General features: G+C 34.9%; 2 protein-coding genes across 2 annotated transcripts in view; both read right to left on the bottom strand.

Moving 5' to 3' along the window:
- Nucleotides 1-1,751, bottom strand: part of LOC150093846 (ionotropic receptor 93a-like) — a 36,308-nt gene extending 34,557 nt beyond the window's left edge. The window contains exons 1-2 of the mRNA XM_090412536.1: nt 1,710-1,751; nt 362-451 (exon numbers count right to left, since the gene is read on the bottom strand). Coding sequence (XP_090268662.1) covers nt 362-451; nt 1,710-1,751 — 132 coding nt within the window. The remainder of the gene's footprint in view (nt 1-361; nt 452-1,709) is intronic.
- A 34,533-nt stretch (nt 1,752-36,284) lies between these two features.
- LOC150093845 (ceramide synthase 1-like) lies at nt 36,285-130,359 on the bottom strand. The gene is made up of 7 exons (XM_090412873.1): nt 130,108-130,359; nt 105,844-106,000; nt 93,426-93,606; nt 68,784-68,945; nt 67,186-67,333; nt 50,706-50,848; nt 36,285-42,025 (listed from the first exon to the last, which is right to left on the bottom strand). Exons 1-7 carry the CDS (start codon nt 130,339-130,341, stop codon nt 41,914-41,916), a joined length of 1,137 nt encoding a protein of 378 aa, XP_090268999.1. The 5' UTR covers nt 130,342-130,359; the 3' UTR covers nt 36,285-41,913.
- Between the last annotated feature and the right edge of the window lie 13,820 nt (nt 130,360-144,179).

The following is a 144,179-nucleotide window of genomic DNA, read 5'->3' as shown; positions in this document are numbered from 1 at the left end:
ATAATGATATTACCCAAAATATACACTACACCACACCATGACTTTTTACTGGATCCCATTCTGTTTTTACAAGTTTGCAGGCCAAGATATGCAATTCGGTTTGTTGAGAATAACACCCTTACACACAATTTTAAGATATTAGTTTTAAGAACCAAGTACGCAACACAACTCCTATTTTTGATATTCATTTTAATATAAAAAAGCCATTCTTTTCTTAGTCTACATTTGTTTTATGTATACTAATAAAAATGCCCAGTACAGTATATACGGTTCACTCTGTATGATAACTACAGTGGCGCTGTTTAAAACAGATGTCTCTGATTACACGTTTGAATTCATTTCTTTGAGCCAATGCACTTACCTGTTTCACTGGATAACACAAAGATGACATCTGAAAATTGGCCAAAGCACTTTGCAAAGTCCAAACTGTTATCGGGAACAGTGTGTGCAGCTGTAATAGTAACATGTACATGCACACATTACTCAAACTTATACGAAATGTAATTTTGTAAATTTTTAATTCACATTTACATTTATTAGAGTAAACATTTAATACAAGTTATCATGTAATTTCAGGCACAGTTAGCTACAATATTATTCATTCATATCCATTGCATGAATAATATTATAGAATTGAGAAGCCAAATGAAAGATTGGATCTGAAGCCTGAGGTTTTCCCAGATTTAGCTACATTACTGAGTTAAATCTGGGAAAACCTCAGGCTTCATATAGTTACTGTCATATGGTTACTGTATAAATATAGTTAACAACCAGTATATCGCTTAAAAAATAATAATAATGTATAATTTTCATGATACCCATCACTATTCATATCATGAGGACCTCCTTACAGGGATTTTAGAAGTAGTAGCCTAATCCTTTCTCATTTTTTCTCTTCTTGGTAGTCATTGATTTCCTCTCGGTTTTTTTTTTTTTTTTTTTTTTGCAATTATTAAGGAAAATAGTGATCTTTGGAGTTATTTCTTGCTATGATAATTGAGGTCATATGGAAATAAGATAATATTGCCGCTTTCCAGTTTAAATGTTAATTTTTATGTTTTCTTCCATTTCTTTATTATATCATGTATATAAAGATATTAAAATAAAAAGATAAATAAAAAATCAATCCTCCAACGCCTTCTATTTCCAAAGGAACAAGGCGGAGCTCCTATAAGCCTATTCTTCAAAAAGTTGGATTAAGCTTATTGGAGCTCCACCATCTTTTGGCCATGACTGATAGTGAACTCGAGGCTATCAATGAATCAAGACTTTCAGGGGAGAGATTAAGGAAGACAAATGCTACCATCTTGTGGTCCCAAATCCTAACATGCATATGTTATGTCTGAAATGGTAAGTTCCAATGTCGACTTTTTAAACAATGGAATTAAAAACCCGGGCTTCTGGAAAGAGAAAACCTTGTTGCCTTTGCAAACATCACCCAACTAAGGAATCGGCTGAATAAAAGCTTAGAAAAATTTCTTTAGGTTACAAAATAGAACTTTTTTTTTTTTTCTTCGTGCGGTCTAGAGTTATGAAAGCGACCACTATCTCTGTACGGCTACACAAGCACCTGAGCTATTGGACTATTTTGGCATGTACCAGCAAAATAGCTCAGGTACTTGTGCAGCTCATTTGCAATGTTTGACTTCTTGCGTATGATCCACAGCTTGTTCTTTATAACTTCGTCAAAGACTTTGCAGTAATCTTACCAATAAGCCTTTATTTTCTTCATCTTCGTACCGAACAACCATCTTATAGATGCTCTTCATTTTGTGATTGAATTGCCAGTTTCCTCGCTGATCATTCACTGAATGTCATGATGGATGGCTTCCTCTCATCCGATTTCTTTATGAATGCTATAGTACCTCAGGATTTTGTATTCATAGCCATGCTCGTTCTCCTAAACATCAAGAACCTTTTCTCTAACTTCAAATTCTGTTCAGAGTTTTGCTGATGAAGTTGCTCACCATTCCTATTCTTCATTTGAGAAACCTCGTGGTAATCAAATGATTCAAATTCAAGAATTTCCGTAACCAATTTCTTAAATATTGTTCTTCTTGCCTTTCTCCAGTGGGGTGAGGATAACCTATCGAATTTCACTGCTATCAAAACACAATCGTGTGTTATTACCTACCTAACTACCAGTGGCGTCGCATGCTCATTTTGGTTGGATGTGTTGTCCTATGGGTTATGCAACCCATGACACAAATTTCATGTCAATTTGATCGTATGCATGGGCGTGTGTCTGCAGAAAATTTTCCAGGGGAAGGGAAGCTTGGAGACAAATAATTACATCAATAAATTTTTATAATTATTAATTTAATTAAATAATTACATCGATAAACATCTGTTAGCTTTTTTTATGTAATTATTTGTCGATGTAAACTATAAATACAGTACATTATTTTCATTTTACATTGATTTTAATGATCTTTAATTCTTGGGAAAAAAAGTATTCAGAATTAATACAGTTTTAGCACAATTTCATGTATAAAAAATTGACCAGCATATTTTATTAAAATTAAACTAATTAATTAATCCTAAATTAAATTATTTCAATTTAAAAGCAAAAAAAATCATAAAACTAACAAGTAAAATAATGTTAAATTACATACACTTACCTTTTAGAAATGTATTTTTCTGTTTAAATTTGTTTCACTATAAATTTACAATTCACACTTCACTCAGTGACTCACTAGACACAGAGGGTGAACTAACCTGTCACTGTTCACAAATCAGAAAAAGATGAACCAAAAACAGGAACACATGTTTTATTGCTGCAACAAAACATGTATTCTATGGCTACCCTGCCATGGGTAGAAAGAGGCCAACCCATAATAAAATTTTAAGGCAGACAAAGCATCCCATGCTCGAGGGTGTAAGATTACATATCTCAATCAATTTTAATTATAATTTGTGGAATTTGGGAACTTACCCCGGGATCGGGGTAAGTTCCCATCCCCCACCTCTGCAGATGCCAATGACCGTGTGATTGCATTTTTATCGAAGAGTGAAAGTTTTGAGAGTGCATAGTGCATCAGCGCTCATCTTAATTGGTCCAATGCAATATTGCAGAATAACTTTCAATACTTCTGCATAGAGTGGGGGAACAATCTGTTTTAGGATTTATTAGAAAACAACAATAAAGGAGAATACTATATTTGTTTGGTATATTTGAAATACTCAAAGATGCAAATATGTAAACCATCATTTATAAAACATGCAGGAATAGGAAAGAATAAGTGTGAGTAAAAACATCTTCATTAATGGTAAACTAATTATTAATTATTATCATTTGTGATAATGTGGGTCCTATAAGTTGCTGCATAGAGCGAATAGCATGATCATATAAAGTCTAAACATGAATAAGTGAATTTATGATGGCATAATTTAAAAAAAAACTTATGAAGAGAGAGAGAGAGAGTATTTCAAGAATAAATATGGTTTGATGAAGCAGCAAATCATATCGTAAAATTTGTTGCACATGTTATGTGCATTTTTCTGGTTTGTGTATATATTTCGCTCCGTTTTGCAAGAATTTTATTTCGTTTACTGAGACTCAGTATACATAACATCCGATCATTATCGGAATTATCCACACTTTCAGGAATCTTACATTCATTATTTTATTTTATTTTATTTTTTAGTATCAGCGGGTCTTATCAATCTCACATATGCTGGTATTTTGTTGTAGAACAACAACGTCTTATAATACACAGAATATTCATTTTTATTCAGAAATAGATATTTTTACTGCCTGTTGTTTCCAAAGACTAGAATAAAAATGTCTCTGTTTTGCTTGTGCAGTATACTGCACGAGCAAAGAAAAAACAATTAACTTTTTTCTCCTAACATCCACTTTCAAATTTTCAGTTCCAGAAAACATGTGTAACAGCTGTTTGTAATACAGCCATCGGATACAGAAAGTGCTCAACTCATTACAAGTGACAACGTTCAATTGGATTGGTTGACAAAATAACCAGTCACAGATGTTAGGTGCTTGGTGAGCCCAAAATGTTAACTCACCCTGCCTTGCCTTCTCAGCAGTTTAAAAATACTAGAAAGCTAAGAATTTGACCAGCTGCTCCCTCTTTACATCTTTTCGAAGGGCTCAAAAGTGTATGCATTTCTAAACCACACCCGGGCTATTAACGCGAATGTGACGCAATGTTTACGCGGCGAAAAGTGCCCTCTTCATGAAGCGCTAATGCTTTATTACCCTCCTGAAGAGGACAATGAAGCATTAGGATATTGTGTTCAATTTTAAGTCTGCAAACAATTGGAGGAATCTTTAACGGGAATAAATGCAAAAATATATCGGTGATATTGATATTTCGTGGATGAGCACCGCACACCTAGCACACCCGGAATATTCGCCCCTGCTAACTACCATCCAGCGTTACCGCCAGTTGTGAGCCTTAGCTTCCACAATTTTCTATCCTTGACTAATCTTTCCCAGCCTTTTACTTTCATTGTAGTCAAATCCTGGATTACGTTATGAATCCATCTTAATCTCGGTCTTCCTTTTTTTCCTTGTTGCATATATCTTCTCTCTCAGCGTTCTTCTCCGCATATGGAAGTCATCCATTCTCTCTACATGACCTAACCATTGAAATCTTTGTGCTTTTATGAACCTAACAATATCTTCTTCATTTAGTATCTGACTAATTTCTTTTTTGTGCCGTATTCTCCAAACACTGTTTTCTTCAACAGGTCCATAAATTCTTCTTATAATCTTCCGTTCAAATTTCTTCATAGTGTCTTGGTCTTTTTTACTAAGGGTTCACACTTCGCTTCCATATGTAACCACGCGTCTCAGCGTCATACTTATATATGAAACATATATAAGTATTTTAGTATTTCTGCTTATTAACTTACTTTTAATCATGCTCATATTTGCATAGCATGCTTTATTGCCAGCTTGAATACGTTCTTTAATTGCTATGGTTGATCATGCCTCATTCTCAACAATATTCCTAGATACTTAAATCCGGTCACCCTTTCAAATATTTTCTGTCCAACTTGTAGATTCTGGTTTTCTTCTTATTTCTGAAGTTGACATCACCATATATTTAGTTTTATTTACATTGATCTCTAATCCCATATCATTAGGTTTTCTTTCCAGTTCATTATACACTTCAGTTAACCGTTTCTTAGTCCTTGACATCGTGTGTCTTAGTCCTTGAATCGTGTGTTATTATCCGAAAAAAAGTCCTACTTCACCATGTCTTTTACTTTTGATGATGTTCAGATTTCCAGTCAAGATCAGTATTCTCTTCGGCTTACGTTCACATCAAAAAAGTTCTTTTTCGTTCAAAACTGCTTAAATCCTGCTGGAAAAATTGAGCTTTATAAATCCCAGATTCGACTGATTTCAGATTTATAAAGGGATTATGCTCGTGTGCAGATGAAGATAATCCTCTTAAAAGGTGACAACCCTCTCTCACAAACTCGTCGCTTTCTCATAGGCGCTGTGTTTCTGTATTATGCCTTTTTTATATATATATATAGGCATGGGCGTTTCATGGGCATTGCTCAACTGAACAGACCACTACCATTCCTCCACTTCCTCTGATCATGTAAATACGCGAACAGCCAGTCGATCCATACACAGTTCAACTGCAAACGTACCGAATTAACTTCTTGTCTTCCTGCTTCATTCCGTCTACTTCTGGTATTTGGAATAATCTTCCCCATAACCTTCAGCTTTTCAAGAAAATTGTTAACATTCCTTCTTTCTGCTTAATTTCTTTGCCCATATAGCACTGCTTCGTTATAGGTTTGCTTAACAAAAAGAATGTCTGCATATGTAATAAATTCTATATTTGTTTCGTATTTCCAAGAGATTTTCTTGATTTACTTTCATGTATTTCTTCTTGAATTTCTTGTAATACTATTTTACTTCTATTTCTTCCTTTGTTTAGTTAATAGTTTGAAGCATATTATTTTCGAAAGAAGTCAAGCCATGTTTCTCATTTGATTATTATTGTTATTATTATTTTTTTTACCTCCCTATTCATGTTTTGGTATATTTCGTATGTATTCTGTTTCTTCACAGTAAAATCTCTTTTTATTATTGCCATGAAGCGATCCCATATTTCTCTAGTTTTTTATTTGCATTTTTGGCTATTCCTCTTTTGTATTCATAAACAATTTCTGCGTCTAGTAATTTTGTATTTAGCTATTGTTTGTGTTTTTTATTATTATTTATTCAATATTATAATTTCAGTTTCGCAGTTTTCGTTAATAATTTCGTTAAAGGCGCGCCTCCTTAGCGCATTTGGAAGAACGACGGCACATTGCGCCCTTCAATTGGAATATGCCTAAATTCGATTCTCGTCGCGACGGGAGTAATCTTTATCTGAATGATTTCAATCAAAGGTGAGTTAGATGATCTCATACGGAGGTAGCAGGGTTTTTCTCCCGGAAACTCGGGTTTTTCATCCCGCATACAGACAAATCGGCCCTTCAGAACACACGCAATTTACAGACAAAAAATACTGGTTGTTGTGGTGGTGGAGGTGGGTGGTAGATGGCGTTGATGGAGATGATTCGTAGTATAGGTTCGGTGTACTGGTTGAGACAGTTGTAGGTGTCCTCCCGCGATGAGTCTTCGGACTCCTTGGAGGTATCAGGATAATAATAATAATAATAATAATAATAATAATAATAATAATAATTTAAAATTTCAATACAACGACTGAAGTTAGCATAATAATTCTTAAACTATGACAAATCTAGAATGCAAAATTTAATTGAATATTATGTCCAAATAACTATTATAACTATTATACTGTAGGAGAAAAGAAACATACTGTTTAGTCAATGTTGAAATCTTATATTTAAAAGGTAGCATAATTTACGAAGCATAATATACCAAGGAATTAATTTAGATTATGTAAGATATTTTTATTAAAATTGTGAGAAAATCTCGAGTTACTTCTTACTTCTAATGACATTATGCTTTGCACTAATTACTAAACCTGAAGATGAAATTAATTTTCTACAATGAAGCGTCAACCCATTCCCATAATCGTTTTCTTTTAGAATGCCAATGCCAATGACATATATTCTTACATATTCCACCTGTATTTAATTAGCTACGACAAGCAAAATGCTTATTTATCCCATACGACAAACAGTCCAGATATTAAAAATAAATAAAAAAACGAAGCGGCAAAATCTGTTATTCATGCGAAGCGTAGATAGCAGCACAGAAGATGATGAAGATGAGATTAGATAAATCGCAGTAAAAGAAATCAGAACGATGTCAAGAATCGTTTTGTGAGCGGTGCCTTTGTAGGATATGTTGCGGATATATCTGCTTCCCAGATTGATGACCAAAAGTAAAAATCACCTATTGGAAAGCTTTGCTGTAAAAGACTGAAAGTGCTATTAAAAAGCATTTTCCATATTCTCATAATATTCCAATAGACGTGCTCACGAGTCATAAAATAAGTGTACGAGAGTCATTCGCTATCTTATTCACTGCACAAAGCAAAGCAACAATATTCCAAACACATACCTAATTGCACAGAAGTTCCAACGATTAGCAACAGAAAGGAAAAAAATGAAAGGCTCACTTTCCTAATTTTTTCATCAAGCAATCTGAAATAAACCAAACAAACAATAATTATCTTGAAACGAAATCACCAAAATAGTATTTCAATAGTGAAACATAATTATTATGTGTTTGAATTGAAGGAAAAAGAGAACAGTGCAATTAGGTCCATTTGTACTCATGATTCAGATTGTTACTGCTACTTTTTATTATCATCATCATCGGGAAAAGCTAAGGTTTTGAAGCAATGCATTACACATGTAAATCTGTGTGTGTGTGTGTGTGTGTGTGTGTGTGTGTGTGTGTGTGTGTGTGTGTGTGTGTGTGTGTGTGTGTGTGTGTGTGTGTGTGTGTGGGTGGGTGGGTGTGGGTGTGGGTGGGTGTGTGCGTGCGTGCGTGTGTGTGCGTGCGTGCGTGTGTGTGCGCGTGTGTGTGTGTGTGTGCGCGTGTGTGCGTGCGTGCGTGTGTGTGTGTGTGTGTTCGTTCGTTCGTTTCGTTTCGTTCGTTCTCGGGCTGGTTTACATTATAGGCAAAATGAAGGTTTATAAGAACCTTCATATAATCAAGTTCGATTCCGAAAAATGGAAGGTTACAATAGCCTATCTGGAAATAGCCAACAAACAAGGCATTTAACTCTGGGGTGCTTATCTTAGCCAAAAATTTGGCTAAGATATGTCGATGACGTATTTGCAGTATGGAATCATCCCGAACCTGAATTACAACTGTTTCTAGATAAAATTAACTTTCTTCATCATCGCATCAACTTTACGTTAGAAAAAGAATCTTCACAGGGTATCTCTTTTTTGGATTTACACATCAAAAGAAAAGAAGACGGTTCCATCTCCACTTCCGTCTTTCGCAAGCCTACATTCTCAGGTCGCTACATTCACAATTCTTCTGCTCATCATCCATCTCAGAAATCTGGCATTATTAAATCACTAGTTTCCAGAGCACACAAATTCTGCTCCTCTGAAGAATCTTTAAACCAGGAATTAGAAGTTATCAAAAATACAGCCATCCTAAATGGATACAATCCCAAAACAACTCAAAAAATCATCAGTCACTTCTGCATACATCAAACCAGACAGGAAGAAGTGCATAGGATTCCCATACCTTACGTTAAAGGCATCTCAGAACGTCTTTCTAAAATTATGAAGAAATACAATTTTGCCACTACTTACAAACCTATCAACCAAATTTACAACTTATTACCTTCTCCTAATGAAAAATTCTCACCCTTGATATTACCTGGTGTTTATGAGATTCCATGCTCATGCAAATTATCTTACTTTGGACAGACAGGTAGGTCTGTTCAGAAACGCATCTCGGAATATCAAGACCACATTCGTCTTCTTAAACCGCAGAAATCTGGCCTCTCTCAACACGGAATTGAAAATCCAAACCATAGGATCCATTGGGAAAAGGTTAAACTTTTACATAGATCTTTATTTAAACATGAACGTTTATACAAAGAAAGTTCTGAAGCCCTACTACACAGACCAAACCTAAACCGCAACGACGTTCTTACTGTTCCTAAAGTATGGGAAATTATCATACAAAACTGTGTTAAATAATTAACGTTTTTTTTTTTTGGTACTACTTTAGCACGTTATGCACGTTTTCATGAGATTCTATTGTAATCATGAGCCCTAACTGTATGTTATTCCTAATTTTTGTTTAAATACTGTACTGATGATGTCCTAAGATACTTAAGATGAAATATTTACAATTAAATAATTTTCACTGTGGTTTATACGTGTGTTTCTTCTAATTACGGCCCTTTATGCCGACGACACCGCTATTCTAGCTAGATCGTCAGCCCTCGCCTAGCAATCACTAGACTCCAAGGAAGTATCAATGAGCTAGCAAACTGGTTCACCAACTGGAGGATTCAAGTGAACCCCCTCAAAAGCTCAGCCATGTTGTTTTCAAGAAGAAAGGTCTGCAACAAAGAAGATATCCTGCTCTCTGGTCATAAGATCCCATGGCAATCAGAGACCAAATATCTTGGGGCATTAATGGATAAGAAACTCCTTTTTAACAAGCACATCAATCTCATTGGCTCCAAATCTTCCAAAGTAATAGCATAGCTCTACCCATTGATCAACCGCAAGAGCAAATTGAACCTACATAATAAATTGCTTCTTTACCGGATGGTAATACGTCCAGTCATTACCTACGCCTCACCAGCATGGAGTCACACTTCGAGATCAAACATTTCGAAATTACAGAGAATCCAAAACAAATGCCTTAGGATGATCTCCTGGATGCACCGTGGTTCATCAGAAATTCACAGATTCACGGAGAAACCAGCACTCCATACATCTCCTCCCTTCTTCATGATCTTGCAGAAAAATTCTTCGTGAAGTCAAGTTCACATTCAAACCCACTAATCGTGCAAGCTGTCAATTACAATGAGACTGATTACTACAAACACAAAAGACCAAAGGCTATTCTTCTCTCAACCGATCATAGCTAACTCAACTAGTTAAGCTCGCCCTCAGAGGGCGAGCTTAACTGCTAACAAACCTCCCATTCCCAATCCTCAGTGATGGCCTTCCACCCACCATGTGGGTGGAAGGCCATCACTGAGTGGAGCCAACGCTGATATGGACCATCTTTCGCCCACGATTGAGTGGCCTAGAGATCGTCCGAATTTTTAGAGACGGCTTTACCTTTAAATATGGCAATGCTGTAGCCAATGAAGTTCTAACTGAGGCTCGGCTATTGCTGTTACCCTCCTGCCATGATCAGAGCTTTAATTTAATAGCTCAATAACACCTTATCCCTACACTGTCCACTACAGATAGCGGGAAAGATGAAAAGCAATCTTGCTTCGCCCTTTAAGCCAGTCCTTATAAGGACTATAAGGACTTTGATATCATCCAGGTCTACTTACTCACTGATGAGACCTCAAAAAAAGGTTGAAACCGGTCTGGGTAGTGACCTCTCCTCATAATGTAAGGCATTATTATATCTCCTAGGAACTGTGTTTTACATTATGAGAAAATATCAAGGACAATGAGGGAGCTTGCTCCACCTTTGCTTCGAGTTGCCTTGGTGTTGCACTACCAAATAGTTGATGTTATTGAATTATATTAAAATATGGACCAGGGAACGCGACTGAAAAAGTGCGCCAAAATCTCAGTTTTCGTCGGATGAAGTCGCCTGGTTATTCCACACACGATGACTCACACGGTTGACTCGCGCCAATTTGCATGGCGATATCACTAAGTATGGGTAAATTTTTTTTTAAATTTATTATTCATATTCTAAAATGTATTATTTAAATAATTCAGCATACGGGCCAGTGCCATGTAAGTATAGTTAACCTTTTATGGGCCGCCAAAAATGCACGTTTGGGCCGCATGCGGCCCGCGGGTTACCGACCCCTGGTTTAGAGGCCTCTTCTATTTATAATTATAATTAGCTTTGGCAGGTTTCCAAAAATAATTCTCATTTACTAGCAGTAAGCTATTTTTATTATGATGATTACTAATTCTACTACATTAATTATACTAGTAAATTAATTCTGTTAAATAAATACTAATTATAATAACGTTAATAACATTCGTTAATAACGGCGTTGAAAAATTGTAACAAAATGTAGTAATGACGTGCAAGTTTTTCATAGTATGATATATCAGAAATACAATTTCTTTTATTGTAACGTTCACTTGGATATTCCCGTGCCTCCGATCCATTTTATCAAATATTATGATATTTAATTCAAAGACTCCACCTAAATGGCTTAAAATTAGTGATTCATTTATTTTTCATTCCTTCTAAATTTAAAAATATGTTTTTCTTCATCTAAATTCTAAAGTTGTTAATTTAGAAAGGGTAATACATACGGAAGTATGCAAATCATTATTTTCTTTTTTTCTATACGATGTACACAGATCAACTAAAGTACTTTCTGACGCCGTTACATCTAAGATGAATCTGAAAAAATACTTTTTCAGCCTCACTTCTAAAATATGAAATAGATGGCGCTGGGTTCAAAGTTGTGTTTAACGTTTATAATAATCTAAGGAATCAGATAATATTGCACTTTAGTATGTAAATGATTGCAAATGCTGTCTTTCAAAAGAAAAGTAGAGGGGGAGCAGTGGCCGGCTATAGATTCCTTATACATAACTAGAGATTCTTGCAATAGAGTTATTAATTTTTAAAATTAAACCAACCTTTAAAAAAATCTGTGTATAGCAATTATCTACAATAAAAACCCTTCGATTTGTTTATAGCGAATTAGTAACAATATAAAATTAAACCAGTTGTCTTATACTGTACATTTTTTTTGGCATGTTGTCATATTTTTATGCTCCATATCAAAAATTGAATGCAACGTTTCGCTGACAGCAGATATTAAAACAATAACAATAAGCAATTACTTTTTGTAGGTCCTGAAATGAGTCCTACAATTTGAGTATCTTAATGTTGTTATAGTCACTGAAAAACATATAGAGACAATAGTAGTTTTATTACAAAAAATCATTATCTTTCTATGATTTAACGTACCAATACCATAATTATTCTGCTTTGCATAAGAAAGGTCCCACTTTTCATCCTAAAATTATTAACTTTGTTAATGCCTAGATATGTAAAATCAGCACATACTAAAACAGCCTATTCCAATTACAGTCATCCCTCGACTTACATCCGGGTTCCGTTCCATCCGGCAGGACGTAAGTCGGTCGGAAGTAAGTCGATACATTAAATCAACGGATTATAGGGGGTTAGGGACTTAACCGTAATAAGCATACTGTCATTTTAATTTTTAAACCGTATAAAACTGTACTGTGTGTTACTGCCACTATAACAGAAAAATAATCACCCAAATCTTCCTCCACAATCACATCTTCCATTAACTTCCATATGTGAAACATCAGGTGGCTGCGGATCTTCTAGTATAACCTTTGTTTTGTTTTTGTTTTTTTTATGAAACATTCCAATGTGCTTTGCTTATTCCTCTTCTTTTCATCATAATTTGTTCATAGCAAACAAACGCATCATGTACTTTCGTTTCTACTAAATTGCGTTCAACATTGGGATCCATGTCTTCAGCCATTTTGAGAACATGGCTAACTACAGAGAATATTTCTGCAAGACCCTTCACTGTGAATTGTTTAACTACCTCTTCTTGTTTCTCTTTTCCCTCTACCTTTTCTCGTTCTTCCTCTTCTGCAACACGTTGTCCCTCCAGTCGACCAACCAATTCTTCTTTGGTCAACGCTTCAGGGGCTTTCTATGAGTTGATCTATGTTGTCATCATTCACTTTGAGATTCAGATTGTTTGCTGAGCTCACTATTTCTTCACTCAATTTACAAAGGTCTTCATTTTTTTTTTCAAAACTTCCAAAATCGTGCACAACCCTTTAATGTCTTTTTCCATATGCCACTCATACATTGAGAGGTCACTTCGTCCCAAGCCACAGCAATATTTTTAATAGCATGATAAATATTGAATGCATTCCAGAATTGCATGAAAGTCTGGTCATTTCCTTCAGTAGCAGAAATGATTGGTTAAAAAGTTCTCCGTATATAATAAGCCTTAAACACTGCAAGAACTCCCTGCTCACGGTTGGATCAATGAAATAGTGTTTGGAGAGAGAAACATTACCTTGAACTGAATGAAGATCACAAATATAAGACGGATGACATGGAGCATTATCTAGAATTAAAATTTTAAATTCTACATTTTCTTTCATACAATAAATTTCCACTTCACTCGCATAACAGTTGATTAAGGCATCCGCAGACAATTTTGGGTCATCCACGACTTCTTATTGCTCCGATATTCTTATTGTTTATTGCTGGAAGCTTATTGTGGATTCTTACTGTCATTACAAATGGTTTCAGTTTATACCCAGCCGCAATATTCCACAGAATCGTAATACGGCCTTTAAGAGCAATGAAACCAGGCATAGATTTTAGCTTCTTTTTTTCTTTTTTTTGTGGATGAATGTCCGCTCGAGCATTTTTATCCGACACAAGGAGGTCTCATCCATATTAAATATTTGCTGTGGCAAATAATTTTCCTCCGTAATAATTTTATCTAATTTCTCCACGAACTCCTTGGCAACCTTCTCATCGACACTTGCAGATTCACCATACATTTTCACATTATGCAGCGCAAAACGCTGCTTGAGTCTCATGACCCAACCGGAAAAAGCATTGAATTCCTAGTCATAATCGGGCCCTGCTTTTTCCTTCAATATGTTGAAGATTTGGTTCAGGTCCTTTATCCATGTTACAAGTAGCTTTTACATATCACCGACAGCACCTTGTTACTATCGTCGATTTAATGGAAGCAGGTCCTTTCACAGCCTCTACGATTTTATCTTAATTTTTCAAAATGGTCGTCACTATAGAATGAGACCATCCGAAGTCATGTGCGATCACACTGACGGGCTTACCAGTACTTTATAACTTGCAACTTCGTTTCAAGAGCAATTGCTCACCTCTTTTTCTGTGATTCTTCACTAGGTTTTTTGTGATTGGGCGTGTTGCACAAAATATCGCGAAATATTTAACGATAAACAGATAGCCTATTTCTCAAACACAAAATCAACAGAGGAACAGTTGAAGACACGTGCACAGACTGCAGAGTGAGGTTGCTGCTGAATGCGTTGTTGCCATTGGGCATTATGCATTCTTGCTAACTAGAAACTTTTTTACTTTACATTTGCTTGCGTCTTGTTCGAAAGTATAGTCGAAAATGTTATTTATTCCATTATGGGATCACGGACGTAAGTCGAGGGACGACTGTACTTGATACAGTTAATCCACATAGTAAGAAGCATTGCATGGTCCAGAATGTTCAGATACCTCTCGAAGTTCAATATTCATGGCACCAGAAATAGAGATCATCCGAGGCCAAACTAGGAAACATGGGACCATACCATTACACTGCCACCTCCGAATTTCATAGTTGTGGACACCTACACCTGTTCATCTGTTCGGTAGAGTGTGTAGCGTGATTCGTCGCTCCATAACACAACTTTTTAAGTTTCCACATTCCACTGTACACGCTCTTTACGCCACTGAAGGTGAGGCTTCATGTTTGTTCGGATAATATGGGGGGGGGGGGCTTGCATGTTGCACTGCTATCATGGAAACCGATGTTGTGAGCCTCGGTTCTGAATATTTTTGTGCAGATTCGTGTTCCAGTGCAGATTTGTGGCCCAGAAATCCGCATTCCACTTGCCTTTCGACGAATGGGTTTTTTTCACATATTATCCTTATTAGCGCACCACAGTCACGTTCGGTGATTATGACGCGTATTACTTGCAGTTGACTCCCTGCAGTTACATCTGTGTATGGTATTACTGACTGTTGACCTGGGATTGCCCAATTTGTTAACAATTTGCTGAACAGTTAGGCCTGTAATATGATATCATACCTTAACGCCTCTTTCAAATTCCGTCAGTTCACTTCTCACAGCCAGCAGCCATTCCAGCTGGACACAGTTGTTCCGACATGGGAGAGTCACATTGCTCCAATTTATACCAGCTACAAATGCGTGACTTGTATCATGGCACGATGCACCTTGCCCATGGGGAATGTCTGCTGACCTCTTTTCAAGCAGTGAATATGCATGCTCTTGTCGAATGCATTCACCACCTTGTTCTAATGCATAACTGAATTGAGAAACTATGACCCTCACTTGAACAAATCCATGCTGAGCATCACAGAAAAATACTGTTGCTACATCTTCTATATCTTAACTGTTACTTACTTCTGCAATATTTTTAACCAAGTATAAGGTTCTCTTAGGATCTGTCATTTCTTTTAATTCTTGTTTAGACGGCCAAGGACAATCACCTCCTGCACTATTACAATCTACCCCTTGCATGGCTTGTCGGATCTTTCACCAGGAAAATAGAAAAATTAATAAGTTTCACAGTTCAGATGATGTTCCTCCAGTTGTCCTCAAACTTATGTTCCAGAATTAACAGCCATCATCTATTGCTCATATAAGCTCATATTCATCTGGCATCTATCGAATAGCATGGAAGCAATACTTTGCCCAGTGTGAACCTAACATGGGAATTAAAAATCAGCTATCAACCCATCGTTACATTACTCTTACATCAGTACTTTCAAAAGTGATGAAGGTCATCAACAACCAGATTTTTCACTACCTGTAGCCTCCATCAATTAAGTAGCGATCGCCGATATATATTCCGCCATTCTCATGCTACAGCAATGAGAATGGCAGAATTCCTTTCATCAAAGGAGCGAACTTCCTCTCATCAAAGGAAGTCATCCACCAATTCTTTATCCATCTTGGAGTAAACCAGGATTTTGTACTCGTATCCACACTCTTCCTCCTTCACATCGGTGACCCTCTCCCTGTATAACTTCACACTCTATACATAGTTTTTCTGATGTTAGTACTCTCCATTCCTCTTTTTCATTCAAGATCTCTGTAGTCCTCAAGTGAGGAAGCCTCAAGATCTTCCACAACGTATGTCTTAAATACTGATCTCATCACCGTTTTCAAGTAGGGCAAAGATAACTTAGTTAATCTCAGTGCTATTAAAACTCACTGTGGTTTTATTACCTACAAGAAGGATCCTACTTCAGTCCTGCCCTTAGTTATGGTAATGTTCTGATATTATTTCAAGATCAGTTTTTCCCTTCTAGGGCTGATGGCCACATGCAGCTTATCTTCACACGAACATATCAATAGCCTCCTCTACCTATAAAAACTTTTTTATTCAAATCTCTCCTACTCAACTCCTAACACTTCATGTCTCAAATCTAACCAACCTGAGAATAATGTTGGGAAATTTGGCATGGTGCACCCAATAACTCCCTAAAATTCTTTCTATATAAAGTAAGGGGTAATCCATTTAATATGTCACCTCTCTCTCTCTTTCTCTCTGACAGACTTCCTTCAGTCACTTTCCCGAAATGCATAATGATTTCACATTGCGCCTTTTCTATCGATACTTTCATGGGCATTGTTCCTATGAACTGCCCGCTATCATTCGTCCACTTTCTTCTAATCACGCAAGAACTAGAGAAGCCACTTTCAACATCGATATAGTGTGCAACACCATACCAAACAGTCCTCGTCATCTTCATTCCATCTACCTTTTTCTGAGGAACAATCTCTCCCATTCTGTTTTGCTCACTGAGTATACAATTCCAAACTTTTTTAAGAAACGTGTTAATATTAATAGATGAGTAAGCCTTTGAAAATGATGTTTGCATCCATAGCACTAGTAGCTATGGATGCAAACACGTTCTAAAGTCGATTCTACGGCCGCTATTTTCCCTTGCATTTTCAATGAGGCCACAATTCCCTTGCCATCGTCAATACTCTTATGGCTTTTTTGTCCTTACTATACTCACAAAAACATACGAACAATTTCATTCAGAGCAACTATTTTTCTTCCTTATTTCAGATGCTCTGGCATCCTTAGACGAGCACAGCAATTCACTTTTATAAACCAGCCATACCCATATCACTGTGGTTTCTTCATAACTGTCCTTGCCAAATCGTCTTTATCTCACTAACTCCATACATCTCCCCAGACTCAACTACTCACTCTTTTTACGTCCATGGTCATCTCATTCCCATACTGATCGTCCCCATACACACATTTACTATTGCTTCCAACATCAATTACTCTTATGCCCTCTTCCTGTTCACCTCCTTCCCCAATTTTCTTACCTTGCATTTCCATTGTTTTACCACCACCCCCCATCCCTCACAATTATAGTGCTCACTGATCACGATCGCTTTAGACTCACCTGTTCTACCTCGATTGTTCACATCACTCATTACTTCCTTCTAGCAACAGTCTCTGCATTTGACTCATCAATTTCAAATCTATTTACGTAAAACTCATCACGTTTGTACAGTTCCAACCTTACCTAGAATGTATCTCACACATGAACAAACTGCACTCCTGTTTCCTCAAGCTGTGCCAACATACTCATGATTCTTGTCTGCAATGTCAACTCATCATTTTCATACCTTTGTAACGCACCGACCTTTTCTACCACACTTATCATTCCTCTATAACTTCTTGATATCTGTCCTGACATTCTCCTACTATCCAACTAAATCATTTATTTCGACAACCATCACTAGCTCTTTTGTTTGTTGTTTACTTCTCATATCCAGAATATTAATTATGGTGTTCATCCACCTCTGGAAATCAGACTCAGTCCTCTCATTCATTACACCTCTAATAATAACACCAAAAATTGCCACTCTCGAGTCATTCTTGATTTCTTTCCGTCATCCAATCCACCAAATTGCTAATCTCATTGTGCATATTCCTCATCTTAAAGGCCTGAGTGGAAGTGGTGTTTGCATCCTCTGCGTTAGGCCGCTGGAAGAATAGCAGACTCGATTCCAATAGCCGACTTCATGAATTTTTATATGCCTTTCTTCGCCTGATCCCAAGTTAGTCTATCTCTGGCAGGGACAGGCAGATTTTGTCTCCCAGAAAGTCGAGTTTTTTCATCCTGTAAACTTAGAAAATCGACCGTTGAACTCAGCGTGAACTCCCCTTATGCCTTCTTCCTGTTCATCTCCTCTCCCCAATCTGATGAGAGGCCACTAATACTTGTCAGTCGCATCTTCATTAGATTCTGCTTATAATTAGTGACAGTATTGGGCCAACTATCTCCATTTGACTACTTGTGGAGAATAAATTGCTTCCTCACTCTCAAAGTGTTTTTCAAATCTTTTGACAATTACACTTTTTTGCTCCAGGCAAGTATCTCTTGCTTTTGTTCTCATTTGTACTTTTAGTTATTGCAATTAAGCTCGGTCTTGTTCCATTATTCATACTGCCTTTTGCACCGGCAGTTACTTATTCTTGCTTTCGTTCCGTAATTCTTTCAAATTTATTGATACCTTGCATTCAACAAAACATTGCACTTTTTATTATTCGGACCTTCTATTCAGTCTCTCTCTCTCTCTCTCTCTCTCTCTCTCTCTCTATACAAACATATCCTCCACATTCTCCAATCCATACATGCTGTACCAAGGAAAACGAACCGTTTCGAAGAAAGCACTGTTAACCACATTATAATGATCATTATATACAGAAAACGCCATCCTTGTAAAATCCTTTGCACAGTTGCAAATTAAAAACAGCTAACCTCACACACACCTCCAAGTCTCATTTCGGAAGACAATAGTAAGATGCATTCTAACAGTGATAATGTCTATCATACCCATCTTAAATGATTCAATGCTTCTGCACTCATTACCTCATTCCACTCATCCTTGGTGCCTGGCTGGCTAGCTCCTCTTAATAATATATATATACATCTCAAACATATCGTTCCTCCTCCGCCTATTTACCAGACTCTACAAATTACATTCACTCAGCCTGTCTTCATTGTTCATATTCCACAAACTCAATACAGTTTTTGTTATCTGCCTCTGCTTCCATTATAGTGAACTCATTGATCATGATAACTATCAAAAAAAAGCCTCATACAAAAATTCCTGAGCAAACTGTTCCCCTGTCACAGAATTTCACTAAACTGTGAGTCAACTTGTTGTTTATAACAACAAATGTATGAAAACCAAAGGGAAAATAAAACAGAAAAATAGGCAGCGAAAAAATGAACGCTTATATGAACAAATGAACTTACGTGTAGAAAAAATATTTCTCAATAAAGAACTTAATGCAACACTTTTTATCAGCTTATATATATTCCCCACTGTTAGGTAAAGGCCTTTCCCAATGTGGAAGGGTTGGGTCTACTTCTTCCATGGTGGTTCATTCATCTTGGGAAAGTGTTTATAAACTTGTATGAATGTGTGAAGTGAAAGCCAATCACAAACATTCATGCTCACGGCAGGATTCGAACCTGCTCATGGAATCAATTGGAGCAAGACCACCATGCTCCATTGCAATCAGTACAGGCTCTATGGTTTCTGGTGCCTCAATTCAATTTAAGTTGAGTGCTCACATTTAATAAACGGTAGCTTTTGTAGCTCAGTAGAAGTGGCGTTTGCACTCTACAGCGCTTGACCGCACGACAAAAGGCGTGCGAATCTAGTCGCCGACTAGAGGAACTTTTTCTAAGCCTTTTTTCGACCGGTTCCAGAGTTAGTCGACCTCTGGCAGGATTAGCGGTTTTTCGTCCCGTAAACTCAAGAAAATCGGCCATCGAACCCACACTCTTTTCGGACATTAAATATATATTGTTAGGGTTAGTGACCACCAGATGGCGGCTACTTAGTAGCCGCCTTCTTCACTGCATGCCGATTAATTAGGGATAGCCTTGGGCCAGATATCTCTGATTGGCTACCAGTGGAGTTTGAACTGCCCACTCAGTCTCCAAAAGTTAGATAGGGCTAAAAAACGGCCTCACCTACTCCCTATACAGGAACAAAAAGGTGTTAGATTTTTTTTTTTTTAATATTAAAAGTTTTTATTTTATTTTTTCTACTCATTTCAGTTCCCCTTGAAGAAGACGCCCCGATGCAACGCATCGCCTACTTACTGTGTTAAGCTGATTACAGTAAATTTAGAAGAGAAAGACTATTTTTTGAATTTGCAGCTCTTCTCAGAAATCAGCCCAATTTGAATAAATATGTTTGCATTAAACTTCCAAAAATATTGGAAACACTAATACTTCAATAAATTATAGATGCCAAGAAATGACATTGTAGGTTTAATTAGAGCTGTTCTTATGCAGAGGTGCAGTAGGCTCTAGCTAGGGGTCCGAAAAATTAGAGACAATTTAAGCTCAAGGAGCACCCAAGCGCATTGGGGTCCCCACCAGCCTCATGAAAAGTGTATGGCCATGGGTTTAATCTTTTATTCAAGTGTAAGCAAACAAAGTTTGTGCATTGAAATATCTTCACAGCTGGGCTACTTGTTATATATAGAAAGAGGCTAATGATTTTCAAATGAATTGCCTTAATAGACCATAATGCAACGCAACCCTCCCATTTCGGACACATGTATAATGCTATGCAGTAGAACCCAGGGAGACCAAAGGGCCCTGGCTCCCAAAAGAAAATGAAAATTTTCTAAAAATCTTTTCCTAATTAAAATTTATTTTTTTAAATTTATGTTGTGTCGTGTCTTCTATTTCTATACTACTTATGAATTAGCAGTCACATAAGGTTGGAATATCTTCTGGCTCTCGGGAATCACGGCCGCTGTGAACGCAAGGCGAACGAAGTAGTGCTCGGTGAGACCGAGCCCTACTTCGTTTGCCCTAGCTGGGCCAGAGGAGATCACGGGTTTCATGTATTGGCGATCACTGCAGGTGCTCAGTCATAGGTCGTATGCAATGCGTAGTGTGTATTCTCAAATCGTTTACTCAACTCAGGCACCCCCCCCCCCCAAGATTAAATCCTGAGTGTGGCACTGTGCTATGCATTATGGGAAGGACACTACCCTCGCCAGTTTCACCTTTGAGGTCTCATTAGTGGGAGCCAGACCCAAAAGAGATACCACAGTTAAAGTTATACACATCCAAAAGGGGAAAGTATTTTGTATTATAAGTGCTTTGTATTATGGGATAGCAATTGATGTGAAGTCATTAACCTCCATATACAAGTAGCCTAGTTGTGAAGATACTTCACGTGCAATTTTGCTTGCTTACACTTGGATAAATGATGAAACCAAGAATATAATTTCTTGGCAGCTATGATTTATATCTTAACTGAGTGAAAAAATTTTCAGCATCTAACTTGATCCAGAGTATTTTAATAATAAGGTGATGCACCTTTTCACTACTTGTATATGAGAAATATGACTTCTTCATTACTTCAACCATGCTATCTCTTCTGGGTCTGGTTGTTGCTGATTACATTTAGAAATGTGCATCTTTGGGTTTGCTTGCTTCCTGGGAAGTAGGGGGTTCTGCTCGATGGTGTTTTTTGCGTGTCATTGTGGAGCCACTGCTGAGTTGTCTGTCCTGAAGTGATGCGCTTAGTAGTGATCATTTAGGGTTGCTTAATGAGATTTAGAGTGATCATGTACTAGATCACTGAGATGTCCCCACATTTAAACATACCTCAATAAAGGTTGAAACCAGTCTGGGTAGTGGTTCTTCCCACAATGCATAGTATTATACATGTCTGACAGGGGGGGGGGGGCTCTGCATTATGGGATCCATCCATCAGTGGCTTTAACAGGCACTTAAGTGCCCATAGCCTTCCAAGCATCCTTGGATTTAACTGCAATACGAGGATAAAGCAGTTACCCCCCCATGCCTCCAAGTATTCTTATTTGTAAATTGCATGCGTTCTACTTGGCAGTACGTCTGTTTTGAGAGACGAAAAACACGAGTTTCCAGGAGAAAAAAACTACCTCTGTATGAGACCGGTTAACTCACCTTTAGTAGAAAGAGATGAGATAAAGGTTCCTCATGTCATGGATGGGAATCGAACCCAGGTTTTCCGACAAAAAGGACTTCGTCTATACCGACCGAGCTACGGAGATTCTCTGCATTATGGGATACTAGGACAATTGATGTGGCCATTAGCCACTATATATACAAGTAGCCCAGTCATGAAGATATGATGTAGGTTTCAAAAGTTCCTGGCCTGACATACAGCTTCAACTCTCTACTCACATCATTCAACTGGAGACAGTCGTTTGATTAACACATGACATGCTAAGTGGCTGTAATGTTAAAAATTGTCTACCACACTGATAGTTTTTCAACAAAGGGCTTTCTCCAAGTGCTATCAAACAGCGATGGGATGGTATTTATGGGGAACCTCTCGTTCATATTCCATCATGAAGGAATTAGCTAAGCAGTTTTGCCTAGGAAGAGAGTATCAAAGATGATCCTCGGGATGGTTCGGCCTGCAGAAGTGTTGACAGGAAAATGTCTCTTGTTGATGAACTGCTCAATGAAAGGTGGCTGAAGCTCAAAGAAATCTCAGCAAGGTTGGGACTTTCTATAAAAACTGTCTTTCGCATCATTCACGAGCAGCCTCACATAACAGTCAGCTGCAAGTGGGTGCCCCAACTTCTCTCTTCAATTCAATCGTGTGACCTGTTCCCACAAGTTTTTAGAGCTTTGCCAAAGGAATCAGAGAGAGAGGTGCTGGAATTCATTGTTACCGGGGGTGAAACCATGGTCCTTTATTATGATCCTCCTTCCAAAAGGGAATCCATGGAGTGGCACAAACAGGGCGAAGCACTGCCGAGAAAAGCCAAGGTCACTCAGTCCACCAAGATCATGGCAACAATCTTTTGAGGTTGCTGAGGAATTCTCTTGATTGACTCCAAGGAAAGGAATACCACCGTGAATGCAGAGTATTATGCTTCACTCCTGCAGTCATAAAGAAGAGATGAGGAATGCTGCCATTGTGTTCGCCTGTTTCATGACAATGCTCCAGTCCATACAGCTATTGTTGTGAAGGACTCTAACTTCCAGGAGATTGAATAACCACCCTACAGCCCACCTCTAGCACCAAGTGACTACTACTCTTATCAAAACCGAAGAAAGACCTTCGAGGAATAAAACTTGCAGAATGAGATGAGAGATGCAGTTTTGGTCCATTTTAAGACAAAAGTACAGACTATTTTTTCAAGTGCATAGACATGTTAATTCAAAGATGGCAAAAATGTGTTAAAGTAAAGGGAGATTATGTTGAAAATTGACAGTTTCCTATCACCTCTAATGTTAGTCAGGCCAGAAACTTATGGAACCACCCTTGTACTTTACATGTAACTTTGTTTGCTTACATACTTCAACCTTGGTATCACATCTAGGTCTGGCTCCCACTGATGAGACCTCAATAAAGGTTGAAACCGGTCTGGGTAGCAGCCCTTCCCATAATGCATAGCATTATACATGTCTGTAAGGATATGTGCATGGCATTATGGGATACTAAGGTAATTGATGTAAAGTCATCAGGTTCTATATACAAATAACCCAGTCATGAAGTTACTTCACACGCAAACTTTGTTTGTTTACACTTGGATAACGGATGAAACTAAGAATATCATTTCTTGGCATCTATAATTTATAGTTTTACCGTCAAAAAAAATTTTCAACTAATATTTCAAAATTCCAGTTTACATCTTAGGCCACCAACAGGTGCATCACCTAGTTAGAACTCATTTTTCATGCAGGAGTTTCATTTATATATTATTAGTGCATATTTGTATGCACTGTTACATACTGTCTGAGGTATGTAACAATTCCTCAAAAATTCAAGAAATTCATTCTCTTCCCCAAATGTCATCTCTTTATTCCAATCTAGGGCCATAAATCAAAATCACCTTTTTACTTCTTTGCTAGGCTAATTTGCCTATATGCATCCTTGTCACTGTACTCTACATGACCAGGCCTAAAGCCACATCTGACTAAATATTTCAATCTGGGCTACCTCTAACTATACTGCATCAAAACCACTGCAATTATTACCTCTTCGAGAATGGATTAAACAGGCTGCAATAAAATTTACAGGGTCCCCTAAAAAAGTGTTAATATATGTATATGCTATAAAGAGAACTGGGGCTATATGGCACTATAACAAAAAATACATATGTCCTGTTTTTAACCACACTTGTGGCTTGTATGTAGCTGATGTGTTTGCCATCTGGCCCCATGGACAAGACACTGGATGCGTTTGTCGCCTACCTAAACAGCCAACACCCAAAATCCACTTTACAGTAGAAAAAGAATCGAATAACTGTTTACCGTTTCTTGACACATTAGTCACCCGCCTTTCAGATGGATCACTATCCTTTTGCATTTACAAAGCCTACAGACAAAGGAAGATACCTACATAAACAATCACATCATCATCCAGTCCAAAAGTATGGCATTTTAAAAACATTTAGAGCCAGAGCCATTTGTTCTAACGATACAACTCTGACCACAGAACTCAAATATCTGTGCCATATGTTCTTAGCCAATGGCTATAATCCCTATAAAATAGATAAAATACTACACAGGCCCATTACTCTGCCCTCCCCTAATACACAAGAACACAACATGACCATTTCTATTCCCTATGTCAGAGGTACATCAGAAAAGATAGCCAAAGTATTGATGAAACATGGCCTTCGCCATGTTTCATCATACACAGAGGGAGTGGGTCTTTGGATGAGTTGAGTAAGCTTTTTAATTTTGCAGGAGTTTTAAAGGTGGCTTTGAGATTGTATAAAAAGCTTACTCAACTCATCCAAAGACCCATTCCCTCCGCTGGCCCACCCTGGAGTATACCGTATTTATTGCACCTGTAATCTACCATATACATACAGGGGAAACAGGATGCACAATTCCTATCAGCCAAAAGGAACATAAACGACACATTAAATATAACTATGGTGAAGCTGGCCTTTCTGATCATGCTCTGAACACTTTACATAGAATTGACTGGAAAAGCACCAGTTCTTTACATCACACCAAAACATGGTATGAATGCAAATTTAAGGAAGCCTGTGAGATTCTTATCAACTACCCCATTCTGAATAATAATAATGGTCTAAAAATCCCAAGCATATGGAAGACACATATTCTATCCACAGAACCTTTCTCCCTAAGAGTTAACTATAAACAGGACTGTAGATAATCCAGAATTCTAAATCTAACATAACAATTGTAATGTTAAAAATAGGACATTACTATAAGAAAATTATCTATAAGAATGTTTCTCTCATGTTATCTTGAATAGAATTTAGCTTTGATGTAGTTTCTAAATAATTAATTTGTAATTTTACTGTATATTTTTTTTTTTCACTAGATGTCATGCCAGTAAAATAACCAGTGATCAAATCATTGTCTTTAGCTTACTGTGTGAAATGTAACTCAGCTTGTCCTTGTATATACTCCAGATGATGACCTTAATATGCATGTCGAAACATCGGGAAATTAAAATAGTTATTTATAAGACAGTTGTAAAGTCCATAATTTCTAAAATAAATGCTGATCCGTGCAATGCTAAAAGAAAAGAAAAAAAACATTTATATTCCTGCAAGGTTATCCTCATCCAATCACATCTCACTTATTCCAAGAATTCCTGGACAAAGAACTACCATGAACTACTGTTATGTCAGTTCTGTTTCTCTTATTCTGGATATTTTATTTCCTCCATTTGTAAATCAACATGTTAGCTCATTTCTGGGTCTACAACAAGTCCCATTGACACCACTTCTCAGATGTTACTCTCCTCCACATCCCCTTCCTCTAGTCATTCCTCTACACCACCCGTTCCACACCCTCCATAGATCCAAATGTTTCCCACTACATCTCATTCCTCCCTGCTCAAACATTCACTTCTTCAATCCAACAGCAACACTTCTCACACAGCCTTTCTCTGTCCATCCTGATCTCCCCCCCCCCCACACACACACATACAAACAAACCATTTCCGTCTTGCATTCCTGGTCTCTCATTCTCCTCACTCATGGTGCTCACCTTGCCATTCACAAGCATTCCATCCTTCCACCACAGATCTGCTATTCAATGCAGTCATTACTCTCCCTTAAAATATAGGGAAATTTAAATAGAAATTTCTGATATTTGATATTTAAGTTAAAAATGGATGAAGTCAAATACAGCAAGCACAGGTATAGTGAACTCACTATAACCATCCACCAAAAACTTTCCGAGTATGAATAACCATTCTAAAGAAAATTCACTTGAATATAATAAAGTATTCCTTTGGTCCCCACAAGTTCTATACAGTGAACAGTGATTGTATCCACTGAAGAGTACAAATAAAAAACATAGAATGATTGTGGACTAATCATGTCCTTGAAGCTGTACCAATAAAAATTTCAGTAGATAAAATTTACAATAAAATGTTATTTTAAATATCTTTTCTGCTACATTCATGCACCTCATCTCTTTAATTAGCAATGTTCTTTACTTGCAAGGAGAAATGAGCATTGAAGATTTTCTGATACCAAATTTGAAAACCTGGTCACTTATCTATACAGTACTTAATGCTTCCTTATGTTAAATATGAAACAAAATATAGTAAATCATCCATAATAGAAATTTATTTCACCACCAAAAAGATACAGGATTAGGAAATGGCACTACATTAAGTAATAAAAACTCAATGGCCATTACATGATACAAACATGTACATCATGCATGAAAAACTTGGGGAAATACATGATACAACTTTGAAAAACCATTCATGCACAGTTGTACAAATATGCAAATTTTATACCTACAGTATCTAGTTAATATGGTTTATGTAAATTACCCAAATATATCAAATAGTATCCAATATCACTTAAATATTATACCAAATATAGTAATATAAAATAATTTCAGTTATTTTCCATTATAAAAGAAACCAATTTGCATGATAAAACAGCTGTGGGTAAATAGCAGTTCTACAACAAATGTCAAACTTCTTAATTTTATTATGAATTTAGTTTGCTTACACTTGAACTCTTCGGTATGATTTTGTGACTAAGTATTTTGTACCTCCGAAGCACATGCAGAAGATATCATCTTAGACAAGGACAGTATCGACAACAACAATAATAATTGTTACCGACATATTAAGTCTTTCTTCCCTTAAATTAACTCGTTTTGTATCCATGTATGAAAAAGGGGAACTTTTTAATCAATCAATATAATTCCTTAAAACTTTTATGTAAAAAGTAATTATAACATATACTCAAACATTTTTAGTGCAAATTTTGGTGAATTCACTAAACAGTAAATATGAATTATAAAAGTTATCTATACAAAACTTCAGCACAATTAAGATCTGTAAAATTAATGATTTTACATTTTTATGTAGTATTCCATTAATTCATGGAATAATGCTACATACTGAAGATGTGTAATAAACGAATGATAATTATAATTTATCAGTTTCAGAATCTTGAACTTTCATTCATAAAAATTAGCATAGTGATCTTCTCCTCTGAACCCCCCCCCCCCCCAAAAAAAAAGGGCTGTCAAGAGTATATTTATGCAGCCAAACTCATTTATTTAACCTTGCTTAAACAGTAAGTAATTTTCAAAAATTACACTTCTTTTGCAAAATTATAAGTAGTGAAGTATGCCTTAAGATATAATAAAGCAAAACCTCCACTAAACTAAATCAAATTCATTTAGTAAGAAATTTAACTATGCATACTACTAAATTAACTTAACTTTTGAAAGCAATTCTGGAGTATTTCACAACAAAAGGAGTCATCACAATCTTCTTGATATCAGTTTAATAAGCATACTACTGTATAGTAAACAAACTTCAGAACTTGAAAGTTTATTTTTCACTTGGTTAGACTATAATAAATTTAGTTTAATCCTTTATCCAAGTTTGAGCAAACAAAGTTTGCACCTGAAAATATCTTCAGGACTGGGGTAAGGTAGTACAACACCGGGAAACTCGCAGCAAAGGTGGAGCAAGCTAACATCACTCCTATCTCAGTATCTCCCATAAGGGAAGGGCCCTTCCCTTAATGCATAACATTATACATGTCCGTAAGGAGATGTGTTTTGCATTATGGGAGATACTCAGATAGGAGTGATGTTAGCTTGCTCCAACTTTGCTGCAAGTTGCCTGGTGTTGTACTACCTTACCCCAGTCCTGAAGATATTTTCAGGTGCAAACTTTGTTTGCTCAAACTTGGATAAAGGATTAAACTAAATTTATTATAAACTTCAGAACTAATAACAAGAAATGCAAAAGACATGTAGAAAGGCTTATGTGGGGATTCTGTTAATGGTTTTTCACAACATAAGACAATAACAAGAACATAAATAATATATTTATTTATATAGTTGCTGATTTTATACAGAGCATTTTCAGAACACAGAATGATGACGCTGATTAGGATTTTAAGCCGTTCTCACTGATAACTAATTGTTGCCATTTGAATTGTTGACAAACTTTTCTGAAGATGCTGGATAAAAAAAACAGTGAAATATCAGTAACTAATTAAATATATTACTTATTTTGTTATCCTTGTCTTGTGTTACAAATTAAAACCAATAAAAACAAACTCGATAAGAAATGCAAGTCATGTTGATAAAAGCTAGACAGTATTCAGAAGTAATGGTTCCGTCCCATTCTCTGGTATTTAATATATTTACAAAATGGTGTACTTCATGTATACCCTATAAATTAATGACATAAGCTTAATTATAGGATACTTTCAACAACCCATTATCTCATTCTGAGTAAAATTCCTACTTAGACATGAAGGTTCATACAGAATATACAGTATCAAATACTCACTGAAGAAATATAATTTAAGGACTGTAAATACTCGAATTATTACCAGATAGCAGTCCAACTCTTGTTTTAGCATACTGCTTCCATGAATCTGATTTTTACCAATAACAAGCCATTCCTTGACTTCTTCACCAAACTCATCCTGTAATCACATTTATAAATCCAGTCTAACTTAATTTTCATCAACTATTCAAAACGTTACTGTTACTAGCCAATATCAAGTAAAGAAAATTTCCAATTCATCATATTTGCAACCATAAAATATGAATAACAAACTTCGGAAAATCCTTGTCTGAATAAAACTTTGCACTTTTAACATCATGACTGAGCTGAGTTTATGAAATGTGTTTTTTTATTAATTTTTAATATATATATATATATATATATATATATATAGCATAAATCTATATCAAAAATGTCAAAGTTCAGTTATAATTGAATAAAAACATTGAATTTTATACTATAAAATGTTATGTCAAGTAATAAGCAAAAAAGCTAAGCTTATATTAACAGTACTACCTTTTAAACGATTCATATTTGGTCTTTATATACTTAAATAAACATAAAAACTTATTCTGATTGTAAGACCATTGGTTTAATACACATATGTACAAGAACGTCGACTAGTTTCACTAGCATACTGTCTAGCTTTGTCAAGACTAAAAAGGTGAAAGTAAATAATAAACGCAAAAAAAACGAAAGAATAGAGTAAACCGTTAACGATGGTTAGGCAACCAAATTTGACAACTCGAGTGACAATGTATGCATGAAGCAAGATGCTTCAGTCATTATTATGAATATGCATTACATAGTTTTTGGCGTACTGTAGTTCTGCTATACTTAATGAATTAATCAGATTTTTCCATGTATCTTTCAATACTGCTCCTTGATTTCTGTTCAGGTTATTACTTGTTCGTAGGACCAGTGCTGCTTCTTTGAAAATTCGGCATCTGAAATCATCTTCTATAAATGGCATTGAGCTGTTTTCCCAGTCTACTTGGTTAGAAGTTGAGAAGTGATGCACTAAACCTGAGGTATCTGACCTGTTGTGATTTACATCTCCAACATGTTCTTTCTGTCTAATTTCCAGGCTTCTTGAAGTTTGGCCTATGTAGGAAGGTCCACAAGTGCATGGTATTCTATAAACCCCTGCATATTTGAAAAAAGGAACGCTGTCCTTAGGGGATCTTAAAAACTGCCTGATGTTTGCAGTCAGTCTAAACACAACTCTGATGTTGTAAGGCTTCAACATTCTAGTAATTTTAGTGGATACTCAACCAACATAGGGGATGACAACGGATGAAACATACTGAGATACTATCCTTTGTTGGAGGTTATTTTGATAAAGCAATTTGTTGATTATTTTTAGTGGATACTCATTTTGAGAAAACGAGAAATTGAGAAATGCAGGGGTTTATGGAATACCATGCACTTGTGGACCTTCCTACATAGGCCAAACTTCAAGAAGCCTAGAAATTAGATAGAAAGAACATGTTGGAGATGTAAATCACAACAGGTCAGATACCTCAGGTTTAGCGCATCACTTGTCAACTTCTAACCACACAATAGACTGGGAAAACAGCTCAATGCCATATATAGAAGACGATTACAGATGCTGAATTTTCAAAGCAGCAGCAGCAGTGGTCCTACGAACAGGTAATAACCTGAACAGAAATCAAGGAGCAGTATTGAAAGATACATGGAAAAATCTGATTAATTCATTAAGTATAGCAGAACTACAGTACGCCAAAAACTATGTAATGCATATTCACAATAATGACTGAAGCATCTCGCTTCATGCATAAATTGTCATGCGAGTTGTCAAATTTGGTTGCCTAACCGTTGTTAACGGTTTACTCTTTCGTTTTTTTGCATTTATTATTTACTTTCACCTTTTTAGTCTTGACAAAGCTAGACAGTATGCTAGTGAAACTAGTCGACGTTCTTGTATATATGTGTATTAAACCGATGGTCTTACAATCAGAATAAGTTTTTATGTTTATTTAAGTACTACCTTTTTCGCCAACCTAAGATTAATGGATTTATTTTACTCTAATTAAGACATTTCGATTAATAAATAATCCATTAATCTTTAGCCTACAGGTTGGATAAAAAATCGATGGCTCTATTACTATAAAGCTTAGCTTTTTTGTTGATTGTCTTACAGAATCACATGAAACTTATGCTTCAAAATATTCTAAAATATGTTATTTTAGGTACTTTATTAAAGTAATTGATCTTAATTTGAACATTTCCATTAAAGTGAGTGGTGAAGAGTGGACTTCCCAAGGAAAAACCCAGCCTAGGTGGTTCTCTCCCTCAAAAGTATACCAAAAATAGGCCATATGCTCTTTTTATAACTATGCTTTTCAGTACGTATTTTAAGATACTTAAGTATTACAAATGTTTTCATTACTGAATTGCTGATATGCAATGACTGAATCAATGCATATCTAGAAATTCTTATATTACAATATTTCACATTTTTGGTTATTTAGTCTATATTCTCTCAACTTCCATTCTAATATACACTGTGAATCAAATGATTGTCACTCTCCAAATGAACTTTTCTAAGATTCTGATTATAAAAAACTGAAGAAAGACAGGTAACTGTGATTGAAACATGAAAAATATGTCATTTCCAATCATAAAAGAAACCCTCACATGTAAAAATGTTGCAAGAAACTTTCAGATGGATCTGTAGAGCTTTTGCCAGTGCAATTTTTTGGAATTCAGCACTTGCATTATACAGCACATCCCACTTTTACAACCTAACTGGTTCCTAGAAAACAGTCATCAAGCAAGCTGTCGTAAATCAAACCTTGATCTTCCACAAACTCAGAGTAATAAGGTTACATTCCTATAAATATAGTTTGAACTACATAATACTACACCAAAATTGTCACTAAATACACTACTTAAATAATGAAATGTTACATAAACACATTTATTTAATTGGACAAAGTGAAAATGTTACAGGATTTACTGTTTAGAGCTTCTCGATAATGTACCGGGTTTCTTTCTGAACTAACGAGTCTTGTTTTTTCAATGAATTTCCCTGTAGCACGACCAGACAATCCTGACTGGGACTGTCTGTCAAGCTCCATTCAAAATTTGGATCATCAGTTTCCACTTTTACATTACAAAGACTTGCAGAAGCTTTAGGAGTCAATGTTTTCGAAAGCTTCTGTAAGTCTTTGTAATGTAAAAGTAAGTTAGGTTCTTCAATTTTTTCTTTTTGAAGGTTCCATGCCCTGCCATTACAGTAAGTTCCTCAATGGGAGGTTCCTTTTCATGCAAGTTCAGCAATTCATTTACTTGTTTAGTGGAGATCTCTAGAGTCAGTTTGCTTTCTCAACTAAACGAGTTGTCTTTCCCAGGGAAGCTTAGAAATCTTCAAATTCTTCAGTTAACTTTAGACCAAGTTTCTTCCTCTAGGTTGGATTTGGCTTTTCCAGGTAATCTGTGTTCGTTTCTATAGCATCCAAAATGCTGAATTTTTGCCAAAACTCTTGGGGCACTGGGCTAACTTCTGCATCAACTGCCTTTATAAGTTTTTTGTATTCAGCAAAGATAATAAGCCAAACTGTATTACTAAATCCGCTCTTCACCTGAGAAGTGATCCACATACACGTTTTTTTAATTATTTAACACAAATATGTATACAATATTTTGTGACATAAAATTTAGTTATTGGATAAAAATAAACTATGTTGATTGATTCAATTATATTAATCATTCACACATCCCTTGTTGTAGCACTGATCTCAGTCAGTTGCCGTTGCCAAAATGCCATTGAAGAATATGCATCTTCATCACCTTGCTTTTGTTACTTGGCATTAGTCATAGTCAGAAAATTTATAGCAATTGTAAGGGAGGAGTCTACTGTATATATAACTCAGAGAATGGTTTGATTTTAAACAGATTAAATTCAAGAACTGTCACATGTAAAAGAAACATGACAATATAACTATGTACAACATATATATCATCAACTTAGGCAAGTTCTTGCCTAGTTTAAGAAAGAGAGAGAGAGAGACCTGTAAATACAAAGGTGCAAATCTGCAAAGCTCCTAAAATAAATCACAATTTCCAGTATCACAAATAGTATATATACCTTTCATGAACAATAATGAGCCGGTGAAATACTATTTGCTGATATCTTCAATGTTTCACTGTAAATTTGAAAAACTAAGTAATGAAAGTACTAGAAAGACAGTTTCATAGTTACAATATTACTGTTACTGACATCTTAACTTATTGCTTAGTATTCTCAGACAAATGGTTGGACTGTTTAATGAATTCCAACTAAAGAAAAGATTTTCGTTACTAATCAGTGCTTCAAAATATCACAGTCCAAGGTGCCTTATTCATATCAGCTGAGATGGGAGTTCCACTTTACCATGGAATTAATACATGCCCTAGTTGTACTGACAGGAATGCTAACTTGAACATTATAACTGCAACAGATCTGAGATGATCTAAATACTTCTATTTACATACAAGTGAAACAACATTAATTCTTGTTCTCACCGTTTATAGAATAAATCTAATCTATAGGAAGACTTCCTGTTTGAACTACTTATACTTACTTGAAATAAGTAATTACTTAAATTACTTATTTAAAAAAATAACCAGAAGTAATTATCAAAAAATACATATCTAGAGAAGAAATTATATTTTTAAAACTAAATTTTAGGAACTTTGTTTGGTAGATATCAACAAACTCAAATATACAAAATATTTCAAAAATATAATTAGAATCATAATTTGCTAGTAACTGAATTGAAACAGAATAATATTGGAATATTTATTCTACTTCAGCTGAAACTTCACACATAATACTGGTATTACTGTAAGAGGCATAATTCTTAAAATCCTGAAACAGTTTCATTTTAATCATAGCATACTCATTGGACAAATTAATAATAAGAGCAACAAGTAAAATAAAAGCTCAAAATTTTAAAGAGTAATTAAAATATGCTCTAAAGGTATAAAATTATCAATCAAATGAAAGAAAGACTTAGTTGACATTTTAACTCAATATAGATAGGTTTAATCTTAGTCTATATATACAGGGTGTTCGGGATAAATTTGACAGTTTCGTAAGGAAAAAGAAAATCTTCTTTGTATCTATTAAGTTTAATGAATTGACAAAAAAACATTACAGGCAGAGTTAATTACAATACTATCAACAAGATTTACTCAAAATAACCACCATTAGCATCGATCACAGCTTCAATTCTGCTTCGGAACCTCGAACAAGCTGATGCTACAGTCTCCCTGGGAAGGGCCGCAAAAACTGTTTTAATTTTATCCATTAACTGGGCTTTTGTATTACTGGAAGTGCGATTGGTGTCTTTTTCAACTGCGCCCCATACAAAATAATCCATGGGGTTAAGGTCTGGGGAGTTTGGAGGCCAAACATTTGGACTGGTGAAGTCGTAGAAATTTTCAGACAACCATTTTTGACTTTTCCCAGAGGTGTGGCAAGGGGCCGAATCCTGCTGCCCTACATACGGCCTACCATTGGCTACCCTTGTTATCCAGGGCTTGACTACAGTTAGCAACTCCACGAACAAAGCCCGAATTCCAATGCTAGGGTTCTTCAACACCTGTTCCTGCAGATTTGCGAGGAATTCTGCTGTACGAACGCAATCAGATCGTCTGCTAGGGATCTTTCTTCTTGCTACATCCTCGTAGTCACCATTGCAAGTCTCTAGTTCATGCCTGATTGTTTTTACTGTATTCAGGGAGCATTGGGCAGCAGTCGTAATATCCTTATTTTGATGGCGGGCACGAATCATCATGATACAAGTTATTCTCTTCCATGATTCAGGTGGGTTCCAGCTATCCATCCTTTCTGACATCTTGTATATGAATGAAGAAGGGTCCAAACTTTTAAATGAAGAGAAGTGTGTGTTAATACATGTAACTTACGGAAAAATATAATTAATTATAAATATGTCAAATTTATCCCGAACACCCTGTATATATATATATATATATATATATATCATTATATAGACTAAGATTAAATAGGCAAACCAAACAATACTGTAAACAATCAACTACCTGAAAAAACATTGCTTTTCAGGAAGATCATCAGTACTGTGTATCATTTGGCAATAAGGAGCATACTTTTCAAAGCACATACAATCAAAAAAATTTCTAAATCTTTTATCAAAATATGAATCCTTGCAAATGATAATTGTAATTTATCTATTACAATATATATTCAAAAATACTATAGTTCAAGCCCACAAATTTATTCTAGAAAAAAAAATATCCTATTACTTTCATAATTACAAGTAGTGATGCTGGTAATAAGACTAAACTGATGCACTTCTGATTATGATTCTAATCAATATCAAACATTTCTGCATACAATAGTAAAGTATACTTCATCATATGAAGCACATGTGCAGAAAGAAAGTCACCAAAATATACAATGCATTTTAATAATAATAAAAAATCACAATAACGTGCGATACAACTCAAACTGTATCAAATCAGTATGGAATGAAAATTCCCATTTCTTATATCTCACTTCATTTGGCACACATCAAGATTCCATGCTTGTTTATGCAAAATAACAGTACAATATTTACAACCCAAGTTTACATTTATCACAAACCCGACATAAAAAGAGTGAAATTTTTGGAAGGCTTTTTTTTTTTTGCCTTATATTCTTTGAAGATGGAACAGACACCAATTTATGTGTGCAAATAACCACAAATGATCTCTCCTCTCCCTTGATGAGTCTGACTCCAGAAGAGTTGATATAATAATAATTAATCATAAAACATACCCACACCTGGTCTCAAGTGGCCCATTACCATTTTACTTTGCTTTCTCAATACCATAAAATTCCTTGATATACCATATATATATATATATATATATGGGAATAAATTTTTAACTTGGGTATATTGTATATTGTATATTTCCCATCAATATCTCCTCCAGAGATTTTTATTAAAACTTAATACACCTTGTTGCAACTTAAATAGGTAAAGTTGATAAGGCTTTGTATTACTAAAACCTTGATATTTAGGGTCTAGCTACTCACTGAGGAGACCTCAAAAAAGGTCGAAACCGGTCTGGGTAGTGACCCCACCCATAATGCATTGCAGTATACATCTTCTAGTGAGATGTGCTTTACATTATGGGAAAATACTAAGAATAGTGATCAAAGCTTTAGCCACCTTTACAATGAGTTGCCCTGGTGTTGTACCATCTTTAGACTTGAACTTTGTTTCAGGCGCAAACTTAATTGTTTGCATACTTGGGATTAGGAGCTAAAATAACCAAGCATATAAAATTGCTTGGTTATCCTAATATATATATATATATATATATATATTCAGAAAAACACTTGCTGGAAAAAAAAAAAAAAAAAAAAAAAAAATGAAGTCCAGCCAAAGATCCCTATATTTTGGGATCTTAAATTCAGAATTTTGTTTTAATCCTACAGTGATAAGTTACTGTTCATGAGACATTAAATACTCATCAAATTGAAACCAAAAAGTTTATATATGGCAGTATTTCCAAATTTTTATTATTATTTTCATTTCAAGTACATGCTTATTCACCTAAATTGTCACTAATTATTATTTTTTGTTTTTAATTTAACACACAATTTATGATCTGCTCACAGTACACGGTGATATTACAATTTTTATGTTTCTAGAATTCCTTGAATGTCAGTATAATATTGTTTTTTTTTTCCCTAATTATTAATATTTTCTGAAATGACTGTCATAAATTTTATGAAAATTTGTCCTTATGTTTATTGAAAATTGATGAATGCTTACACGTGCTACTACTAAATTCTCACATGAAACACATTTTGTAAGAATTCAACAATAGGCTAAAATGTTCTTATATTTAAAACACTTTTACACCAGAAAGACACCAGGGTATTTTAAACCAACTACCCAGTGAGGAAATCATAAAATTCCCTGAAAGGATAGATAAGATTTTCCAGGTAAAAATGCTTGACTGGAATAGGACAATTTATTTACACAGGTTGGTCAAAAAAATAAAAATTTGAGGGGGACCTTCAATGGTGGTGGTGGTGCTATCTAAGAGTTATGAGCGCAGTGGGAAGTCATGCTTCATGAAGCACAGATTCCAAATGGTGCATGTTTTGCAGTATCTGTGTTATTGCCCTCTCCTTCAAAATATCAATATAACCTGTGCAAATATAACATCAGTACTCTCAAGCATACAATCCCGTGATATATATATAGCAAGATTTTCCTGATAAATCTGAAAATTAAGGATACAATGAAACTTTTCTTTTTTGATAAAATTAAAAATGAATGCATCCAAACATGAAATGAGGTTACAAGAAAGATAAGTGACTGACATTTTTGTTAAAAAAAAAAAGTTGTAAAAATCTCAAGTAATTTTTAAATGAATGGTATAATATTTTCTTTTCAAAATATATATGTATTATGTTAAATGCTTATTTCTCTTTTAGATAGTTTTGTATAAAATTTGAAATATTTTAGTATATTAAAAAAGACTTGGAAAATCCCTCTATTTCACTTACTATAAAAAAATAAAGCTGTTTTTTTTTTTTAGGTGGGGGGAGGATTATTTTTTGTAAAAAAAATAGAAAATTTTTTCCCTCTTCTTTTTTGTCATAAAAGTTTGACTAAATGGGAAAAAACAGTAAAAAAAATAATTTAAAAAAAAAGCTTTGGTAAAACCTGCTAAGTTTTTATAAGAAAATTAAGTTGTTTTATCAATAAATGCTTTTTTTGTTTTCATCAATATTTAAACACTTGAATATTAAAAGCAAAGATAAGCAAATGAATATCACTTCTACAGTTTAAATCTATTTCATTTAATAATCTAGTTATGAAAAGTATTAAGCCAAGCTAAAATCCTAAAATAATTAGCTATAATATTTATGTACCATTTTTAATATTTTCCCTGTCAAAATTTCATTAATATACTTCATTACAAAATTCTTCAAATTTAAATTTTCTCAAAATAATATGGAAGAAAAGATGTTTAAATATAAATATCAGAATGGCCATAAGTTTATTGTTGGTTTATAAAAGAATTTTATACATGGATGCAAAATTAACATTTATCTCTCTATTTCAAGACATTTTTAATCACAATTATTCATGATTTTTATGACAAGATGAGCATGATATTATTAACTGATTAACCAAAGCATTAATAATGTTTCAGAAGGACAATTACGATAATTTAAATGCAATGTATATTCATTTACTCATCTTTTCAGCCCTACATATATAGAATCTATGTTCAGGTATGACAAATAATCCAGGGATCATCTGTTATACCTGAACACAGATTCCTTTGAATATAGGACACTTTCACTGCCAAATAAACACAATAAAGAGTTCATAGCAATTTTTTATAAAATGTGGTTTTGTTGCTTCCTTCAAAATATATTTCTGCAAAGATTCTCATTAAAGAGTTTGGTTTTGTAGATAAAAGACTTTAGTGCAAAATGAAATGTAGTAAATAAAATTGTTTATTTAGCTTGTGACAATAGTAAATTTCAATGAAATTTAGTATTTTTCCTCTCTTCAATTACATTCTCTCACTACATTGTGGAAAACACTTGGAAATAGAGTAATTATATTTTATTATAATATAAATATCAGTATAAAAATACTAGGACTTTCTGTCTCTGAACTGAAATATAAAGAAATAACTTAGTATAAGTTGCAAACAACTGATATTATATCAGTTTCCAATCCCAATCATTCCAGTGCACTGGAGAAAAAATTCCATTAAAAATTGGGCATGACAATCAGTACATACAATGCCATTTGGCAATATGACCATTTGAGTGATTCCTTAATCTTCTTAGTGTTAGTAAGAAGACTAAACTTTTCTACTTTATAGTAAATGAGGTGTGCAGCAAGATGTAGGTATTGTTCTCAGTAGTGAGCAGAATGATTAATGATGTGAAAAGTGGAGCTATGTAATGAACACCCCAAGGGACCAGGAACACAAAGGAAAAAAAAAATACCATATTTGTTTTTTTTTTTCAATCGAAAAAATAATAACAATAATAAATAAAAACTGGGAGTTCAATTCATGCCCTCTGAAGCATTATAAGATGTATGGACTTGTATGAGGTATTATACTTTTTAAATAGCAGTTTAATTTATGTACAATATTAATACTATTAAGTTCTATTGAAAAAAAAAATAATGCATAGTTATTCTTTCAGAAGAGTGAGACTAAACTTCTGTGATATTTTTATGTTGATGGATCAATAAATTTGGACACACTTAAATTATAATCAGCAACATTTTAATGAGACATTTAGAAAAATAAAACTGTTGAGGTACTAACCATACACTAAATATTAAAATTAAAAAGAAGTGATAAAATTTTCTTAATTACTTTATATCCTTCTCTACTATTATATTAAATGGACTACAGGATAATTCAATTAATTATGTTACAACAGTGGTTACTCAACATTTAGAGAAAATTCCTAAATTTTAGCAATTAATGCCACACACACACACACACACACACACAAATATATATATATATATATATATATATATATAAATCTGTTAATTTTGTGGATGCAGAAGCTCTAATCCCAATATTTCCATGAAAGTACAGGATAATATCATTAACACCTATGTAACATTCATTTCCTCTGTACTTTTATTCAAATTTTGAATGAAGATTATGTAAGTAATTATTCATACAGATTATAGTCAAAACTGTATAGTCTGGTATACCCTGATTAGCAAAGAATGTGTTTTCCAACTCTATTACAAACAGCAATAAATCATACAAAAGACAATTGGTATGATTTCGTACTATGATTAAAAATGATTACTGTGACTTCAGAGTGATCAAAAGTACATTTTAATCACTTTGAAATGTACTTAAAAGTAAAAAAATTAATTAAACTATGGATGTATACTATTTTAAAACAGAAAACATTTCTTAAGAATCTCTTGCTATATACATTAAGCACCATTCTATAATTTATGGTAGTCATATTAAAGAGCTTGCTCTTTAACATAAATTATGCAAAAATTTGGAATTTTTGAAGTGGAATGCAGAAATTCCAGAATAAGGCATTTTTGCTTCATCTAAAAATTTATAATACTCTGAGTGCATATATGGAAAAGGGCAGGGGAGGGAAGGGAGGAAAAACTAAATTTTGTAGATGTAGGAGAAGATAAAGGAGTCTTTATTTGTCCATTTTAAAAATATAATTCTGTGATAACATTTCCGAATGAACTCTCTCCCTTCCCACCCACACACCCCAACCAGATATGTACTTGCCACTACTGCTTCAAAAACTTGTGACAAAATACACAAGAAGGCACTAAATATATCTACAGTTCTGTCTAGTGGATTCATACATCAAAGACAAAAGTATCTATTTGGATGGATTGCAAAACCATGTTTGAATGAAGTGATTCCAATTGTAAAAAGTGTACGACTAGAAACCATTTGGGCAATTTAAGCATTTGAAAAAAAAACAAAAAAAACAATATAAGATGGATGGACTTGTGCATTGTATTACATTATACTTCCTCAATAGTTTTCAATTTCACATAATACTAAATCATGTTGATCTATTAGAAAAAGTAATGCATGGTTATTCTTTCAGAAGATATGAAACTTCAATAATTATTAAAAACTAAAAAAGAATTTAAGTTCTGATGAAGAAAAAGCATTCCAAAAATATATTTTTAAAAAATCAAGTTTTGCAAGAAGAAATAGTTCTGGCCAATAAATATCAAACATATGTATAAAGACTGGCATTCTCAAATACAAATCACTTAAAATTAATGAGTTATCAAATATCACAGAATTAACTGTACACTGCTTTAAATGTGAAAAATCACAAACACGTATACAAGAGGATATAGTATAAAAAGGGGAAACAAAAAAAAAGCATAACTATGTGAGCCACAATTTTGCACATCATTCATAATAAAGATTTCTGAAATTTGTTTTGAAATCTTTTAAGCTGACAAGTGAATCTTGATACATGTTCATTTTCATGAATACAAACATCTACATTATGACAAAGGTCATGTTTCTATATGCCTTCTTTGACTAGAAAAGTTAAGATTTCAATGCAGCATGCATGCATTCATTTGTTCATTCTGAATTATATTGCATTTTTTAAATCTATATCAAAAATCATATAGTCTAGAAAATTTAGAAGAATAGAGTTCACATCAGAATGTAGTGCTTCCTTTATTAAAAGTTTCTATGTTTATCACACTCTTTCTTCCAAGTACAAAAGCTAAGTAATTATTCACCTGAGCTATAAAATGCTTCTTAATGTGGAAGTTTCTCCTTTTTAAATTACTTTGACAAATTAATAATGAAATTGTGTAAATGGAATGGCAAAGGTTATTTTCACATTTTTCTTTCTTGTAGTTCAGTTTCTTGCTTCAAATGGACAGAATATAATATGCAAATAATATCACTCGTTTTTCAAAATGATGATATATAATCACATATATATATACTGCAATATTATATGCATATTAAAATATGATTATACAAAAATTTGTATATTAAATGAAAAGGATAATCTCAAATATATATATTTTAGGTGGGTACACATTTTAAGATATGTTTAAGCCTATATTATATTAAAATATACACACACATATATATAGCCAAATAAAATCATGAAATTGTTACAAGAACTCGCCATTAATGACAGAATGATAAAAACTAAGTAAAATGAAGCAATTAAATGAACTAATTAAAATATTACAAATAGCTGCTTGTCTAATATTAGCTATAAAATATACATAACATTACAAAATAACCCTGCTCAGACTCAAGAGAAAATACTGCTTGAGCTTAAAGGGAGTAATAAAACAAACTGCAAGATCTATTGAGCCTTCTACACATCACAGAACTTAAGTGTAGCATATTGATAATTATGACTGCAAAAGACAACTACCAGTAGTTGTGATACAGTGCTTCCCTACTTAAAGTACACCAAAACACATGTTGGGGTATTTCCCCCCCCCTTCTGCATGGAATTATTACTGAAATTGACAATTTCATTTGGTTTTACTTTTCTTCAGCTGAACAGCATCTCACGACATACATCCCAAATCCAGCAGAATGGAATGACACCATATCTAACCTTCATTTTGATAACAAACTACCTTTGAAGCTTCTGCCTTGACCTATCACGTATATTCATGTTACTAGTGCTACCATTCATAGTATGTTTGTTTTCAGCTGACTGCAACACACCATTAGATTTTACATTTCTGAAAGGAAAAATAAAAATTTAAGACAACCAACAAAAATACTACAAATATAATGCAAACTTACAATGTACGTGTATTCACAGGAAGTTGAAATATAAAATAAAGTACAAATTTCTATAAATAATCCTGAAATTGTCCAGAGTAAGCAAACAGAATAACTCTACTACCGTTATAATATGGAGTCCAAAGACAAACTGCAGGAGATCTGAACTAACCATTGTACAAAATACCTATCGCACATCTCTTCAAACTCATTCATCGACAAAGCACTCACAACCAGCTTAGGCAACTCATTCCATGCATTCGCTACTCTGCAAGCAAAAAATCTAATCCTCATGCTCTTTACTAACAAAATTCCTATACAATTTCCAAGAAGGGGTAACCCCTTGTTCTGTTATGTACTCTTTCTTGTCATGTACTTAAATTTTCTTCTGCATCAATCCTATAAATGCTCTCTGATATGTTTCTGTGACATCTCTTCTTTTTCTACCTATCAACCAATTGTTGAAAATCACAAACCTTCAATCTATTTTCATAAGATACATTTCACAGATGTGCCACCATCTGTGAAATTATTTAGGGCTTCAAAAGAGCCCCAAATAATTAACTTTTGAGCTCTTTCACCTAATTCCCAAATGCAATATCAACAAATGTGTTGAACACCTGGTTTTTTTAAAAAAAAAGATTTTCAAGTTTTTACATGCTGTGGCAAAGTTAGTACTTTTACCCCATTATTCTGTGCAAGATATTCAAGGCATGATCAGCAAGATATGACTGACCGTAACTGTAGTGGCAGATGAATTTCTGGTGTTCTCCAAGATGGACGTTGGGAGATATAATTTGTTCATGATATGACAATTTGCAAGAACAAGAAACCTTGTAAAAAACACCTGGAACAGAGAGGATCTTTAAGAAAGCAGATGAGGACTGCCAGTTTTTCAAATGAAGTTTGAAAGTAGTACAGAGTTGTATTTCTTTAAAGGTCTGGCTATTTTTTCTGAAGTTTCCCCTGGATATAGGGAACAGTAACAGCATTATTGCAATCTGTGGTTGAGAGGGAAGTGAGAAGATAAGAGGAACAATTATTTTGCTAACCTATATGGCATTTATCGGACAGCCCCCCCCCCCCATTCCTAATATATGGTTTGCCTAAAATTCATAAATCCAATAGATACTACTGACCCTCTCCCCTCTTTTAAACTAGCCAAACAGTTTGTTAAATATTCAACTACCTTTACTGGCAATGCTCCATCTTATATAAAAAATTCCACTCACTTGAAGTCTTTAATCCAAAGTTTAGTTTTAAGTAACAACAAATAGCATAGTGAGTTTTGATTTCACTTCTTTATTCAATAATATTCCTCTTCCTGACACTTTACTTTTACTTAAAATGTTCCTCCTCTCCCATTATCACAGATCTCTTTAATTCTGCTATTCATATTGGTTGTTTCACTTGGAAGAACACCATACAGCCATGAGTTCTCCTCTCTCTCTTTCTCTAGCCAATTTCTATACGAGCATTTTAAAAAAACATGCTCTTTACATTCTCATTCTCAAACCTTCTATTTGACTAAGATACATCATGATGTTTTCTCCATGGTCACATGACTTAGACACAGATTCTTTCCTCCACCACCTCGACAGTCAGCACCACAAAATCCAGTTCACTATATAAAAAGAAAATAACAATAGCTTGCCTTTTCTGGACACTAATCATGTGTCTTCCTAATAGCACTCTTTCTTTCTCAGTTCACAGAAAACCTACTCAACATGGGTATATATACACACACACAAACTTTCCCATGACCTCCTTCCTTCCCAACCAAGCTTTCCTCACAACTGAATTTTCCTTTGTTCACCATACCTATAGATTATAGTAATTATATACAGATTACAATAATGCTATTGCTGTTCTTTATATCAAGGGGAACCTAAAAAAAAAGCTAAAACTTTAAAGAAATATAATCTCTGCACTCCTTCCAAACCTCAATTAAAACTGGCAACTTAATTTGTTCTCTTTGTTCCTTGTTTCTGCAACATGTCATACTATAGACAAACTGCAAGATGTGTCAAAATTTGCCCTGGAGAACACAAGAAATACATCTGATGCACTGGTGGCCATATGCATTCTCTTTGATTCATCTCCACCATATACTACTCACTGATGTCTGTCCATCAGCCACCAGCTGAAGAGAAGAGAAAGAGGAAGACCAATTGCAAGATTATGATGTACATGAAGCTTGTGACATGGACATCATACTCTTACAATTGATCTTCTTTCTTTCTTTAATCTTCAGTCTATATTTATTTGCTTCTTTTGGTAGTTTGACATCTTTCCATTTCTCTCTGTACTCTGCTAGTTTTCATTTGAACTATAAACATCGAATTCTTTTTTTTTATAATATGTAATGTTGTACATCCCTAATTTCTGCTGAATGTACTCGTATTTTACCTGAGTGTTTCTTTTGTTTGCAATATTTATTTGCATAAGAAGTCTGAATGGCAAAGAAATGGAGCTAGCTGGGGAATTAGATAAGTACCAGATCGATATAATAGTGGTGACTGAAACAAAAAAGACCAAACCTGGTGAGATCTTTCTAATCAATAAATACAAAATGTTATATTCAAGCAATGACAATCAAGGAAAAGAAGGAGTAGCCATAGTATTCAACATTAAATATGAGGCTAATCTTCTTGAATGGCAGGCAATTTCAAGTAGAGTTACGTGGGCAAATATCAGAATGGGGAACTGGACAATGAGACTTATTTGTGCCTATGGTCCCACAGAAGGTTCTAATAAGGTAGAAGTGGAGGAATTTTTTGAGGCTTTAGAGAAAGCATCTGACATAATGAAAAATGAAAAGTTGGTCCTTGTTGGGGATCTAAATAGCAGAGTAGGAAATGATTGACAGACATACAAAAATATTTGGGGAAAATTTGGAGAAAAGAGCAAAGCTAATAATAATAATAGCAAATACTTGTTGGATTTCTGCTCAGGACATGAACTGGTTATTACTAACACCATGTTCCAACATAAAAATGTGCACAAATTCACATGCAGAGAAGAGGCAAGGAATAAGAAAAGTCTCATTGACTATATTATTGTTGATAGTGATGTTTTCTCTCTGGTGCAGGACACTGGAGTGTACAGAGCATTTCAAATTGGAAGTGATCACCATTTAGTCTCAAGCAGGATAAAAATGAATTTCATATTGAAAAGAAGAACATGTAAGAAAGTTTTAAAATGAAGAAAAGTTGAGCAGCTATTAGATGTGAACTGCAGACTAAAATATACAAACATTATTCAAGAAAAAAACGAAAGAGTTTGGAAAAAGGAATCAAACCTTGGAGATCCAGTAGCAAGCTCTGAAGAAAACACTGATTGATTCTGCCAGAGAGGCATGTGGTGAGGTTGTCTGCAAGGATAGAAAAATCAAAACTCCCTGGTGGACACAGGAAGTTAAAGAGGCAGTGAAAGAAAAGAAGAAAGCATATCAAAAGTTCCTGGCAAATACGTCAGCTTGTGCTTTTAGAGAATACAGACAAAAATGTAAGAAAGCTAAACACTGTATAACTAGCTAAACAAAATTCATGGGAAGACTTTGATAAGAACATAGAAAATAAATATCAAGAAGGTGGCAAGATATTCTGGAGGTTGTTGAAGAAGCTTAGAAATGGAGGAAAGAGTGCTGTAATTAGAGATGATAAAGGTGATATGAAAACTGGAGAAAAGGATATCCTTGAAGTATGGAGTAATTACTTTGAAAAATTGCTACATGAAACCTAGCAGTGATGACAGCACAGGGATAAAAAACACTGACCAGGCATGCAAACAGGAATACATATCCATACTTGAAGGTGAAAAAGCCACCAAAAGCCTGAAATGTGGAAATGCAGCTGGAGTAGATGATATTAGACCAGAAATGCTCAAGTATGGAGATATAAAAGTTTTGCAGTGGCTACACTGCATAGTTCAGAGGGCCTGGACAGAAGGACGAATTCCAGATGATTGGAGTAGTAGAGCTCGCATAGTTACCATATATAAAAAAGGAAAATAAAACTGATTTTGAGAATTACAGAGGTATTTCTCTACTGAGTGTCCCTGGTAATATTTATGCCAGTATACTTGAGAAATGGTTGAGAAGGATTGCAGAAGAGAAGCTTGGTGAAGAACAAGCTGGATTCTGGCCAAATAGAGGCTGTCAGGATCAGATATTCACTTTACGACAAATAGTTGAGAAGTTATGGGAATATAACAAAGATCTGTATTTAAGTTTTGTAGATCCTGAAAAAGCATATGAGAAGGTGCCAAGAGAGAAGCTATTCAAAACGCTACAGTTGTATGATGTGAGTGGATCATTATATCAAGCAATACTTAGTCTTTATTTGAGTTGTAAGTCAGCAGTTAGAATTGAAGGAAGTACAGGAAGATGGTTCAATATTAATTGTGGTGTCAGACAAGGATGTACATCATCACTTCTGTTATTCGTTATCTATATGGATTACATTGTGAAGGAAAGTGGTATTAAACCTAATATCAAAATTGGAGATGTTAATATCAGCTCCTTGCTTTATGCGGATGATGTTATACTTCTAAATAAATCCGTTACAAGTCTGCAAGATTCCCTGACTAAATTGAATAACTGTTGTAATAGATATGGTATGAAGGTCAGCAATAACAAGACAAAGACAATGAAAATAGGCAGAAGCATTGAAAATATCAACTGCATTGTGAATGGAGGACTTATAGAACAAGTAAAACATTTCAGTAAAACTACTTAGGCATGATTTTTAGTGAAGATGGTAAATTAAATATGAAAATAGACAACAGAATCAACAAAGCTGATATGGTAGGAAGTCAATTAAATAAATTCATATGGAATAAGAGAGAAGTTAGTCAAAACACTAAATTAGCTGTATACAATACAGTGCTTAAACCAATTTTAACTTATGGATCTGAGAGCTGGGTTAGAAGTAAAACACTTGACCAAAGACTAGAGACCGCAGATATGAGAGTCCTGAAAAGGATTAGGGGCATGAACAGATGGCATCAATGGCAATATCATATTAAAAATGAGGATATTAGGAAAGAACTTGACATTGTTAGCATCCAGGAATATGTTAGCAGAGCTAATCTCAGGTGGTATGGTCACTTAAACAGAATAAGAAAGGAAAGATTAGCAAAACAAGTGTTCTCTGCCAGGTTGGCAGGAAAAAGACCCATAAGAAGACCAAGATATAGGTGGATTGATACAGTAAAAAGTGTCTTAGAAGACAGAAATATAAGATCTGACAATGCTCTAGCTTTGATACGTAACAGATTGATTTGGCAAAAAATTGTAGGTAGGAAGTTAGTAATGATGTAAATTTTTCATGTAGTACTATCATATCCTGTACACCCCTTGAGAGTAAATGTCAGGAATTTGATGATGATGATATTTGTTCGCTCTATTATATTTTTTGCAAATTATAATAGATCAAAAGTGACCAACACCTTATAAAATTTAACAGGTTCTCATCTTTTTTTTTTTTTTTTTGCTCAATGTTCGTTTAATTTCAGATTTTATGTAGCTTATTTACTTTTCCATTAACAGTTGACTCTCACTATAACAAACTCATAGGGACTATAAGAATGCTTCGTTGTATTGAATAGTATGCTATGGTGAATTTCCTTTAGAATAGTAGTTGTGAGTGATGTAAATATGTTACAGGATGATTTAAATAAATTGGCAGTGTTGCAAAGGACAGTAGTTGTCAATTCAAAGCTGCAAAATGTAAGGTAATGCATTTTGTGATGAAAAGATTACACACTTCATATCATATTGATGGTAGTAGTTTACAGGAAATTGATGAGCCTTTTTTTTCCATGATCTGGAGAGGTGATTGTGGATAGAGAATTGAAATTCAGAGGACATATTGCAAGAGTTGGCAAAATAGTTTAGAGGATTAATTGGATGCTGAAGGACACATTGACAAGTAAAAATAGGTAGGTTATTATTCCCTCTTGATAAGGCTATAATTCGAAAATTTCATGTTGACTACTGTGCACAGATTTGGCCACCTGTGTTTCTGGAGTATCAGGTGGTGGAGAGGATTCATAGACAAATGATCAAGCTGGTGGCAGGTCTGTGGAATGTTCCTTATGAGGATAGATTGAGGGTGTGTGTGTGTGTGTGTGTATGTGTTGCTAAGTTTGGCTAACAAGTGAAGGAGAGGGGATCTGACAGAAACTTATAAGCAACTAAAGGGATTCTATGAGATTGACACACAAGAAAATTTTTAATACACAGGGAATAGGGTGAACATAAGGGAAGTTGTCTAAGAGTATGGTTAGTAAGGATGTGCAGAGTAGAGTTATTTACTTGAAGAGTGGTAAATGAGTGGAATGGACTGCCAGAGGTGGTGAGGCATGCCAACAGTGAGTAGGTCTAAGGAGATATATGATAGGTATTGTGTTAATAGATAAAGTGCGTTTCCATGATGAGTCTTTGAATCCATGGAGTACCCACATAAATAATAATAATAAATAGCATAGCGCTTATGGGACTTTTGTATTTGTCAGTAATTTGTTATAATAAGTGATCTGTTATAACAGTGTTTGCTATAGTGACAAGAGACTATATATATATATATATATATCTCTGCTTTATAATTTTATCTTCTGTGACTATTTTTAATCTAGTATGACTTTTGCCTTTAAATGACATGCTTTTGTTGAGTGTTTGCAATATTTCTAAATCTTTTATTCAGATTTTTTTATATATTTTGTAACCTGTATAAGCTTAATCCTCTCTAATTTTCCGTTATTTCTATCTGCACACAACACAATAATAAAAACTTATTACAATAATGAAATTAAACTTGGAACTTTCTAGAAAAGAACAGAAAATAGAAAACCATTATAGTTATCAAAAAGCTAAAGCAAATATTAATAAATATATATATTTAATGAGAAGTAACTTCTACATTCTTATCATCTTGAATATTTCTTAATCTTTTGCACACACTTCTTATTGTGATTAAGTACAGTCTTAAAAGCAATAATTCAAGTGAGATCTCAAAAATAATATTTTTCTGAACTTGAGTTTAAAATACACTGCTTGGAAAGAAGTCAAAGGACACCATGTCTGTGCGAGAAACAAACAGACATGGTGACCACCTTAATAAGATGTAGGATACAATAGCAATCAATGGGAATTTGGGACCATTCTTCCTGTAGGCATGTAATGAGGTTCTGGACTGTTGTGGGGCAAACATCCCTTGACTTCATCCACCATTCCAGTCAAATGTGGCGACATTCTTGTCCACAAATCACATAGTTACAGCAGCAGGCTTATGACAAGGTGCATTGTTTTGCTGAAAGAGACACTGGTCAGTTCTGCAGAAATGCCACAAAGCAAGAAACATTGCATTGTCCAGAATGTTCAGATACTCTAAGAGTTCAATGTTCAATTTGGTCATCACAAACAGAGATCTGACCAAACTTGGAAAAACAGGACCATACCATCATACTATTACCTCCAAATTTCATAATTGAGGTTACGCACTCTGGTAAGAGACATTCACCGGGTATTCGTCACACCCTACACCTGTCCATCTGCTTGGTAGAGGATGCAGCGTGATTCACTGGTCTGTAACACAACTTTCCAAGCTTCCATCGTACATGCTCTTTGCACCATTGAAGATGATGATGCATGTTGGTTCGGGTAATGCGGTGACTTGCATGGTTGAGCTTCAGTTCTGAATGTTTTTGTGCAGATTCCTGTTCTAGTCAATGCCTGGAACTCCGCATGAATGCAGAGGACTGCACTGCAACTGATTGCAGAGGACTCCCTGCGCTTCCATCTCAGTATAGTATCACTGATTGTTGACTTGGGATGGTGCAATATGCCGAACAGATAGGCCTGCAACATGGCATCCTATCACAACTCTTTCAGCTGCCATCAGTTCCCTTCTGGCAGTCATTTCACCCAGATACAGTTGCACTGACTTGGGAACAAAATATTCTTCCAATTTACACTGGCTACAAATACATGGCACGATGCATCTTGCCCATGTGTGTGTGTGGGGGGGGGGATGTCCCCTTCACTTCTTTCCAAGCAGCATATTGTATATATACAAATCATAAAGAGTATAGGTCTAGGGCATACAGTTTACACTCTTCAACTTCAGTGTTAACAAGTTTTTTGTTCTTTTTCCCTGAACTTTTTGCCATCCACAAAACTGTAGGTTGAACAATTGTTTGTGCAGATTTACCATAATACACACACACACACGTGAGGAAGAAAGTGAGAAATAAATAAGTGATGGAACAATGTACCTTGCTCATGGCGGGCATCTGTTGACTTCTTTCTAAGCAGCTCACTTCTTGATCAGTAAAAAGAGAAGTATTCCCAAAATTCAACAAAATACTGCATGGTATAACTGTATTTTCAAATACAGTAAAGAAAACTAAAAAGTTTTCATTCAAAACTATGAAAACAATGTTAAAGGACGAAAATCCTGTTATAAAACTTAACATATAAATATTTTAAGTATTTACAAAGATGAAAAAACAGTTTACATCACAAAATAAAGCATTCACATCATGTATTCCACTATGTAAATGATTTGACTGACTTATGAATTTCATCTTATAAATACAAAATTCTACTAATAAAAAAAAATTAAGTTACTTTACCCATTTTGCAGGCTATTTTCTGTACAGATACTATCTCCTTCTGTAGACATTTTATGTACTTTTTCTACTACATCATATTCCCTAGTATCATCTACTTCCTTCATCTGCCCACTTGCAACACGTAATAAGAATCCCAAGATAAACTGTTAAGAGAAAGAAAACATTGCACTTACTACAAATAGTGAACAATAGTAAAATTATTTTTGAGATGTTAATAACTTTGAATATTAACATTAAAAAAAAAGTAACAATGCAGCAAGTATCATATTTGTATTGATCTAATGAAAAGTAAAAAAAGACATGGATTAAATATCACAGTGGTCCCAAAAATCAAGTAACTGTGTGTTTACTATAATAATTAAAGATGATACCACAGCAGTTTAGAATGAAATGCAGTCACCTTGATTATACCAGTATACTGAAGATGTATTGTCCACTAAATTATATTATGAAAAAATTACAATTATTTCTATAAATAATTGTTTATTACATGTTGTGTGTATTGTAGATATGAGTAAGGTTAATATCGAACTAAATGAATTATTGATTTGATTAAAGTAATTATCTTCAATAAAGATTTTTGCAAACAAAAAATTGAGCAGTAATCTAACTATAATCAGGCACTATTGCAAAAAAAAAAAAAAAAAAAAAAATCTGGCATTTTTTTTTCTAGTTGACACAAGAATTACGTACAATAACCAATAGCAACCACTTTTCTTGATAAACACCGATAATTTTTTTTTTCCTCAGATAAAAAAACATTTTAGAATGGAAGTTTCTTTTATTTTGCCATTATCAACAAACCATAATTAAATGATAAAAGGACTACAAATATAAAATATATTGTATGTGTTTAGTCTATACAGTCACACTTCATATAATGTAAGGAAATACACATTTTTGTGCTGCTTTAGTAGCAATGGCTCTGAGACAAGCTACAATTGCAAGTTAATCTGGTTAAGTGGTCACTTGAGTACGAAGGATTATCACATCTCTTAATGGTGATAATTGATGGCAATCGCTTCTTATCCATGTTTCTCCAAATATATCACATGCTTCACATCTTCATTTTGGTGGATGTATATATACATCAAGGCCAGCATCAAGGGTTAAAATGAACAATGAATGAGTGAAAGTGTCATTCTTGTTACGTTCTAACAACATAATGTGCCATATCCAGGGTCTGTAAATAGGAAATATTTGATGAACTAAGACCAAACTTGGCACAGGGTGACACCCTGGTTCTTAATGCACTGAGTAGGAATGCACAGCATTTCAAAAGCATCCTTAATGATAAAGCTTTTTTTTGCATTAATAAAGCATACAAACAAATTTGTATGCTTTTAATGTAATTGTACACCTTAGTTAATACTACCAGAACTGCCATATGGTTTAAGTAGTGGCAAAACAAAGGGAACTTAAATATATTCTAAGTAGTTTACTTACCATAATATTGTAATCCTAAAGAAGTCACACAGAAATAATGCATGCATATTATCTTATGTCTATTTAATAACAGTGTTTCTATGCCATACAATCGGCATACTAATGGCAGCCATTATGCCACTGAGTTTTGCTTTGAATCTCAGTAATAGGAATGTGCATTAGTTGCGAGGTTGTGGATAAGCTATCAGCAGGCAATGAGAATGCTTGCCAGCAAGCAAGAAAGGAGAGGAAGAAGAAGAGATAGAAATGAGAAAAAACAACTCCGTTAAATTCTGTGATCTTGGAAAGGATTTTATATGCATCTTTCTACCCTACAATTAGGAACTGTGAAGTTAACATTGAGGGACAGTATAATGCATCAAGTCTGTATATTAGTGAGGAATGTCACGCGCTCAACTGAGAAGAAAGTTGTATATGTTCCATGAAGTGAGGTGAAATCTGCAGTAAATTTCTTTTTCTAGGATCGGTGGATGGTTGAAGATAGATATCAAAAAATGGTATACAGTGGGTGTGAAGCTGCCAGATTTAAGGTGGCCAGTGGTGTAACTCAGGGTTCAGTCCTTGGGTTATTGTTGTTCAATTTATACATTAATGATATTAGAAAGGAGATGTGCAATTACTTGCTAATGATGCAAAGATAGACAGGTAATCAGGAATGCTACTGATATCAAGCACTTACAAAATTATGATAATTGATGGTAATTGCTTCTTATCCATGTTTCTCCAAATCTATCATATGCTTCACATCTTCATTTTGGAGATGGTAGGAAGTTTTGGCTTGAATTGGCTGGAAATTTGGGCAAACGAAAATGGCTATCAGTTTAATGTTAGCAAGTGCAAAGTTATGCACTTTGCCGTTGTGAGATTTCCAGCAGCATATGATATAGTACAAGAAACTGATGAGGCTAGGGATCTTGGTGTAATGATATGGATAGGAATTTGAAGTTCAAAGAGCTCATAGCAAAAGTTGCAAATACAACTCAGAGGATAATTGCAGTGTTAAAGCGAACCTTGACTTGTAAGGATAAGGTAGTCGTTTTGTCTCTTTATAAGGCTTTGATAAGACCACTCTTGGATTATTGTGCACAGATTTGGTCTGCTGGGTTCCAAGGAGATAAAGAAGCTGTGGAAAGGGTGCAAAGAGAAGTTACAAAGATTATATCTGAATTATGGGATTTAGATTATGAGGAGAGATTTGTGAGTATGTGGATTACAGATTCTGGTTAACAAGAGAAAGAGGGGTAATATGATAGAGGTCTATAAACTTGAGAATGGCTATTATAGGATATCGTTTGATGAAATTTTTCATTATATGGAAGGTGGGGAGAGAACACAGAGGGGTGGCATCTATGGAAGTTAAGTTTGTTCACAGTCAAGAAAGGAGTAAAAGCTAAGTTTTTCTCTCACAAAGCAGGGAGTGAGTGAAATAGTTTGCCTTTAGGGGTAGTGAGTGCATCTAGTGTGAATGAATTTAAGGGAAGTGACAGCTGGTTTGGGTAATGTATGGCCTCCTTCAATGCGTCCTTGAATCCCTGGAAGTCTAAGGTAATAATAACTATATTTATTGTATATATAATGTCTACAATAAATATTTTAATTTCATTCTACTTGAGTTTCATTCTTTGGAACACACAACATGCTGATTTTGAAGTCAATATACCATCATCAATCTACAAGAGGTCTCTGAAATATTCTAACCACCTCACATAAAATTATATATAAATGTCTGTCTGTATCAAACATAAAAGGTTGGATACAGACAAAGATGGGGGTTAACAATAGTAAATGCTCCATGAAACAAATTTACGTTTTTTTTTTCTTTTCTGTTTGACATCTTTAAAATGCTCTGACATGCAAATGATGAATCTTACCCATGGTTTCTTGAGTGGGTGGGGGTGAATATATTGGAAGTTGTAAGAACTTAGAGATATTGTAGAATAGAGTGAAATATACTTTTAAGTCATAACTTCGAAGAAACAGAAATTTGTACATAACACTGCAGATTAAGGGAGGATGACTGCACCTTTGAAGTCTTGTCTTGACCAACCACAGGATGATTGTGCAAAAAATCTTGATCATCTTGTACCCCATGCTTATCAAGAATATGGGTGAAGTAACAAAGTCCCCTCCCCAACGATGTTGGAGATGTTATAGGCTATGTCCTTTAGTATTCTGATTATTGCTATCTTCTGTAAGGGGTGGTAGAGAAAGGAAATATGGAGGAATCAACTAGTGTTGGTGGGTTTTCTGTACACTGATTAAGTCTTTTTTTTATTCTCAGACTTCTAGGAGAATATCAAGGAATATAAAGAATATTCCAGAAGTTTCAAGTTCAAGAGTAAACTTTATATCAGGATGTAGGTTGTTAAGATAGTTCTTGAAATCCTACAATTCTTTATTTCAATCTAGCCAGACAATGAAGATACTGTAACATACAGCAGCCAAATTTTAGATGTTTGGCGGTATCTTTCTATGACCCCCCCCCCCCAAAAAAAGGATTCCAGAAATGAAGATAGAGGGAATCCATAGCAAGATATTGTTTGGTCTTGGTACCTTTTCTTAAATTGGAAAAAAAAGTATTTTCTATATAGTGTCTGAACAGAAACATCTCAGCTTGCCAGAAGGTATGATTGTTCATCAAAAACAGTTTCACGAGAGAATGAAGATTTATTTCCTTCTTTCTCTCAATGAAGTATAAGCTGTTTTTGGTGAATGATTCTGTTTTTCTGATATGCAGTGCCACTAGGAGACAGACAGAGAGAGATCTGGCCAAATTAGAGATAGATAGCTCTACAGCAGGACTAAAGATACCTCCAATTTAGGAATCTTAGCAGCTCTGTAAATTCTTGGAATTAGTGGGGATTTTGAAGTAAGGTTTCCCCCCTCCCACCTCCCTTCTGGCCAGTTGCCGAGTTGTTGTTTTTTAATTTTTATTTATTTTTTATCAAGTCAGGTCCAAATCCAATGCTTAGTAGGTTAGTATTTTGGTGATATATTCTTCATAGTTGTTGAGAACTGATGCATTTCTTTTATTAGCCTTAATGATCATGATGTTAGTTATGACATAATTTTTCCAGTGCCGTCAGTTCTATTTTTGGAATATTTCTCCTTTTTTTTTCCTAAGTAACAAAGAAGCTGTATGAATGTAGATTAGGTCAGTTGAATCACTTAGTAATCTTCCCAATCTTTTTTTTTTTCTACACTGGTTATGATGTTTATTTTGGGGACACTATAAGAGGATAAAGCAAAAAATTAATCCCTTTGATAATAATTCTTCTCTGATTGAAACAAAGAATGCAAGAACAGATTTACTTACTCCAAGGTTGTAGTCAAATGCCAATTTTGTCTTTACCTGCTTATTCAGTGTACAGAAAGCCCACCAACACTGGTGGATGTCTCCATACTTTCTCTCACCACCATCCCAACAGAAGGCAGGAATAAACAGGGAAAAGACTCTGCTCTTTAGTGTCGCTAACATTTCTGGCCAGATAGGAAAAGAAATAAAGAACTCTGTTACTTCACCTTTCCCTTAATGGATATGGGCACAAAACAATCAACAAGATTTTACAAGCACATTCAAAACTTCAAGGGTGCAATCACCCTTCCTTATCTGCAATGTTACAGACAAAATCTCTCTTTCTTGAAAGTCATGACATAAGCATCTTTCACCCAACTATGCAAAATCTCCAGATTCTTACAGTGTGATATTTCCTCATCACCCCCACACCTCATGAAATTGTGGGAGGGGGGTCATGTGACATTTGTCATGTTGGTCAAACAGGATATTCCAGAGAGAGAGAGAGAGAGAGAGATCTGCATGTTGGAGCATTTTAAAAATGTCAGTAAAAAAACAAACAAACAAACACAGCTAAATATGGATTAACTTTTTACACAACCAATGAAGGCCATTTGATACTTGTAAAAAACAGAAATGCCTTAAATCAAACATTATTTTTCAAGAAATTTAAAGCTTCAAAATGCTGCACAGTCCTACTCAGTGCAAGATGAGCCAGTACATCATCTTGTCCACATTTGATCTCCATTCATCAAAAATCTCACATTTACAGACACATTACATAGCAGAATGCAAACAAAACCGACTAGTTCCTCTGTTTTCATATGTTAGTTGTCTATTTTAATTTTTATCCATTGTATTCTTTCATTGATTAACGTGATGCATTTTATGTCATCCCTAGTTGTTGTTTTTTTAAAAAACTTTTGTAATATAAGCACAATCCTGACAAAGTGCACTGTTGGCACACAAAACATTGTTTTTTTTTTTTAGTTTGGTAAAGTATTTTATGTTATTTCACAACATGCAATTATTATACTAGAAATTTCATAAACATCTTCACAACAACTAAAATCTAAAACTTATATAACAGGAAATGATATGTTACTTTTTGTCTTGTGCACTGATTGGAAGAAATTATATATGAAATAATAAGAACTTATCCTTTGATTTATGAAACTTTACTACAAATGAGAGCCTGTGTAGCTCAGTGGATGTGGCGTTTGCACACCACGGCGCTTGGCCGCACGAAGGAAGACTTGGTTTCGAGTCTAGTCAGTGACTAGAGGAAATTTTTCTAAGCCTTTTTTCGACTGGTTCCCGAGTAAGTCGATCTCTGGCACGGGCAAGCAGGTTTTTCCTCCCGGAAACTCGGGTTTTTCGTCCTGTATACTCAAGAAAATCGACCGTAGAACCCACATTATTTCAGACATTAAATATATATTGTGTTAGGGTTAGGGACCACGAGATGGCGGCACATTTGAGCCGTCTCTCTTCACTGTGTATCGCTTAATTAGTGATAGCCTTGGGCCATCTATCTCTGATTGATACCAGTGGAGATTGAACTGCCCACTCAGTCTCCAAAAGTTAGATAGGGCTAAATGGCCTCGCCTACTCCCGTATACGGGAATAAAAAGGCATTAGTTACTAATTACTAATGCCTTTTTATAAAATACAAATTACTAATGTGTACCCTCAAGGAGTGTACAGGACAGATACTATAATACTATGTAAAAAAATCACATTATACTAACTTCCTATTGACAATTTTCCTTCAAATTAATCTGTTATCAGTCAGAGCTTTAATACTGTCAGATCTTATATTTTAATTCTTTGAAAAAACTTATTACTCCATCAAATCTCTAAATCTTGGCCTTCCTCTAATTCTTTTTCCTGTATTCTCATATCAACAGCTGCTTTACTAATCTTTCCTCTCCCATTTTGTTTAAGTAACATGCCACCTGAGATTAGCTCTGTTCATATACTCCTGAATGCTCACAATGTCAAATTGCTAATATTTTCATTTTTAATATTCTACCATTGCTGTCATCTGTTCACTCCCCTAATTTTTTTTCCAGAACTCTCATATCTGTAGTCTCCAGTCTTTGATCAACTGTTATATTTCCAACCCCACTCTCAGATATATAAGTTAAAATTGGTTTGCACATAGTCTTGTTACAGGTTGACTAATTTCATTCTTACTTATAAATTTATTCAGCTAGCTACCTATTCAAAATGTAGCTAATATTTTCAATGCCTATGCCTATTTTCATAGTATCGTTTTATTGCTGGTTTTCATAGGAAATTTGTTGCAGCAGTTATTCAATTGGGAGTGCTTAAGTGTCAAAGCTGTATAACTGAGAGGAGACCACCACAGAGCCTTCAAAAGAATGCGGAGAACCGACTAGGGCTTCTGACCTAGTGTCCAATCCTCACCTTCTTGTGGTGCACCCCGTTGGGTATCTAACTGGATACTGAACAAACGAGGATGGGCTAGCAATTTGGGGACTTAGCCGACCAAACTGTATTCTTATTGGCTAAGCCAATAAGAATACAGTTTGCACCAAAACCAAAATATAGAATGATGGTACAACATGACAGAATTTCGTGCAGGCTGGGGCATCACCCAGCTAAACAAGGCCCTGGTTGTTTCTGCCAGGGAACCAGGGCAAACAGCGAAGTCAGCTACTGGAATAAATCCTACAACGCACCCCAACTCAACATCACCAGAGTTCAAAATTGGTACTATCAACATAAGAAGCCTGAATGGCAAAGAAATGGAGCTAGCTGAGGAATTGATAAGTACCAGATCGACATAATAGGGGTGACTGAAACAAAAAAGGCAAAAACTGGTGAGATCTTTCTGAGCAATAAATACAAAATGTTATATTCAGGCAATGACAATCAAGGAAAAAAAAGGTGTAGCCATAGTATTCAACACGAAATATGAGGCTAATCTTGAATGGCAGGTAGTCTCAAGTAGAGCGATGTGGGCAAATATGAGAATGGGAACTGGACAATGAAACGTATTTGTGCCTATGGTCCCACAGAAGGTTCTAATAAGGTAGAAGTGGAGGAATTTTTTTGAGGCTTTAGAGAAAGCAACTGACACAATGAAAAAGGAAAAGTTGTTCCTTGTTGGGGATGGGATCTAAATAGCAGAGTAAGAAATGATTGTCAGACATACAAAAATATTTTGGAAAAATTTGGAGAAAAGAGCAAAGCTAATAATAATGGCAAATACCTTTTGAATATCTGCTCAGGACATGGACTGGTTATTACTAACACAATGTTCCAAATAAAAATGTGCACAAATTCACATGGAGAGAAGAGGCAAGGAATAAGAAAAGTCTCATTGACTATATTACTGTTGATAGTGACATTTTCTCCCTGGTGCAGGACACCAGAGTGTACAGAGGATTTCAAATTGGAAGTGATCACTATTTAGTCTTGAGCAGGATAAAATTGAATTTCATATTGAAAACAAGAACATGTAAGAAAGTTTTAAAGGAAATAAAAGTTGAGCAACTCTCAGATGTGAACTGTAGACTAAATTTTCATAAACATTATTCAAGAAAGAATGAAAGAGTTTGAGAACAGAAACCAAACCTTGGAGATTCAGTGGCAGGTCCTGAGGAAAACACTGATTGATTCAGCCAGAAAAGATAGAAAAATCAGAACTCCATAGTGGACACAGGAAGTTAAAAAGGCAGTGAAAGAAAAGAAAAAAGCATATCAAAAGTTCATGGCAAATAAGTCAGCTTGTGCTCTTAGAGAATACAGAGACAAATGTAAGAAAGCTAAATACTGTGTAAAACTAGCTAAACAAGTTATGGGAAGACTTTGGTAAGAACATAGAAAATAAATATCAAGAAGGGGAAGATATTATGGAGGTTATTGAAGAAGCTCAGAAATGGAGGAAAGAGTGCTGTAATTAGAGATGATAAAGGTGCCATGAAAACAGGAGAAAAAAATATCCTTGAAGTATGGAGTAATTTCTTTGAAAAATTGCTAAATGAAACAAGCAGTGATGACAGCACTGTGGTAAAAAACACTCAACAGGCATGTAGTCAGGAATACATATCCATACTTGAAGTATAAAAAGCAATCAAACGCCTGAAATGTGGAAAGGTAGCAGAAATAGATGATATTCAACCAGAAATGCTCAATCATGGAAGTATAAAAGTCTTACAGTGCCTGCACTGCATAGTCCAGAATGCCTGGACAGAGGAACAAATTCTGGATGATTGGAGTAGAGATCTCATAGTACCCATATATAAAAAGGAAAATAAAACTGAATGTGAGAATTACAGAGGCATTTCTCTACTGAGTGTTCCTGGTAAGATATATGCAAGTGTACTTGAGAAACAGTTGGAGAAGGATTGTGGAAGAGAAGCTAGATGAAGAAAAAGCTGGATTCAGGTCAAATAGAGGCTGTTAGGATCAGATTTTTACTTTATGAACAAATAGTTGAAAAATCATGGGAATATAACAAAGATCTGTATTTAAGTTTTGTAGATCTGGAAAAGGCATATGACAAGGTACCAAGAGAGAAGCTATTCAAAATGCTACAGTTATATGGTATCAATGGGGCATTATATCAAGCAATACTTAGTTTCATTTGAGTTGTAAGTCAGCAGTTAGAAGTGAAGGAAGTATAGGAAGATGGTTTAATGTTACTTCTGGTGTCAGACAAGAATGTACATTATCCCTCTTTGTTATTCATTATCTATATGGATCACATTACGAAGGAAAGTGGTATTAAACCAATGATATCAAATTGGAGATGTTAATCTCAGCTCTTTGCTTTATGTGGGTGATGTTATACTTGTAAATAAATCTGCTATAAGTCTGCAAGATTCCCTATTTAAATTGAATAACTGTTGTAACAGATATGGAATGATGGTCAGCAATAACAAGACAAAGACAATGAAAATAGGCAGAAGCATTGAAAATATCAACTGCATTGTGAATGGAGAACTTATAGAACAAGTAAAACATTTCAGTAAAACCTTAGGCACGATTTTTAGTGAAGATGGTAAATTAAATATGAAAATAGACAACAGAATCAACAAAGCTGGTATGGTAGGAAGTCAAATGAATAAATTCATATGGAATAAGAGAGAAGTTAGTCAAAACACTAAATTAGCTGTATACAATACAGTGTTCACACCAATTTTAACTTATGGATCTGAGAGCTGGGTCAGAAGTAAAACACTTGACCAAAGATTAGAGACAGCAGATATGAGAGTCCCGAGAAAGATTAGGGGCATGAATTGATGCCATCTGTTCATCATATTAAAAATGAGGATAATAGGAAAGAACTTGACATTGTCAGCATCCAGAAATGCATTCGCAGAGCTAATCTCAGGTGGTATGGTCACTTAAACAGAATGGGAGAGGAAAGATTAGCAAAACAAGTGTTCTCGCCCAGTTGGCAGGAAAACCACCCAGAGGAAGACCAAGATATAGGTGGATGGATATAGTAAAAAGTGCCTTAGAAGATAGAAATATAAGCTCTGATAATGTTGGAGTCTTGACAGGTTTGGAAGAAAATTGTAGATAGGAAGTTAGTAATGATGTAAATTTGTCATGTAGTACTATCATATCCTGTAAACCCCTTGAGGGTCATCAGGAATATATTGAAGATGATGAGTTATTCAATTTAGGTGAAGGAATCCAGCAGACGTGTAATATTTATTGAAGAGTATAATATCGTCTACATAAAGAGATGAGATGAACATCTCTAATTTTGATATCAGGCCTAATACTACTTTCCTTCATAATGTGATCTGTATTGAATGTACTTCAATACAGACTTTTTTTTGTTGTTGTTGCAGGCCAAATATATAATTTATATATTATGATGAACATATGATATTTATATTTTTACAGTCTATTATATAAACAGCTGTACATTGATAAAAAATAAAAAAACTTACAACCATAGAGGTGATACATAAATAAAGTTAATGTATAATGTAGGAAGTTTATTTTTCACTTGGTTAGACTATAATAAATTTAGTTTAATCTTTTATCCAAGTGTAAGCAAACAAAGTTTGTGCCCGAAAATGTCTTCAGGACTGAGGTAAGGTAGTGCAACACCACCAACACCACTAAGGTAGTGCTACCTTATCTAAGTCCTTAACATATTTTCAGGTGCAAACTTTGTTTGCTTACACTTGGGTAAAGGATTAAACTAAATTTATTAAATGCATAATGTGTAATAATTTATATATTTATAATATAATAATTCAAAAAATAAAACAAAAACTGATAGATGTATAACATACTTATAAGAATTAGATAAGGAGATATTTATGGGCAAATTAAATGTATTTTTTCATATAACCCTTCAAAATATGATTAAGTTAATTAAAAAATAAAAGATAATGGTTAAAAGAAAAGTAGATGATCATTAGATGTGACTTTCCCACAATCAAATTTATTAAACAAAACAAACACTGCATATGGAATCAGCTGAACAACATGACAAGTGTAAACCAAATGACTGTGGGGCAACAGCTAAGAAACACATTTTATAAAATGCTGAGTAAGTGGGAACAGAGAACATCTCCATGATTATAGTAAAAAAAAAAAAAAAGGGTATGACCATATTTTACTTTATTCACTTTATAATTATTGCATTATATGTTACACATCATGTAATAGGTGCTTTTTTGTTCCCCCCCCCCAACAATACTTAATATTGGTTTTATCTATAAAAAATATATTTAAAACTCTCATATCTAAAAATTCTGAATTTCATTATAAACTGGAAGGGTAATTTGAAAGTGTCTGTTATCAAGATTTTGAATGTAGGCTGTAGGATGCATATACCTGATACAAATGATGAAAACAGTGGTGATAATGTGCACCTGTGTCTCAGACCTGATTTTATATTAATCCATCTTCCTGTACCTTCTTTTTTTAATACCACAATCAAATGGTATTAAACAAACACTGCATATGGAATCAACTGAACAACATGATAAGTGTAAACTAAATGACTGTGGGGCGACAGCTAAGAAACATTTTATAAAATGTGTTTCATAGTCTGTATTTAAGTTAACAGCTGTTAACTTAAAATGAGCTGTGCTCAATACAATACCCATTTACAACATATTATTGTAGCATTTCAAACAGCTATTCTCCAAGTTTTCCTTCCCCAGTGTTTCTTACCCTCTCCTCAAGGTACATATGCATAAATCTTACCTGAAACATTCAGTAGAGAATTTCTGCAACTCACATACACTTTCCTTTTTTTTTCTCTATTTTTATTTATTTGAATACATCAATTTTATTTATTTAATATGCCAAAGACAGAAATACCAGCTTGGTGTTTCTGTCTTTGGTGTATCTGTGTATCAAAGACAGAAACACCAAGTCAGCATTACATAGCCTCCACTTCTCCCAAGAGCTCCGAAGACACTGTCGAAACGGCTCATACCCCTGCTACTCCCACCCTTCTGGAAAAAATTTATATTTTTTGCAGAAGGGTGGGAATAACCCCCCTTTCCTTCAGTCATATTTCCTTCCTTTAACAGCAGATGAATGTATATCGCCACAAGCCAGGATGCCACTGAATAAGAAGACAGCCAGCAACATCCTACAAAGGTATGTCCGAATTTTTCCTCCTACATATTCTTCATATACGAGGGTGGTCTGAAAAGTTCTCTGCCTTGACCGTAGATGGCAACACTATCGGCACGATTTTTTTTTTTTAAGTTGGTACATCTGTCATGAGCATCCATGTGAAATTGCAAGTCATTCTATCAAGTAGTTTGTTTTATATAGCTATCTGAAGCAAAAGTATTGTCTGTATCCCTTAAAATGTATAAAATTGAGTATCATGCGGTTATAAAATTCTTTGTAAAAGAAGGTTTAATGCCAAAAGAAATTCATTCAAAGTTCATAAAAGTTTATGGGCTCTCCTTTGTTTTTGACAATTAATAAATGGGCTGCTGAGTTTAAACGTGGCTGCCTTGAAGATGATCCACGTGAAGGATGTCCAAAAAGTGTAACAACAAAAGAAATCATTGATCAAGTGCATGATATGGTATTGGATGACTGGTGAGTCAAAGTGTGTGAAATTGCTGAGACTATAGGCATTTCAAAAGAACGTGTAGGATATATTTTGCATGAAGAATTGCAAATGAAAAGGCTTTGCAAAAGATGGGTGCCGTGTTTGCTCACAGCAAATCAAAAACGCACTCACATGAAAATCTATGAACAGTGCTTGGAGCATTTTAACAAGAATAAAACTGATTTTGTGTGTCAATTTATTACTATGGATGAGACTTGGATTCACCATTACACACCACAGTCCAAACAGCGAACAGAAGCCAGTTATTCAATGCAAAGAAGACAAAGTCAGTTCCATCAGCAGGAAAGGTCATGGCATCGGTGATTTGGGATGCTAAAGGCATTTTATTTATTAATTATCTTGAAAAGGGTAAAACAATAACCAGGGAATATTATTGGTTCAGAGGTCAATGCACAAGTAAGGTGTCCTCGTTACCTCCAATTGGTGAGAGCGATCATGTAGTATTATCTTGGGAGGTTGCAAAATTTGTGGATTTTTCTCTTAAGAAGGGGTATATATGGAACTACAGGTTAGGTAATTATAACAAGTTTTGGAGTGAGCTTACAGCCATCCCATAGTAGAACATTTTGCAGGGGAAAGATGTTAGCAGTGCATGGGATAAAATCAGCAGGTATCTGAGGAAGGCAATATCAGAATGTATTCCCATGGTCAGGAAGACAAACAAGGTAGGTGTTAGATGGACGAGTAGTAGTATCAGGCTTGATCTGCAAAACAATAAAATGTTATGGAAAATTTACAAGAAGAAAGGCGATCAGTACACCCATGAGCAGTACAAGGCTCAAGCTAGGAAAGTTACCAGCATAGTAAGAAAAGCTAAATCAGATTATGAGAAGACCTTAGCCAAGGAGATCAAGGGTAATCCCAAAGAGTTCTTCCGCTATGTGGCAAGTAAAAGGAAGAATGACTTTGAAAGGATAACCTTAGTGGGTGCTGATGATATTAGGTGACCAATTCAGATGTAATTCTAGTGGAAATGTTGGGTATGCATTATTACTAAATATTTTAGGGAAATAACAACGTAGACTAGGATATACATTAAAATAACTTTTTAATACAAATCCAATATTTCGGCAACGTCACGTTGCCATTTTCAACAGGAACTTGTGAGCAAGACACGTGCACGCAGGCACAGCAAACAATAAATGAGGATGAAGCACTAAAGACCAACCCCCCCCTCCCCAGACCTACCTGGTGTATACCAGGTCCCTTGCAGCTGTAAGCTGTCCTACTTTGGCCAAACAGGCAGGACAGCCAATATCAGAATTACAGAACACAAGGGACAACATCTGGTTCCACCAATACAGCCACTCTGGTCTTGCAGACCATGCTCTGGATACTTGCCATAGAATACGGTGGAAGAAAGCCACGATCATTCACTGTAGTAAATACAGGTATGAAAGGCTTTTCATGGAATCAGCCTCAGCCCTAAGAAACAATCCAAACCTCAACAAATTTGGCTGCATAAGACTGCCTCAAATTTGGGAAACCTACATCAGAAGACCTCAACCCAATTGCCCAAGAATACCAACATTGCCCGCTAGGGGGCACCAGTAGGACTTTAGGAGAAAGAACAGCTTCCTGCTTCGTCCTCATTTACTGTTTGCTGTGCCTGCATGTGTCTTGCTCACAAGTTCCTGTTGAAAATGGCAACGTGACGTTGCCAAAATATTGGATTTGTATTTAAAAGTTATTTTAATGTATATCCTAGTCTACGTTGTTATTTCTCTAAACTATTTAGTAACAATTCAGATGTAATAGTAGAGTTACTGAGTGATCACTTTTCAAAAGTCTATCACCCAAGTGAGGATATCTCTCGTACCTGTAGCAATAACTAATGTGAGAATTGAAGTTAATAAATCAGAGGTACTTAGTATATTGCAGAATTTAAATACAAACACTGCTGTAGGCTTAGATGGAATGTTAGCTTGGGTGTTGCGTGAATGTGCAAAGGAATTGTCAACGCCTCTTACTTGGTTATTTACCTTAAGTTTGAACTCTGGTATAGTTCCTAGGGAGTGGAAGGAAGGCAAAGTTGCATAAAGGTGGCTCTAAAATTGCAATAGTTAATTACAGACCTATCACCATCTCGGGTGTAGTGGTAAAAGTATTAGAAAAGTTGGTTAAAGACAGAATTCAAGAATGGGTGGATCAGAATATGATACACTATAGGGGGACCAACATGGTTTTGTTAAAGGTCGATTCTGCCTTAGCAATTTATTAACTTTTTACCAATTATATTATATATTTGGTTTAATCCTTTATTCAAGTGTAAGCAAACAAAGTTTGTGCCTGAAGTATTTTCAGAACTGGGGCAACTCGTGGTAAAGGTGGTTATAAGTTCTGATCACTTGCCTTAGTATCCCATATTACAAAGCACATTTTCTTGTGGACATGTATAATGCTATGCATTAAGGGAAGGGTCACTACCCAGACCGGTTTCGACCTTTATTGATATCCTGTCAGTGGGAGTCAGACCCAGATGTGGTGATACTAAGGAGGAAGTAATGCAGAAGTCATATCACCATATACCAGTTGCCAAAATGTGTCAACACCTTATTATTAAAATTCTCTGGATTAGAGATAGCTGATGGAAGTTTTTTCACTTGGCTATGCTACCAGTTATATATTTAGTAGTATCACTGGTTCCCATTGATGAGGCTTCAATAAAGGTCAAAACCGGTCTGGGTAGTGAACCTTCCCTTAATGCATAGCATTATACATGTCCGCAAGGAGATGTGCTTCGCATTATGGGATACTAAGGCAAGTGATCAGAACTTATACCACCTTTACCATGAGTTGCCCCAGTCCTGAAAATACTTCGGGCACAAACTTTGTTTGCTTACACTTTGATAAAGGATTAAACCAAATATATAATTGGTTGCATAGCCAAGTGAAAAAACTTCCATCATCTTATTAACTTTTTATAATAGAATGACATCCGAGTTGGACAAAGGAAATGGCTACACAGTGGTACGTCTGGATTTTGCTAAGGCTTTTGACAGGATACCCCCATGGAATATTGTTGCGCAAATTGGAGCAGATGGGGATGGATACTAAACTGGTGATATGGATAAGAGAATGGCTCAGGGAGAGATACCAGAAAGTGGTGTATGAAGGAGCAGAGTCCAGGATGAGGCAGGTGACCAGTGGTGTGCCTCAGGGCTCTGTGCTTGGGCTGTTAGTTTTTTCAATTGAAGGTGAATTAGGAAAAATCTCATATGGAGATAGCAGGATTCCCCCCCCCCACACACACAAAAAAAAAAACTTGGGTTTTTCATCCTGCATGCACGCAACTTGGCCAGAAAATTGGGCAAGAGATGCTGATGGGAGCAGATAATTACTAGTGGAATTGTATAGATATAGGATTGAGTATCGTGGAGTGGTGACACCTTCAAGGACTCATCCAAGAGTCCTTGGAGGTGTCACATAATAAGATCATGTGACACCAAGCAACATATCTAATGCTATTAGATCTGTTGGTTCTCCCAATCATTTAATAACATGCATGTGTATGTGCACATGATATTCAATATTCACCTGGAAAAAAAAAGTCAATGTCACATTATAATCATGACAGTTAAGACAGCAAATTTCAAAATAATAAGGAAAAAACATATTTAGAAAAACAAACTTACCAGGAACCAGTAAATATTCAGTACTTGAAGAATCCATAACAGAATGTTCACTATAGAAGCAAATGGCAATTGAATTTGCTTGGCTAAAACCACAGAACTCCCTGTATATATAACTTTAAGTGGATACCAATACAATCGTGACAAAAACCTACAGAAAAAAAGATATGTGTTCTTCTCAAACTTTAATAAAATCCCACTGATATACATATAATTAATATGTGCATTCAAATTTAGTAACTCCATCTTATAGAATATAGAAATCTCTGCAGTGTGCGCATGGATCTGCATGTTTCTCCAATGGTTAAGATATGACCAGAAAAGAAAGCTTATAAAATAAGTTGGCCCTTTGTTATTTAGGATTCACGAACATCATCATTCCTTATTATAGTTTTAAGCTAAATATCGGAATAAAAAACAGAAGGATGTAACTAAGCAGATCGCGGTTGTTAGTATAAATCATCTATCTCCATCAATCACTTATAAAGTGATGGAAGGATAGTTTGGTAAAGAGAAGAAGCAAAGTACATTTGTTCTTGAAGTGAGGAAAAGGGTCTTAGAAAACTTTGGTAACAGGGATAGAAGAGGTCGAGCCTAGAGAACAGATTTGCAATGGAAGCAGGATAAACCAAGAAATTTGAGTCAACAGAAGGCAAAGGAACAAGAAGGAACAGAAAAAACAGGAAGCTGAAAGTATATGGAGATAGATTGATAAAGACAAGGAAAAAGGAAAATAATTAAAAGCAAACAGAAACAAAGCAAGAAAAAAAGAGAAGAGGAAGAATAATAAAATGAATATAGCTTCCAAAAGTTTAAATGAAGATGTTTCCTTTTTTCTTTATACCAAACAAATTAGTTGCTTCCACCAACCCCCCCCATCTCTGCACATCTCTTTCAAATATACAGATTATAGTAATGCTCTTTATATTTGGAATTACCTCTGAAAAAATAGCTGGAAACATTAAAAGAAATATAATCTCTGCACTACTTTCAAACCTCATATGAAGCTAGATGCCTTTATCCACTCTCCAAAGGATTAACTCCCTCTGCTCTCTATTCCAGGAGTGTACAAGGTTCCTTTTTCTTGCAGCTTGTCATATTATGGACAAACTGAGAGATCTGCCTTCAAGAACACAAGAAATACACCTGCCACCACTAGTTGACTGTGCCTTGGACACCTTGTACAGAATCAAATAGAAAAAACTACTACACTTCATCTCAGTGCATAAAAGTTTTTATTTTTTTATTTTATTTTTTTGAATCAGCAGCAGATTTAATAAAAATCAGCCCAATCTATGGGGTTGTGCTAAATCCCTTAAATTCCAAAATTTAGGAAACAAATTCTTAGAACTCCCACTAAACAGTTAAGATATAAATTAAGGCTATAAATGATGCTGGTCTCAGGACTTGAGACTAACTTTTTTGTGTACCGTTTCTTCCATTAAACCTAATTATGAGTGAATCTGTTGCACAACAGGATTAATATGTTTTGTCAGAATAACACATAAATGTTTTACTTGAATTTTAAAAGATAATCTGCATTCTATGCAAAAGAGATGTAAAAATATAATCTAAGGTAAACATAAGTTAACTAGACTTACCATGTAAATGCAAAAAAGCAAAACATAACATTTGCTAGATGTTCATGAATTTTAACTAATTCTCCTCCACGAAATTTGAAATACACATTGAGTTTGGTGAACTCCAGCTGCACATCACAGATGTCATGAAGTAACAAAGTTAAAGCTCCAATATTATGAAATCTAGAAAAAAAGAGACTCTCATTACAAAAACAATTTACATTATAATACAATCACTTACTCATCATTCACATTACATTCAGGTAATAATGATCAGGCAGTGGCGTAGCTAGGGGGTTGCAGAGGGGCAGTCCGCCCTGGGCGGCACATTGAAAATTTTTGAACTTTTGCAGTTAATTCTAAAATACAGTCATAAGAACTCATTTCCAAATATTGTAATGCTACTGCAAATTTTCCACAGAATTGCTGTAAGTGTTGCTAGTTGTGAGAGGAGTTTTTCTAAATAAAATAGATTAAAATTACCTACATTATTATTAAATAGACTTCGCCAATGTCATCGACGATTTCGCTAACAGAAAAGCAAGAAAAATAACATTTTAGAATGTTGAAGTTAAAGTTTTACTTCAAAAACAAACATAGTGTTTTAATTTATTTCGCTATATGTCGTTATGACTTTTTGTAGTAATTTTGGTGTGTGTGTGTGCGCGCGCATGTGCGTGCGTGTTGAGAGTGGCAGCAAGCTCAGGGACCTCCCCGGGCAGCAAAAGCTCTAGTTACGACACTGTGATCAGGAAAAAGGAGTAATTATAGCATTATCATCATTAATTTCCTGATATATATATACCCCCAGGGAGTGTTTAGGTTACTATGACAGCACTACATGATTAAGTTTACATTATGATTCATCTCCTATCCACAATTTTCCTCCAAATTAGTCTATTATTTGTAAGCACTCCAATATTGCAATATCTAACATTTTGTTCCTCTAAGGCAGTTCTGACTGAATCAATCCACCTAGACATTGGACTCCTCTAGGTCTCTTTCCTGCCATCTTGGCAACAAACACCAGGTTTGCTAACCTTTCCTCATACATTCTATTTAAGTGGTCATACCACCTTAAATTAGATCTGCTTACACATTCTAAATTGTTAATAGCATCAAGTTCCTTTATAATATCTTCATTTTTAATATGATTCTGCCATTGATGCCATCAATTCACTCCCCTAATTTTTCTCAGAACCTTCATATCTGTGGTCTCCAGTCTTTGATCAAGTGCTTTATTTCTAACTCAACCCTCAGATTCATAACCTAAAACGGTTTGAACACTGTCTTGTATACTGCTAGTTTGGTGTTTTGCCTAATTTTTCTCTTATTTTCCATATAAATTTATTCAGCTGGCTACCCACCATATCAGTTTGCTAATTCTGTTATCTATTTCAGATTTAACCTACCATCTTCTATAAAAACTGTGCCTAAATAGCTGAAATATTTTACTTGTTCTATAGGATCTCCATTCAGCATACAGCAGAAGTTTTCTATGTTCCTGCCCATTTTCATAGTTTTGGCCCTTTTATTGCTGATTTTAATGCCTAATTTGTTACAGTTGTTATTCAATTTAGTTAGAGAATCCTAGAGACTTGTGTTAAATTGTGAATGAAGCTATGTTATGTAATTTATTTTTTTTTCATTCACATTTAACATTGCTTATTAAATATTAATCATGGTTTATATAAAATTGTTTATTATTCCTTAAATAAGAATTACTAATTAAATATTTATTTAAAAACCTGACCTATTATTAGTTCATAAAATAATAATATGTTTAGAATTTTGTATAACTAAAAATATATGGTGTAACATAAAGTGTTATTTTATATTTAACTGTATACGTAATCGAAAGGTTGATGAAGTAGCTTAAATATTATGTTGTTCTTATTTGTAAAATATTTAATGTTATGTAATCACAAATGTAGTAGTAACAGAACATACATTACATTAGCGAAATGTTTACGTTTAGTCTGTTGTCATGGACACGCACGCGTAAACAACCACGAGTGGAGAAGAACGTGGCGTTCGAACGTAAGGTGGGAGTGAAGGTCATATAGAATAGAGAAGATAGAGCAGAGAGAGAAGGAAGGTCAGAAATAAGACAGAGAGGTAGAGAAGAATTATTATTAAGCGAGGGAGGAGAGAGTTTTGCGGAACCAAGATTATAGAATCCATAGGGCAGAAATTTATGAAAATAGTGTTCGGAAGTGAACCAATAAGTAGTGAATCATAAGGTTTAATATTATAAGTGAAATCAGCTGTCGTTATGAAGAAAGGTTAATGTCGTAATCAGATAAAAGGAAACTGGACAGTCAATGCGAAAATTCTGATTAGTTCCAGTTAATCTGAATTACGATTTTAATTCTATGTTGCCCTAGGAAAAGGTTATATTGATTACTTGGAGAAAAGCGAACAAGAAAAGATATTAGTACCTAATTACTGTTGTTTGGAATAGTGAAGTGCGACTTACAGTAATACAGTTTAAACTGTGGAGAATTTTTATTATGTGTGTTCCGCTAACGTTAATTAAGTTAATTCATAAGTGCTCTCTCAATAATTTGATGTATTGAAGAATTTGTCTGGTAAGAGTAGTTGTATAAGTTTGTCTATTCTAGCATTAACTGTGATATATCTCCGATGCTCAAGGACCGGAATTTATTTGTTTGGAATATTGCTTACATAGAGTATTGCCTGCTGTGAATATAAACATTGAGCTGATAGATTTGTGAAGACTGATTAAATGTGAAGTTGTTATATTAACTTGAAATAAGAAGAATTGTGTTTTTGAGACTGTGAATTGTATATGAAAGTTAGAACGTTGAATTGGAATGAGTGACCTAAGAAGTTGTATTAAGTTAATTGTATAGTTCCATTTTTAAATAGAGTTTTGTTTTCGTTAACCATATCATATATTAAATGTTTTATTTTGTTGATCTAAATATTGTGTTTGCCTGAATTCCTTTTTATTGCACCGTTCATAAATATTCGAATCTTGCGGGAACCTCAAGTAGAATAGTAAATAATTCGGCCTAAACTAATGAGAAGACTGCTAACTTAATTAAGAATTGATCCTACTATTTTATATAGACTAATCTAAAAATAGGGTGGCGCAGTATAATTATAAATTTCTCTACTTTTGGATCGGTGATCAATTTGCGATTAAGTGTTATATTGATAAGAGTGACTTGAACCAAGATGGCGGATTTAGAACATAACATGAAAATAGAACGTCACGACAAATGGCGCAGTCGGCAGGATGTGATTTAATTGATAGTAATTAAATTTAACAACTATAAGTTAAGAAATTGAATTTAAGTTTTAGTAATAATAATTGTAGAAGTACTCCCTGGAATTTGGAAAGTGAAATAATTAAATCACAGTGAACTGGTTATAATCTGGACTCAGGCAAAGATAAAAGTTTATTTTAAGGTAGAAAGATTTATATGTATTTATTGTATTTATTGAGATAGTAATTTATTAATCACTATGGCTGTCACATCAAACTCTGAAATGAATGACAGTGAATTTTTTCGTACTGTAAACCCGCAAGAGGTTTTTCCCCAATTTTCAGGTGAAGAATCAGATGATGTACTATTCTTCTTTACCTATGTTGAAAAACTTAGAGAAATTGCAGGTTGGACTGATTTTCAATTGCTAGTTCTGATTAGAAGTAAATTGGTAGGTAAAGCAAAAACATTTTTGCATTCTTCTCCAATACTTCGAGAAACTTTTGAGTATTCCAAATTTAAAGACACCTTATTGTCTCAATTTTGTAAACTTAGAAGTGTAGGTCCTAACTTGTGGAAATTGCAGAAAATTGTTCAAAAGGATAAAGAGACTGTTACTGATTTTCACAATCGGTTATTAACATTGGCCAACAGTTTGAATGTTACTGGTGAAGATAAACCTCACTTAGATTGGGCTGTGTTCCAACAATTTAGACAAGGTGTTAGGCAAGAATTAAGAGAAACAGCCTACAAGAAGAAAATTTCTACTTTAGAAGAGTGTCTCAAAAGTGTTAAGGAAAAAGAACAAATACTAGGTGACCTTTATCCCTCAACCAATGTAAGTCTTGTGAATGTTATGAATAAGACTGATAGTTCATTCAACCAATCAGAAATAGAAAAGAGAAGTAAAGTTGAAAAGGGAAAAGCAAAGAATACTGGAGAAAATTCAAGTAGTGTAAACTACGTGACAGAGAGTAAAGAGCAATTGGACAGGAAACTGATGACAGAAGTGAAATCCCTGATTCACCAGGAAGTCAATAAATTAAATCAGCCAATAATAGATAGTCTTAATGAAGTTGTGAGACAGTTATCAGCTATTAATTTGAGTTCTCAAGAAAATCAAAACCCCACTACAAACAAAATTGATGAGATGATCAAACATGAAGTTGAAAGACAAAGTCAACCTATTTTAAGTAGCCTAGATAAGGTAATCCAAGGATTAAATGATGTTAGACAACAAATGTCCACTATCCCTCAATCCAAGACAGAGACAAAGCAAAGAAATCCTCTTAGGTGTTACAATTGCAACAAAGTTGGACATTATGCCAGGAACTGTTTCCATAATAAGGAAGACTACTATAACAACAGATGGAACTCAAAATTTGGATACAAACCCCACAGAAGAAATAAAGGAATTCAGAATTATCAAACATCTAATGAGAGAATGATGAGAATTAGAGGTGATATCCTGGGCTCTAAATGTGACATCTTATTAGATACAGGATGCAATGCCTCTACCATCAGGATGGATTATTTCCTAACATTAAAGAACAAACTGTGGAAGAGCACTGCCAAGCTGAGACAACCTGTAAGGATATCTTCTCTCTCAGACTCAAACTTTATGGCATATGAAAAGCTTCGAGCAAGAATATACCTACCAGAATTTGGACTGTACGTGTGGCAAGACCTACTTGTTGTCCCCACTACTTCCAATCTAAGTTCTCACATTATCTTGGGAACAAACTTCTTATCAAGATATCAGTTTTCTTGTGACTTTTCTAAGAAGGAAATATTCCTGATGAACAAGAGGAGATATACCAGAAGAAATGAAATTCATGATTGTGATAAGACTAAGTATCAAACAAAACAGTTTAGATTGCCACCTGAATCAGGACCATCTACTAAAGAAAAGTCGGCTGTGAATCAATCATCTAAAAGAGATAGTGATGATAACTCACATGTGCACGTTCAGTCTGACACACCACTTGTCATGGATGAACAACAAGTGGTAGTGACAAAGCCTAAAGCAGAAATTACCACTAATAGTGAGATAACAGTTGAAGTCAATTTTGGTAAAATAACCAATCTATATAATGGAACAAATCACCAAGTAGTGAAACAGCTAAAACTTAATTCTAGTAATAGAAAACGTGAATTTAATTCGGAAGAGACAATCCCTTACTACAGACATAGAAGACATGCAGAAATTGATGATAATAGTAATAAGAGAATTGATGATAATGTGAAAGAGAATAAAGGCACAAAACATAATAAGGAACCAAGCTTCAGTAAAGCTTGGTATTACTTGAGAAATCGAAAAGGAAATATGTAATCCAGTTTTTTTTAAAGGAGCCTAGTGTAAAAAGAAAAATTTTTCTTATAATAAAAATTTTTCAAAGAAAGGGTGAGCCTATGTTAAATTGTGAATGAAGCTATGTTATGTAATTTATTTTTTTTTCATTCACATTTAACATTGCTTATTAAATATTAATCATGGTTTATATAAAATTGTTTATTATTCCTTAAATAAGAATTACTAATTAAATATTTATTTAAAAACCTGACCTATTATTAGTTCATAAAATAATAATATGTTTAGAATTTTGTATAACTAAAAATATATGGTGTAACATAAAGTGTTATTTTATATTTAACTGTATACGTAATCGAAAGGTTGATGAAGTAGCTTAAATATTATGTTGTTCTTATTTGTAAAATATTTAATGTTATGTAATCACAAATGTAGTAGTAACAGAACATACATTACATTAGCGAAATGTTTACGTTTAGTCTGTTGTCATGGACACGCACGCGTAAACAACCACGAGTGGAGAAGAACGTGGCGTTCGAACGTAAGGTGGGAGTGAAGGTCATATAGAATAGAGAAGATAGAGCAGAGAGAGAAGGTCAGAAATAAGACAGAGAGGTAGAGAAGAATTATTATTAAGCGAGGGAGGAGAGAGTTTTGCGGAACCAAGATTATAGAATCCATAGGGCAGAAATTTATGAAAATAGTGTTCGGAAGTGAACCAATAAGTAGTGAATCATAAGGTTTAATATTATAAGTGAAATCAGCTGTCGTTATGAAGAAAGGTTAATGTCGTAATCAGATAAAAGGAAACTGGACAGTCAATGCGAAAATTCTGATTAGTTCCAGTTAATCTGAATTACGATTTTAATTCTATGTTGCCCTAGGAAAAGGTTATATTGATTACTTGGAGAAAAGCGAACAAGAAAAGATATTAGTACCTAATTACTGTTGTTTGGAATAGTGAAGTGCGACTTACAGTAATACAGTTTAAACTGTGGAGAATTTTTATTATGTGTGTTCCGCTAACGTTAATTAAGTTAATTCATAAGTGCTCTCTCAATAATTTGATGTATTGAAGAATTTGTCTGGTAAGAGTAGTTGTATAAGTTTGTCTATTCTAGCATTAACTGTGATATATCTCCGATGCTCAAGGACCGGAATTTATTTGTTTGGAATATTGCTTACATAGAGTATTGCCTGCTGTGAATATAAACATTGAGCTGATAGATTTGTGAAGACTGATTAAATGTGAAGTTGTTATATTAACTTGAAATAAGAAGAATTGTGTTTTTGAGACTGTGAATTGTATATGAAAGTTAGAACGTTGAATTGGAATGAGTGACCTAAGAAGTTGTATTAAGTTAATTGTATAGTTCCATTTTTAAATAGAGTTTTGTTTTCGTTAACCATATCATATATTAAATGTTTTATTTTGTTGATCTAAATATTGTGTTTGCCTGAATTCCTTTTTATTGCACCGTTCATAAATATTCGAATCTAGCGGGAACCCCAAGTAAAAATGATAATAATTGATTCGGCCTAATGAGATGACTGCTAACCTAATTTAGAATTGATCCTACTATTTATATAGACTAATCCAAAGAATAGGGTGGCGCAGTATAAATATAAATTTCCCTACTTTTGGATTGGTGATCACTTCGTAATTAGTTATTTTATTCATAAAAGTGACTTAAGACTAGATGGTGAATTAGAACACGACAGAAAGGAGTCGTCACGACACTTGCATTAGATGTATTTAAGAGTGAGTACAACATATCTGAATAAAGCAAAGAACTAAGTTCGACATGTCCAATTCTAATAAAGCCTAATGCCACCTTCTTTCATAATGTGATCCACATAGATGAATGAATAAGAGTGGAGATAATGTGCATACATGTCTTACATCTTTTTACATCAAACCATCTTCCTGTATTTTCTTCAATTCTAACTGCTGACTGACAACTTAAATATAGGCTATGTATTGCTCTGTATAATGTTCCATTTACCCCATATAATTGTAGTGTTTTGAAAAGCTTTTCTCTTGGCACCTTGTCATATTCCTTTTCCAGATCTACAAAACTAAGTACAGATCCTCATCATAATTCCACAATTTCTCAACCATTTGTCTTAAAGTGAAAATCTGGTCTTGACAACCTCTATTTGGCCTGAACCCAGCTTGTTCTTCTCTGAGTTTCTCTCACACAATCTTTCTCAACTTCTTTTCAAGTATGTTCGAAAAGAGGTTGAGTAGAGAAATATATTCCTCTATAATTATCACATTCAGCTTTATTTCCTTTTTTTAGTGATGGGTACTATGAGAGCTCTACTCCAATCATTGGGAATTTGACCTCCAGGCCCTCTAAATCATGCAGTGTAGGCACTGCAAAACTTTTATACCTCTATAGTTAAGCATTTCTGGTCGAAAATCATCCACCCCCCCAGCTGCCTTTCCATATTTCAAGTTTTTGGCAGCTTTCTCTACCTCAAGTATTGATATGTACTCCTCTTTGCTTTCCTCTTGAAAATTTTCTAGTATGGTTCTGTCGCTGCTTGGTTCATTTAACAGTCTTTCAAAGTAATTGCTCCAGACATTTAGGATATTGTTATCTTCAGTTTTTAAAATGACTTACCACCTTTGGTTTCTTTTACAATAATCTTTCCTCCATTTCTAAGCTTCTTCAATAGCCTTCAGAACATTTTGCTACCTTCCTGATATTAATTTTTTCCACCTGAGATTAGCTCTGCTAATGCATTCCTGGATGCTGACAATGTCAAGTTCTTTCCTAATATCCTCATTTTTAATATGATATTGCCATTGATGCCATCTGTTCATGCCTGTAATCTTTCTCAGGACTCTCATATCTGCAGTCTCTAGTCTTTGGTCAAGTGTTTTACTTCTGACCCAGCTCTCAGATCCATAAGTTAAAACTGGTTTGAACACTGTCTTGTATACAGTATACAGCTAATTTAGTGTTCTGACTAATTTCTCTCTTATTCCATATGAATTTATTCAATTGACTTGCCACCATACCAGCTTTGCTGATTCTGTTGTCTATTTCTACATTTAATTTACCATCTTCAGTAAAAATCGTGCCTAAGTAGTTTTACTGAAATATTTTACTTGTTCTATAAGTTCTCCATTCACAATGCAGTTGATATTTTCAATGCTTCTGCCTATTTTCATTATCTTTGACTTGTTATTGCTGACCTTAATACCATATCTATTACAACAGCTATTCAATTTAGTCAGAGAGTCTTGCAGACTTGTAGTGGATTTATTTAGAAGTATAACATCATCTGCATAAAGCAAAGAGCTGACATTAACATCTCCAATTTTGATATCATGTTTAATGCCATTTTCCTTCATAATGTGATCCATATAGTTAATGAATAACAGAGGGGATAATGTACATCCTTGTCTCACACCAGATTTAACATTAAACCATCTTCCTGTACGTCCTTCAATTCTAACTGCTGACTTACAACTCAAATAAAGACTAAGTATTGCTTGATATAATGCCCCATTGACACCATAAAACTGCAGCGTATTGAATAGCTTCTCTCTTGGCACCTTATCATATGCCTTTTCCAAATCGACAAAGCTTAAATACAGATCTTTGTTATATTCCCATGCTTTCTCAACTATTTGTCGTAAAGTGAAGATCTGATCCTGACAGCCTCTGTTTGGCCTGAATCCAGCTTGTTCTTCACCAAGATTTTCTTCCACAATTTTTCTCAACCGTTTTTCAAGTATACTTACATAGATCTTGCCAGGAACACTCAGTAGTGAAATACCTCTGTAATTCTCACATTCAGTTTTATTTCCCTTTTTATATATTGGTACTATGAGAGCTCTACTCCAATCATCAGGAATTCGTCCCTCTATCCAGGCTTTCTGAACTATGCAGTGCAGCCACTGTAAGACTCTTATACCACCATACTTCAGCATTTCTGGTCGAATATCATCTACTCCTGCTGCCTTTCCACATTTCAAGCCTTTGATGGCTTTTTCTACTTCAAGTATGGATATATATTCCTGCCTGCATGCCTGATCAGTGTTTTTTACCACTGTGCTGTCATCACTGCTTGTTTCATTTAGCAGTTTTTCAAAGTAATTACTCCATACTTCAAGGATATCTTTTTCTCCAGTTTTCATGTCACCTTTATCATCTCTAACACCTTTTACAGCACTCTTATCTCCATTCCTAATCTTCTTCAACAACCTCCAGAATATTTTGCCACCTTCTTGATATTTATTTTCTATATTCTTGCCAAAGTCCTCCCATGACTTTTGTTTAGCTAGTTTTACACAGTGTTTAGCATTCTTGCTTTTGTCTCTATAATCTCTAAGAGCACAAGCTGACTTATTTGACAGGAACTTTTGATATGCTTTCTTCTTTTCCTTCACTGCCTCTTTAACTTCCTGTGTCCACCAGGGAGTTCTGATTTTTTTTATCCTTGCAGACAACCTCACCACATGCCTCTCTGGCAGAATCAATTAATGTTTTCTTCAGAGTTTGCCACTGAATCTCCAAGTTTTGATTCCTGTTCTCAAATCTTTCATTTTTTCTTCAATAATGTTTGCATATTTTAGTCTACAGTTCACATCGGAGAGCTGCTCAACTTTTATTCGCTTTAAAACTTTCTTACATGTTATTCTTTTCAATATGAAATTCAATTTTATCCTGCTCAAGACTAAATAGTGATTACTTCCAATTTCAAATCCTCTGTACACTCTGGTGTCCTGCACCAGGGAGAAAACATCACTATCAACAATAACATAGTCAATGAGGCTTTTCTTATTCCTAGCCTCTTCTCTCCATGTGAATTTGTGCACATTTTTATGTTGGAACATGGTGTTAGTAATAACCAGTCCATGTCCTGAGCAGAAATCCAACAGATATTTGCCATTATTATTAGCTTTGCTCTTTTCTCCAAATTTTCCCCAAATATTTTTGTATGTCTGTCAATCATTTCCTACTCTGCTATTTAGATCCCCAACAAGGAACAACTTTTCCTTTTTCATTGTGTCAGTTGCTTTTTCTAAAGCCTAAAAAATTCCTCCACTTCTACCTTAGTAGAACCTTCTGTGGGACCATAGGCACAAATAAGTCTCATTGTCCAGTTCCCCATTCTCATATTTGCCCACATTACTCTACTTGAGACTGACTGCCATTCAAGAAGATTAGCCTCATATTTTGTGTTGAATACTATGGCTACTCCTTCTTTTCCTTGATTGTCATTGCCTGAATATAACATTTTGTATTTATTGCTCAGAAAGATGTCACCAGTTTTTGTCTTTTTTGTTTCAGTCACCCCTATTATGTCGATCTGGTACTTATCTAATTCCTCAGCTAGCTCCATTTCTTTGCCATTCAGGCTTCTTACGTTGATAGTACCGATCTTTAACTCTGGTGATGTTGAGTTGGGGTTTGTTTTCAGATTTGTTCCAGTAGCTGACTTTTCGCTGTTCGCCCTGGTTCCCTGGCGAAAACAACGGGGGGCCTTGTTTAACCGGGCGACGCCCCAGCCGGCATGAAATTTTGTCATGTTGTACCATCATTTTTATTTTGGTTTAACCAATAAGAATACAATTTGGTCGGCTAAATCCCAAATTGCCAGCCCATCCTCGTTCGTTCAGTATCAAAGTAGATACCCAACAGGGTGCACCACGAGAAGGTGAGGATTGGACATTAGGTCAGAAGCCCTGGTCGGTTCTCCGCATTCCTTTAAAGGCTATGTGGAGGTCTCCTCTCAGTTATACAGCTTTGACCCTTAAATCAATGTCTTCTTCAGAATTTGCCACTGAGATTCCAAAGTTTGGTTCTTGTTTTCAAACTGCTTCAAATTTTCTTCAATAATGTTTGTATAATGAAGTCTACAATTTACCTTTAAAAGCTACTGAACTTTAGTTCTTAAAACTTTCTTGCATACTGTTCTTTTCAATGTGATATCCATTTTTATCCTGCTTAGTATTATGTAATGGGGTCACTTCCAAACTGGATCCTCTGTACACTCTGAACCAGCATTATATCACTATCAACAATGACATAATAAATAAGGCTTTCTTATTTCTTGTCTTCTCACCATGTGAACTTGTGCACATCTTTATGTGGAAACATGGTATTAGTAATGACTAGTCTGTGTCCTGAGCAGAAGTCCAGTAAACGCTTACCATTATTATCAGCTTTGCCCTTTTCTCCATTTTCCCAAAATGTTCCTATATACTTGATGGGATTCATTTCCTACTCTGCTGTTCAGATCTCCAACAAGGACCACTTTTTCCATTTTCTTTATGTCAGCTCATTCTAATGACTCAAAAAATTTCTTCTTTAGAAGAACCTTCTGTGAGACCATAGACACAAATAAGTTTAACTGTCCATTTCCCATTCTGAAATTTGCCCACATAACTCTACTTGAAACTGCCTTACAATCAAGAAGTTTATCTTCACATTTGGTGTTGAACACTATTGCTAATCCTTCCTTTCCTTGATCATTATTGCCTGAAAATAAAATCCTACACTTATTATTTAGTAAGATCTCACCTGTTTTTGTATTTTTTGTCTCAGTAATGCCATTCTTCTGTAAGTTTGATTTCCTTTTGATTAATACTTCTTAAATTGATGGTTCTTATCTTCAGTTCTTTTGATGTTGAGATGGAGCTTGTTCCAGTAGCTTACTTTTGCCTGTTTGTCCTGGTTCCCCGACGAAAAAAGTGAGAGGCTATGTTTAACCAGACGATGCCCCAGCTGGCATGAAATCTCATCATGCATCTGTGATTTAAGTCAATAAAAAGTACAATTTGATTGGCTAAGTCCCAAACTAGTAAAATTATAGAAGATAAATATAAGAAATGTGGCAAAATGTTCTGGAGGCTGTTGAATGAGGTTAGAAATGGAGGAAAAAGTACTATAAAAGAAATTAGAGTGTTAAAAGGTGGCATGAAACCTGAAGATAAAGATTAGATCCTAGATGACAGTAGCAATTACTTTGAAAGATTGCTAAATGAAATAACATGATAGGATGAAGTTATTCAAGAGGTGGTAGAAATTATTCAAGAGTAATGCAATTGAGGAAAACAATGAGCTTGAAGTAGAAAAAGCCATAAAATAAAATAAAATGTCAGAAAGCAGCTGAGGTAGATGATATTTAACCATAAATGCTCAAATATGAAGGGAAAATGTTTTACAGTGGTGCATCGCACAATTCATGCTTGGTCAAAAGGTCAAATTCTGGATGGCTGGAGTAGACCTCTCATAGTACCCATTTACAAAAAAGAGAAATAAAACTGAACATAAGAATTACAGAGGAATTTTCTTACTGAATCTTCCAAATAAGATTTATGCAAGCATACTTGAAAAGAGGCAATGAAAAATTGTGGGAAAAAAAAAAAAAGAACAAGCTAGATTCAGGACAAATAGTGGTTGTCAGGATCAGATTATCACATTAAGATAAACTGTTACGAAACTATGAGAATGTAGCAAGAACATTTTGTATTTAAAATTGTTATAATTCTTGACCACAGAGATTAATGAATAACTAACTCTTATTTAGAAGTATTGGTCAAGTGGTAATAAACTATTTAATAACCAACTAGTTTCGCCAGCTATTGCTGTCGGCATCTTCAGGGTACAAATAAGATAGGCAGAGTAAATTACAAGCTAGATGTTAACTGACAATTCTAATTCAATAACAAAATAATACTGAGCATGAAACAATACACGTGTCGCGGATACATGATTTACTTGTTGAAAAACATTTCATAGATGGCACTGAAGTTCATTTCATGTGTGTTTAGTGATCTGATTAAGGTCTTCCATATATCAGGTAGGATTAAAACTTGATTCCTGTTGAGGTTTTTTGTGAAACAGGTGACTGAAGCTGCTTCTTTGAAGATTCTAGAACGGTAGTTTTCTTCTATATAAGGCATATAACTTTTATTCCATTCAATAATGTGGTTGGTTGTAGAGAAGAGGAAAGAAAGGCCAGATATACCTTGTCTGTTATTTCTTACATAACTGATGTGTTCCTTTTGTCTCATTTTGAAGCTTCTAGACATCTGACCAATGTAAATAAGACCACATGAACAAGGGATGCTGTAAATTTCAGCATATTTGTAGAAAGGATGGAAGTCTTTCGGTGATCTTAGAAATTTCTGAATAGTTTCAATTGGCTTGAAGGTCACTCTAATATTGTGTGGTTTTAGGAGGAGAGCCAGTTTTTTGGAAATGGTACCAACATATGGAATAGTTATAGTGGTGATATATTGAGTGACATCATGTTGTCTTTGTGGTATGTCAGAGAAGAGAACCTTGTTGATGAGTCTTCTAGGGTAGCCATTTAAGGATAGGTCGTTGGATATTGTAGTCAATTCTTCTTGTAGATCACTTTGGTCCGTAGTAAACTGTATAGCTCTTTTCTTTAGCATATGAATAATGCTAAGTTTTTGGGAGAAGTGGTGTGATGAGCTGAAGTATAGATAACATCCAGTATTTGTAGGTTTTCTATAAACAGATAACTTGACACTGTTATTTTCTTGTTTCTTTATTATGATGTCCAGGAATGGTAGTTGTTTGTCCTTTTCAAGTTCTAGTGTGAATCTGATAGTATGGCGGAACGAATTGATTTTGTTTAGGTAATCCAATAGCTCTTCCTTTTTGTGGTTCCATATGATAAAGATGTCATCTGTATATCTAAACCATGCTGTAGGTTTTGAGTTAATCTGAGATAAGATTTTAGTTTCAAGATCTTCCATAAATAGGTCAGCACAAGAGGGTGAGAGGGGACTACCCATGGCCAATCCGGTTAATTGTTTGTAAATGGTTTTCTTCCATACGAAAGTCACTGTTTAACTTCTAACTATATTCTATGATGTCATCCAATATATCACCACTATAACTATTCCATACGTTGGTATCATTTCCAAAAAACTGGCTCTCCTCCTAAAACCACACAATATTAGAGTGACCTTCAAACCAATTGAAACTATTCAAAAATTTCTAAGATCATCAAAAGACTTCCATCCTTTCTACAAGTATGCTGAAGTTTACAACATCCATTGTTCCTGTGGTCTTATTTACATTGGTCAGATGTCTAGAAGCTTCAAAATGAGACAAAAGGAATACATCAGTTATGTAAGAAATAACAGACAAGATATATCTGGGCTTTCTTCCCACTTCTCTACAACCAACCACATTATTGAATGGAATAAAAGTTATATGCCTTATATAGAAGAAAACTACCGTTCCAGAATCTTCAAAGAAGCAGCTACAGTCTCCCGTTTTCACAAAAAACCTCAACAGGAATCAAGTTTTAATCCTACTTGATATATGGAAGACCTTAATCAGATCGCTAAACACACATGAAATGAACTTCAGCACCAACTACAACTATTGTTTCACGCTCAGTACTATTTTGTTATTGAATTAGAATTGTCAGATAACATCTAGCCTTGTAATTTACTTTGCCTACCTTATTTGTACCCTGAAGATGCCGACAGCAATAGCCGGCGAAACTAGTTGGTTATTAAATAGATGAGACACCAAGAAGAAAGCTGTTCAAAACACTACAATTAAATAATGTAAACAGGATGTTATGTTGAGCAATACATAGTCTATATTTAAGTTGTAAGTCAGCAGTGAATGGTTTGAGGTAAAATCAGGTGTAAGACAAGGATGCAAACTTGCCAAATTTTATCTACTTCAGGAAATGGATGACATTTGGGATCTTGGGGTGATAGCAGACAGTGGACTAAAGTTCCAAGAGCACACTTTGCAGTCTTTGAAAGTGTTGCAAAGACTGCACATCGTATTGCTGCTATGATAAAAAGTACATTGACATGTAGGGATAAGGATATTATGGTGCCTCGATATAAGGCATTGGTCAGACCACACATGGACTACTGTGCTTAAATTTGGTTGCCTAATTTTCATTGTGATGTGGAAACACTAGAGGGTCCAAAGATGAAGGACCAAAGTGAATATGATAACAGAATATGATTATGTGGAGCAGTTGGGAGAATGTGGATTACAGAGTTTGGTGGACAGGAGGAACAGAAAACATCAGATAAATACAGAGGGAATTATAAAAAGAATGGACAATGAGATAGGAAAAACAAGAGATCATCCCTGAAAGTTGTATAAAGATGTGGTATAAGGAGTAGATTTTTACATGGAGAGTTGTTGGTGAGCAGAATGCATTGCCAGAGTGAATGTGAATGCAAGGAGTGTAAATGATTTCAAAGTTCAATATGAAACACATGATGCTGGTTGATTGGGCCTCCCATGATGATTCTGCTAACTCCATGGAGGCTACTGAAATAATAATATGAAAACTGGAGAGATTAATCTCAGCTCTTTACTTTATACACATTATATTATGCTCCTAAATAAATCATCCAGTACAAGTCTGCAGAATTCTTTAACTAAACTGAATGACTGCTGTAACAAAACTGGCATGAAAGGCAGCAATAAAAAAGATAACAAAGACTATGAAAATATACTGGAACATTGAAATTAGTTGCATCCTGAAGTAAGAATCTATAGAATAGGTAAAACATTTCAACTAATTAGACATAAATTTTAGTGAAGACGGCAAATTAAATATGGAAATAGACAACAGAATAAACAGCTATAGTGGGTAATCAACTAAATACATTTATATAGAATAAGAGAAATTAGTCAATACTAAACCAGCTGTATACAAGACAGTGTTCACACCAATTTTAATATATCTGAGAGCTGGGTTACATATAAAACAGTTGATCGAAGATTGAGCACATTATTATTATTATTATTACAGGCAACTCCAGGGAGTCCCTAGACTCACTGAGGGAGGCCCTAAACATCATGTCCACACAACTATATGACAATCTCTGGTCATAGCACCCACAACAGACTCTGGCAGCTTATTCCACTCATTTACCACTCTAAACGTAAAGAACCCAGCTCTAACACCCCTGCTAACCACACTCTTGCCCAGCTTCCATAGGTGTCCCCTAGTTCTCCCACCACCAGTCCTGATCTCAAAAATATCCTCTGAATTAATCCTATAGAAACCCTTTAGCAATTTGAATGTCTCAATCATATCTCCCCTTTTCCACCTATCAACTAATTTCTGCAACCCACAAATCTTCAACCTATTCTCATATGTTCATTCCATAGACCTGCTATCATCTTAGTCACTCGCTTCTGGATCCTCTCCACCTCCTCCCCATCAAGAAGGAACCTAGATGAAGAAATCTGGGCACAGTAGTCGAGATGAGGTCTTATCAAGGCTCAGTACAGAGGTACAATAACTTGCTTGTCTCTGCTCTTCAAGGTATCTTTCACCAACCAAGTGAGTTGATGAGCTGATTTAGCTACTTTTGCAATGTGCCCCCTAAACTTCATCTCCCTATCCACCAACAATCCCAAGTCCCTGGCCTCATCAATCTCCTGGAGTACAGTTCCACCAATGTGGTATACTGCTGCTAATCTTTTCACCCCAAAATGCATAACCTTACATTTTGTCACATTAAATTGACATCCATTCTCCTTAGCCCAGAACTCCAATCTATCCAAGTGGTCCTGCAAGATTTTGACATCTTCTGCATTTACTATTGCCCTACCCAACTTTGCATCATCAGCGAACAAATGAACTGTTCCTCTTAGATCCTTCCCTATATCGTTAATGAACAAATTAAACAGCAGTGGTCAAAGAACAGAACCCTGTGGCACACCACTAGTCACAGGCCGTCTTTTGGACTCTACTCCTGAATAAACTACTCTTTGATATCTCTCCATCAACCACCCACCTATCCATCTCACCAACACTATATCCATTCCCATATGTTGTAGTTTACGGATTAAAATTCCATGTGATATCCTGTCAAATGCCTTGGCCAGGTCCAGCAGTATCACTGTAAACCCATTACCCTTATCCAGTTCAGCCGTCACTGTGTTATAAAACTTGAGCAAGTTACTGAGGCATGATCTACCCTTCACAAAGCCATGCTGTCCCCATACAGTATCTCATTTTCATCAATCCATTCCTGTATTTCTCCCTTGACTACTTTCTCCAAGACCTTGACAACGACTCCTGATATGCTGATCGTTCAGTAATTTGCAAACATAGTCCTGGATCCTCCTTTATGCAGTGGAATTATTTTCCCCTCTTTCCACACCTTCGGGACTAAACCAGACCTGAGACTCAGATTAAACAACTATGGTCAAGGGCACTGATAATTCTTTAGCCGCTTCACGCAAGACCTTGCCGGTATACCATCCAATCCCACAGATGTATTCACATTAAGGTTCTGTAATAGACTATTCACCTCCACTTCATTCATCACAATTCCCGTATAAACTAATGGTTCCTTCATTTTTTCAATGTCACCACCTGGTTGACATACTTTTGCAAAGTGTTCGCTCAGTAACTCCACTATATCAACTGATTCAGTGACCTCCTTACCATAGTCATTCCTTAAAATCATTTTGCCGTGTACAGTTTTTTTTTTGCTTGCAGCATACTGAATGAACTGTTTGGGATTCTCTTTAGCTTGCATAGCTAGTTTCCTTTCATAATCTGCTTTTGCTTTTTTTACCACACTCGTTACCCTTCTGGCCTGCACTTTATACTGTTCGTGTGCCTGCAGGTCACCTCTTTCTTTAAATCCCCTGCACAGTTGTTTCTGTTTTTGCAGCTCAAGCTTAATGGTGTTATTAATCCATTTACCCTTATTTGTTTTACTATTCGGGCCCTAGGTATACAATCAGCCATAACCTCCTGTAAATGCTCCTTGACCACTTCCCATGCTCTATCGACATCCAGCCCTTGCAGTTGTACATGCCATGGCACTGATCCAAGCAATCTCATAAGCTTGTCATACTTGTCAGCACGATAATTCCACATATACCCTGTCTTAATCAAAAATTCCACACCTTTAGCCACCTCCCAGGTCAAGACCTTATGATCACTCTCACCAATAGGTGGCAACATGGTCATATTCATTACAGTCAAATTCTCAGATGTTATTACCAGGTCAAGCACTCTCACACCCCTAGTATTTTCAATTACATGCTGTCGCAGATAGTTATCTCTTAATAATTGAATAAAATCCATTTCCTTCCTCACATATGTCCTCTCCTCCTTCCAATCAATGTTACAATAGTTGAAATCCCCCATAATAATTACCCTCCTTCCACTCATTTCATCAATTTGTTTATGCATGCTATCTCCACCATCTAATCCATCACCGGGTCTATAAAGGCACTCAACTATATATTTTGTTCTTTTGTTCAAATGAGGCTATATATAAAATAGCCTCATTTGAGGCTATTTTATATATAGCCTCAAATGAGCTCTTTTCACTATCCTGCGATACAACTTCAATTCTCCTTGGCTGCAGTTCATCAGCTATCATCAATAACACCCCTCCCCCCATTTTATTCTCTCTGTCCCTCCTAAACACACTATAACCTACACATTCTAACTATATCATCTTCCGGCAGCCATGTTTCACTAATGCCAATAACCTGTGGCCAGGAAGAGACAATCAAGGACAAAAATTCTTCCTTCTTGTTCCTAATATTCCTGGCATTAGTATACATGAAATGCAGTGGTCCCTTTGTTCCACCCTACCTTAATGTTTTATTCTAACTATCCCATTCCGATTTTTTGTCCTTAGTACTGGCTCGGGTACAGTATATACATTCTTACACTCAACTGTCTCACTGATGTCTGCATATCCACTCCCCCCCTCCTCCTTGGTAGTTCTAGTTTCCCTGGTTCTGCACATCCATTTTCACTTCATTCAGCAACACTTTTTCCAGTCTCCGTACACCAAATCCATTCAAATGCAGGCCATCCATCTTGTATAAATCCTTTTGCCCATCAAACTCATTCCACACCACACCATCTGCATAACCTGCGCATAATGTCATTTGCGATTATGGCCCTCCTAAACTCCTCTCTGTCATACCGCGGCAACAGACTCACCATTCTAACTCTGTCACTCTTTTCTTTCGCTACCTTTAACAATACTTTCAAGTCCTCTCTCATAAAAAATTTATCTCCTTTCAATTCATTCGTACCTGCCACAACTATCAATTCTTTCACCCTCTGTTTTTGAGCTCTAATACTCTCACTTACATCCTTAAATTTCGCACCCAGTAAGTATGATTTAGTTAAACTCCCATCTATCACTTCTCTTAATAACGAGTCACCATACAACACTCTTTCCTTCATTTCAGAAACTCTCCCACTCTTACGCTTATTTTTCCTTTCAAACACTTGTTTATTTACGTTAGCCGAATCACTCTGGAAAGAGTTTTGCAGGTGCTCTAATTGCCGCTGCGCATTTTGTATCACTGCACGCAACCTAGCGATCTCACTCCCTACAAATAATTCCTCATTTTTTTCATCATTTAAACCATTTTCTCTCTCTGTATAGTTGCTTTCACTCTCTCTTTGATCACCACTCTCAATGCCATCTTGTACAAGATCGCAATTCCCTATCAAGCCACTATTTTTACTCACATTCTGGCTTTCTTCAACTATCTCACAACCTGACACATACTTCAACTCTTCACTTTGCTTACACTTTCTGCACATTCTCCCACCACTATCACTTTCAATCCAAACTCGAGCCTCATTCGGGAATGCATACATCCCACACACATCACATTGGACAAACTCCCTCACATTACAGTTTTGAACAAAGGCGTCGTATTTTTGGACGCCATTATCTTACATCGCATTGGTGCCATGTGCTATTCTATGAAATGTATCATTAAAATACTAAATTAAATAAAATGGAACTCACACCAAAATCACACAGACACAACACGCCTACCAAAATTAGACGATATTACGTTATGATTTAAACCTATATTTTAATTTTCACTCAAAATTATACTTAACTTTCGGGAGTTCTCTGAAAACACTACACACCGTGTAGCCCTCTCCAAGGGCTAGGCTACACGATGTGTAGTGATGATAGTAATGAGAGTTCTGAGAAAAAGCAATGAATGAACAGATGGCATTAATGGCAAAATCATATTAAAAATAAAGATATATGGAACATGACATTGTTAGCATTCAGGAATTTGTGAGCAGAGTTAATCTCGGGTAAACAGAATGGGAAACATTAGCAAAGCAGGTTTGCTCCTGGGATCACAGACATAAGGCCCACAGGAAGTCCAAGATCTTGGACTGATATAGTGAGAAGTACTTTAGAAGACTAAAATATTTTGACATTATTGGAGTCTGGACAGATAAGGTTAATTTTGAGGAAAATTGTTCATAGGAAGTAAGTCACAATGTGAACATCTCATGTAGTACTATCATGTACTCCGTTGAGGGTATATATCAGGAATTCGATTATGATACTCTCCTTAACACTGGTACTCAAGCTTTCCTCTTGCAAACTGTCCACTAATTTCTTTCACCTAATCACAATCTTACTTTGTCAGTTTGCATGAAAAAAATATTAATTTTAAACAGCCATCTTCCATAGATGACAATGCAAAAACCACTGGAACAGATGTATTCTGGTATTAGTCACTGTTACACAATTTTTAGTGAAGATGGCAAATTAAAAACCATATTTACTTAAATATAACTCACCCTCATGTATATCGCACCCCTATTTTTACTTTACAAAAAAAAGAAATTAAAATGTTTTGGATATACCTTGCACACAAAAAAAGTTTAAAACTTTAAGAAATAGACAGTGAATGTTTAATAAAATTAGTTTAATCCTTTATCCAAGTGTGAGCAAACAAAGTTTGTGCCTGAAAGTATCTTCAGGACTGGGGTAAGGTGGTACAACACCAGGGCAACTCGTTGCAAAGGTGGAGCAAGCTACCAACACTCCTATCTCAGTCTCTCCTATAATGCATAATGCAAAACACATCTCCTTGCGGATATGTCTAATATTATGCATTAAGGGAAGGGCCACTACCCAGACTAGTTTTGACCTTTATTGAGGTCTCTTCAGTGGGAGACAGGCCCAAGTGGAGATACCAGGCAGAAGCATTAGCAGGTCATCTCTACCTATAGGAGTTGCCAAATGGTGTGCCACCCTTTTTTAATAAATTACTCTGGATTTAGAGAAAGATGTTGAAAGTTTATTTTTCACTTGGTTAGAGTATAATAAAATTAGTTTAATCCTTTATCCAAGTGTGAGCAAACAAAGTTTGCACCTGAAAGTATCTTCAGGACTGGGGTAAGGTGGTACAACACCAGGGCAACTCGTTGCAAAGGTGGAGCAAGCTACCAACACTCCTATCTCAGTCTCTCCTATAATGCAAAACACATCTCCTTGCGGATATGTCTAATGTTATCCACAAGGAGATGTGTTTTGCATTATAGGAGAGACTGAGATAGGACTGTTGGTAGCTTGTTTTTATCCCTATATTATCCTCTGTCAACCATTTCCCACAAATGCCAAGAAAATCTGTCAACCATTTCGCACAAACATTTGGCCAAGCTGAACTACCCAATGTCAAAACCTTATCACCCTTAAGTGCAGTTTAGGATGATAAGGTTTTTGATAATGCATTGCACATTACTGTATGTGTGTATATATATATATATATATATAAAAACAATACTCCCTTCATCCCACAACTTTTATCACACATAATGAGCGTGTATTTTCTTGATCACAGAACTAATGTAAATAACTATTTTGGGGATTGATCAAGTGTAAACGGATAAGTATTTTAATACCGACTATTAAAATGATGCCAACAGCTTAAGTTTGGTGAAACTAGTCGGTATTAAAATACTTATCCGTTTACACTTGATCAATTTTATCACACATTGTGTTGATTATCTAACTAATGTTGTTAAGAACCTGGGGAGCTAATTTCAGCATCATGTTATCACTCTCTTTCACTTACTCATGTCTAGGCTGCCTAGACACACACACACTCAGTATTCCCCACCTGCAAACATTCTAGTATCGCTGGACTCTGCACTTCTGAACACTCACTAAACAATTCTTTCTTGAGATACCTAACCCCAAATCCATTCAAATGAAAATCATCTGCCTTATATAAGTGCTTCTGCTCATCAAACTCACTCCATACATCCACAATCTCTATACCATTCCTCCTACACAAAATGCACACTGACTCATTTGCAATCATGTTCATAGTCAAAATTTGCTAAAAAATGATAAACCACAAAATGAATGAAAGTTCTTCACAAAAATACTGAAAAACCACAAGTTCGAGACTCCTGATAGAAATCAAAATCAAAGTTCGAGACTCTAAATGAAGAGTTACCACATTGAGGTACACATATACAGTATGTTATCACGTGAGAATACTTAAAATAAAAGGAACTGCATATAATAATATATATTTAAAAGGGATATTAAGAATAATTAAAATAGTGCTGATATCAAAATTAGAATGTTAATCTCAGTCTTCTTTTAAGCACGTGAAGTTATCAGGAGGAATGGTGTAGAGATTGTGGATGTGTGCAGTGAATTTGATAAACAGAAGCACTTACATAAGGCAGATAGATGGTTTGCATTTGAATGGATATTGAGTTAGGTGTCTTGAGAAAGTAGTGTTCAGTGAGAGTTCAGAAGTGTGGTCAGGGAAATTAGAATGTTGAGGGGTGAAGGGGGGGGGGGGTAAAGGTGAATGTGGGTCCAGACAAGATTAAATGGGAGAGTGATAACATGTTGTGGAATGTAGCTCCCCAGGTTCTTAAGGTTAGTGAGATAATCAACGTATAAGGGAGGTTGTAGAATGAATGGGATATTGCAATTTATGTACACTATTGCATAAACAACTTAGAATAAGAGTAGTTTTCGGCATTTGTTAGTTCAACTTGGCCAAAAGTTATAGGCGTTCGTGAAACTTGGTTGACTAGTTTTTTTTGCAGTTTGTACTGATTATCTGACCTATCTAAAAAAAATCTGAAACAGAGTGTTACAATATTGTTATTTATAATTTTCTTGATTATAAAAATTTTTTATTTTTTTTACATGATTCCTACTCACAAAAAATGTTGTATGCCCATAGTACAGCAAGCAGGTAAGGATTTTTTTTATTTTATTAAATTTCACTTTTTTTTTTTTGATTTTTTTACATAGCTTGGAAACCCTGCTCCGAGGGGTGAATGGGTAAAAGTGAATGTGGGTCCAGGCAACCTCGGGAATTTCAGGGCTCCAATAAGCAGGGTTCAAATGAGTTCACTGGTCTCACACCTGGATACAATTCATCTCCCAGCTAAAGAAAATTACAAACATCCATATCCATGACAGAATTTGAACCCACAACTTGTTGGTTGGAGAGTGGATATGCTAACCACTCAGCCAACCATGCAACAAACTGTTCTGATATCTATTAATTGCAGTTTTACAATTTTATGATTTTACAAGTTTTTATTATTAGTATTTTTTAAAATTTTATGATTATTCAGACTTGTTGGCCTGGTTGACAGTGGTTAGCATACCTGCTTCCAACCAACAGGCTGCAGGTTCAAATCCCACTGTGAGCATGGATGTTTATGATCGTCTTTAGGTGGGAGATGAATTTCAATGCCCAGTGTGAAACCACCACGACACTTATTGGAGGTCTGAAGTGGCTGGAAAAAGTTTGATGTTTGGTCTCTATAGAGTAGAGTTCCAGACTACTTAAAAAATAAAAATACAAAACACATAGAAAAAAATCCCTAGCCTACTCACTACCAAAAATGTAATAAGTTTGCATATAACCTTTCATGGGTGGGAGCAACATAAAAACACTGAACTCCTAACATCAGAAATCCAAAAGTTAATTGTTCCAATTTACTAAATGCAGTTTTACCAATTATTATGACATTGAATCCTTATCTAACATTAGAAAATGTTTGAAAGTTGATAATTTCAGCATCTGTTATTTGCAATTTTACCAATTATATGAACATCAAACTCCCTCCCAGCCTAACATCTAATTATTCCAAACAATCTCCAGAATAGGGGAGTCAGATGTCATGTAATTGAATATATAAGAATTATTTAGTGTATTAATAATGCAAAATTAATATATAAAGAAGAAAAAACAAAAATTAAATATCTTTACATTTTCTTTAACCCAGAATTAATGACACTATCATAAGAATTTTATAAGTTACCTGAAAGCATAAGAAATGAAGAGAAGTGCTAAAGTTAGAACATGGTGGATGATCATAACAATTGAATCCTTGCGCCATGTGTCTTGAAAGGCAGTGGCATACATAGAATGTAAATAAAAGCTCATTTGAACCATATACAGTACATACATGTCACCTGGAATGGATGAATCCGCTTTCCAATCTGAAAATTTAAAGTATAAATAAAAGTAAATATTAAAGTATAAATAAAAGTAAATATAAAATAGGTGTGTAAAAAAGTTACACACCTATTTTATTTTTAATATTTAAAAATAAAATGTTTAAATATTAAACAGCATTATAATAAAAAGATTTAAAAAAAAAAGGAATAGAGACCACTGGCCTAACTTCATATATCAATTTTGCAAAAAAAGGGAGTTATACAGAAATAATTTTTACAAAAATTTGGATTTTGTAAATTAAGTTTTAAATAAAAGTATTTAATAATTGCATGAAAACATTTCAGAATGTAGTTCATTTATTTAAAAAAAAAAGTTTAGTTGACTATTAGCTTCACAATTCAACTACACTGACTAAGTGGCTTAATCTTCATTTGACTCAAGATTTAAGAAAAGTCTATCCAATGATTTTATGAAAGAAGCAAACAGAGCATAATCTCATATGAGTAAGAATGTCAAGTTAATAAGAGTAGTGGCAGAATAAATTTTAGAATATTTAAGAAATGCAACAATATGAGATAAAATGAACATACAAAATAATGGTATTTGAAATTAAAATGAAATTAAAATTAAAATTAAATTAATTTGAAATTAAAAATGCATAATGTAGTCAGATATCCTGGATTATACTAGATAATTATAATAATGACATGAATGATAAACATGAAACAAATTAAAATAAAACAAGATTAAACAGACAAGAAAATAAAAACATATATAGATAAACCTCTGCTTATGTAAATTAGATACTTAAATTCAGATTTACACAAATTATCCTGAGAGGGACACAGGAAAAATTTCTTGTTATAAAAATTTTATGATATCTACGTTACTTGTAAGCTGTCAACAGCAATCTCCTGCATGCAATACAAGCCCAAGCAGTGTATGTATATGTCTTCTTCAGTCTCACTTCTTTAACTGTTGAACACATATGTTGTATATTCATATACACTGGAGCAATTTGTAATGTTTGCATGCACTGCGATAGAGTACAATCAAGACAAAAAAAAAGGAACAGAAGTGGAAAAAAGCTAACCCATGTGTAAATGCACTAAAACTGATTTAGAGATGAAAATAAAAATTATAAAGAAATATGAAGGCAGATGAAGCTTAACAGCCATAGAATGTGATCCTGGTCTCATACCAATGGTGAGTACAACTGTGAACATTTCTGTTTGTATAAAGAAACATGTAAAAGGAACTACTTCTAAGGTCAACAACAAAAACATAAAAAAATATCTTCTCATTCTATTTATGATATGAAAAAATTACTAAGTGGATGGAAGACTAAATCTAAGAGTTTGTAACACTATGCTTAATGATGATTTAGATGAAGGCAAGAAAGAAGTCTTTTCAATGACATTATATACCCTCTGTCCAAAAAGAAACCGAACTTTTGATAGAAAATAAAACACAGGCCAATTATAATTATTCAAATCATTTATTTCGATACAGCATTTGGCGCAGTCAATTAATTCCTTAAATGAGTTTTTTTTATATCGGTTTTTGGGATGCTGTTGAGGGTCATGGTTACTGCCGGTTGAACGTTTTCAATGGTGACATATCGCTTTCCTTTCATCAGCAAATGAAGTCGGGGGAAGAGAAAGAAGTCACAGGGTGCAAAATCAGGTGAATACGGCAAGTGATCCAACACACAAACTTGGTTTTTGCTCAAAAACTGTCTCACAATGTTCAAACGATGAGATGGTGCATTATCTTGCAAAGTGACCAGCTGCCTGCATCATGATATTCATGCCGCAAGCGACGAATTCTCGCTATCAATTGCTGCAAAACTTCAGGATAAAACTCGCCATTGATCATTTCATCAGGCAGAATGAATTCTTTGTGGATAATGCCCTTGGAATCGTAGAAACAAATCAGCATTGTCTTTACTTTTGACTTCTCCAAGCGACTTTTATTATAACTTTTTTTTGGATGCTCTTCTTCTGGTGGTCTCCACTCAGCACTCTGGCGCTTTGTTTCGGGCTCATACTCAAAACACCATGTTTCATCACCAGTAACGATCATTTCAAAGAAGTTTTAGTCCTTACAAGCGATTTTAATGAGGTCCTTGCAGTGTTCAATTCGATACATTTTTTGGTCGTTGATCAACTTGTGGGGAACAATTTCAATTATTTTGTAAATTCAATTTACGAAGGCCCAAACTCTCGGTCAAAATGTTGTGCACAGTTGATTTTGGAATCCCCAATTCATCTTCAATCGATCTCACGGACGATAAGAATTCATCACCATATGCTTTTTGTAGCATTTGATGCATTTCGGTAAAACGTTTACCAAGTTTAACACAAAAGTCAATCACAGCTCTCTGCTTGAAACTCATTTTCCCGACCATTCGTCAAAACACACTGTCACTCTTGGCATTATAACTCTGCTTCTAATGAAACAAATGTCATAAACAGTTGACACAGCACTAGTGAAAGTTGCCGCTTTCAACAACAAAATGACACAGGTGGCGGCAGTAGTTTCTTTTATTTTCGAAAAGTTCAGTTTCTTTTTGGACAGAGGGTGTATATATATAAATCCACATGGTTCTGAATCTTTTGTGGCAAAGAATGGTCAGTTTGCTAGATTTAAGCACTGTGCTGGTTTTCATAATTTTAAAGTGCCTTGAGAAGCTTTTCCTGGGTAGTCAAAAGGCATGACAATCACATTCTGTGAGATTTCAGTAGAAATACCATGACTAGAGAAGATGGATCCCAATGCCTCGCAGCTCTTAAAAGTCCCAAGATACATAGCCTGTTATTGAGAGATTTATGAAGAGAAGAAAGAAACAGTAGTTTCTTTCTTCTCTTGGTCATCTCTTGATAATCTCATGAGAAAGCATTTTTTGGAAATTATGGAGACAACTACCGTGTTTGAATAAAAACTTTAGTTTAATATTACTAAAATTTTACAATTCGACGTTTCGACCTTTATGTCAAGGTCATCTTCTGGAGCGTACAAATATACACAAGAAACAAGCTATACTACAATCATACTGGTTCGTTAAAGACACTGACTAACCGCTACCACAATTGTTGGCCTGACCTCTGGTGGAAAAAAAAAAAAAAAAATTATACATCAATGCTAGAGTCCTATTATTTGTGTTGTCTACTATATACATATATTAACATCATTCCAGCCAGTTGGAGTGGAATGGTTTCTAATACTAGAAGATTGGCTAGAGTCCTGACTTATGTTGAATCTTTCATATTAGGTTGGCTGAATGTGTGCCATCCAGATCCTTGGAATTTTCATACCATCTTTATTGTTGATATTTGGGTGGTTTATCAGGATTTTGCAGGATTCTTTAAATTTTCTTTCGTACCATGTTTTTGTGCGGTGTAAGGAGCAGGTGCTTTTCCAGTTGATTTGGTGTAAGGTGTTAAGTGCATGGTCTGAGAGGCCTGCTTCACCATAATGGTTATATTTAATGTGTCTAATGTGTTCTTTCTTGCGTATAGGGATTGTCCGTCCTGTTTCACCAATGTACGGTAAGTTACAGGTGCAACGGATGCAATAGACTTCAGGATGTGCTAATGGGAGGAGAGGATCCTTAGAGGAGCTGAATATGGTTTTAAGTTTAGTGGGTGGTTTAAAGGTGGCATTGAGGTTATAATGTTGTAGGATTCTGTTGATTTTTTCTGATAACCCTTTAATGTATGGGATGGCTACGGTTTTACTGTAATCTAGATTCGTTTTTGTTGTGGTTTTATAGAGTATTTTATTGACAGTATTTTTGTTATAGCCATTGTTTATGAATGTGTCACTAATGATTTTTAGTTCTTGTTTCAGGGGTTGCTGGTTAGAGCAAATAGTTGTGGTTCTGTTTTTAAGGGTGTTTATGACTCCATATTTTTGTGCTGGGTGGTGGTATGAATTCGCATGTATGTATTGGCCCGTGTGTGTCGGTTTTCGGTAGCCCGTGAAGGATAGACTGCCTGAAGGAAGACGTGTAATTAGTGTGTCTAGGAATGGGAGCGAATTTTGGTTTTCGATTTCGATGGTAAATTGTATGCGTTCATGTTGTTTGTTTAGATGGCTGAGGAATGTGTTTAGCGTTTGTCGCCCGTGCGGCCAGATCGCGAACACGTCGTCAACGTATCTGAGCCAGATTGTCGGTCGAAGCGTGGCAGAATCAAGAGCCCTTTGCTCAAAGGTTTCCATGTAGAAGTTCGCGATTGGGGGGGGTATAATGGTGAGCCCATGGCTGTACCTTCCTTTTGTAGGTAAAATTTGTTTTGCCACACGAAGTAACTGGACTTTAGTACGTGGGAAAAGAGGTTGAACTTTTCATTTTGCTGTTCAACCTTTCTCATGAAAGGTTGAACAGCAAAATTAAACTTTTATTTAAAAAATTTTTTTCTGTTTTCTCATGCTATTTATATTCCATTATATTATTCACATTCATAACTACATATTGAAATCTAATTTGTATATGCAATCTATGAATGAAATTAACAGAAATAACCTTTAAAACATTAATGTACTACTGTATACATATATTATAAACATGTAAGCCAGTGTTTCTCAAACTTCAGATATCTGCATACCCCTTCTTAAATTTTCATTATTACCAAGTACCCCCTTATCAAATAATAAATAAATAAATAAATAAAGTATATTTCATTGTAAATGTCTATTTTATTTGAATTTATATGTTCATATAAACAAAAAATATGATTTATTTTTAATAGAACAAAATTTGGAATAGTTCCTCTTCATTTCCCATCCATGAAAATCCACATTTCAAGTAATCCATATCATACTTATGAAGATTTTTCATCTTCTTCCTAGTTGGTTCTCTAGAGATGTCAGACAACATACCCTTATCAATTTCATTTGATCCAGATGCAATATCAATTTTCTTGTTGCTTACAGCTACTTGTATTTGCTATATTGCTCTCTTTTGTGGGTTTTATAAATCCAATCTTTAACCAATGATCCATACTTAAGAATTTGAAAGCTAAAAAAATTACCGTATTTACTCGAATATAACTCTCACTTCTTTTCCCAAAATTAAAGCTAAAAAATCGTGGTGCTAGATATATGCAGGGATTTTCGGAAACTAAAGTTTTCAGAAAAAACTGCAAATGGTGCGACTTAGCAAGAAGCTCCTACTCGCTATCACTACTTTTGGCATCGAGAACAGTTTCCTTGTGTGGAACGTCAAAGTTATCTACCCAAATAGCTTCATCTTCTTTCCCATTATTTCAAGCAAAAATTACCAGTAATTTACAAGACTTGAGATACATAAAGCAGCTATGAAGAAGTGCATATGATTGGTGCAGTATTAACAAACGATCGCACGAACTGAAGACAAATTAGCATTTCAGCAGTTGAGTTGGAATGCTAATTCTCTTCACCCGAATTCCATAATATCTGAAACACATTCACTATATATTTCTTAGTTTTAACATGTTCACGATGGAGTGGCGTCAAGCAAAAACCATATGTTGCACCGAAAACATATGATTTTGCTTGAGTCTATACAGCAGTTTCTGTTGGAGGGAAATGTGATTCATTAGCTACCGTTTTTATCCAAGTTGTCTCTAATTGCACTATTTGATGAGAATATCATGATGCATAGCCGAAAATTGCCACATACCCCCTTTCGCGTACCCCCGGGGGTACGTGTACCACACTTTGAGAAACACTGATGTAAGCAATAGTGTGACTAATAGGTAGAGTGTACTAAATCTGATTTAAGTAGAATTTGTGTTATGTAAAGATTAGAGGAATATAACGCTTACATAAGTCAGGTTCTGTCTGTATGTACATATGACTACGATGTTCACTGTATATTTCAAATGAGTGTAAAGATAATCTTTACACCTGAAAACATATTACAAAAAATAAAGCCTTACACAAGAGAAATGTACACTATTAAAATGAGCAATTCTCAATAATTCATCTATGAGTATTAAATATTCACTCTGAAGATATCGTAATGATTATTTTTTTCAAGCATAGTGTATCATTGCCATTCAAGTGAGCAATAACTTGCCAATTCTCTCGTTCACATCAACTAGTAGGAATTGGTATAAATTCCTACTAGTTGAAGAATAATTCCTACTAACTGAATATCCTGCCAGTGGTTCCACATTAAACTATTTGATAGTGTCTATGAAAAACAATCGCAGAATTTGATTCATGAAACTACAAATACATTTTGTTTTAAATACACACATATAACAATGAAATAAATATCTCTTAAATATTCAAATGACAATAAAAAAAAACCATGAATAAAAAATATTAAAATAATGTTGAAAAACTCTTCTTCTTCCTAACATGGAATTTAGGCCATGTGGCCTGTTCCGGTCTCATGCCATCTCTTTCTTGGTCTTCCGATTCTTCTTTTTCCACTTATTTTGTATCTGTATAATATTTTTGGTAGTCTGCTGTTGTCCATTTGATTTAAATGTTCTAGCCATTTTTGTTTATACTGTCTTATGTAGTAATTAATTGGTTTTATTTTCAGGGATTGTAAGATTTCTTCATTTGTTTTGTGGTCCCACTTGGTATATCCAGCTGTTTTTTGAGGAACTTCATTTCTGCTGTTTGAATTCGTTTTTCATCTTTCCTTTTCATGGTCCATGTTTCGCTTCCGTATAGTAGAGTTGGTTTTGACAAGACATTATATAGTCTGATTCTAGTATGTTTTTGTACCAGGGATGGCTTAAATATTATGCCATTTACTTTGACAAAGTTTGATATTTTAGTGTCTATGTCTTTTTCTTCTTCGCATGACAGATCACATTCCAAGTATCTGAAAGTGTTTACTTGTTCTAGTATTTTATTATCAATCACTATTTTACTTCTTATTGGGTTTTCTCCTTTGAATGCCATTATTTTTGTTTTTTCTTTGGATATTGTCATATTATATTGCTTTGAGATATCATTTAATGATCTTTGTAAGTCATCTTCTGATGTAGCTAATACTATTTGATCATCTGCAAATAGTAGCGTATCTATCTTCATGTGCGGGGTCATTTGTATACCAAATGGGTTATGCTGTTTCCAGATTGTTAATATTTCATTTATATATATATTGAAAAGCAGAGGTGAGAAGGTACATCCTTGTCGTACTCCTCTTGATATATCTTTCCATTCTGAGGTGTGTTCTAATTTAACTGCTATTTTATTTCCTGTATATATTTCTTGAATAGATTGTAAAAGTTGGTTTGGTATGTTTAAATTGGTTAATATTTTAAACAATTTTTGTCTACTAATTTTGTCAAAGGCTTTTTCATAATCAATAAAGGCCACGTGTGTTTCTTTTTGAAATTCTCTTCTCTTTTCTATTAATAATTTTAAAGTAAAAATGGATCTATGCAGGATCGGCCTTTTCGGAAACCATTTTGTTCTTCTAGTAATTTGTTTTCTACAATGCTGCTTAGTTTCTCTTTTAATATTCCTGCATATATTTTATATCCTGTATTCAGCAGGCTAATTCCCCTATAATTATTGCAATTGTCTTTATTTCCTTTTTTATAGATTGGGATAACCAGTGCTTTTTTCCAAGAGTTAGGGGTTTTTCCAGACATCCAAACCATATTAAAAAATTTCAGAAGTCAGAAGTCTTTCATTAAATTTTTCACCTGCATTTTTGTATAGTTCTATATTTATATTGTCTTCTCCTGGCATTTTCCAATTTTTCATCTTCTTTATTATATTTTTCAGTTCTAACATTGTGATATTTTCTATTAGGTCATTCTTTGTCTTATAAAATTTTAATTCATTGTTCTCATCTGTCCAGAGATTTTGGAAATAGGTCACCCATTTTGAACAGGCCCCATTTCAATTAAAACAACTCGTAATTTTTCATCAATGTTTCCCCATTCACCTGGATCTTCTAAATTTACAGAGACTAACAATGTGTTAGTTTCGTGGTCAACTACAATTAAATCCTGTTGTAGTTGACTAAATCCTAACTATTTTTCACTTAAATCATGTTCAATTATCTTGTTCAATAGTTGCAATAGTACTTTCATGCAAACTGGATGATGCGCACAGTTCTTCAACTCTGATTTCTGATGTATCAAGTTGGTTACAATCTGCATCAGAATATTTTAATATTTTAACAAATTTATTAAGCGCCCTAGTTTGATTCTTACTATCTGCTTCTTTCGCAGCAAGACGCTCACGATTTTGTGCACCGGATAAACTTTTTTTTAAATTTGATTCCATTTCTATTTTATACCCACAAGAAATTATTACACAACACAACACAAAATAATAGTTGCACTGCGCTACTGTCAGTAGCCTACTGAGATACGTACCATATGACTGGTTAACTAGAAACAAATGTTTTGTACAAAAATTCGTTTCTGCGCATAAAAACCGTTCACCGTTTCACTTTAGATAGATTGCAGTAGACACAATATTCTGCAGGCAAGCATTTAGCCTGCTCTAGCTGCAAACTTGTAAACAGCCAGCTGATCAAAGAGGCAGCAATATACATTTTTTTAAAAAATTTTCATTCAGTGTATCCGGCCTTATTTATTTTAATATTGATCATTCCAAGAATTTTTTGTTTTTATGATAAAAATTTTGTTTCTTAAAAATTAACTTATGAACCGTTCCCTGGCGGCAGCACCCCCATCGTAGTGGCACCCCCTGCCCGCTCCTGCCAGCCCTGATTTTAGCCAGGACAAGGTAAAGTTCAGTGACATTAAGAAAGATATATTCAAGGACTACATCTCTGTGGACTGCCACATGGCAATCAGTGGTGTAAAAATAGTGCAGGAGTTGTGCAAGAGAGCTTCATGGCATCTGGGAGTGTAGAGTGAGGAAGAAGATGGCAGAACTGAAATTATGCCAAACTTTGCCAAGATGTGTTAAGCACTGATGAAAGTAAAAGCTTTCTTTTATGTGCACAGCATGAGTGATGGTGATTGTGAGTGTTCTAGGCCTCAAAAGATCATACTTTGAACTGAGGTGTAAAGTTTGCACAAAACAAATAAACGTCTATAAGAATTTTTCAGCAAGAAGTAGTGTTTTAAATATACATATATACTATAATGTATTATATATACTGTATTTCAGTGAATAGTAATCATTAAATTATTCTTATCTATAATTTTTCTATAATGGGTTCCTGGTATTGTTGTTTTCCTGCATATATCATTTTTGTTCTTCATCCCCTTAAAAATGATGAATCGAGGTTTCACTATAATCAGTGGCATAGCTAGAGGGGGGGTTCCTCCCCAGCAGCACTTTGAACCTTTTTGAAATTTTACAGTTAATTCTAAAATACTGTCTCGAGAAGTCAGTTCCAAATATTGTAATACTGCTGCGAATTTTCCTCACAATTTCTGTAAGTGTTCCTAGTTGTGAGAGGAGTTTTTCTAAATAAAATTGATTAAGAATTACCTACATACTATGAAATAGACTTCGCCAATTAGAATGTTGAAATTAAAGTTTTACTTCAAAAATAAGCATAGCATTTTAATTTATTTCCCTATACATCGTTTTGACTTTTTGTAGTATTTTTGGTGTGTATTGAGAGGGGTGGCAAACCCAAGGATCGCCCTGGGCAGCAAAAGCTCTAGCTACACCATTATAACACAACATATAATGTGCACATGCCTTTTTCTAATTCCTTAGAACCAAAATAAAGTTCATATGTATTATTAATGAAGGAATGAAATTTGCCTTTGAGATGTAAAAAGTGGCTCTCGCTCTTCCTATAAACATACAATTTATTGCATATTTGAACACAATTATACAGTATTCTGACAAGAAAGAAAAGCAACAAAAATGCACACAAAACAATATGTATCAACTTACAAGTCACTATAAATAATTATGAATAACATATACAAGGTTTGCCAAGAGGAGTCAAACAGCAAATGCAGAAGACAAATGCAATAAGCTTCTGGTCTCTGCTGTCTGTTGGACATAACTTTTGTACTTCTTTGTTTCTGCCTCTCTCACATTCTGACAGTACAGTGGTCATCTCACCCAAAAATAAGGCAGACCTCTTGACATCAGCTTTTTCCTTCAACTCTTGTTTACATGACCAAGCAAAATCACCTGCTGCACTACCACAAACTAGCCATTGCATGCCTCCTCTAATCTTTGACCAGATATATATCCGAAAAATCCTGATTAATCTGGATACTAATAAATCTCATCGAGTTGATATTCCTCTAGTTGTGCTCCAGAATATTACACCTATATAAGATATCTTCAGTCAGCATCTACCCAACAACATGGGAGTTAGCCTTTACTAAGCTGAATCTAAAAAGGGAAATATAAGTCAGCCATTAAACTATCCCACAGGTCATTGAAAAAGCCATGGCCTGTGGGGCATGGGTTTTTCCTTAGCATCAAGGCCTTCTGATCAAGTAATCATCTTATGTGCTCTGTCCTTTTTGACTGGATTGCCAGTTTCCTCAGTGGTGTCATTTAGTGTGTCATGATGGACAGCTTCCTCTCAGATTTCTCTATCAATGCTGGAGTACCCTAGGATTCTGTACCCTTGCCCACACTCTTCCTCCTTTATATCAATGACCTTCTCTTTCTGACTTCAAATCCTATTCATAGTTTTGCTGATGTTCTTCCTTCTTTTTTTCTTCTTAGTTCAAGAAACCCTGTAGTGCTCAACAAGATCTTCCACAGCCAATGACTTAAGTACTGGTGTCCTTACCATTTTGAAATTTTGTCCTCACCTTTGAAATTCAGTCCCACAAGAAAAATTCTTTACTCCCACTTACTTTTGATAACATTCTGATATCCTTTCAAGATTAGTTTTCCCTTCTTGGACTGAATGTCAACATCCAACTTATCCTGGCACAAACATTACATGTACATGAATTGACTTCTCATCCTCTAAAAAACGTGTTATTTTATTTGTCGTTGAAAACATTACTTCTCCACTGCTCAACTCTTAACATTTTTTAAATCTTAGATCCAACCAACCTTGGAATACTGTTCTCCCATAATAAATTTAGTTTAATCCTTTATCCAAGTGTGTGCAAACAAAGTTTGCGGCTGAAAGTATCTTCAGGACTAGGGTAAAGTGGTACAACACCGGGCAACTCCTTGCAAAGGTGGAGCAAGCTACCAACACTTCTATCTCAGTATCTCCCATAATGCAAAACACATATTCTTGTGGATATGTATAATTGCGGAAATGGATAGCTTGCTCCACCTTTGCAAGGAGTTGCCCAGTGTGGTACCACTTTACCCCAGTCCTGAAGATACTTTCAGGCACAAACTTTGTTTGCACACACTTGGATAAAGGATTAAACTAAATTTATTATAGTCTAACCAAGTGAAAAATAAACTTTTAACATCTTTCTCTAAATCCAGAGTAATTTAATAAAAAGGTGGCATACTGTTTGGCAGCTCCTATAGGAGGAGATGACCTTGCTAATGCTTCTGCCTGGGTATCTCCACTTGGGCCTGACTCCCACTGAACAGACCTCAATAAAGGTCGAAACTAGTCTGGGTAGTGGCCCTTCCCTTAATGCATAACATTATACATATCCACAAGGAGATGTGTTTTGCATTATGGGAGATACTGAGATAGGAGTGTTGGTAGCTTGCTCCACCTTTGCAAGGAGTTGCCCGGTGTTGTACCACTTTACCCCAGTCCTGAAGATACTTTCAGGCACAAACTTTGTTTGCACACACTTGGATAAAGGATTAAACTAAATTTATTATAGTCTAGCCAAGTGAAAAATAAACTTTTAACTGTTCTCCCATTTGAGGTAGTGTGCCCAAAAACTCCTTAAGAATTCTTGATATACAGAAGAGGGCAATCTGCTTGATGATCCCTCTGAGACTCCAGTCACATTCCCTCAGGAGCTCTGCCTTATTGCCACTGAACTAGCCACTACCATTCCTTCACTTTTTATTAATCAAGTAAGAACTAAAGCAGCCACTGGTCAACACCCATACATTGTTTAACTCCAAATACACTGAATGAACTTCTCGTTATCTTCCTTCATTCCATCCATTTCTATTCTTTCACATTATAGCAAATTCTTAATAGTCTGTAGAATACCTAATACTACAGTCTATTAAGTATCAAATCAAACAAAAAGAAAAAAAAAAAGGTCATTGAAGTTAATGAGATTGAAATAAAAACTACATTTCTAAAGAAACCACCATATTGTTAAGATACAATATGAGATGCCTTTTTTGAAAAGCATTTTATTTGGCCATAAACATATTTTAAATTTAAACAATAAAGTTTAAAAGCATACCATCCCATACAGTACTTGGTTTCTGAAAAAAGCTTCCTTTAATACAAACCAAGTACAGAGCAAAACTCCAGGCACTGAGATAGTACAGAAATTTCCAGGCACTTTCTGGCATCTTCTCCTGGTTCCAGGACGTCAATGCAAAACGATGTCCTAAAGGCTATAAAAAATTAAAGAAAGTAATAATTTTACATGGAATCATGTTGCTTTTAATGAAATTTATTTAAAATTCATGTACAAATATTTCATACGAACTGCTTCTATCTATCATTAAAACATATACTATTTTTTATGAAAATTTTCTATTTTTCCAATAACTACAATTGCCTGATAGTGAATTATCAATTAGTTCCCATATACAACATTTCATAGCACAATCAAAACTAAAACTTTACCAATCGACCAACCTTTGCCGGCAAAGGTTGGTCGATTGGTAGAGCCTCTGCTACTAATGGCTCAGTTAAGTAAGTTTGGGCGCAGTTAATACTTGGAAGGGGATCAATCGTTCGATGCTGTTGGCACACTCTCCCTCGATGAGTCTTTGGACTCCCTGGAAGTGTCAAATAATAATAATAATAAACTCCAGCGTGCATGCACACAACACATAAATGAATCTCGATTAGTATTAAGTGATATATTGATTGATTGTGTATGTCCAACAGTGCTCATTTATCAGGCACTTACACTTAGATCATAGTGTTCTTCATAAGTAAATGTTGCTTAACCACGTTACCAGCCAAGACATATATATATACGTCCAGGTTATCATGGATGCGAAGTGGATATTAAAATTGTAATACCATTGATATTACATTAAAAATATGATGGATACGAAGCATTTGAGGATGCGTATTTGATCCATAATGGCCGGTAAGGTTTAAGGTTCCCAAACTGCAGACATGAAATCAAACTGAAGTTTTGAATAGGTTCAAATTACACAGGTTTTTCCTTTCTCTAAAAAATGCAGCAATTAAATATTACACAGGCAATAGAAAACAAAAACCACATTAAGAGTTAAAATAACTTATTTTGCTTTTAAACAACTGCCTTTAGCATTAAAGTACATTATGAAATTACTTCTTGAATGAACACTTTTTGGTCACTCACACTAGGATAAAATACACATGAAAACAAGAACATAATGTCTTGTTAATTTTTAATTCTATGCTCAAATTTCCATAGATGTTGCTATGATTCATGTTGAAGTTTATAAAACAAAAAAGTTATGTAGAAATGAATAAAAATAATTTACTAAAATTAATGATTTACAAGCCGACTTATTGCTAACTCAAACTATTATCAGAGGCACTTTAACAATACATAGTGAGGGCAGGAAATAAAATGACCTCGAGAATAAGGGAAGTCATATGCATGAAGGACGACAGTGCCATCCCTCATGCTGATGGGCAGTTAGGACAGCAAACCAAAATCTGAGCATGGTCACACCAACAAGTTCTATTGCAGGTTCTGTGCCACTTTTAAGAGCGGTCTCTTTGATTTAAATTAGGAGTTTTTAAAAAAACTCCTAATTTAAACCAGGTATTCCATCCTGTTTGTCCAAAATACTGAGTACCACACTGGCAGAGGATTCTGTAAGATATCTGGGAAGGAGTGAGAATGCTGTAGATCCTTGATTTGTCTTAGGAAGGGGGGGGGGGCTTTGTTTAGAGATTTGTAGACTGTTCTGATTCTGTGTTGTTTTGGGGAGGGGGAAACTTAGTTTATCCACTGTGCTTTTGATGTAAGGTAGATATAAGTGTATGTATCAGGGGCAAATATTCCAGGTGTGCTAGGTGTGCGGTGCTCATCCACGAAATATCAGTATCACCCATATTATATTTTTGCATTTATTCCTACTAAAGACTCCCCCAATTGTTTGCAGACTTCACACGATTCCTAAAATTGAACACAATACACTGTACTAATGCTTCATTGTCCTCTTCACGAGGGTAATAAATCATTAGTGCTTCATGAAGGCACTTTTCGCCACATAAACATTGAATCACATTCACGTTACTAGCCCAGGTGTGCATTCAAAAATGCATGCACCTTTGCACCCTTTGAAAATTTGTAAAGAGGGCACAACGGATCAAATTCTTAGCTTTCTAATATTTTTAAGCTGCTGAGAAGGCAGGACTGGGCGAGCTAAAATTTTGAGCTCACCCAGCAGCTGTGATTGGTTATTCATCATCATCATGCATATCAAGGATTTAGGCCTAGCATGGCCTGTTCCTGCCTCAGAAGTCATCGATCGTTTAAGAGGACGTCTTGGTTTTCTTTTTCCTAATGGCTTGTACTTTAAGGCTTGTTTTGGTAATCTTTCTGTTTTCATTCTTTGAACGTGTTCCATCCATTTATGTTTATATTTTTTAATTTTTTCTATTACTGGTTCTTGGTTTAATTCTTTCATAATTTCTTCATTTCTTTTGTGATCAAATAGGGTATACTTTTGCAGTTTTTCTCATAAACTTCATTTCGGCTGTTATTAATCTTCATTTGTCCTTTTGTTTTATTGTCCAGATTTCACTTCCATACAATAAGACTGGTAGGGCTAATGTATTGTATACTTTTAGTCTGGTTTGTTTTTGAACTAGGTTTGGTTTAAATATAGTTAATTACACCTGTTATTTTTAAATATTTTGCAATTTTTACGTTTATATCTTTTTTATTTTTATATGTGATCATACATCCTAGGTAATTAAATGAATTCACCTGTTCTAAGAGCTTGTTATCTATTACTATTTTTGTTCTTGCTGGATTTGTCCTTTAAAGGCCATAGGTTTTGATTTTTCTGTTGATATTATCATACCATAATCTTTGGATATCTCATTTAGATCTAAAATAACTTTCTGTAGTTTATCTTCAGAATTTGTAATTATTATTTGGTCATTGGCAAAGAGGAAAGTGTTTAAGTTTACTGTAGGAGAAAGTTTAATTCTTTGAGGTAAATTTTTATTCCATTTTATTATTATTTCATTTAAGTAGATATTAAAAAGAGTTGCTGAGAGAGGACATCCCTGTCAGACCCCTTGGTTTATCTCTCTCGTATATGATAGTTCGTGATTTAATCTTATTTGTATTTGATTATTTTCATATATACTTGTGATAGCTTTTAGGATATTATTTGGTATTTGTCTTTCTTTTAATATGTTAAATAATATGTTTCTTTTAACTTTGTCAAATGCTTTTTCAAAGTCAATAAATGCAAAATATGTGTTTCTAAATTATATTCTCTTCTTTTCTCTATTATTAATTTTAGGCAAAAGGCTAGGTCTATACATGATCGTCCTTTTCTAAATCCATTCTGTACTTCTAAAAAATAAAGTTTTCGGAATATTTCATTAGTTTGCTATTTAAGATTCTGCTATATATTTTGTAACAGGAATTCAGTATACTGATACCTCTACAGTTTTTAGGGTCATCTCTATTACCTTTTTTAAAGATAGGAATCACAATTGCTTTTTTCCATTCTATTGGGCAGATACCAGTTGAATAAATTTTATTTAAAAATAATAAGTCTTTCTTTGAATCTAGTTCCTGCATATTTATATAGTTCTGAACCTAGTTTATCTTCTCCAGGTGATTTTCCGTTTCTTGTTTCTTTCCAGACTGATTCCTAATTCTTATTTAGTTATTTCCTTTTAATTTTTGTTAATTGTTTGCCAATTGTCTTTTTTAAAATATTTGTCTGTCCACAATTCTGTGTAGTAATTTAGAAAATTCTTCTAATTTCAATTCAGTGTTTAATTTTATGTTTTCTTTGGTATCTGCATTTAAGTGTTTCAAAATTTTATATACACTGGGTCTTATTTTATATAAATCATGTTCTAAATTAGAAACAAATTTGTTCTTGATTCTCTATGTCTTTTTCTGACCTCTCTTTTAGCTATGGCTCTTATTCTTTTATATTCTATTTCATCTTCTAATCTTTTACTGCTTAACCATTTGTGATAGGCTTCTTTTTTCTTTTTGATTATTTCTTTCATTGTATCCATCCCAGATCTTCAGTTTTTTCCTTTTATTGAATTTTTTGGTCTTTCCTAAGCTTTCATTTGCTGCTGCATTATTTAGTATCGTTTTTATATTAAGCCATTCAATTTCTATTTCTTCATTTTGTTTTATTTTGTCTAGATATTAGTTAATTCTTTGTTCATATAGCCATTGTACATTTGTGTCATTCAATATTCTAGTTTTATATAGGTTCTGTTCTTGGACCACTGCTGTTTAATCTGTTCATTAACGATATAGGGAAGGGTCTAAGTGGGACAGTTCATTTGTTCGCTGATGATGCAAAGTTGGGTAGGGCGATAGTGAACGCAGAAGATGTCAAAGTCTTGCAAGATGACTTAAATAGATTGGAGTTCTGGACTAAGGAGAATGGATGTCAATTTAATGTGACAAAATGTAAGGTTATGCATTTCGGAGTGAAAAGATTAGCAGCAGTATACTACATTGGTGGAACTGTACTCCAAGAGATTGATGAAGCCAGGGACTTGGGAGTGTTGGTGGATAGGGAGATGAAGTTTAGGGGGCACATTGCGAAAGTAGCTAAATCAGCTCATCAACTCACTTGGTTGTTGAAAAATACCTTGATGAGCAGAGACAAGCAAGTTATTGTACCTCTGTACCGAGCCCTGATAAGACCTCATCTCAACTACTGTGACCAGATTTGGTCACCTCGGTTCCTTCTTGATGGGGAGGAGGTGGAGAGGATCCAGAGGCGAGTGACTAAGATGATAGCAGGTCTATGGAATGAACCATATGAGAACAGGTTGAAGATTTGTGGGTTGCAGAAATTAGTTGATAGGTGGAAAAGGGGAGATATGATTGAGACATTCAAATTGCTAAAGGGTTTCTATAGGATTAATTCAGAGGATATTTTTGAGATCAGGACTGGTGGTGGGAGAACTAGGGGACACCTATGGACGCTGGGCAAGAGTGTGGTTGGCAGGGGTGTTAGAGCTGGGTTCTTTACGTTTAGAGTGGTAAATGAGTGGAATAAGCTCATTTACATTTACATTAATAACAAGTAAAATAATTTAATATTATTTTACTTGTTAGTTTTATGATTTTTTTGCTTTTAAACTGAAATAATTTAATTTAGGATTTTGAGATTAATTAATTAGTTGATTTTTAATAAAATATGCCGGTCAATTTTTTTATACATGAAATTGTGCTAAAACTGTATTAATTCTGAATACTTTTTTTCCCAAGAATTAAAGATCATTAAAATCAATGTAAAATGAAAATAATGTACTGTATTTATAGTTTACATCAATAAATAATTACATCAAAAAATGCCAAAAGACATTTATTGATGTAATTATTTTATAATTATTAAATCAATAATTATAAAAATTTATTGATGTAATTATTTGTCTCCAAGTTCCCCCCCCCCCTTGAAAATTTTCAGCAGATGCACACCCATGATACAGTCAAATATTGACATGAAATTTGTAGCTCGTGTTGTATAACCCACATGACAGCACACCCAACTGAAATGTGCAGGCGACGCCACTGGTATGTATGTATGTATAGTCTGATTGGGGAGAGGATGTTCTTTCTAAAGGAGTTTGGCAAGGGTTTTACAATTGTATTCATTTTGTTGGAATGATGTAAGCATAGCCTGTTGTTCCAGGTGCAGCACTTGTCCTGAAGGTGAAATCTGCTCTACCCTGGAGGCTAACTTTGAAAATTCCAAGTTTGAGGCAGGATGGTGATGTGAAGTGGCATGTATATATCTGTTTTTGTATGCGTGGGCTTTTGGTACATCTGAGGAAACGAAGTTCAAAGGGGTTTTTTTTATCCACACACACAACAAAACGTGTATGTGTGTGGCCTACCTAAGGTTCACAAACCCAGAGCCTCAATGCAAGACATTGAGGCAAGACATCTTCTTATATAAAAATAAAAATTAAATTTAAAAAAAATTCACACACTAAAACTACTATACACAAAATCTTCAATTAGATAAGAATGATTGCTTAGTGAGCTTTGATGTGTTGTCCCTTTTCACAAATGGCTCCAGTAGACAATACAAGTAATTCTCCTTTCCAAAATTTATCCTCCTGACATTTGCAAACTCTTTAAGCAATGTCTTAATTAGGGCATTTTAAGTGGAACAACCAGCTCTTTAAACAAATTGAAGACATAACAATGGGCTACCCCACTACTAGCTTATACATGGAATCATATGAATCTTTGGCACTTAATTTGCCCCTTCCTCCTTAGTCCAAAGTATGATTAAGGTATATAGACAATGTCTTTGCCATTTGGCCCACAGACTCAAGTTTTCTTGAACAATATACATTCCTGAATTAGCTTTACTGCAGAAGAAGAAGAAAAAGAGCTCTGGCCTTCTTGGGTACTTTAGTTACAAGGCAAGCAGGTGGGTCCCTCAAGTGTACAGTCTGCCATAAGCCCACATATACAGGTAGATAACAGACTATGCTTACATACATCATTCCAACAAAATGTATACAACAGAAAAAAAAACTTTCCCAAACTCCTTAAAAAGAGCACCCCCCCCACAAAAAAAAAAAAAACAGACCGTACATAGACCACATCTCTGCCCTAGAACGACACTACAATGGATAAGCTGGGCTCCCTCCTGAAACAACATAGAATTGGAACAGCATACAAATGACTAAACAGTTTCCATCTTCCTAAGGCAAATCAAGAATAGGGATGCTATAAATACCTTTCCAGGTGTCTACAACCCCCACCCCCCATCAATGTAGAACTCAGTATTTTGGATAGACAAGATGGACTACCTTGGTCAGAAAAAAAGAGCATAAAAAAACACATCTGGTACAGACAACAAAAAACAGACTAACACAACATGCTTTGCAGGAAGACTGTTACCATCGGATAGAATTCTACTAGTACAACTTGTAGTTCAAGTTCTACAAGTTCTGTAGAAGGTTTTGTAGAAGTTCTACAAGTAGAACTTGTAGTTCAAGTTCTACAAAACCTGACTTTGGTGCATCACCCTATCTATCCATCAGCATTAATAACAGAGATTACCACAAAGGATGTCACTATCACCCTCCATGCGCATATTGTCCCTGTTCTCAATGTCATTTCATTACGTTTTCAATAACTATGTATTGTTAAAGTGCCTCTGATAATAGCAGCTTGAGCTAATTGAAATGTCAGATTATAAATAAATAATTGCAGTCAAATTATTTTTTTTGCATTCCAGTTTAGATATAGTTTTTTTGTTCCAGAAAAAATTACAACATTATTATTATTACTATTCCGTGACACCTCCAAAGAGTCCAAAGACTCATCGAGAGAGGGCACTCTACTCTACAGCTCTCCACCAACTACACCGAATTGCCACTACGATCATCTACACCTGCACCATCTACTGCCCACCACCACTAGTATTTTTTGTCTGTAAACTGTATGTGTCCTGAAGGCCAATTTGTCTGTATGCAGGATGAAAAACCCAAGTTTCTGGGAGAAAAAACCCTGCTACCTCCAAATGAGATCAGCTAACTCACCTTCAATTGAAAAAAAACCATATAAAGATTCTCATATGGAGGTAGCAGGGTTTTTTTCTCCCAGAAACTTGGGTTTTTCATCCCGCATACAGGCAAATTGGCTTTCAGGACACACACATGCGCAGTTTATCATGAGAATCGAACATTTCCAATCGAGGGGTGCAATGTACAGTAATTCTTCCAATTGCACTATGGAGGCACTAAAACAGGAGCTGCCTGGAAATGACATAACATCTTAAATATATTACTCAAACCAGCAAACAAACTTACCACAAACCACAACTACCTTAAACCTCGAGTACAGTGAAAGTCTAGTGATGTACCATTATACTTTATGTATAACTGAAATAATTTCTTCTTACTCTGCAGACCTTAGTACCCAAAGGATAACTTCTTCTTCTTCTTATGGTGCTATCTTCTATCGAAGGTAAGCAACCATCTTGGCAAACAAACTGCGTTCTTGAGTTAATCGGAGCAGTTGTGCACTGCTCTTTCCTATCCACATCTTGATGTTATCAAATCATGATATTCTTTTTCTTCCTCTAGTTCCTTTGCCATCAATTCCTCCTACCAAAATAGTTTGTAGAAGTTGGTATTTGCTGTTTTTCATGATGTGGCCAAGATATGTTTTTCGTTTCTTGATTATTTGTACACGATCTTTAGCTTTGCTAATGGATCTTAAGACATCTTCATTAGTAATTTTTTCTGTCCATGATATCTTTAGCATTCTTCTGTATAGCCACATCTCAAAGGCTTCAATTACCTTGATGGTTGTTGCCTTCAATGTCCATGTTTCAACTCCTCCATAGAGCAGAATAGACCACACGTAGCATTTCAGCATTCAGCATCTGACTTCCATGTTTAGGTCTTTATTGCAAAATAATGTTCTCATTTTCATGAAGGACTTCCATGCAACTTCAATCCTTGTCTTTATATCTATTTCAGGATCCCACCTTTCATTAAGCCAGGAAACAAGATATCTATATCTTGACACTTGATCGATATTTTTCCCATTGAGTGTCAGTTTCATTGATGAGGATGGATGTTTGCTGATATACGCTATCAATGAGTTTTTGGAGATCCATAATGTTATCTGTAATTCCCTCTGGACATTCTTCCAATGCCTTTTTAAAGATTACCTCTGCATATATGTTATCAAATCATGATATTCTTTTTCTTCCTCTTGAAGAAAGTTGAACAAGAGTGGTGAGAGAGAGTGCATCCTTGTCTCACTCCTCTTTTGATGTTAATATCACTGGTGGTAATGTTGTCTAATTGAATGGTAGCTGACTGATTCCAATACAGATTTCTTATTAGTCTTATGTCTTGTTCGTCTAGCCCTATTTGTTGAAGGACTTCTATTAAGTTAGTGTGACTGACTTTGTCGAATGCTTTTTCAAAATCTATGAAACACATAAAGACAGATTTCTGTTTTTCTATGCATTTTTGTATCAATATTTGAGCACAGAAAAGGGCCTCTCTAGTACTAAAACCATTCCGAAAGCCGAATTGTGTTTCACTTAGAGTTTCTTCACTTTTTCTATAAATGCGATTCTGAATTACTTTCAAAAATATTTTTAATGTTTGGCTCATTAGACTAATAAGTCGAAAGTTGCCACAGGAATTCGTTTTGGGTTTCTTTAGGATAGTGATAAATGTAGATTTGAGCCTATCTGATGGAAATTCGTCACTTTCATATATTTTATATAATAGTTTTTCAAGAAGTTTGATGTTATCTGGTTCTATTAATTTTAAAAATTCTGTTTGCACACCATCTGGTCCACTGGCTTTTCCCTTTTTTACTTGATCTTATAGCATTCCCTATTTCACATTTCATAATTGCTGGTACTTGAATGTTTTCTTTTATATTTATATAAAATCTAAGACTCTGTCTAGTATCATTGAAAAGTTCTGTTACATATTTTATCCAAATCTGTGCTTTATTCTCTTCTTCTAGAACTATTTTTCCACTTTCGTCTCTTAGAGACACTGTTTGCTTTATTCTGAGTTTTCTGGAAATTTCGTTGATTTTCTTATGCAGATTGAAATTAGCATGTTTCTTCTGAAGCAATTCAATCTCAGTACATAAATTTTTCATCCAATTTTCCTTAGCTTCTTTTATTTTTTTCTTAACGACGTTATGTGTTTCTGTATATCTGGCTAGGTCTTTGTTTATTCTTCTTGTCTCAATAAAAAAAAGAATCTCATTTGTCATCCATTCCTGTTGTTTTACATTATTCACATAACCTACTTCTTCAATACTTGTTGTTACGATGGCATTCTTTAAGCTATTCCAAAGAGATTCCACTCTTTTATTTTCTTCTATGTTAATCTGTTGTAATCACAGGTTAAGCTGTCTTGGCACTTTTATTTATCTTCGGGTCTTTTAGGTTTTCTACATCAATTTTCTTTTTCTTCTTTTATGATTTTTTAGCTGATTTTAATCTAAGACGTATTTCTGCAACTATGGGATTGTGGTCTGATGAGATATCTGCTCCAGGATAAGTCTTTGCACTCTTTATACTACTGTGGAATCTTTTATTTATCAGTATGTAATCAATTTGATTTCTGACAATGTTATGTCGGTTATCTTGAGGCAATTTTCAAATGTACAGTCTTCTGGGTGGAAGTTTAAACCAGGTATTTGCTATTGTTAGAATCTTCTTCCTGACAGAACTGGACAAGGTGATCTCCTCTGTCATTTCTGAGGGCTAAGCCATGTTCTCCAACAATTTCTCCATCACCCCCTCTGCCCATTTTTACATTGAAGTTACCCATCACTATGTTAATATCATGTTTCTTTGTTAGGTTTTTAATCTCTTTTAAGTGTTCATAAAACTCTTCAACATTTTCTTCACTTTTGTCAGCTGTAGGTGCATAAGCTTGGATAATATTTATATTAACGGGGTTTCCCTTAAGTTGTAACAGCATTATCCTTTCAGAAAATGGGATCCAATTTATTACTGATTTATTGATTTCTTCATCTACTATTACAGCTACACCATGTTGACGTTTGTTCTCATCATTCCCAGAGTAATACATTGTCATATTATCTTGGTTGACACTTTCCAGATCCTGGCCATCTTGTCTTGCAAATTTCCAAAATCCAGATGCCCAGCCTCTTCATTTCTCTTGTGGCATTTCTTAATTTGCCAGCTTCATATAGAGTTCTGACATTCCAAGTTCCGATTTTAAAAGTGGACACCATTTTGAGCCCGGAGATTCTTCGCACCCGTCCCATTTAATGGATGCCGGGAACTCTGGGCCAATTGTAAGAGTTTGCTCGCAATTGTGGTTGTTCTGGAGATAAGATAGAGCAGTAGTTTCTCCATTTGCTTTCTGCTCTGCAATATTACAGATGTATACACAACATAATCATATTACCATCTGCAAATCTCTGATCACAAGCTTTTCCGTCATCATTTGGCTTCAACCTCGTGTCAGTACTGACAATGCTGCTTTCCACTGTCAGGGGCAGTGGCTCCCCCAGCAGGTGCTTATTTAATAGCAGCACTACTAGCCATGTCATCGAGTTGTCATTGGGCTTTGTGAGGTTTTAAGTGAGATAGAGTTGCCACTTCTGCTCCCCCACTGTTGGTCCATGGCAGCTTATTTGCCAGATTGCTCTGCTTATGTCGCAGCTAGCCTCCACATCTGAAGGCTGTTCCCCCAATTCGTCACCTGGGGACACACCGGGTAGTAATCAGCTCTGCCCAAGGCAAAGGATAATAGTAGAACAAAAATTATTTATTCTGAAAGTTGGGAAGTGAACTATCAAGAAATGGTGACTAGCTACCACATTCTTTAACAGATACATAGAAGAATAGAGAAAATACCAATCCCAATTCTTATGACAAGGTGACCAAGGAAATAGTTCTATAAAACATGTTTCTAGAAAATACAGAAAATTCACACCACTCCAATTTTTCATTATGAAAAAGTGGACTGGTATGAATGCGTGAAAGATAAATCCATCTAAGTGCTCTCTTCTGGGTCAAGGATTTTTAAAGATCTCTCATAGGCAGGCACTATTCCATTCCAACATGAGAACTATTAATGGTTGGATGGATTTGTGATTTTGCATAAAACTAAAATGGAAGTATTACTAAAATTAAGGGGATATTAAATCCCACATAGAAACTCTCTGATTCCAATCTTTGAGTTTCTTATTCGGTTTTAAAACTATGTGGGATTTAATATCCCCTTAATTTTAGTAATGTTTTCATTGCCGAAATGAAGCTTATTAGCTCTTTATACTTAAGTAACTTAATGGTTGCACCTGTTTGGAAAACTCGTTCGCAGAGTATATAAGTTCTTTTCGCTATACACTTCGGTATTAGGTCTAGCTTCTCACTGATGAAGCCTCAAAAAAAGGCTGAAACCGGTCTGGGTAGTGACCTCCCTCCATAATGTAATAACAGCATACATTTCCTAGGAAATGTGTTTTTACATTATGGAAAATACCTAAGAATAGCGATCTGAACTTCCCCCACCTTTGCAACGAGTCGTCCGGTATTGTACTACATACTAGGATCACTTGCATTGGCTAACGCTAGTGTCGCCGATACTTTATAGTTTACTATATTCGGCAAGAAACTCTCTGATTCCAATCTTTGAGTTTCTTATTCGGTTTTAAAACTATGTGGGATTTAATATCCCCTTAATTGTAGTAATGTTTTCATTGCCGAAATGAAGCTTATTAGCTCTTTATACTTAAGTAAAATGGAAGTAATACCTGGTGAGAGAGAAAAACCAGACAGATAATCAAATTTTTTTGTATAGTGACATGCTTGGATTGTCTTCAAAGCAATTCAAGCTATGAGACTATTATATCATGAATGTGAACTGTTCTAGCCAGCTTGCATAATGAAAATTTCTGCCACGATCAAATGAGACTACTTAACTCACCTTTATAAAAGTTTCTCTTCCTAGACAGGAAGAGAAATAATATTATTACTTCATACTCAGGACTATACTACAAAGGTGCACATAAACATGAATAATAATACCCGATTGACCAAGGATGATTATAGTCACTGCAATAGAATGCAAAGGATGTAATATCAGCTGAGGTGCCGGGGGGGGGGGTCTAATGATTGAAGCCAAAAAGTGTAAAAGTACATCAGGAGGATAGTTCATTTGAGGCTATCTGGTGTGTGTGTGAGACAGAGGCAAATAACATGAAATATATAAACTGGTTATTGCTATAATCCACAGGGGTATAAGGTAAAATGCAGATGACATGCATTAGCATGATGAATGCAGGTCAAGTAATTATTACAGGGGATTTCAACTATGGAGATATAGATTGGGAGGAGGAATGGTCACAGAGAGAGAAGGAAATGGAATTTATACAATTGCTTAGAGATAATTCAGGAGTGCTGGATCTGGTCATGGAATCAAAGAACTTAACAGTTCTTTGTCTAGCTATGCTGCCTCCACTTAGAGAAAGTGATCATATAGTCTTAAGCTGGGAGATTACCAAACATGCAGAATTTTCTGGTAAGAAATGATATATATGTGGAACTACAAAGAAGGTGATTATGACATGCTGAGGTGCCAGCTTCCAGCAGTGCCATGGCATAAGAATGTGGAAGGGAGAAATAGTGGTGGTGGTGTATGGGAGGTAGTCAAGGGAATGTTTGAAGAAAGCAGTATCTGAAGGTAGAAGTTGGATGAATATCATCATTAAGCTAAAGTTGTAGACAAATAAAACGTTCTGGAGGGAATATAAAGAAAAAGGTGATCAGTATGCCTATGCGCAGTAAAAAGCACAGGCAAGAAAGGTGATCTGTATAGTAAAGCAGGTCAAAGCTAACCAATGAAGCCAAAAGAAATTCAGTTCTTTTGCTATGTGGCAAGTAAAAAGAGGAATGACTATCGAAGGATGACTTTAAGAAGTACTAATGGTGAGGAGGTACCAGAAACAAACCAAACAGCTGTTACTAAGTGAGCATTTTTCAAGCATTTACCATATAGGCATGATGTTGCAATGCCAGATGTAACACTGACTAATGAGAGAATAGAAGTTGAAGAAATGGAGGTGTTTAGAATATTGCAGAACCTCATTGCAAATACAGCCATGGGGTTAGACAGTATATTGACTTATGTATTATGAGAATATGCAAGGAAATTATAAGCTCCTCTGACTAAGCGGTTTAATTTAAGCCTCGTTACTGGGAGGGTACCAATGAAGTAGAAAGAGGGGGAAAAATAGTTTCACTGCTTAAAGGAGGCTCCAAAACAGAAGTAGCCAATTACAGTCAATCAGCATCTCAGGAATGTTGGTTAAGGTATTGGAGAAATTGTTGAAAAACAAAATACAGGACTGGATGGATAGGAATATATAGTTTTGTGAAGGGTAGATCTTGCCTCAGTAATTTTCTTACTTTTTATAATCAAGTGACAATAGAACTGCATAAGGGAAGTGGCTACTCTGTAATACTGCTGGGTTTTGAGAAGACATTTAACAGGATTCTACATAAAACTCTGTTGCATAGATGGAGTAAATGGGGATGGATACGAATCTGGCGAGTGATTTGGATTAGAGGGTGGATGATGGACAGATATCAAAGACTGTTTTAGGGAGGAGTTGAGTCCTGAAAAAGGCTGGTGATTAATGGGGCTCAGTACTTGGTCGTCTGTGTTTAACTTGAACATAAATGATATGATTTGATGGTAAAATATTCAGTTGCTTGCTGATTTTGCAAAACTGGAAAGAGCAATTGTAAATGAAAGTGATGCAGAGATCATGCAGGATGACTTAAATAAACTAGAAGTATGAGCAAAGGTAAATGGACACACTAACAAGCAGGGATAGAGAAGTTATTGTTTCTCCTTTATAAGACTTTAATGAAGCTACATCTGGAGTACTGCCCGCAAATCTAGTCACCTGGATCCCATGGGGATGAAAAAGTGATGGAGATAATAAAGAGTTGAATGAAAAAAGATTGCAGCTATGGAATGCTCCCTATGAGAATAGCCTGAATGACCAAAAGCTAGCTGATAGGAGCATCCGTAACTCAGTCGGTATAATGAAGCCCTCTGGTCGGAAAGACCTGAGTTTGATTCCCATCTATGACGTGAGGAACCTTTATCTGGTCTCTTTTGATTAAAGGTGAGCTAGCCAGTCTCATATGGAGGTAGAGGGTTTTTTCACTAAAAACCCTCTACCAACTCAGGTTTTTCGTCCCTCAGAGCAGGCAAACCAGTCCCTTGAACACACATGGATTAGTCATGAATACTTACGACAATATGTGGAAGAGATAGGGTCCTCACCACATGTCGTTACACCCGTAGTTAACCATGAGTCACATCATGGTAGTCAATTTCCTAGATAGGAGAGGACACACGAATGGAATGGATAAGCAGAAAAGAGGAAATGTGAGAGATGCATACAAACTGTCTCTATTTTAAGTTTATTGTTTATATGATATGATAAACATGTTACTAGTTAAGTGGGCCTCCCACAGTGAGGCTACTGACTCCAAGGAGGTCATTGTAATAATAATAATTGAGGTTTTTGGTAGGCCAATATCTTCTTTTATCCTACCTATTATTTCATATTCTGCAATGAAGCAAGTAGTTGGTTATTCTCCACATTAGCACCTATTTAGTTGTAATATTACTTTAACTGCCATCTGTATCTCTTCTTGACTAACATATATATACAATCTGGTATCATTTAAACTCTCTGATTTCTACATACAGAATCTTTCTGGAACTTCAAAAAATGCATTACCAACTAACTATACCAGATGAAATATTAAAACTGTAGGGAAAAAATTTTTCAGTTAATATTTCATTTTAGTACTTGCTCAATAAATTTTCAGAATTGGTAAGATTATTTTGAATAAAAATTCAACATCAATAATATATTTTGTGCACTTATCTGAAATTACTCAGATTTTTCTGAATGACTAAAGAAGAAACAAATTATGAAAAATGAGATAGAAATATGTAAAAATACCAGAAAAAAAAGTAAAAACAATGGGAAAAAAAAACAGTAAGTCAAGTGACCTAAAGCTAAACAAAGAAAGAACTATTTGAATGGTAATGCTGTTATAAGATCAAATCAAATTAAAATACCAAAGTAGGACTATACACACATTTTATGTCAGTCACCACATGAAAAACGTACTGGAAAATTCCTCGTAAGTAAACAGAGATTATTAACTTCCAGCCATTAAGACTACAAGGAAACAAAATGGTGCATTGCAGATGGGAATTTTCTTAATCTAATAGTACATAACTGCTATAAATTAATTTCTCTAGATAAAACTATTTAAGAGAAATTATGAATGGATAAATAAAATTACATTTATGGTCAAAATAGCCAAATGTATATACAGTATTTCAGTTTCATATTTACTATTTTGATTATTTTCTGTAATAGTTTATCATATCTATGAAACCATAAATATCACCAGAGTAATAAAAATGCATACATATCTTTTAGACAAAATATCTTGGATTTAAATATGACAATTAAATAATTGTAAAATCTGTATTATACTCCTAAAAATCAAAATTTCCTATTTATGCAGTCAACAACTGAAGTATTTTATGTAAGTGAAAGATAGATTACCACTACCAAGGATTAACAACTGCCTATTCCTAACATAATGCCCATATAAAAAATTAAAGAACATTATTTTTAGAAATGCATCAAAATTTTAAATCTAAATTTCAAGTAGATTGAACAGATGATAATCAGTTGTTTTCTGATGATGCAGAAGTGGAATGTATTATAAAGCTCAATGTAAATGTCAACTGTGAGTAGGATTGATGTGCTGTTTCAATGTTAATAAGTGCAAGAATGTATAATGCATCAGCAAACCTGTGTTCCCAAATGAGATTCAGGATCTTGGTGAGGATTGTTGACAGAAGCCTGATAAAAAGGAATTGCAACAGTGACAAAGCTGCACAGGATGCTGCTTAACAAGGATGATTCTGACAAGCAGAGATAAAGTGGTAGGTGTACCACTGTACAAAACCTTAATCAGACTAAATTGACTATTGTGTGCTTCCATCAGAATGGAAGCCAAGCAAATATGGTTGCTTGGCTTCCATTCTGATGAAGAAACTAAAGAGGATCCAGGGGAGAGTAACTAAGGCAATATCAGGCTTGGGAAAGCTGGCTGTGAGCAGCAGTTCAAGAAAAGCAAAGTGCTTTGGTAGATAGGCAGAAAAGATGCAGAGTCAACTTGGCAAGAGGGTTTTACCAGATAATATGGGAGATATTATACAAGGCTGTAATTGCTAAGAGCGTGAATGAGTTTAAGATTCGATGTAACTAATATATTGTTCGTGGAGTGTAATCTCCAAAGAGAGTCTACTGATCTCCATGGAGGCTTGTTAATAATAAGAAGATGACACAAGCTAGTAATGTATCTGATATAATGCCTATTCATTATCCATCATCACTAAACAGATGATGATCATGGTACCCAAATTTCTACACATCATTACTATTACATATGTTTGAATCGAATCTACTCTGAAAATAAATTTGCAATGTGTAGATCTGAAGATATATTTCTGTAAAGTGCAGTGAGGATTTTTAAACACTACAATAATTCAAAAAAAAAAATATTATAGAAGGAAATCTGTCAAATTTCAGGAGCTTATCCCTGGAGTAATCTCAATAAAAAGTTTATTTCTATAGGTCTAATTTACTGTGCATTGATAAGGCAACTATAAGAGATATCGAATTTTTATTATTGCACAGTCATTTTCACAAAGTTTGAAGACTTGTCAATGAAGGCCCACACAATCTACATAAACACTTAGAAAGTTTTTCAGTTTGGTTCGAAAGTATATTATACTAGACAAGAAATTGTATTCTTTGAATCCTTTACCAAGCACCAAAAAAGTTTACATGCGAAGTATCTTCCAACTAGGCTACTTGTATAAAGAGATTGTTGATTTCACATAAATTACCTCAGTATTCATAATATACGCACATTTCCGTTCAGAACTATGTAAGTGTTATGCATTATAGAAAGAGTCATTACTCAGACCAGCTTCGACATTTACTGAATGTCTCATTAGTAGTAGCTATACCCTTGGTTATTTCTTAACGAAACAGAAAAACTTTAGACAATTATCTTTGATGAAGAGTATTTTAATAATATAGTAATATACCATTTTACATGTAAAATATGCAACATGTTGATTTAGCTTCAGTATCTTCGTGGACTAGCTATAACTGATGCAACCTCAGTAAATGTTAAAGTGATTTGGGTAGTGACTCCTCTCATAATGTATAGCGATAAAAGAAAGCTAGCATTATGGGAAAGAGGCAACTGATGTCAAGTTAATAGTCTCTACATAAGAGTAAACCAGTTATGAAGATACTTTGCACACTTTTCTTAGAACATATTTACCAATAATGCAATCACAACAAACTCTGGCAATCAATTTCATTCAATCATCTCTCTCTTAACTCATTTTCCAGGGATTATGCTTGTTCTGTTTCCTCTAACCACATATTGAAAAAGTTCCCATCAACCTTACGAAATCCATTTTGCAACATGTTTCTATCACTCAACTTATGTAACCCACACACACACACACACTCTCAATCTATTCTCATTTCTTGACTACTTATCTCTGAATCCTCTCCATTTTCTAAAGAGCCATTATGACTTCCTTATCTCTGTTTATTGTGTTCTGAAATAACCAAGTAATCCTAGGAACCACCCACTTTGGCTATTGCAATATGTCATCAGACAACTCTCTACTAACCAACAATCCCAAATCTCTAACTTCTCAATTTCCTACAGCCTAGCTCCATCAATGCCATACACAATATGTAATATTTTCATACTAAAGCGATGCATAACTTACAATTTTTTCACATTAAATTTGCATCCATTATCCTTTACCCGTATCAGCCTATTTAAACACTATTTTACTTCTGTTTACTTTATGTTGAATAAAGAAATATTCAACAAAATATTTCTCTTCAAATCGTTTCCTATATCATTAATGTACAAATCAAATAGCAGCAATCTAAGCATAGAACCCTGTGGAACACTGCTAATTCCCTGTCTTGTGTGCTGAATTCTTCTCCAACATATAATACTGCTTCTTTAGTATCTATCTATCCATATCCCCAATACCATGTTAAATGCTAATTTTAGAATTAAAGTTGCAAAATGTTTTAATATAATTTTAAAACTGCCTTGTAAGTTAAAAAAATTGATTATTTTAAGAAATGACCATCAATAAAGTTCTTACAGTAGGTGCTCAAACAATTTAGATATACATTTATGCATATTGTAATGCTTAAATTGTTTCTCTCTGTATTCTCTCTGAACACAGACTATAGTGCATCCTTTTGATAATCTTTTGTGTGCATACTAACATTTTCATGCAATTCCTAAACACAATACCTAAAGGATGAAGGTTAGGAAATCTAGGTGGTCAAGGATAAAAAAAATCCTCAACTAATCCAATGAATGAAATGTGATGGTTCAAATATTCATAAACCTGTCAGAAAAAAATGTGAAGTTGAAATTTTTATGATAGAAATATCATCACTTCAATAAAGGAACATCTTCCAAAAGATCTAACAACACATTTCACAAAAAATTAAGGCATGCCTTCCCACTGAGACAACTGTTGAAAAGTACAATACAATTAATAAGCAACCCACAACAAATGCCATATATTTATCCTCCACATATACAGGGTGAGACAGATCAAAGCTCTCCATTTCTTTCTATTCTCTCATATACTTTCTTCATGACCACTATTCCAACTTAAATTTCTTTTTTTTAAATCTTCTTTTATATAATTTATGTTGAAGTTTCTAAAATATAAACTATGTGGAACTGGAATGAAAATAAATAATTTACAGACTAAATTAAATATTTACATGCCATTTCAAGCTTGTATTATCAAAGACATTTTAAAAACATACACTCAGCAACAGCTGGATATAAAATGACCTCAAGAACAAGGTCGGTCCCTTGTATGAAGGGCAAGAGTGGTGCTGTGAGTGAAATGGATTGCCAGAGATGTTGAGAGTGCTCTGTCAGTGAAAAAATTAACTTCAGTTCTAACGCTCTTCCTCTCTCTCTCTCTCTTTTTTTTTTTTTTTTTATGCTTCTAGTGGGGCATTGCCAACCTGGCTGGCTGAGTGGTTAGCGTATCTGCTCTCCAGCCAAAAGGCTGCAGGTTCAAATCCCGCCGTAGGCATGGATGCTTGTGTCTGTGGAAATAAATACTAGTGGTGGCGGTGGTTGGCAGTAGATGGCGTTGGTGTATTTGCGGTCAGTTGGTGGATTGAGCAGTGGAGACAGAGCTTTAGAGCAGGTATCTTCCCTCGATGAGTCCTTGGACTCCCTGGAGGTGTCAAATAATAATAATAATGATTCAGCCATGGGTAACACAACTACCTATCTTATATACTTAATTAAAACTCTTCAATGTCTCCTGTTAGATAAAGTCAGCAAATAATCACCAAAGTTATCCTGAAAGTTATTTTAGAAACATTCAGGATGCAGTTGTTTGAAGTTCTTGGAAAATCATCACTGTATATCTTTGATTGTTGACAAACATTAAAAACCTTGGGGGGGGGGGGGGATTGTATTCGTACTCAAAAAAGCTTAACCAGAGACTTTTATGAAGTATCATAACTCCCCTCACAAATAAAGCTACCTTTTAATTAAACCTATAATTTTCTGAACCCATACTAGTTGTCTTGCCAATATGATTCCTGAACTTTGTTTCTATCACAAGATTCTTTTTACGTATCCATCCCTAAATCACCCAAACTCTACTCAAATCTTGATATTTATTAAATATCTGAAGACCTGTCCATTCAATTTATATTAATCTGAGAACCAAACTTGATAACCAAGTTGTACAACATACATTTATCCACATTAAATTTTAAACCCCAGTTTCTGTCCAAAACTCCGAATCTTTTCAGGTCATCCTATTAAAAACTAATCATTAAATACCCAAACCTAGAAAGGACAAGTCTTTCCCAGGGTATGTATCATCAGTCAGAAAAGAGATTGTAAAATTAATAATTTTACATTGATCAATCTTATCCATGCACATTCCGTGGACAGGATTCTATATTATGCAAAAACGTTTGTGTGTGTTAGCCTGTGCAACAGTGTCTCCAAAGCATAATATTAAGCAAAGTGAATTCCTTGCATGTTAATACATTGTTTACTAAAGATTTTAGTATATTATTAAGGGCAACTCCCATAATAACTAATTATTTAATATACTAAAAGAAAGACAAATACCAAATAATATCCTAAAAGCTATAAGTATATATGAAAATAATCAAATACAAATAAGATTAAATCATGAGCTATCATATAAGAGAGAGATAAACCAAGGGGTCCGACAGGGATGTCCCCTCTCAGCAACTCTTTAATATTTACCTAAATGAAATAACAATAAAATGGAATAAAAATTTCCATGAAGGTATTAAACTTTCTCCTACTGTAAACTTAAACACTCTCCTTTTGGCCACGGAAAGCTATTTTAGATCTAAACGAGATAGCCAAAAGATTATGGTATGATAACATCAACAGAAAAATCAAAAACTATGGCCTTTAAAGGACAAGATCCAGTAAGAACTAAAATAGTAATAGATAACAAGATCTTAGAACAGGTGAATTCATTTAACTACCTAGGATGTATGATCACATATGAAAATGAAAAAGATATAAACCTAAAAATTGCAAAATATTTAAAAATAATATTTAAATTATTTAAACCAAACCATTTAAACCTATATTTAAACTAAACCTAGTTCAAAAACAAACCAGACTAAAAGTATACAATACATTAGCCCTACCAGTCTTATTGTATGGAAGTGAAATCTGGACAATAAAACAAAAAGACAAATGAAGATTAATAACAGCCGAAATGAAGTTTATGAGAAAAACTGCAAAAGTATACCCTATTTGATCACAAAAGAAATGAAGAAATTATGAAAGAATTAAACCAAGAATCAGTAATAGAAAAAATTTAAAAATATAAACATAAATGGATGGAACACGTTCAAAGAATGAAAATAGAAAGATTACCAAAACAAGCCTTAAAGTACAAGCCATTAGGAAAAAGAAAACCAGGATGTCCTCTTAAAAGATTCAATGATGACTTCTAAGGCCAGAACAGGACACGCTAGGCCTAAATCCTTGATATGCATGATGATGATGATGACAGGGAAACTCCAATTAGTCCTTAGCCTCATCAAGGGAGGAAGGCCCTAAAACATTATATCAAGAACAATTATTCGGCATTCGCACAGCATTTTATCATACTTTGCTTTGAACTCATTTACAGTCATGGCACCAATAACAAACTCTGGCAGCTTATTCTATTCATTCACCACTCTCCAAGTAAAAAACCTAGTTCTAACACCCTTGCTCAGTTTCCATGGATGGCTCCTAGTTCTCACATCACCAGATCTGTTCCAAAAAATTTCCTCTGAATTAACTTTGTAAAAACCCTTAAGTAATTTGAATGTCTCAATCATATCACCCCTTTTCTGTCTATCAACCAATTTCTGTAACCCACAGATCTCAACCTGTTCTCGTACGGTTCATTCCATAGACCAGCTATCATCTTGGTCACTCGCTTCTGGATCCTCTCTATCATCTCCCCATCAAGAAGAAACCCAGGAGTCCAGATCTGAGCACAGTAGTCAAGATGGGGGGTCTTATCAAGGCTCGATAAAGAGGAACAATAACTTCATTATCTCTGCTCGTCAAAGTATTCTTCAGTAACCAAGTGATCTGATTTAGCCAACCAACACACCCAAATCTCTGGCCTCCTGGAGTACAGTTCCACCAATACTGCTGCTAATTATTTTCACCCCAAAATGCATAACCTTACACTTTGCTACATTAAACTGACATCCATTCTCATTAGTCCAGACTGCCAATCTATCCAAATCATCCTTCAAAATTTTGACATCATGTGCATTCACTATTTTGACATCATGTGTATTCACTACCCAACTTTGTATCATCAGCAAATAAATGAACAGTTCCTTTGAGATCCTTTCCCATATCATTAATGAACAAATTAAATAGCAGTGGTCCAAGAACAGAACTCTGCGACAGACCAGTAGTAACAGGCATTCTTTTGGACTCCACTGCTGAATAAACTACTCTCTGATATATCTCCATCAACCACCCTCCTATTCATCCCCATGTGCTGCAGTTTACTGATTAGAATTCCATGTGATATCCTGTCAAAGGCCTTTGCAAAGCTCAGCAGTATCACTGTAAGCCCATTACTCTTATCCAATTCAGCCGTCACTGTATTATAAAACGTGAGCAAGTTACTGAGGCATGATCTACCCTTCACAAAACCATGCTGTCCTCCATACAGTATCCCATTTTCATCTATCCATTCCTGTATTTTGCTTTTGACTAATATCTCTGAAACCTTGACAACGATTCCTGATAAGCTGATCAGTCAATAATTTGCAACAGCAGTCTTAGAACAGAACCTCCTTTATGCAATGGAATTATTTTCCCTCTTTCCATCCCCTCGGGACTAATCCACAGCTGAGACTTAAATTACACAATATGGTCAAAGGAACTGACAATTCCTTTGCCACTTCATGTAAGACTCGAACTGGTATACCATCCAAGCCCATAGATGTATTTACATTAAGGTTCTGTAATTTACTATTCACCTCCACTTCATTCAGTTCAATTCCTGTATCAGTCATTCGTTCTCTCATTCCTGCAATATCACAGCCATGATGTACTCTTTCAAAGTGTTCGCTTAGTAATTCTACTATTTCATCTAATTCAGTTACCTCCCTGCCATCGGCATTCCTTAGAATCAATTTGCCGCATGTTTTATATAACTGCTAAAGGGATCGCCACTACGGGAACTGAGACAAATGTCATCGTCAACATTACCTGTCAATGAGGTATAATAAGTTCAAATAAAATTTATTTATTTTACGCATTATGTAAGCAAAATAATATTTTACTTACATAATGCGCTCGCGCACACATTATATATATATATATATATATTAATGGCGTTGTGTGGAAGTGTACTATCCAGAGATGAATCCTGAGGCTCCTTAAAGGTATGATGTAATAATAGTAATAATAATAATACATTTTAGTTCCGTTGAAACGAAACAGATCAATTTTAGAGTATCTACTAAAATACCATTCCGAGATAACTTTTTAATAATTTTATCGGCATATGTTCCTTTATAAGTTCAAAAGCCGTTTACAAAATATTTTCTAGTTTTCTTAGTTTCTAGTAGCTAAGTAACTTATCTATCACACTTTTTTTAACTATTAATTTCTTTTCTTAAAGTTATTACCATACTTTCAGGAATATTAAAAATAAGTCCGGATCGCTTTACATTGAACACTGGTATATCGAATTTCTACCTCTCAATAATTGGTAACATACTTGCTGTCAGACAGAAATATGACACTTCATATGCTACTAACACCATGCACCTTAAATAATCAAATGTATTTATCGTTCAACAGCGAGTTCACTGGGAAATGCTCGATAATAATAATATAACCGAATATTAGTAAACTTTGTTTCGGAGAAGATGCGTAATTCGAGTCAAGAAAATCGTACCGCTGTTTTGATTACCGGCCAAAAACACTCTTTAGCAACATGCAATGTAGTAATTAAATCAACAGTTCGAAAACAATCGTGATTATTTTGACCCACCTGATAGAATACGTTTTCTTAAGAAATAAGACATAAAAATAAGTTCATTCACCTTGAATAGCCATTCTGTGGCAAGATGCCGAATTGCTGTCCATGCAACAGCTAACCATAACACAAGGATCACATCATTTATATCCATCTGGCAATATTTCCAAGCATATTTGAAACTATCAAGGTAACTAAGCTCCTTTGCTTGTTGAATGATATACAAACTAAAATTGTATACTCCATGTGCTAATTCGGAATATGAGGGACTCCTCTCCCACTCCTCTTTAACAGAAACCATTTTCACAAGTACCTTCGATCATGCAAGGCGCCACCTTCTCCACCAAATAAACGGTCGCATGTTTCTCCTGACGTCATCCCCCACGTGCCTAATATTTCCGGTTCTCTTTGATCATGAACCCAGGATAGACTGCGGCAAGGTCTTGTTCCACATAATAGACGAGACAACTAGACTACACGGTAAGCTGTAGTAGGTCAGGTTGGCCTCCCGTGTGAATGTTAAAAATAATAAATTATTATACATAGCCATAGCTGATTGTTTATATTAATACATACTATATGTAATATGTATCGTTCCAAATGATTTCTACCAAATATTAGTGTGATTCGTAACTTTAAAATGAATCACGTGTTTTCTTATGAAGTATAAATTCCGTCTAGGATGTAAGGAACTTTTGATAGACTAACCATCGTATCATTAATTAGGTTACTGTGATGGTAGGTTACGTGGCGTGATCGGCCATTGAGCCTAACACATACGAAAAACGATGAGAGATGCGACTCTGTCAATACCTACTTCTATAGTTTTTTGAAATCTTTTCCTTTCTTCAACGGACTATATATATATATTTATGTATTTATTTATATTTATATATAGATTTATGATCAAGATGAACTACAAAAAGAAATGAATCACCTCACTCTTATTTTTAAACAAAATGGATACTCTGAAAAAACAATTAAGAAATTTCTTCTGGATCCTCCTAGGCAGTGTACAACAGAGACTATTAATTTTAAAGGTAGCATCTCCATTCCATACATTAGCACAGTCTCCAAAAAAATAGCTAAAGTCCTTAAAAAATATAATATCAGGACCTTCTTCACCACACTTCCTAAAATCCGTTCTCTAATCAGCCATCCAAAACCTACTCATCACAACCTTAAGTACCCTGGAGTATATAAATTATGGTGCGATTGCAATATCCCATACTTTGGACAAACAAACAAATCTATTGAACAACGGATAGAAGAGCATAAGAGAGACATCTCTTATAAAAGATCTCATGCAACTGCGTTATCCAGTCATGTTCTTTTTTCAAATAATCCTAATGATGACCAACAAAGCCACTCCGTTTGCTGGAATAGATCAGAAAATATCTTTCGCTGTGATGATGAGTTTGAGAGGAAAATTGTAGAATCAAGGGAAATCCTGCTGAACCCGGTCCACTTAAACAACAATTTAAGTTATAACATCCCAGATAGCCATGTTGCAGTATTCAATATTGGCGTTCACGTGAACCTGCACGCACAATTGCAATAAACAATGGCACGCCAGTTGGAACAACTTGAAAAAACAACGTTTTTATGTATCGATTATGTGAGGCAATTTGTACCTGTAATTTCCAGTTTGTTTAGATAATTCAATGTTTATTAGTATTCCTTTATAAATACCTGAAGAAGGCTGCTATATGCCGAAACTAGTAGTATTTATCATTAAAATCTTTATATGTTATCTCGGTTTTATAGTCATTAAATCTATATTTTTTCAAATATATATATATATATACTTTCAAAAGCTCTTTTGAAAGTGTTAGACGAATATTATCGACCGCTTTAAGGCCACCATCGTTCTTACTGGAGCTCTGAAGTAGCTTGAAAAAGTTCCATGCTTGGTTTTTAAAAGCAAAGTTTCCGGATTATCTAACCTACAATAAGTTAGCATTGATACCACGAATGATACCATTCGTGGTATCAATGCTAACTTATTGTAGGATATGTCAGAATTTGGATAGTACAGGATATTTTGTTGGAGCTTAGATCTCCTCTGACACTACATGTGAGACCATGGTATGTAACACTGATTTCAGTGCGAAGGTAGAAAAATAAGAATATATAATAAAAATATTTACAGACAAAAAAATACTAGTTGTGGGGGAAGTGGGCGATAGATGGCGTTGATGGAGATGATTCGTAGTAGAGGTTCGGTGTAGTGGTTGAGACAGTTGTAGGTGTCCTCCCGCGATGAGTCTTCGGACTCCTTGGAGGTATCAGGAATAATAATAATAATAATAATAATAATATTTACAACCATTCGTGTATGGAATTTGCATAAAAAAATAAATAATGGTCTACACTGCTAAGGCAAAAGATTATCCAATAAACTGGGTCCGCTTTGAATGAAGCAGAGGACTTAACTACTGGAACAGTTAATTGGAAGTTACAATTAGCTGTGAGCTTCCGTAGCTCAGTCAGTATAGACGAATCCCTTTGGTCGGAAAGACTTGAGTTCGATTCCAGTCAGTGACGTGAGGAACCTTTATCTGGTTTCTTTCGACTAAAGATGAGTTAGCCAGTCTCATACTGATGTGGAGGTTTTTTCTCCTGGTAACTCGGGTTTTTTAATCCCTCAAAACAGGCAAACCGGTCCCGTGAACACACACAGCTACAGTCATAAAATATACCATGCCAAGGAAGGCAACAGGAAACTACCTTGCTCATCTCTCAAGTATTGTAGAATTCCTTACAAGAACACTGCTTTCATGTGTGTGTGTGTGAGAGAGAGAGAGAGAGAGAGAGAGAGAGATACTGGGCAAAGTTCATGATCCGTCACTTCGAAAGTGAGATGACAGCAAAGCTGGACAGTCATAACAATATCTCAGCAACTGCTGACATGCTAGGATGGTCATGTAAAAACAGTATCTCAGATAGATATATCAAAAATTGTGGGATTAACAGAAAAACAAATCAATATATAAGACACGTTGGCCGGATTGAGTTGGATTGGATTCTTTGGAATTAAGACATAAGAAACCAAGACTACGAAGCCAGTGGGTTAAATCAATTACGTGTGTTCTTCTGGTTGGTGGACCTGTTTTAGGGATGAAATAGTTTCCACAATAGCCTGCCTGCTTGGCTGAGTGGTTAGCGTATCCGCTCTTCAGCCAAAAGGCTGCGGGTTCGAATCTGGCCGTGGACAGGGATGTTTGTGATTGTCTGTGAAAGTACTAGTGGTGGTAGTCGGTGATAGATGGCGTTGGTGTTAGATGATGAAGTTTGTGGCGTGATGGGATGAAGAGTTGTGATGTGGGTGCTCTCCCTCGATGAGTCTTTGGACTCACTGGAGATGTGATGTAATAATAATAAATCCTTCCGCTTCCATATGAGACAATCTAACTCACCTTAGATAAAAGAATCCTTATAAATGTTCTTAGCATTCTAAATGAGATTCGAATTTAGGTCTGTCTAACCCAAAGGGCATTGTTGTTACTATGTAATCTACGGAGACTTCCACGTGACCCGAAACTGATGGATGTGAGACGCTGGAAGGCCAATGAATGTGCTATGCTATTTAAGATATCCTTGTTCGCCTATTACGAGATTTTAATGTAAGGTATGTGTGTTTGTATTAGTACGCCCACAGATTCGAGACCCTTCGACACTTCTGAGCATGTCAACTGGAGGAGAATCCATTCCCAAAATAGGGTAATTAGTCCGTATTGTGGGATGAGTTGTTTATTATTACGCGTCGGAAAATTAACTTCTCTTTTATGATCATTGCAGTTAACTATGTTGCTTGTATAACAGTTGGAAAATTTTAGCTATAAAGCACGTGATTTCGCGTGTTGGCGACCAATTCGTATGTCCTTCATTTCTTTCTCCCCTTCAGCATGAATCGACTATTCTTGGCAACACGCCAAGCAGAGATCTACAAAATGTGGACGAACTAGCAGGTAATGAAGTAATATATTATAAGTAAAAATTGGCAAATAGTAACTAAAGCTCAATAGTAAGTTGGCATTAATTTTTTTAATAATAAGAAAGTGGCATTTAATTTAGTAAAATACCTCAAAATTGAGATATTTTATGGGTGGCTTTTTATATACTTTTCAGAAGAATATATCTCTTTTTAATATTGTTTTTCTTTATACATAAACTTATGAAAATCATAGTTTTTGAAATAGTTTTTTTTTTAAATAATTATCATTGATTTTACTCTGTCGGTGTGCAATCGATTTTTTAGCTTACTGTACAATAAATTCGCCAAAGAGAAATCTCCTCGACATACTTTTGTCGGAGTTAATTTTTAAACGCCAAGCAGTATCAAAATAAATTCGGTAATGGTTTTCATATTCTTCAAAGTAATGTTTACATTATGAACGTATTATTGGAAAACTATCGGAAAGAAATGTAAAAAGCTTAACATTTTAATAATAGAAATAAATCCATACGTGACTTACAACTTGGAAATCGGATATTGATAAACTAGACATACTGGTGTTCCAAAAGTATGTCTGGGAATGCCGGGTTAATTTTTTGTGAAAACGAGACGGATGGGTACCCTAATCCGACTGTACCATACACCTGCTGGACCCATCAAAAACTAAAAAAGCTGCAGTAAAAGGACATCGACACATCGATTAAGTTGGGAAATCAGGACACTAGAGAACTATAGAAAGTTTGCCTGGATTGATGATATATATATAGGTTCCTGATGATACATATAAATTCCATCACTCCATGTGCAACCTGTTATTTCCTGTATAGCGATGACAACAGAAATCCTTTCAATTCTTCATGCTTGATAACAGTAATTTCAGGCTATGAGGCTTCTGCTGTCATAGTCTGATCCTCTCAGTCTTACTGAATATCTTTCGGATATAGTGAAAAAGCTATCTTGCTTTCCCGTCGATCTATAAAATGTCTCGTCTCTTTTAAATTTTGTCTCTAGTTGTTGAGGAAAACCAAGAACTTTCATTGCCTGACGGGTACCAAGCTCGCAGTATACATTGTTAGATACAAATTAAAAGTATTATCAACTGACTTATTAAACCGGAAAAAAAAAAGTGGTTACAAATGATCTGGGAAAGGTTACGGGGAAGATAATTCTAGGCGGAACCATTTAGCCTAACACCTGTTGGACCAGGAATCCCTGGAAGTTGTTGAAACATCACTCATAGTGAAAACGAAAGATTATTTATATTTTCTATTCTATTATATTAATGAATATTGTCTGCAATTCTCGACTCGTCTCGAACGGATGACAAATGGACAGATTAGTATTATTTAGCATCTCGATGCAGCCCCCCCCACCTTCTAATATATTTTTATTTGTTAACTGCGTATGTTCACAAACTGGATTGCTTGATTTCAGAAGTGTATATATATATATATATATATTACAAATATTTCGGCTTACGTATCGTAAGATATCATCAGTGAGAGTGAAGAATTTTATTGTTCAAATTCCTTACCGTCGTTCTTCTCACCGATGATGTCTTGCAATACGTAAGACGAAATATTTGTAAAATAAATATTATTTTTTACAGTGGCATTCACACATGTGCCACAGGTCTCACTATACACACACATTAAAAAAAAAAAATGTTCTTCATGTTATGACGAGAATCAAATTCAGGTCTTCTCTGACCAAAAGCGCATGTCCATCCGACTGCGCTATACAGATACTAATTTTGTGCTTTTTCTTTCCTTTTTTTTTTTTTTCTGTCTTTTATTGGGCGCATAGTTATTCGATGACGTGAGACGCTTGAGAATTCTACTTCCTGTGATGACTGTCATAAGGATGGCAAAAAAAAAAAAAAGTGCCCTGCTTTCGATTTTTTTTTTTTATATATATATATATATATATAATGACAGTGTGTCAGAGCGAAAGCATGAAAATTCAAAAAAGCAATGCCGCCAAATAAATTGGCTTCATTTAAAAAGCATGTTCCCAGATATTAGGTACCTGATAAAATACTTTTTTTAATGTTTTTCTCATCCACGAAAGTTTATTAGTAAACCCGTAGTAGTACATTTGTACCAAGGGTCGGCTAAGGATTTTTTTTTTCATTTTTAGCAATTATATATATATTTGTTTTGTATATATATATATAATAAATTTCTCAGGAACAATCTGCTAAACATCTGCGTTTTCCAGTTAAACATATGTTTAACTGGAGCATGTAAATATAGTGTATGTGGGCGTGCTTTTACTGAAAATATTACTGAATTGTTTTCAAACAAAGCTTATGTTAACTTCGTCTGCAGTTATCCTAATTACAATGCAAAAGCTGCTGTTGGAGAACACAGATGGAAATTTAATGATTGTATTGCCCCAAATAAACAAGTGTTTTTATAATATCTGTACGCCTTCATTTCCCGAAAACAACTGTTTGGAGGAACATGTAAAGCAGCACTTGTGGTACCTCTTGTGTTGTACCATTTACAGGAAGTGCAACACCTTAAAGAGGAAGAGGCGCGTTGTGAGCAGCTGGTGACTTTTGTCGTTGGATGTTGTCAAATCCTGATGGGTACAAATACTTTATTTATCGATGATGCGCTGTTTCTCGAAATGAAGTGAATAATAGTCATAATTAGAATTTATGAGTTAGTGATGATCCTCGTGCACAAATGAAACGAATTTTCAGTTGGGCTACACGTGTCTGTGAAAACGTCTTCCCCCCCCCCTTTTCCCCCTTGCAAAATCAATTGCCGAGCCTTTTTGAAAAATGTTCCTTTATTCACTCGACGTCACTATCCCAATTATTTCTGGATTGGTCAAGGAGGGTATTATGGAATGCACTGCATCGGAAAAATTTGGAAGTAGCACTCCACATTAGAAATGAGTAATTAAAGAAATTCATTTTTTTTTCCTATTGTAATCTGTATTATATTATTAAAAAAACCTGTGGTCTGTGTTTTTGGTCTGTAAAAGTTCTGTGTTTTTAATTTGAAAAAATAAAATTCAAAATGTTCTAAGAAATTATTTGACTTTTTTTGTGTCTCAACACTGTCCTAGATATAAATCTGTCGTGACAAAATGTCACATTGCACAGACATTATTTAAGAACATTCCCCCCCCCCCCACACACACACCAAAAAAAAAAAAAAAGAGGTGGAATGTACTTTAACACTGGCACTTAATTTCTTTAACAGTAATAAACGATGGGAATAAATGTATTAAACGATTACAAAGCTTATGTCACTGCTATAATAAACGGACGTGTTATTCTGTATGGATGTAATTCTATATTTTTAATGCGCAGAAACATCGTTATATCGAACATTGAACTGTAAACTGAGAAATGATACACTTCACACGTGCGTGGGTGAATATTTTTGTGCATTTACAGGTATCTATTACTAAAGTGTAGATAACTAGAGAAATAAAATACAGAAATAACTAGTGAATTTAAAACCATTATGATACAAAGTAGTAATCTTGGTATATTTAAAGATTTGGGGAAAAACTTTCTCCTTTTCATAGCATGTATTCATATTTGTTGTAATTTTCTATAAGGAAATAAATAAAAGAAAGCGACAAATGAAATTCAGGCAAGTTTTATAGTAGAGGGTATGCCTTTATTTTTACAATCAATTTTATTACTTCTGTCACATGTACCTTTTCGGCTGTCTACGTTTAAGTAGGTGTGGCAAAAAACTGATTCCACCCATCATTAAAGGATTTCTTATATTAAAACGTCGTTTGGCTGTTCTAGAAGTGACTGAAGATTGACCCGAATGACCTTTTAAATTCCGTTAAGAATGTGATGAATTTCTTCTAAAGCAGACGCAATTAGCCAACTCAGACGAAATTTTTTTTTTTTTTTTTTCATTTTAATTTAATCAATTCTGTTTTTCATTGCGGGAACACACGCAATTAACAAGCATCAGACATTGATGTCTCACGCCTTATTTTCTTTGGCAGTAATCCAAAATACTCCACTAATCTACGTCTTTTTTTTTTCTCTTTTCTCTTTCTAGAAAGAGGATGGAGAGGGTAGAGGATCTGCAACGTTGATTAACAACAGTAACAAACTAAGTACTGTATATTCTGTTTCAAAAATCGGAACCGCCCTTAGTTTCACTCATCACTTATCGTCTTTTAATTTCTTGAAAAAATTACTTGCGTCTGCTGAACTAAATTAAATATCGGGCAGGTGATATTTACATAGAGTAAAGATAATTTAAAAGAAATATATTTTTTAAAGGAGACCAGGTCATTTTTAAAATAAAACCGTTATACTTTAAGCATACCTTTCTCAATATTTTTTAAATGTCAATTTTACCAGAAAAAGTCGAAAACTTATAGCACATTTAGTAGCTACCAATAATTCAAAAACTCTGTCTGATTCAGAGATCAAACATTGTACTTTTTAAGCCACAAAAAGTTCGGAGCAGGAGTTGAAGGTCATCTACTACCTAAAAATTGAGAAACATGGATGCCACAGCGTTACTCAAATCCACAGTCTTTAGGTTGTAGTCCGCTCGTCTACAAAGCAATTTGACTCGACTACAAATTTCATATTTTGCATATAATAGTACTATTAGCTACATTGGTATCGGAATAATAATATTTTATTTTCTATCATTTAACGCTATTATACAGAACTTTTTTTATGAATTAATTAAAAACAACAAAAGATTCATTATATTTTCTATTCTATTATATTAATGAATATTGTCTGCAATTGTCTATAGTTTTTTTTTTCTTTTCAACAGTTTATTCACACTCTTGTTTTGTCTAATATTCAGTAAATAAAAAAAAAAAAGAAGTAAAACAAACGTCATGTTCGCTGAGTCATTCTTCGTTCTGTTTTCTACGACGTATAAAGTAGCGATAAATAGCCCTTTTCCGAATTTAAAGATATGGTTTTTCCGAAAACTATATATATTTTTATTGTTCTGTTTGGAAAAATAACTCTATCTGGTATATCTAGTAAAAGCTTCATAAACGTATTATACGTTTTCCTCATTGATCGTCTGCAATTCTAGTTCTCAGTATAATTGGTATTTCTTAAAAGGCTAACTAAAGAGAAAAGATGCATAGTTCCGAGAAAAAGGTCACGTGACTCGTGTCCTTCATTCGATTAATGGAACGGTCATTTCTTCCCACATCGAAATGGCTTACCGACAACGCGGAGATAATGGCAAGCCATTAAGAATCACTGACATAAAATACTTACTTCTAAATTGAATTGAAAAATTGAACTATGAAGTAAATGATATTTACTTAAGATAGTGATCATTCACACATTAAGGTAAAACATTGAAGAAAATGAAATTTGTTATATATATAACAGACTACACTGGCCTCATAACCCGAGTTGCTTCTGCCGTAAATCCAAATATACTCAACCAAATCCTTTGTCCATACTGTAAGTCTATTTAAATCATTCTGTAAGATTGATACATTATCTTCAGTAAACAACTAAATATACTCCTCATCTCATTGCTCATTTCCTGTAGCATTAAAATAGAAGTTAAATAGCAGTAACCCGCTGTCTGGTGGCATGCAATTGGTCATACGTATTCTCCTGATTTCCACTCTCCCTGTACACTACTTTCTTTTTGATGTCTATCAATCAGCTATCCTCTTATCCACATCACCAGCTTCATATCCATGTCCCTTTCATGTGTAGCTGTTCCCCTATTTAACTCAGCTGTCACTCTGTTATTAAAAGTGAGTAGATTACCGAGGCATCACCTATCTTTCACGAAGCAATGCTGCCATACCGTATGTCCTTCCTATCCACTCAGTCCTGGATTTTCCCCTTGACGAACGTCTTCATTACGTTAGACAACCACTCCTGCCATGCTAATTGGTTAATAACTTGATGACGCAGTCTTGGAGTCTCCTTTTATGCAACGAAACTCTGTTCTCTTCTTTCCACTTCCTTGGGACCTTACCAGACCTGAGATTCAAATTAGCAGTTTGGTGAAAGGCACTGTCAATTCCCTATCACATTCTCATAATACATGAGCTGATGTCCAATCTAATCATAGCTATATTCACATCAGGGATCAGTAATATCTTATACCACTTCATCTACTTTTGTTTCCATATCGGGTCATATCACATCTGTTATTGTAATTATACACCTGTGTAAAGTGATCGCTCACTAATTCAACTATATCGTCTGTTTTCGTCACCTCCTTATCCTTTAGCATTTATCAAAATCCACCGTAGTCATTCTTTCTTTTACTTGCCGCATACGTCTTTGAAATTACCTTTGGGTGGATTCGCCCTGCAGTATCTCATGACATACTACCGTTCCAAGCAATCTTTTGAGTTCTTAATTATCAGCCTGAAGTGAACATTCAACACGTTTAGCCATCATCCGTTCTTATATTCCATCATATGCGCTACCTCAGGTAAATATTCGTTAGGTAGAGCCTCTGTTACTAATGACTCAGTTAAGCAAGTTTGAGCGCTGTTAGTAGTTGGAAGGGTTTTAATCGTTCGATGCTGTTGGCACACACTCTCTTTCTCTCGATGAGTCTTTGGACTCCTGGAGGTGTCACATAATAATATAATAATATTCACCAGTTCCCCACCCCACCCCATTCGCGTTGGTGTTACGTTCTTAAATAACGCCCGCAAACAAAACAACGCAAATAGAAATACAATTTTCCATGAGAAACCATTGAAATTTCGAAGATAGTTTTCAAGAAATATTAAAGAAATGTAAATGAAAAAAGCAAATAAAGATTAATTAAAAACTGTAAATTAATCCACATTTGCTTTTTTTAATTATAAAAGAAAATAAAGACTTGAAATAAACAGGAAAAAAAAAGTTTGCCATATAAACAAACAAAAAAAAAAGATGTAAATTTCCTCGTATCAAATTTCTATTGCTCGTTAGCTATTTGCAAATCTAGATGCACGAACGATTCGTTTCTTGATGATGCGAGGCAATCAATAATGCTATTAATGATCGTATGGCGATCCGAAAACATCCCAGTCTGCAAGGCATTCGTTTAGTCTATCGTATTAGACACGTGCTGGTGAGCTGGCTATCACACGTGTAAAGGCTTATACCTAATCCAGACGGGTTGTCCTTGAGCAGAGCGTGACCGATTTGGTACGAAATTCTGGAAATTTAAAACTACAGTCTTTATTTTTGTTCATGTGGTTCTAGATTATAGTTTTTGCTAAAAGCTGCTAGTAAGTTACACGAATTTTCGTATAAGTCAGTAAAAAAACTTTTATCCAATTTTCATTTAGCAAAGAAACTCGACGTTTTCATCAGAGCATTTTTTCTTCCCGATTTCCTAAATTCAGTAGAGTATGGTATGACACCAACATCATCAATACAAGCTGAATGTTTATTCTTCTTTTAATGACTATTGCCAATAACTCATCGTGTCATAGAGATCGCATAATGTAGTTAGTGATTCCAGTCTCCACCACTCTATGTGTGGATGTGAGTGTGTATCCTTGCTTCATTCACTTGCTCAGTAACCTGATCCAAACAGAAAAGTGCATGAGAATTCAGGTGCATTAACCTATTCGTTACAAGAAATTAAAAGAATACGTCTTTATGGATTGTTATTTTAGCAAAATGCTTCCGTGAATTTGTACAATCGATGCTTGCAAATAAAGTAGCCACTGGGCATATATTATGTGCGGACATTTTACACAGACATATTGTATAATTCTGGATGCATTTAAGAAATACGAATAACTGATTGATCGATACGATTCAAAATCATAGTTGCAAGTAATCTTTATTCACATGCCAATTAACTAACGCATTCCTGGATGCTGACAATGTCAGTTCTTTCCTAATATCCTCGTTTTTAATATGATATTGCCATTGATGCCATCTGTTCATGCCCCTAATCTTTCTCAGGACTCTCATATCTGCGGTCTCTAGTCTTTGGTCAAGTGTTTTATTTCTAACGCAGCTCTCAGATCAGACCTAGGTTAAAATTGGTTTGAACACTGTCTTGTATACAGCTAATTTAGTGTTATGGCTCTTATTCCATATAAATTTATGCAGTTGACCTTCCTACTGTACCAGCTTTGTTGATTCTGTTGTCTATTTCCATATTTAATTTACCATCTTTACTAAAAATTGTGCCTAAGTAGCTGAAATGTTTTACTTGTTCGATAAGCTCTCCATTGGCAATGCAGTTGATATTTTCTTTGTCCTTGTCTTTTTAATGCTGACCTTCATACCATATCTATTACAACAGTTATTGACTTTAGTCAGGGAATCTTGCAGACTTGTAGCGGATTTATTTACAAGTATAACATCATCCGCGTAAAGCAAAGAGCTGAGATTAACATCTCCAATTTTGATACCAGGTTTAATACCACTTTCCTTCATAATGTGATCCATATAGATAATGAATACCAGAGGGAATAATGTACATCCTTGTCTGACATAAGATTTAACATCAAACCACCTTCCTGTACTTCCTTCAATTCTAACTGCAGACTTGCAACTCAAATAAAGACGAAGTATTGTTTGATATAATGCCCCATTGACACCATACAACTGTAGCATTTTGAATAGTTTCTCTTGGCACCTTGCCATATGCCTTTTCCAGATCTACAAAACTTAAATACAGATCTTTGTTATATTCCCATGAGTTCTCAACTATCTATCTATCTATCCTATCCCAATGGCTATCTTTCATAAAGTGAAAATCTGATCCTGACAGCCTCTATCTGGCTTGAATCCACCTTATTCTTCACCAAGTTTCTCTTCAAAATTTATACTTGCGTATATCTTACCAGGAAAATTCAGTAGGGAAATACCTCTGTAATTCTCCAATTCAGTTTTGTTCCCTTTTTATATATGGATATTAAGACAGCTGTACTCCTATCATCGCGAATTCGTCCCTCTGTCCAGGCATTCTGACGTATGCAGTGCAACCACTGTAAGACTTTTATACCACCATACTTTAGCATATCTGGTCGAATATCATCTACTCCTGCGCCTTTCCACATTTGAGGCTTTTGATAGCTTTTTCTTTTTCAAGTATGGATATGTATTCCTGACTGCATGCATTGACTGTGTTTTCTACCACTGTGCTGTCATCACTGCTTGTTTCATTTAGCAATTTTTCGAAGAAATTACTCCATACTTCAAGGATATCTTTTTCTCCTATTTTCATATCACCTTTATTATATCTAATTCCTTTTACAGCATTCTTTCCTCTATTTCTAAGCTTCAATAACCTCCAGAATATCTTGCCACCTTCTTGATATTTATTTTCTATGTTCTTACCAAAGTCTTCCCATGACTTTTCTTTAGCTCGTTTTATAGTGTTTAGTTTTCCTACATTTGTCTCTATATTCTCTAAAAGCACAAGCTGACTTATTTGCCAGGAATTTTTGATATGCCTTCTTCTTTTCTTTCACTGCCTAGTTAACTTCTTGTGCCATCATGGAATTCTAATTTTTCTATCCTTACAGACAACTTCACCACATGCCTCTCTGGCTGAATCAATCAGTGTTTTCTTCAGGGCTTACCACTGAACCACCAAGGTTTGGTTCCTGTTCTCAAACTCTTTCATTTTTTCTTCAATCATGTTTGTGTATTTTATTCTACAGTTCACATCTGAGAACTGCTCAACTTTGATTCGCTTTAAAACTTTCTTACATGTTCTTCTTTTCAATATGAAATTCAGTTTTATCCTGCTCACGACTAAATGGTGATCACTTCCAATTTCAAATTCTCTGTACACTCTGGTGTCCTGCACCAGGGAGAAAACATCGCTATCAACAATAACATAGTCAATGGGACTTTTCTTATTCCTAGCCTCTTCTCTCCATGTGAATTTGTGCACATTTTTATGTTGGAACATGGTGTTAGTAATAACCAGTCCACATCCTGAGCAGAAATCCAACAGGTATTTTCCATTATTATTAGCTTTGCTCTTTTCTTCAAATTTTCCCAATATATTTTTGTATGTTTGACAATCATTTCCTACTCTGCTATTTGGATCCCCAACAAGGACCAACTTTTCCTTTTTCATTGTGTCAGTTGCTTTCTCTAAAGCCTCAAAAAATTCCTCCACTTCTAGCTTAGTAGAACCTTCTGTGGGACCATAGGCACAAATAAGTCCCATTGTCCTGTTCCCCATTCTGATATTTGCCCAGAT

Source organism: Typopeltis vanoorti, chromosome 23 (genome assembly GCF_054136105.1).
Source record: "Typopeltis vanoorti isolate ZY-2024b chromosome 23, IOZ_Tvanoo_1.0, whole genome shotgun sequence".
In the NCBI taxonomy this organism is placed as follows: domain Eukaryota; kingdom Metazoa; phylum Arthropoda; class Arachnida; order Uropygi; family Thelyphonidae; genus Typopeltis; species Typopeltis vanoorti.
The sequence above is the reverse complement of the archived record's forward strand: the minus strand, read 5'-3'. Positions and strand labels throughout refer to the sequence as shown.

Bases quoted from the DNA above. Each gene is read 5' to 3' on its own strand.
- LOC150093845 (XM_090412873.1), bottom strand. From the start codon at position 130,341: ATGGTTTCTGTTAAAGAGGAGTGGGAGAGGAGTCCCTCATATTCCGAA. The intron at 106,001-130,107 runs GTGAATGAACTT...AATTTTTTATAG, and splicing joins CCACAGAATGGCTATTCAAG to CCTTTAGGACATCGTTTTGC. The intron at 93,607-105,843 runs GTATGCTTTTAA...TTAAATTTTCAG, and splicing joins ACCAAGTACTGTATGGGATG to ATTGGAAAGCGGATTCATCC.